Source organism: Chiloscyllium punctatum, unplaced genomic scaffold (genome assembly GCF_047496795.1).
Source record: "Chiloscyllium punctatum isolate Juve2018m unplaced genomic scaffold, sChiPun1.3 scaffold_57, whole genome shotgun sequence".
Lineage (NCBI taxonomy): Eukaryota > Metazoa > Chordata > Chondrichthyes > Orectolobiformes > Hemiscylliidae > Chiloscyllium > Chiloscyllium punctatum.
Window position 1 is genome coordinate 2,451,502 of NW_027309792.1, and position 139,611 is coordinate 2,591,112.

Sequence of the window (139,611 nt, forward strand, 5' to 3'; positions counted from 1 at the left end):
ACAGAGGCGCTGAAACAGAGGGCGAGAAACATAGGGGCTGAACAGAGGGCGAGAAACAGAGGGGTCTGAAACAGAGGGCGAGAAACAAAGGGGCTGAAACAGAGGGGCTGAAACAGAGGGGCTGAAACAGAGGGCGAGAAACAGAGGGGCAGAAACAGAGGGCGAGAAACAGAGGGGCTGAAACAGAGGGGCAGAAACAGAGGGCGAGAAACAGAGGCGCTGAAACAGAGGGCGAGAAACATAGGGGCTGAACAGAGGGCGAGAAACAGAGGGGTCTGAAACAGAGGGCGAGAAACAGAGGGGCTGAAACAGAGGGGCTGAAACAGAGGGGCTGAAACAGAGGGCGAGAATCAGAGGGGCTGAAACAGAGGGGCTGAAACAGAGGGGCTGAAACAGAGGGCGAGAAACAGAGGGCGAGAAACAGAGGGGCTGAAACAGAGGGCGAGAAACAGAGGGGCTGAAACAGAGGAGCTGAAACAGAGAGGCTGAAACAGAGGGGCTGAAACAGATGGCGAGAAACAGAGGGGCTGAATCAGAGGGGCTGAATCAGAGGGGCTGAAAGAGAGGGGCTGAAACAGGGCGAGAAACAAAGGGGCTGAAACAGCGGGCGAGAAACAGAGGGCGCGAAACAGAGGGGCTGAAACAGAGGGGCTGAAACAGACGGGCTGAATCAGAGAGCCTGAAAAAGAGGTCGAGAAACAGAGGGTCTGAAACAGAGGGCGAAAAACAGAGGGGCTGAAACAGAGGGCGAGAAACAGAGGGTGAGAAATTGAGGGCGAGAAACAGAGGGGCTGAAACAGAGGGGCTGAAACAGAGGGGCTAAATCAGAGGGGCTGAAACAGAGGGGCTGAATCAGAGGGGCTGAAACAGAGGGCGAGAAACAGAGGGGCTGAAACAGAGGGCGAGAAACAGAGGCGCTGAAATATAGGGGCTGAAACAGAGGGGCTGAAACAGAGGGCGAAAAACAGAAGGGCTGAAACAGAGGGCGAGAAACAGAGGGTGAGAAATTGAGGGCGAGAAACAGAGGGGCTGAAACAGAGGGGCTGAAACAGAGGGGCTAAATCAGAGGGGCTGAAACAGAGGGCCTGAATCAGAGGGGCTGAAACAGAGGGCGAGAAACAGAGGGGCTGAAACAGAGGGCGAGAAACAGAGGCGCTGAAATATAGGGGCTGAAACAGAGGGGCTGAAACAGAGGGCGAGAAACAGAGGGGCTGAAACAGAGGGCGAGAAACAGAGGGGATGAAACAGAGGGCGAGAAACAGAGGGGCTGAAACAGAGGGCGAGAAACAGGGGGGCTGAAACAGAGGGGCTGAAACAGAGGGGCTGAAACAGAGGGGCTGAAGCAGAGGGCGAGAAACAGAGGGGCTGAAACAGAGGGCGAGAAACAGAGGCGCTGAAACAGAGGGCGAGAAACAGAGGGCGAGAAACAGAGGGACTGAAACAGAGGGGCTGAAACAGAGGGTCTGAAACAGAGGGCGAGAAACAGAGGAGCTGAAACAGAGGGCGAGAAACAGAGGGACTGAAACAGAGGGGCTGAATCAGAGGGGCTGAAACAGAGGGCGAGAATCAGAAGGGCTGAAACAGAGGGCGAGAAACAGAGGGGCTGAAACAGAGGCGCTGAAACAGAGGGCGAGAAACAGAGGGGCTGAAACAGAGGGCGAGAAACAGAGGGGCTGAAACAGAGGGGCTGAAACAGAGGGCGAGAAACAGAGGGCGAGAAACAGAGGGGCTGAATCAGAGGGCGAGAAACAGAGGCGCTGAAACAGAGGAGCTGAAACAGAGAGGCTGAAACAGAGGGGCTGAAACAGATGGCGAGAAACAGAGGGGCTGAATCAGAGGGGCTGAATCAGAGGGGCTGAAACAGAGGGGCTGAAACAGAGGGCGAGAAACAAAGGGGCTGAAACAGCGAGCGAGAAACAGAGGGGCTGAAACAGAGGGGCTGAAACAGACGGGCTGAAACAGAGAGCCTGAAACAGAGGTCGAGAAACAGAGGGGCTGAAACAGAGGGCGAGAAACAGAGGGTGAGAAATAGAGGGCAAGAAACAGAGGGGCTGAAACAGAGGGGCTGAAACACAGGGGCAGAAACAGAGGGGCTGAATCAGAGGGGCTGAAACAGAGGGGCTGAATCAGAGGGGCTGAAACAGAGGGCGAGAAACAGAGGGGCTGAAACAGAGTGCGAGAAACAGAGGGGCTGAAACAGGGGACGAGAAACAGAGGGGCTGAAATATAGGGGCTGAAACAGAGTGGCTGAAACAGAGGGCGAGAAACAGAGGGGATGAAACAGAGGGCGAGAAACAGAGGGGCTGAAACAGAGGGCGAGAAACAGAGCGGCTGAAACAGAGGGGCTGAAACAGAGGGGCTGAAACAGAGGGGCATGAAGCAGAGGGCGAGAAACAGAGGGGCTGAAACAGAGGGCGAGAAACAGAGGGACTGAAACAGAGGGCGAGAAACAGAGGGCGAGAAACAGAGGGACTGAAACAGAGGGGCTGAAACAGAGGGGCTGAAACAAAGGGCGAGAAACAGAGGGGCTGAAACAGAGTGCGAGAAACAGAGGGCGAGAAACAGAGGCGCTGAAACAGAGGGGCTGAAACAGAGGGCGAGAAACAGAACGGCTGAAACAGAGGGCGAGAAACAGAGGGGCTGAAACAGAGGGGCTGAAACAGAGGGGTTGAAACAGAGGTGCTGAAACAGAGGGCGAGAAACAGAGGGGCTGAAACAGAGGGGCTGAAACAGAGGGGCTGAAACAGAGGGGCTGAAACAGAGGGCGAGAAACAGAGGGGCTGAAACTGAGGGGCTGAAACAGAGGGGCTGAATCAGAGGGGCTGATTCAGAGGGGCTGAAACACAGGGGCTGAATCAGCGGGGCTGAAACAGAGGGCGAGAAATAGAGGGGCTGAAACAGAGGGCGAGAAACAGAGGGGCAGAAACAGAGGGCGAGAAACAGAGGGGCTGAAACAGAGGGGCAGAAACAGAGGGCGAGAAACAGAGGCGCTGAAACAGAGGGCGAGAAACATAGGGGCTGAACAGAGGGCGAGAAACAGAGGGGTCTGAAACAGAGGGCGAGAAACAAAGGGGCTGAAACAGAGGGGCTGAAACAGAGGGGCTGAAACAGAGGGCGAGAAACAGAGGGGCAGAAACAGAGGGCGAGAAACAGAGGGGCTGAAACAGAGGGGCAGAAACAGAGGGCGAGAAACAGAGGCGCTGAAACAGAGGGCGAGAAACATAGGGGCTGAACAGAGGGCGAGAAACAGAGGGGTCTGAAACAGAGGGCGAGAAACAGAGGGGCTGAAACAGAGGGGCTGAAACAGAGGGGCTGAAACAGAGGGGCTGAAACAGAGGGCGAGAAACAGAGGGGCTGAAACAGAGGGGCTGAAACAGAGGGGCTGAAACAGAGGGCGAGAAACAGAGGGCGAGAAACAGAGGGGCTGAAACAGAGGGCGAGAAACAGAGGGGCTGAAACAGAGGAGCTGAAACAGAGAGGCTGAAACAGAGGGGCTGAAACAGATGGCGAGAAACAGAGGGGCTGAATCAGAGGGGCTGAATCAGAGGGGCTGAAAGAGAGGGGCTGAAACAGGGCGAGAAACAAAGGGGCTGAAACAGCGGGCGAGAAACAGAGGGCGCGAAACAGAGGGGCTGAAACAGAGGGGCTGAAACAGACGGGCTGAATCAGAGAGCCTGAAAAAGAGGTCGAGAAACAGAGGGTCTGAAACAGAGGGCGAAAAACAGAGGGGCTGAAACAGAGGGCGAGAAACAGAGGGTGAGAAATTGAGGGCGAGAAACAGAGGGCTGAAACAGAGGGGCTGAAACAGAGGGGCTAAATCAGAGGGGCTGAAACAGAGGGGCTGAATCAGAGGGGCTGAAACAGAGGGCGAGAAACAGAGGGGCTGAAACAGAGGGCGAGAAACAGAGGGGCTGAAACAGAGGACGAGAAACAGAGGCGCTGAAATATAGTGGCTGAAACAGAGGGGCTGAAACAGAGGGCGAGAAACAGAGGGGCTGAAACAGAGGGCGAGAAACAGAGGGGATGAAACAGAGGGCGAGAAACAGAGGGGCTGAAACAGAGGGCGAGAAACTGGGGGGCTGAAACAGAGGGGCTGAAACAGAGGGGTTGAAACAGAGGGGCTGAAGCAGAGGGCGAGAAACAGAGGGGCTGAAACAGAGGGCGAGAAACAGAGGCGCTGAAACAGAGGGGCTGAAACAGAGGGGCTGAAACAGAGGGGCTGAAACAGAGGGGCTGAAACAGAGGGCGAGAAACAGAGGGGCTGAAACAGAGGGGCTGAAACAGAGGGGCTGAAACAGAGGGCGAGAAACAGAGGGCGAGAAACAGAGGGGCTGAAACAGAGGGCGAGAAACAGAGGGGCTGAAACAGAGGAGCTGAAACAGAGAGGCTGAAACAGAGGGGCTGAAACAGATGGCGAGAAACAGAGGGGCTGAATCAGAGGGGCTGAATCAGAGGGGCTGAAAGAGAGGGGCTGAAACAGGGCGAGAAACAAAGGGGCTGAAACAGCGGGCGAGAAACAGAGGGCGCGAAACAGAGGGGCTGAAACAGAGGGGCTGAAACAGACGGGCTGAATCAGAGAGCCTGAAAAAGAGGTCGAGAAACAGAGGGTCTGAAACAGAGGGCGAAAAACAGAGGGGCTGAAACAGAGGGCGAGAAACAGAGGGTGAGAAATTGAGGGCGAGAAACAGAGGGCTGAAACAGAGGGGCTGAAACAGAGGGGCTAAATCAGAGGGGCTGAAACAGAGGGGCTGAATCAGAGGGGCTGAAACAGAGGGCGAGAAACAGAGGGGCTGAAACAGAGGGCGAGAAACAGAGGGGCTGAAACAGAGGACGAGAAACAGAGGCGCTGAAATATAGTGGCTGAAACAGAGGGGCTGAAACAGAGGGCGAGAAACAGAGGGGCTGAAACAGAGGGCGAGAAACAGAGGGGATGAAACAGAGGGCGAGAAACAGAGGGGCTGAAACAGAGGGCGAGAAACTGGGGGGCTGAAACAGAGGGGCTGAAACAGAGGGGTTGAAACAGAGGGGCTGAAACAGAGGGCGAGAAACAGAGGGACTGAAACAGAGGGGCTGAAACAGAGGGTCTGAAACAGAGGGCGAGAAACAGAGGGGCTGAAACAGAGGGCGAGAAACAGAGGGACTGAAACAGAGGGGCTGAATCAGAGGGGCTGAAACAGAGGGCGAGAATCAGAAGGGCTGAAACAGAGGGCGAGAAACAGAGGGGCTGAAACAGAGGGGCTGCAACAGAGGGCAAGAAACAGAGGGGCTGAAACAGAGGGCGAGAAACAGAGGGGATGAAACAGAGGACGAGAAACAGAGGCGCTGAAATATAGGGGCTGAAACAGAGGGGCTGAAACAGAGGGCGAGAAACAGAGGGGCTGAAACAGAGGGCGAGAAACAGAGGGGATGAAACAGAGGGCGAGAAACAGAGGGGCTGAAACAGAGGGCGAGAAACAGGGGGGCTGAAACAGAGGGGCTGAAACAGAGGGGCTGAAACAGAGGGGCTGAAGCAGAGGGCGAGAAACAGAGGGGCTGAAACAGAGGGCGAGAAACAGAGGCGCTGAATAAGAGGGCGAGAAACAGAGGGCGAGAAACAGAGGGACTGAAACAGAGGGGCTGAAACAGAGGGTCTGAAACAGAGGGCGAGAAACAGAGGGGCTGAAACAGAGGGCGAGAAACAGAGGGACTGAAACAGAGGGGCTGAATCAGAGGGGCTGAAACAGAGGGCGAGAATCAGAAGGGCTGAAACAGAGGGCGAGAAACAGAGGGGCTGAAACAGAGGGGCTGAAACAGAGGGGCTGAATCAGTGGGGCTGATTCAGAGGGGCTGAAACAGAGGGGCTGAATCAGCGGGGCTGAAACAGAGGGCGAGAAACAGAGGGGCTGAAACAGAGGGCGAGAAACAGAGGGGCAGAAACAGAGGGCGAGAAACAGAGGGGCAGAAACAGAGGTGCTGAAACAGAGGGGCTGAAACAGAGGGGCTGAAACAGAGGGCGAGAAACATAGGGGCTGAACAGAGGGCGAGAAACAGAGGGGTCTGAAACAGAGGGCGAGAAACAAAGGGGCTGAAACAGAGGGGCTGAAACAGAGGGGCTGAAACAGAGGGCGAGAAACAGAGGGGCAGAAACAGAGGGCGAGAAACAGAGGGGCTGAAACAGAGGGGCAGAAACAGAGGGCGAGAAACAGAGGCGCTGAAACAGAGGGCGAGAAACATAGGGGCTGAACAGAGGGCGAGAAACAGAGGGGTCTGAAACAGAGGGCGAGAAACAGAGGGGCTGAAACAGAGGGGCTGAAACAGAGGGTCTGAAACAGAGGGGCTGAAACAGAGGGCGAGAAACAGAGGGGCTGAAACAGAGGGGCTGAAACAGAGGGGCTGAAACAGAGGGCGAGAAACAGAGGGCGAGAAACAGAGGGGCTGAAACAGAGGGCGAGAAACAGAGGGGCTGAAACAGAGGAGCTGAAACAGAGAGGCTGAAACAGAGGGGCTGAAACAGATGGCGAGAAACAGAGGGGCTGAATCAGAGGGGCTGAATCAGAGGGGCTGAAAGAGAGGGGCTGAAACAGGGCGAGAAACAAAGGGGCTGAAACAGCGGGCGAGAAACAGAGGGCGCGAAACAGAGGGGCTGAAACAGAGGGGCTGAAACAGACGGGCTGAATCAGAGAGCCTGAAAAAGAGGTCGAGAAACAGAGGGTCTGAAACAGAGGGCGAAAAACAGAGGGGCTGAAACAGAGGGCGAGAAACAGAGGGTGAGAAATTGAGGGCGAGAAACAGAGGGCTGAAACAGAGGGGCTGAAACAGAGGGGCTAAATCAGAGGGGCTGAAACAGAGGGGCTGAATCAGAGGGGCTGAAACAGAGGGCGAGAAACAGAGGGGCTGAAACAGAGGGCGAGAAACAGAGGGGCTGAAACAGAGGACGAGAAACAGAGGCGCTGAAATATAGTGGCTGAAACAGAGGGGCTGAAACAGAGGGCGAGAAACAGAGGGGCTGAAACAGAGGGCGAGAAACAGAGGGGATGAAACAGAGGGCGAGAAACAGAGGGGCTGAAACAGAGGGCGAGAAACTGGGGGGCTGAAACAGAGGGGCTGAAACAGAGGGGTTGAAACAGAGGGGCTGAAGCAGAGGGCGAGAAACAGAGGGGCTGAAACAGAGGGCGAGAAACAGAGGCGCTGAAACAGAGGGCGAGAAACAGAGGGCGAGAAACAGAGGGACTGAAACAGAGGGGCTGAAACAGAGGGTCTGAAACAGAGGGCGAGAAACAGAGGGGCTGAAACAGAGGGCGAGAAACAGAGGGACTGAAACAGAGGGGCTGAATCAGAGGGGCTGAAACAGAGGGCGAGAATCAGAAGGGCTGAAACAGAGGGCGAGAAACAGAGGGGCTGAAACAGAGGGGCTGCAACAGAGGGCAAGAAACAGAGGGGCTGAAACAGAGGGCGAGAAACAGAGGGGATGAAACAGAGGACGAGAAACAGAGGCGCTGAAATATAGGGGCTGAAACAGAGGGGCTGAAACAGAGGGCGAGAAACAGAGGGGCTGAAACAGAGGGCGAGAAACAGAGGGGATGAAACAGAGGGCGAGAAACAGAGGGGCTGAAACAGAGGGCGAGAAACAGGGGGGCTGAAACAGAGGGGCTGAAACAGAGGGGCTGAAACAGAGGGGCTGAAGCAGAGGGCGAGAAACAGAGGGGCTGAAACAGAGGGCGAGAAACAGAGGCGCTGAATAAGAGGGCGAGAAACAGAGGGCGAGAAACAGAGGGACTGAAACAGAGGGGCTGAAACAGAGGGTCTGAAACAGAGGGCGAGAAACAGAGGGGCTGAAACAGAGGGCGAGAAACAGAGGGACTGAAACAGAGGGGCTGAATCAGAGGGGCTGAAACAGAGGGCGAGAATCAGAAGGGCTGAAACAGAGGGCGAGAAACAGAGGGGCTGAAACAGAGGGGCTGAATCAGTGGGGCTGATTCAGAGGGGCTGAAACAGAGGGGCTGAATCAGCGGGGCTGAAACAGAGGGCGAGAAACAGAGGGGCTGAAACAGAGGGCGAGAAACAGAGGGGCAGAAACAGAGGGCGAGAAACAGAGGGGCAGAAAAAGAGGTGCTGAAACAGAGGGGCTGAAACAGAGGGGCTGAAACAGAGGGCGAGAAACAGAGGGGCTGAAACAGAGGGGCTGAAACAGAGGGGCTGAAACAGAGGGCGAGAAACAGAGGGGCTGAAACAGAGGGCGAGAAACAGAGGGGCTGAAACAGAGGGGCTGAAACAGAGGGCGAGAAACAGAGGGCGAGAAACAGAGGGGCTGAATCAGAGGGCGAGAAACAGAGGCGCTGAAACAGAGGAGCTGAAACAGAGAGGCTGAAACAGAGGGGCTGAAACAGATGGCGAGAAACAGAGGGGCTGAATCAGAGGGGCTGAATCAGAGGGGCTGAAACAGAGGGGCTGAAACAGAGGGCGAGAAACAAAGGGGATGAAACAGCGAGCGAGAAACAGAGGGGCTGAAACAGAGGGGCTGAAACAGACGGGCTGAAACAGAGAGCCTGAAACAGAGGTCGAGAAACAGAGGGGCTGAAACAGAGGGCGAGAAACAGAGGGTGAGAAATAGAGGGCAAGAAACAGAGGGGCTGAAACAGAGGGGCTGAAACACAGGGGCAGAAACAGAGGGGCTGAATCAGAGGGGCTGAAACAGAGGGGCTGAATCAGAGGGTCTGAAACAGAGGGCGAGAAACAGAGGGGCTGAAACAGAGGGCGAGAAACAGAGGGGCTGAAACAGGGGACGAGAAACAGAGGGGCTGAAATATAGGGGCTGAAACAGAGTGGCTGAAACAGAGGGCGAGAAACAGAGGGGATGAAACAGAGGGCGAGAAACAGAGGGGCTGAAACAGAGGGCGAGAAACAGAGCGGCTGAAACAGAGGGGCTGAAACAGAGGGGCTGAAACAGAGGGGCATGAAGCAGAGGGCGAGAAACAGAGGGGCTGTAACAGAGGGCGAGAAACAGAGGGACTGAAACAGAGGGCGAGAAACAGAGGGCGAGAAACAGAGGGACTGAAACAGAGGGGCTGAAACAGAGGGGCTGAAACAAAGGGCGAGAAACAGAGGGGCTGAAATAGAGGGCGAGAAACAGAGCGACTGAAACAGAGGGGTGAAACAGAGGGGCTGAAACAGAGGGCGAGAAACAGAGGGGCTGAAACAGAGGGCGAGAATCAGAGGGGCTGAAACAGAGGGGCGGGAGACAGAGGGGCTGAATCAGAGGGGCTGAATCAGAGGGGCTGAATCGGGGGTTGAAACAGAGGGTGAGAAAACGAGGGGCTGAAACAGAGGGGCTGAAACAGAGGGGCTGAAAAAGAGGGCGAGAAACAGAGGGGCTGAATCAGAGGGGCTGAATCAGAGGGGCTGAAACAGAGGGGCTGAATCAGAGGGGCTTAAACAGAGGACGAGAAACCCAGGCGCTGAAACAGAGGGCGAGAATCAGAGGGGCTGAAACAGAGGGCGAGAAACAGAGGGGCTGAAACAGAGGGGCTGAAACAGAGGGGCTGAAACAGAGGGGCTGAATCAGAGGGGCTGATTCAGAGGGGCTGAAACAGAGGGGCTGAATCAGCGGGGCTGAAACAGAGGGCGAGAATCAGATTGGCTGAAACAGAGGGCGAGAAACAGAGGGGCAGAAACAGAGGGCGAGAAACAGAGGGGCTGAAACAGAGGGGCTGAAACAGAGGGCGAGGAACAGAGGGGATGAAACAGAGGGCGAGAAACAGATGGGCTGAAACAGAGTGGGAGAAACAGAGGGGCTGAAACAGAGGGCGAGAAACAGAGGGGCTGAAACAGAGGGGCTGAAACAGAGGGGCTGAAACAGAGGGCGAGAAACAGAGGGGCTGAAACAGAGGGCGAGAAACAGAGGGGCTGAAACAGAGGGCGAGAAACAGAGGGGCTGAAACAGAGGAGCTGAAACAGAGGGGCTGAAACAGAGGGGCTGAAAGAGAGGGCTAGAAACAGAGGCGCTGAAACAGACGGGCTGACAAGAGGGGCTGAATCAGAGGTGCTGAATCAGAGGGGCTGAAACAGAGGGGCTGAAACAGAGGGGCTGAAACAGAGGGCGAGAAACAGAGGGGCTGAACCAGAGGGGCTGAATCAGAGGGGCTGAATCAGAGGGGCTGAAACAGAGGGGCTGAATCAGAGGGGCTGAAACAGAGGGCGAGAATCAGAGGGGCTGAAACAGAGGGCGAGAATCAGATGGGCTGAAACAGAGGGCGAGAAACAGAGGGGCTGAAACAGAGGGGCTGAAACAGAGGGGCTGAATCAGAGGGGCTGATTCAGAGGGGCTGAAACAGAGGGGCTGAATAAGCGGGGCTGAAACAGAGGGCGAGAAACAGAGCGGCTGAAACAGAGGGCGAGAAACAGAGGGGCAGAAACAGAGGGCGAGAAACAGGGGGGTTGAAACAGAGGGGCTGAAACAGAGGGCGAAAAACAGAGGGGCTGAAGCAGAGGGCGAGAAACAGAGGGGCTGAAACAGAGGGGCTGAAACAGAGGGGCTGAAACAGAGGGGCTGAAACAGAGGGTGAGAAACAGAGGGGCTGAAACAGAGGGGCTGAAACAGAGGGGCTGAAACAGAGGGCGAGAAACAGAGGGGCTGAAACAGAGGGCGAGAAACAGAGGGGCTGAAACAGAGGGGCTGAAACAGAGGGGCTGAAACAGAGGGCGAGAAACAGACGGGCTGAAACAGAGGGCAAGAAACAGAGGGGCTGAAACAGAGGGCGAGAAACAGAGGGGCTGAAACAGAGTGGCTGAAACAGAGGGGCTGAAACAGAGTGCGAGAAACAGAGGGGCTGAATCAGAGGGGCTGAATCAGAGGGGCTGAAACAGAGGGGCTGAAACAGAGGGCGAGAAACAAAGGGGCTGAAACAGCGGGCGAGAAACAGAGGGCAAGAAACAGAGGGGCTGAAAAAGAGAGCCTGAAACAGAGGGTGAGAAACAGAGGGGCTGAAACAGAGGGCGAAAAACAGAGGGGTTGAAACAGAGGACGAGTAACAGAGGGTGAGAAACAGAGGGGCTGAAACAGAGGGGCTGAAACAGACGGGCTGAAACAGAGGGCGAAAAACAGAGGGGCTGAATCAGAGGGGCTGAAACAGAGGGGCTGAAACAGAGGGCGACAAACAGAGGGGCTGAAACAAAGGGCGAGAAACAGAGGGGCTGAATCAGAGGGGCTGAAACAGAGGGCGAGAAACAGTGGGCGAGAAACAGAGTGGCTTAAACAGAGGGCGAGAAACAGAGGGGCTGAATCAGAGGGGCTGAATCAGAGGGGCTGAAACAGAGGGTGAGAAACAGAGGGGCTGAAACAGAGGGTCTGAAACAGAGGGGCTGAAACAGAGGGCGAGAAACAGAGGGGCTGAATCAGAGGGGCTGAATCAGAGGGGCTGAATCAGAGGGGCTGAAACAGAGGGGCTGAATCAGATAGGCTAAAACAGATGGCGAGAAACAGAGGGGCTGAAACAGAGGGCGAGAAACAGAGGGGCTGAAACAGAGGGGCTGAATCAGAGGGGCTGAATCAGAGGGGCTGAAACAGAGGGGCTGAATCAGATAGGCTAAAACAGATGGCGAGAAACAGAGGGGCTGAAACAGAGGGCGAGAATCAGAGGGGCTGATTCAGAGGGGCTGAAACAGAGGGTTTGAATCTGAGGGGCTGAAACAGAGGGCGAGAAACAGAGGGGCTGAAACAGAGGGGCTGAAACAGAGGGCGAGAAACATAGGGGATGAAACAGAGGGCGAGAAACAGAGGGGCTGAAACAGAGGGCGAGAAACAGTGGGGCTGAAACAGCCGGCGAGAAACAGAGGGGCTGAAACAGAGGGGCTGAAACAGAGTGGCTGAAACAGAGGGGCTGAATCAGAGGGGCTGAAACAGAGGCTGAGAAACAGAAGGCCTGAAACAGAGGGCGAGAAACAGAGGGGCTGAAACAGAGGGCGAGAAACAGAGGGGCTGAAACAGAGGGGCTGAAACAGGGGGGTTAAACAGAGTGGCTGAAACAGAGGGGCTGAAACAGAGGGGCTGGAACAGAGGGGGAGAAACATAGGGGCTGAAACAGAGGGGCTGAATCAGAGGGGCTGAAACAGAGGGCGAGAAACAGAGGGGCTGAAACAGTGGGCGAGAAACAGAGGGGCTGAAACAGAGGGGCTGAAACAGAGGGGCTGAAACAGTGGGGCTGAAACAGAGGGCGAGAATCAGAGGGGCTGAAACAGAGGGCGAGAAACAGAGGGGCTGAAATAGAGGGGCGGGAAACAGAGGGGCTGAATCAGAGGGGCTGAATCAGAGGGGCTGAATCGGAGGGGCTGAAACAGAGGGTGAGAAACAGAGGGGCTGAAACTGAGGGGCTGAAACAGAGGGGCTGAATCAGAGGGGGTGATTCAGAGGGGCTGAAACAGAGGGGCTGAATCATAGGGCGAGAAACAGAGGGGCTGAAACAGACGGCGAAAAACAGAGGGGCAGAAACAGATCGCGAGAAACAGAGGGGCTGAAACAGAGGGCGAGAATCAGAGGGGCTGAAACAGAGGGCGAGAAACAGAGGGGCTGAAACAGAGGGGCTGAAACAGACGGGCTGAAACAGAGACCCTGAAACAGAGGGCAAGAAACAGAGGGGCTGAAACAGAGGGCGAGAAACAGAGGGTGAGAAATAGAGGGCGAGAAACAGAGGGGCTGAAACAGAGGGGCTGAAACAGAGGGGCTGAGCAGAGGGGCTGAATCAGAGGGGCTGAAACAGAGGGGCTGAATCAGAGCGGCTGAAACAGAGGGCGAGAAACAGAGGGGCTGAAACAGAGGGCGAGAAACAGAGTGGCTGAAACAGAGGGGCTGAAACAGAGGGGCTGAAACAGAGGGCGAGAAACAGAGGGGCTGAAACAGAGGGCGAGAAACAGAGGGGCTGAATCAGAGGAAATGAAACAGAGGGTGAGAAACAGAGGGGCTGAAACAGAGTGCGAGAAACAGAGTGGCTGAAACAGACGGGCTGAAACAGAGGGGCTGAAACAGAGAACGAGAAACAGAGGGGCTGAAACAGAGGGCGAGAAACAGAGGGGCTGAAACAGAGGGGCTGAAACAGAGGGGCTGAAACAGAGTGGCTGAAACAGAGGGGCTGAAACAGAGGGGCTGGAACAGAGGGGGAGAAACATAGGAGCTGAAACAGAGGGGCTGAATCAGAGGGGCTGAAACAGAGGGCGAGAAACAGAGGGACAGAAACAGAGGGCGAGAAACAGAGGCGCTGAAACAGAGGGGCAGAAACAGAGGGGCTGAAACAGAGGGCGAGAAACAGAGGGGCTGAATCAGAGGGGCTGAATCAGAGGGGCTGAATCAGAGGGGCTGAAACAGAGGGGCTGAATCAGAGGGGCTGAAACAGAGGGCGAGAATCAGAAGGGCTGAAACAGAGGGCGAGAATCAGATGGGCTGAAGCAGAGGGCGAGAAACAGAGGGGCTGGATCAGAGGGGCTGAAACAGAGGGGCTGAATCAGAGGGGCTGATTCAGAGGGGCTGAAACAGAGGGGCTGAATCAGCTGGGCTGAAACAGAGGGCGAGAAACAGAGGGGCTGAAACAGAGGGCGAGAAACAGAGGGGCAGAAATAGAGGGCGAGAAACAGAGGGGCTGAAACAGAGGGCGAGAAACAGAGGGGCTGAAACAGAGGGGCTGAAACAGAGGGCGAGAAACAGAGGGGCTGAAACAGAGGGCGAGAAACAGAGGGGCTGAAACAGAGGGCGAGAAACAGTAGGGGCTGAAACAGCCGGCGAGAAACAGAGGGGCTGAAACAGAGGGGCTGAAACAGAGTCTGAGAAACAGAAGGCCTGAAACAGAGGGCGAGAAACAGAGGGGCTGAAACAGAGGGCGAGAAACAGAGGGGCTGAAACAGAGGGGCTGAAACAGAGGGGCTGAAACAGAGGGGCTGAAACAGAGGAGCTGAAACAGAGTTGCTGGAACAGAGGGGGAGAAACATAGGGGCTGAAACAGAGGGGCTGAATCAGAGGGGCTGAAACAGAGGGAGAGAAACAGAGGGGCTGAAACAGTGGGCGAGAAACAGAGGGGCTGAAACAGAGGGGCTGAAACAGAGGGGCTGAAACAGTGGGGCTGAAACAGAGGGCGAGAATCAGAGGGGCTGAAACAGAGGGCGAGAAACAGAGTGGCTGAAACAGAGGGGCGGGAAACAGAGGGGCTGAATCAGAGGGGCTGAATCAGAGGGGCTGAATCAGAGGGGCTGAAACAGAGGGTGAGAAACAGAGGGGCTGAAACTGAGGGGCTGAAACAGAGGGCGAGAATCAGAGGGGCTGAAACAGAGAGCGAGAATCAGATGGGCTGAAACAGAGGGCGAGAAACACAGGGGCTGAAACAGAGGGACTGAAACAGAGGGGCTGAATCAGAGGGGGTGATTCAGAGGGGCTGAAACAGAGGGGCTGAATCAGCGGGGCTGAAACAGAGGGCGAGAAACAGAGGGTCTGAAACAGAGGGCGAGAAACAGAGGGGCAGAAACAGAGGGGCTGAAACAGACGGGCTGAAACAGAGACCCTGAAACAGAGGGCAAGAAACAGAGGGGCTGAAACAGAGGGCGAAAAACAGAGGGGCTGAAACAGAGGGCGAGAAACAGAGGGTGAGAAATAGAGGGCGAGAAACAGAGTGGCTGAAACAGACGGGCTGAAACAGAGGGGCTGAAACAGAGGGCGAGAAACAGAGGGGCTGAAACAGAGGGCGAGAAACAGAGGGACAGAAACAGAGGGCGAGAAACAGAGGCGCTGAAACAGAGGGGCAGAAACAGAGGGGCTGAAACAGAGGGCGAGAAACAGAGGGGCTGAATCAGAGGGGCTGAATCAGAGGGGCTGAATCAGAGGGGCTGAAACAGAGGGGCTGAATCAGAGGGGCTGAAACAGAGGGCGAGAATCAGAAGGGCTGAAACAGAGGGCGAGAATCAGATGGGCTGAAGCAGAGGGCGAGAAACAGAGGGGCTGGATCAGAGGGGCTGAAACAGAGGGGCTGAATCAGAGGGGCTGATTCAGAGGGGCTGAAACAGAGGGGCTGAATCAGCGGGGCTGAAACAGAGGGCGAGAAACAGCGGGGCTGAAACAGAGGGCGAGAAACAGAGGGGCAGAAATAGAGGGCGAGAAACAGAGGGGCTGAAACAGAGGGCGAGAAACAGAGGGGCTGAAACAGAGGGCGAGAAACAGAGGGGCTGAAACAGAGGGCGAGAAACAGAGGGGCTGAAACAGAGGGCGAGAAATAGTGGGGCTGAAACAGCCGGCGAGAAACAGAGGGGCTGAAACAGAGGGGCTGAAACAGAGTCTGAGAAACAGAAGGCCTGAAACAGAGGGCGAGAAACAGAGGGGCTGAAACAGAGGGCGAGAAACAGAGGGGCTGAAACAGAGGGGCTGAAACAGAGGGGCTGAAACAGAGGGGCTGAAACAGAGTTGCTGGAACAGAGGGGGAGAAACATAGGGGCTGAAACAGAGGGGCTGAATCAGAGGGGCTGAAACGGAGGGAGAGAAACAGAGGGGCTGAAACAGTGGGCGAGAAACAGAGGCGCTGAAACAGAGGGGCTGAAACAGCGGGGCTGAAACAGTGGGGCTGAAACAGAGGGCGAGAATCAGAGGGGCTGAAACAGAGGGCGAGAAACAGAGTGGCTGAAACAGAGGGGCGGGAAACAGAGGGGCTGAATCAGAGGGGCTGAATCAGAGGGGCTGAATCAGAGGGGCTGAAACAGAGGGTGAGAAACAGAGGGGCTGAAACTGAGGGGCTGAAACAGAGGGCGAGAATCAGAGGGGCTGAAACAGAGAGCGAGAATCAGATGGGCTGAAACAGAGGGCGAGAAACACAGGGGCTGAAACAGAGGGGCTGAAACAGAGGGGCTGAATCAGAGGGGGTGATTCAGAGGGGCTGAAACAGAGGGGCTGAATCAGCGGGGCTGAAACAGAGGGCGAGAAACAGAGGGTCTGAAACAGAGGGCGAGAAACAGAGGGGCAGAAACAGAGGGGCTGAAACAGACGGGCTGAAACAGAGACCCTGAAACAGAGGGCAAGAAACAGAGGGGCTGAAACAGAGGGCGAAAAACAGAGGGGCTGAAACAGAGGGCGAGAAACAGAGGGTGAGAAATAGAGGGCGAGAAACAGAGTGGCTGAAACAGACGGGCTGAAACAGAGGGGCTGAAACAGAGGGCGAGAAACACAGGGGCTGAAACAGAGGGCGAGAATCAGAGGGGCTGAAACAGAGGGCGAGAAACAGAGGGGCTGAAACAGAGGGGCTGAAACAGTCGGGCTGAAACAGAGACCCTGAAACAGAGGGCAAGAAACAGAGGGGCTGAAACAGAGGGCGAAAAACAGAGGGGCTGAAACAGAGGGCGAGAAACAGAGGGTGAGAAATAGAGGGCGAGAAACAGAGGGGCTGAAACAGACGGGCTGAAACAGAGGGGCTGAAACAGAGGGTGAGAAACAGAGGGGCAGAAACAGAGGGCGAGAAACAGAGGGGCTGAAACAGAGGGCGAGAATCAGAGGGGCTGAAACAGAGGGCGAGAAACAGAGGGGCTGAAACAGAGGGGCTGAAACAGACGGGCTGAAACAGAGACCCTGAAACAGAGGGCAAGAAACAGAGGGGCTGAAACAGAGGGCGAAAAACAGAGGGGCTGAAACAGAGGGCGAGAAACAGAGGGTGAGAAATAGAGGGCGAGAAACAGAGTGGCTGAAACAGACGGGCTGAAACAGATCGGCTGAAACAGAGGGCGAGAAACAGAGGGGCTGAAACAGAGGGGCTGAAACAGAGGGGCTGAAACAGTGTGGCTGAAACAGAGGGGCTGAAACAGAGGGGCTGGAACAGAGGGGGAGAAACATAGGAGCTGAAACAGAGGGGCTGAATCAGAGGGGCTGAAACAGAGGGCGAGAAACAGAGGGATAGAAACAGAGGGCGAGAAACAGAGGCGCTGAAACAGAGGGGCAGAAACAGAGGGGCTGAAACAGAGGGCGAGAAACAGAGGGGCTGAATCAGAGGGGCTGAATCAGAGGGGCTGAATCAGAGGGGCTGAAACAGAGGGGCTGAATCAGAGGGGCTGAAACAGAGGGCGAGAATCAGAAGGGCTGAAACAGAGGGCGAGAATCAGATGGGCTGAAACAGAGGGCGAGAAACAGAGGGGCTGAAACAGAGGGGCTGAAACAGAGGGGCTGAATCAGAGGGGCTGATTCAGAGGGGCTGAAACAGAGGGGCTGAATCAGCGGGGCTGAAACAGAGGGCGAGAAACAGAGGGGCTGAAACAGAGGGCGAGAAACAGAGGGGCAGAAACAGAGGGTGAGAAACAGAGGGGCTGAAACAGAGGGCGAGAAACATAGGGGCTGAACAGAGGGCGAGAAACAGAGGGGTCTGAAACAGAGGACGAGAAACAGAGTGGCTGAAACAGAGGGGCTGAAACAGAGGGGCTGAAACAGAGGGGCTGAAACAGAGGGCGAGAAACAGAGGGGCTGAAACATAGGGGCTGAAACAGAGGGGCTGAAACAGAGGGCGAGAAACAGAGGGGCTGAAACAGAGGGCGAGAAACAGAGGGGCTGAAACAGAGGGGCTGAAACAGAGGGGCTGAAACAGAGGGCGAGAAACAGAGGGGCTGAATCAGAGGGCGAGAAACAGAGGCGCTGAAACAGAGGAGCTGAAACAGAGAGGCTGAAACAGAGGGGCTGAAACAGATGGCGAGAAACAGAGGGGCTGAATCAGAGGGGCTGAATCAGAGGGGCTGAAACAGAGGGGCTGAAACAGAGGGCGAGAAACAAAGGGGCTGAAACAGCGAGCGAGAAACAGAGGGCGCGAAACAGAGGGGCTGAAACAGAGGGGCTGAAACAGAGGGGCTGAAACAGAGAGCCTGAAACAGAGGTCGAGAAACAGAGGGGCTGAAACAGAGGGCGAAAAACAGAGGGGCTGAAACAGAGGGCGAGAAACAGAGGGTGAGAAATAGAGGGCAAGAAACAGAGGGGCTGAAACAGAGGGGCTGAATCAGAGGGGCTGAAACAGAGGGGCTGAATCAGAGGGGCTGAAACAGAGTGTGAGAAACAGAGGGGCTGAAACAGAGGGCGAGAAACAGACGGGCTGAAACAGAGGACGAGAAACAGAGGGGCTGAAATATAGGGGCTGAAACAGAGGGGCTGAAACAGAGGGCGAGAAACAGAGGGGATGAAACAGAGGGCGAGAAACAGAGGGGCTGAAACAGAGGGCGAGAAACAGAGGGGCTGAAACAGAGGGGCTGAAACAGAGGGGCTGAAACAGAGGGGTATGAAGCAGAGGGCGAGAAACAGAGGGGCTGAAACAGAGGGCGAGAAACAGAGGGGCTGAAACAGAGGGCGAGAAACAGAGGGCGAGAAATAGAGGTACTGAAACAGAGGGGCTGAAACAGAGGGCGAGAAACACAGGAGCTGAAACAGAGGGCGAGAAACAGAGGGACTGAAACAGAGGGGCTGAAACAGAGGGGCTGAAACAGAAGGCGAGAAACAGAGGGTCTGAAACAGAGGGCGAGAAACAGAGGGGCTGAAACAGAGGGGCTGAAACAGAGGGGCTGAAAAAGAGGTCGAGAAACAGAGGGGCTGAATCAGAGGGGCTGAATCAGAGGGGCTGAAACAGAGGGGCTGAATCAGAGGGGCTTAAACAGAGGACGAGAAACCCAGGCGCTGAAACAGAGGGCGAGAATCAGAGGGGCTGAAACAGAGGGCGAGAAACAGAGCGGCTGAAACAGAGGGGCTGAAACAGAGGGGCTGAATCAGAGGGGATGATTCAGAGGGGCTGAAACAGAGGGGCTGAATCAGAGGGCGAGAAACAGCGGGGCTGAAACAGAGGGCGAGAAACAGAGGGGCAGAAACAGAGGGCGAGAAACAGAGGGGGTGAAACAGAGGGGCTGAAACAGAGGGCGAGGAACAGAGGGGCTGAAACAGAGGGGGAGAAACAGATGGGCTGAAACTGAGGGGGAGAAACAGAGGGGCTGAAACAGAGGGCGAGAAACAGAGGGGCTGAAACAGTGGGGCTGAAACAGAGGGGCTGAAACAGAGGGGCTGAAACAGAGGGCGAGAAACAGAGGGGCTGAAACAGAGGGCGAGAAACAGAGGGGCTGAAACAGAGGGCGAGAAACAGAGGGGCTGAAACAGAGGAGCTGAAACAGAGGGGCTGAAACAGAGGGGCTGAAAGAGAGGGCGAGAAACAGAGGCGCTGAAACAGAGGGGCTGAATCAGAGGGGCTGAATCAGAGGTGCTGAATCAGAGGGGCTGAAACAGAGGGTGAGAAATGGAGGGGCTGAAACAGAGGGGCTGAAACAGAGGGGCTGAAACAGAGGGCGAGAAACAGAGGGGCTGAATCAGAGGGGCTGAATCAGAGGGGCTGAATCAGAGGGGCTGAAACAGAGGGGCTGAATCAGAGGGGCTGAAACAGAAGGCGAGAATCAGAGGGGCTGAAACAGAGGGCGAGAATCAGATGGGCTGAAACAGAGGGCGAGAAACAGAGGGGCTGAAACAGAGGGGCTGAAACAGAGGGGCTGAATCAGAGGGGCTGATTCAGAGGGGCTGAAACAGAGGGGCTGAATCAGCGGGGCTGAAATAGAGGGCGAGAAACAGAGGGGCTGAAACAGAGGGCGAGAAACAGAGGGGCAGAGACAGAGGGCGAGAAACAGAGGGGCTGAAACAGAGGGCGAGAAACAGAGGGGCTGAATCAGAGGGGCTGAATCAGAGGGGCTGAAACAGAGGGGCTGAATCAGAGGGGCTGAAACAGAGGGCGAGAATCAGATGGGCTGAAACAGAGGGCGAGAAACAGAGGGGCTGGATCAGAGGGGCTGAAACAGAGGGGCTGAATCAGAGGGGCTGATTCAGAGGGGCTGAAACAGAGGGCGAGAATCAGATGGGCTGAAACAGAGGGCGAGAAACAGAGGGGCTAAATCAGAGGGGCTGAATCAGAGGGGCTGAATCAGCGGGGCTGAAACAGAGGGCGAGAAACAGAGGGGCTGAAACAGAGGGCGAGAAACAGAGGGGCAGAAACAGAGGGCGAGAAACACAGGGGCTGAAACAGAGGGCGAGAAACAGAGGGGCTGAAAGAGAGGGGCTGAAACAGAGGGCGAGAAACAGAGGGGCTGAAACAGAGGGCGAGAAACAGAGGGGCTGAAACAGAGGGCGAGAAACAGTGGGGCTGAAACAGCCGGCGAGAAACAGAGGGGCTGAAACTGAGGGGCTGAAACAGAGTGGCTGAAACAGAGGGGCTGAATCAGAGGGGCTGAAACAGAGGGGCTGAATCAGAGGGGCTGAAACAGAGGCTGACAAACAGAAGGCCTGAAACAGAGGGCGAGAAACAGAGGGGCTGAAACAGAGGGCGAGAAACAGAGGGGCTGAAACAGAGGGGCTGAAACAGAGGGGCTGAAACAGAGGGGCTGAAACAGAGGGGCTGGAACAGAGGGGGAGAAACATAGGGGCTGAAACAGAGGGGCTGAATCAGAGGGGCTGAAACAGAGGGCGAGAAACAGAGGGGCTGAAACAGTGGGCGAGAAACAGAGGCGCTGAAACAGAGGGGCTGAAACAGAGGAGCTGAAACAGTGGGGCTGAAACAGAGGGCGAGAATCAGAGGGGCTGAAACAGAGGGCGAGAAACAGAGTGGCTGAAACAGAGGGGCGGGAAACAGAGGGGCTGGATCAGAGGGGCTGAATCAGAGGGGCTGAAACAGAGGGTGAGAAACAGAGGGGCTGAAACTGAGGGGCTGAAACAGAGGGCGAGAATCAGAGGCGCTGAAACAGAGAGCGAGAATCAGATGGGCTGAAACAGAGGGCGAGAAACACAGGGGCTGAAACAGAGGGGCTGAAACAGAGGGGCTGAATCAGAGGGGGTGATTCAGAGGGGCTGAAACAGAGGGGCTGAATCAGCGGGGCTGAAACAGAGGGCGAGAAACAGAGGGGCTGAAACAGAGGGCGAGAAACGAGGGGCAGAAACAGACCGCGAGAAACAGAGGGGCTGAAACAGAGGGCGAGAATCAGAGGGGCTGAAACAGAGGGGGAGAAACAGAGGGGCTGAAACAGAGGGGCTGAAACAGACGGGCTGAAACAGAGACCCTGAAACAGAGGGCAAGAAACAGAGGGCAAGAAACAGAGGGGCTGAAACAGAGGGCGAAAAACAGAGGGGCTGAAACAGAGGGCGAGAAACAGAGGGTGAGAAATAGAGGGCGAGAAACAGAGTGGCTGAAACAGATGGGCTGAAACAGAGGGGCTGAAACAGAGGGCGAGAAACAGAGGGGCAGAAAAAGAGGGCGACAAACAGAGGGGCTGAAACAGAGGGCGAGAAACAGAGGGGCTGAAACAGAGGGCGAGAAACAGAGGGGCTGAAACAGAGGGGCTGAAACAGACGGGCTGAAACAGAGACCCTGAAACAGAGGGCAAGAAACAGAGGGGCTGAAACAGAGGGCGAAAAACAGAGGGGCTGAAACAGAGGGCGAGAAACAGAGGGTGAGAAATAGAGGGCGAGAAACAGAGTGGCTGAAACAGACGGGCTGAAACAGAGGGGCTGAAACAGAGGGCGAGAAACAGAGGGGCTGAAACAGAGGGGCTGAAACAGAGGGCGAGAAACAGAGGGGCTGAAACAGAGGGGCTGAAACAGAGGGGCTGGAACAGAGGGGGAGAAACATAGGAGCTGAAACAGAGGGGCTGAATCAGAGGGGCTGAAACAGAGGGCGAGAAACAGAGGGACAGAAACAGAGGGCGAGAAACAGAGGCGCTGAAACAGAGGGGCAGAAACAGAGGGGCTGAAACAGAGGGCGAGAAACAGAGGGGCTGAATCAGAGGGGCTGAATCAGAGGGGCTGAATCAGAGGGGCTGAAACAGAGGGGCTGAATCAGAGGGGCTGAAACAGAGGGCGAGAATCAGAAGGGCTGAAACAGAGGGCGAGAATCAGATGGGCTGAAACAGAGGGCGAGAAACAGAGGGGCTGAAACAGAGGGGCTGAAACAGAGGGGCTGAATCAGAGGGGCTGATTCAGAGGGGCTGAAACAGAGGGGCTGAATCAGCGGGGCTGAAACAGAGGGCGAGAAACAGAGGGGCTGAAACAGAGGGCGAGAAACAGAGGGGCAGAAACAGAGGGTGAGAAACAGAGGGGCTGAAACAGAGGGCGAGAAACATAGGGGCTGAACAGAGGGCGAGAAACAGAGGGGTCTGAAACAGAGGGCGAGAAACAGAGGGGCTGAAACAGAGGGGCTGAAACAGAGGGGCTGAAACAGAGGGGCTGAAACAGAGGGCGAGAAACAGAGGGGCTGAAACAGAGGGGCTGAAACAGAGGGGCTGAAGCAGAGGGCGAGAAACAGAGGAGCTGAAACAGAGGGCGAGAAACAGAGGGGCCGAAACAGAGGGGCTGAAAAGAGGGGCTGAAACAGAGGGCGAGAAACAGAGGGGCTGAATCAGAGGGCGAGAAACAGAGGCGCTGAAACAGAGGAGCTGAAACAGAGAGGCTGAAACAGAGGGGCTGAAACAGATGGCGAGAAACAGAGGGGCTGAATCAGAGGGGCTGAATCAGAGGGGCTGAAACAGAGGGGCTGAAACAGAGGGCGAGAAACAAAGGGGCTGAAACAGAGGGGCTGAATCAGAGGGGCTGAAACAGAGGGCGAGAAACAGAGGGGCTGAAACAGAGGGTGAGAAACAGACGGGCTGAGACAGAGGACGAGAAACAGAGGGGCTGAAATATAGGGGCTGAAACAGAGGGGCTGAAACAGAGGGCGAGAAACAGAGGGGATGAAACAGAGGGCGAGAAACAGAGGGGCTGAAACAGAGGGCGAGAAACAGAGGGGCTGAAACAGAGGGGCTGAAACAGAAGGGCTGAAACAGAGTGGCATGAGGCAGAGGGCGAGAAACAGAGGGGCTGAAACAGAGGGCGAGAAACAGAGGGGCTGAAACAGAGGGCGAGAAACAGAGGGCGAGAAATAGAGGTACTGAAACAGAGGGGCTGAAACAGAGGGGCTGAAACAGAGGGCGAGAAACACAGGAGCTGAAACAGAGGGCGAGAAACAGAGGGACTGAAACAGAGGGGCTGAAACAGAGGGGCTGAAACAGAAGGCGAGAAACAGAGGGGCTGAAACAGAGGGCGAGAAACAGAGGGGCTGAAACAGAGGGGCGGGAGACGGAGGGGCTGAATCAGAGGGGCTGAATCAGGGGGCTGAAACAGAGGGTGAGAAACAGAGGGGCTGAAACAGAGGGGCTGAAACAGAGGGGCTGAAAAAGAGGTCGAGAAACAGAGGGGCTGAATCAGAGGGGATGAATCAGAGGGGCTGAAACAGAGGGGCTGAATCAGAGGGGCTTAAACAGAGGACGAGAAACCCAGGCGCTGAAACAGAGGGCGAGAATCAGAGGGGCTGAAACAGAGGGCGAGAAACAGAGGGGCTGAAACAGAGGGGCTGAAACAGAGGGGCTGAAACAGAGGGGCTGAATCAGAGGGGATGATTCAGAGGGGCTGAAACAGAGGGGCTGAATCAGCGGGGCTGAATCAGAGGGCGAGAAACAGCGGCGCTGAAACAGAGGGCGAGAAACAGAGGGGCAGAAACAGAGGGCGAGAAACAGAGGGGCTGAAACAGAGGGGCTGAAACAGTGGGCGAGGAACAGAGGGGCTGAAACAGAGGGGGAGAAACAGAGGGGCTGAAACAGAGGGGCTGAAACAGAGGGGCTGAAAAAGAGGTCGAGAAACAGAGGGGCTGAATCAGAGGGGATGTATCAGAGGGGCTGAAACAGAGGGGCTGAATCAGAGGGGCTTAAACAGAGGACGAGAAACCCAGGCGCTGAAACAGAGGGCGAGAATCAGAGGGGCTGAAACAGAGGGCGAGAAACAGAGGGGCTGAAACAGAGGGGCTGAAACAGAGGGGCTGAAACAGAGGGGCTGAATCAGAGGGGATGATTCAGAGGGGCTGAAACAGAGGGGCTGAATCAGCGGGGCTGAATCAGAGGGCGAGAAACAGCGGCGCTGAAACAGAGGGCGAGAAACAGAGGGACTGAAACAGAGGGCGAGAAACAGAGGGGCTGAAACAGAGGGCAAGAAACAGAGGGGCTGAAACAGAGGGCGAGAAACAGAGGGGCTGAAACAGAGGGCAAGAAACAGAGGGGCTGAAACAGAGGGGCTGAAACAGTGGGCGAGGAACAGAGGGGCTGAAACAGAGGGGGAGAAAGAGATGGGCTGAAACAGAGGGGGAGAAACAGAGGGGCTGAAACAGAGGGCGAGAAACAGAGGGGCTGAAACAGTGGGGATGAAACAGAGGGGCTGTAACAGAGGGGCTGAAACAGAGGGCGAGAAACAGAGGGGCTGAAACAGAGGGCGAGAAACAGAGGGGCTGAAACAGAGGAGCTGAAACAGAGGGGCTGCAACAGAGGGGCTGAAAGAGAGGGCGAGAAACAGAGGCGCTGAAACAGAGGGGCTGAATCAGAGGGGCTGAATCAGAGGTGCTGAATCAGAGGGGCTGAAACAGAGGGTGAGAAACGGAGGGGCTGAAACAGAGGGGCTGAAACAGAGGGGCTGAAACAGAGGGCGAGAAACAGAGGGGCTGAATCAGAGGGGCTGAATCAGAGGGGCTGAATCAGAGGGGCTGAAACAGAGGGGCGGAATCAGAGGGGCTGAAACAGAGGGCGAGAATCAGAGGGGCTGAAACAGAGGGCGAGAATCAGATGGGCTGAAACAGAGGGCGAGAAACAGAGGGGCTGAAACAGAGGGGCTGAAACAGAGGGGCTGAATCAGAGGGGCTTAAACAGAGGACGAGAAACCCAGGCGCTGAAACAGAGGGCGAGAATCAGAGGGGCTGAAACAGAGGGCGAGAAACAGAGGGGCTGAAACAGAGGGGCTGAAACAGAGGGGCTGAAACAGAGGGGCTGAATCAGAGGGGATGATTCAGAGGGGCTGAAACAGAGGGGCTGAATCAGCGGGGCTGAATCAGAGGGCGAGAAACAGCGGCGCTGAAACAGAGGGCGAGAAACAGAGGGGCAGAAACAGAGGGCGAGAAACAGAGGGGCTGAAACAGAGGGGCTGAAACAGTGGGCGAGGAACAGAGGGGCTGAAACAGAGGGGGAGAAACAGAGGGGCTGAAACAGAGGGGCTGAAACAGAGGGGCTGAAAAAGAGGTCGAGAAACAGAGGGGCTGAATCAGAGGGGATGTATCAGAGGGGCTGAAACAGAGGGGCTGAATCAGAGGGGCTTAAACAGAGGACGAGAAACCCAGGCGCTGAAACAGAGGGCGAGAATCAGAGGGGCTGAAACAGAGGGCGAGAAACAGAGGGGCTGAAACAGAGGGGCTGAAACAGAGGGGCTGAAACAGAGGGGCTGAATCAGAGGGGATGATTCAGAGGGGCTGAAACAGAGGGGCTGAATCAGCGGGGCTGAATCAGAGGGCGAGAAACAGCGGCGCTGAAACAGAGGGCGAGAAACAGAGGGGCAGAAACAGAGGGCGAGAAACAGAGGGGCTGAAACAGAGGGGCTGAAACAGTGGGCGAGGAACAGAGGGGCTGAAACAGAGGGGGAGAAAGAGATGGGCTGAAACAGAGGGGGAGAAACAGAGGGGCTGAAACAGAGGGCGAGAAACAGAGGGGCTGAAACAGTGGGGATGAAACAGAGGGGCTGTAACAGAGGGGCTGAAACAGAGGGCGAGAAACAGAGGGGCTGAAACAGAGGGCGAGAAACAGAGGGGCTGAAACAGAGGAGCTGAAACAGAGGGGCTGCAACAGAGGGGCTGAAAGAGAGGGCGAGAAACAGAGGCGCTGAAACAGAGGGGCTGAATCAGAGGGGCTGAATCAGAGGTGCTGAATCAGAGGGGCTGAAACAGAGGGTGAGAAACGGAGGGGCTGAAACAGAGGGGCTGAAACAGAGGGGCTGAAACAGAGGGCGAGAAACAGAGGGGCTGAATCAGAGGGGCTGAATCAGTGGGGCTGAATCAGAGGGGCTGAAACAGAGGGGCGGAATCAGAGGGGCTGAAACAGAGGGCGAGAATCAGAGGGGCTGAAACAGAGGGCGAGAATCAGATGGGCTGAAACAGAGGGCGAGAAACAGAGGGGCTGAAACAGAGGGGCTGAAACAGAGGGGCTGAATCAGAGGGGCTAATTCAGAGGGGCTGAAACAGAGGGGCTGAATCAGCGGGGCTGAAACAGAGGGCGAGAAACAGAGGGGCTGAAACAGAGGGCGAGAAACAGAGGGGCAGAAACAGAGGGCGAGAAACAGGGGGGCTGAAACAGAGGGGCTGAAACAGAGGGCGAGAAACAGAGGGGCTGAAACAGAGGGCGAGAAACATAGGGGCTGAACAGAGGGCGAGAAACAGAGGGGCTGAAACAGAGGGCGAGAAACAGAGGGCGAGAAACATAGGGGCTGAACAGAGGGGGAGAAACAGAGGGGCTGAAACAGAGGGGCTGAAACAGAGGGGCTGAAACAGAGGGCGAGAAACAGAGGGGCTGAAACAGAGGGCGAGAAACAGAGGGGCTGAAACAGAGGGGCTGAAACAGAGGGGCTGAAACAGAGGGCGAGAAACAGAGGGGCTGAAACAGAGGGCAAGAAACAGAGGGGCTGAAACAGAGGGCGAGAAACAGAGGGGCCGAAACAGAGTGGCTGAAACAGAGGGGCTGAAACAGAGTGCGAGAAACAGAGGGGCTGAATCAGACGGGCTGAATCAGAGGGGCTGAAACAGAGGGGCTGAAACGGAGGGCGAGAAACCAAGGGTCTGAAACAGCGGGCGAGAAACAGAGGGCAAGAAAGAGATGGGCTGAAAAAGAGAGCCTGAAACAGAGGGTGAGAAACAGAGGGGCTGAAACAGAGGGCGAAAAACAGAGGGGCTGAAACAGAGGGCGAGTAACAGAGGGTGAGAAACAGAGGGGCTGAAACAGAGGGGCTGAAACAGAGGGCGAGAAACAGAGGGGCTGAAACAGAGGGCGAGAAACAGAGGGGCTGAATCAGAGGGGCTGAAACAGAGGGCGAGAAACAGAGGGGCTGAATCAGAGGGGCTGAAACAGAGGGGCTGAAACAGAGGGCGAGAAACAGTGTGGCTTAAACAGTGGGCGGGAAACAGAGGGGCTGAATCAGAGGGGCTGAATCAGAGGGGCTGAAACAGAGGGTGAGAAACAGAGGGGCTGAAACAGAGGGGCTGAAACAGAGGGGCTGAACCAGAGGGCGAGAAACAGAGGGGCTGAATCAGAGGGGCTGAATCAGAGGGGCTGAATCAGAGGGGCTGAAACAGAGGGGCTGATTCAGATAGGCTAAAACAGAGGGCGAGAAACAGAGGGGCTGAAACAGAGGGCGAGTAACAGAGGGGCTGAAACAGAGGGGCTGAAACAGAGGGGCTGAATCAGAGGGGCTGATTCAGAGGGGCTGAAACAGAGGGGCTGAATCTGCGGGGCTGAAACAGAGGGCGAGAAACAGCGGGGCTGAAACAGAGGGCGAGAAACAGAGGGGCAGAAACAGAGGGCGAGAAACAGAGGGGCTGAAACCGAGGGGCTGAAACAGAGGGCGAGAAACAGAGAGGCTGAAACAGAGGGCGAGAAACAGAGGGGCTGAAACAGAGGGGCTGAATCAGAGGGGCTGAAACAGAGGGCGAGAAACAGAGGGGCTGAAACAGTGGGCGAGAAACAGAGGCGCTGAAACAGAGGGGCTGAAACAGAGGGGCTGAAACAGTAGGGCTGAAACAGAGGGCGAGAATCACAGGGGCTGAAACAGAGGGCGAGAAACAAAGGGGCTGAAACAGAGGGGCGGGAAACAGAGGGGCTGAATCAGAGGGGCTGAATCAGAGGGGCTGAAACAGAGGGTGACAAACAGAGGGGCTGAAACTGAGGGGCTGAAACAGAGGGGCTGAAACAGAGGGCGAGAAACAGAGGGGCTGAAACAGAGGGGCTGAAGCAGAGGGCAAGAAACAGAGGGGCTGAAACAGAGGGCGAGAAACAGAGGGGCTGAAACAGAGGGGCGGGAAACAGAGGGGCTGAATCAGAGGGGCTGAATCAGAGGGGCTGAATCAGAGGGGCTGAAACAGAGGGTGAGAAACAGAGGGGCTGAAACTGAGGGGCTGAAACAGAGGGGCTGAAACAGTGGGCGAGAAACAGAGGGGCTGAAACAGAGGGGCTGAAGCAGAGGGCGAGAAACAGAGGGGCTGAAACAGCGGGCGAAAAACAGAGGGGCTGAAACAGAGGGCGAGAAACAGAGGGCGAGAAACAGAGGGACTGAAACAGAGGGGCTGAAACAGAGGGGCTGAAACAGAGGGCGAGAAACAGAGGGGCTGAAACAGTGGGCGAGAAACAGAGGGACTGAAACAGAGGGGCTTAAACAGAGGGGCTGAAACAGAGGGCGAGAAACAGAGGGGCTGAAACAGAGGGCGAGAAACAGAGGGGCTGAAACAGAGGGGCGGGAAACAGAGAGGCTGAATCAGAGTGGCTTAATCAGAGGGGCTGAATCAGGGGGCTGAAACAGACTGTGAGAAAAAGAGGGGCTGAAACAGAGGGGCTGAAACAGAGGGGCTGAAACAGAGAGCGAGAAGCAGAGGGGTGAATCAGAGGGGCTGAAACAGAGGGGCTGAAACAGAGGGGCTGAATCAGAGGGGCTGAAACAGAGGGCGAGAAACACAGGGGCTGAAACAGAGGGCGAGAATCAGATGGGCTGAAACAGAGGGCGAGAAACAGAGGGGCTGAAACAGAGGGGCTGAAACAGAGGGGCTGAAACAGAGGGGCTGAATCAGAGGGGCTGATTCAGAGGGGCTGAAACAGAGGGGCTGAATCAGCGAGGCTGAAACAGAGGGCGAGAAACAGCGGGGCTGAAACAGAGGGCGAGAAACAGAGGGGCAGAATCAGAGGGCGAGAAACAGAGGGGCTGAAACAGAGGGGCTGAAACAGGGGGCGAGAAACAGAGGGGCTGAAACAGAGGGCGAGAAACAGAGGGGCTGAAACAGAGGGGGAGAAACAGAGGGGCTGAAACAGAGGGCGAGAAATAGAGGGGCTGAAACAGAGGGGCTGAAACACAGGGGCTGAAACACAGGGGCTGAAACAGAGGGCGATAAACAGAGGGCGAGAAACAGAGGGGCTGAAACAGAGGGGCTGAAACAGAGGGCGAGAAACAGAGGGGCTGAAACAGAGGAGCTGAAACAGAGGGGCTGAAACAGAGGGGCTGAAAGAGAGGGCGAGAAACAGAGGGGCTGAATCAGAGGGGCTGAATCAGAGGCGCTGAAACAGAGGGGCTGAATCAGAGGGGCTGAATCAGAGGTGCTGAATCAGAGGGGCTGAAACAGAGGGTGACAAACAGAGGGGCTGAAACAGAGGGGCTGAAACAGAGGGGCTGAAACAGAGGGCGAGAAACAGAGGGGCTGAAGCAGAGGGGCTGAATCAGAGGGGCTGAATCAGAGGGGCTGAAACAGAGGGGCTGAATCAGAGGGGCTGAAACAGAGGGCGAGAATCAGAGGGGCTGAAACAGAGGGCGAGAATCAGATGGGCTGAAACAGAGGGCGAGAAACAGAGGGGCTGAATCAGAGGAGCTGAAACAGAGGGGCTGAAACAGAGGGCGAGAAACAGAGGGGCTGAAACAGAGGGCGAGAAACAGAGGGGCTGAATCAGAGGGGCTGAAACAGAGGGGCTGAATCAGAGGGGCTAATTCAGAGGGGCTGAAACAGAGGGGCTGAATCAGCGGGGCTGAAACAGAGGGCGAGAAACAGAGGGGCTGAAACAGAGGGCGAGAAACAGAGGGGCAGAAACAGAGGGCGAGAAACAGGGGGGCTGAAACAGAGGGACTGAAGCAGAGGGCGAGAAACAGAGGGGCTGAAACAGAGGGCGAGAAACATAGGGGCTGAAGAGAGGGCGAGAAACAGAGGGGCTGAAACAGAGGGCGAGAAACAGAGGGCGAGAAACATAGGGGCTGAACAGAGGGGGAGAAACAGAGGGGCTGAAACAGAGGGGCTGAAACAGAGGGGCTGAAACAGAGGGCGAGAAACAGAGGGGCTGAAACAGAGGGCGAGAAACAGAGGGGCTGAAACAGAGGGGCTGAAACAGAGGGGCTGAAACAGAGGGCGAGAAACAGAGGGGCTGAAACAGAGGGCAAGAAACAGAGGGGCTGAAACAGAGGGCGAGAAACAGAGGGGCTGAAACAGAGTGGCTGAAACAGAGGGGCTGAAACAGAGTGCGAGAAACAGAGGGGCTGAATCAGAGGGGCTGAATCAGAGGGGCTGAAACAGAGCGGCTGAAACAGAGGGCGAGAAACAAAGGGGCTGAAACAGCGGGCGAGAAACAGAGGGCAAGAAAGAGATGGGCTGAAAAAGAGAGCCTGAAACAGAGGGTGAGAAACAGAGGGGCTGAAACAGAGGGCGAAAAACAGAGGGGCTGAAACAGAGGGCGAGTAACAGAGGGTGAGAAACAGAGGGGCTGAAACAGAGGGGCTGAAACAGACGGGCTGAAACAGAGGGCGAGAAACAGAGGGGCTGAATCAGAGGGGCTGAAACAGAGGGGCTGAAACAGAGGGCGAGAAACAGAGGGGCTGAATCAGAGGGGCTGAAACAGAGGGCGAGAAACAGAGGGCGAGAAACAGTGTGGCTTAAACAGTGGGCGGGAAACAGAGGGGCTGAATCAGAGGGGCTGAATCAGAGGGGCTGAAACAGAGGGTGAGAAACAGAGGGGCTGAAACAGAGGGGCTGAAACAGAGGGGCTGAAACAGAGGGCGAGAAACAGAGGGGCTGAATCAGAGGGGCTGAATCAGAGGGGCTGAATCAGAGGGGCTGAAACAGAGGGGCTGATTCAGATAGGCTAAAACAGAGGGCGAGAAACAGAGGGGCTGAAACAGAGGGCGAGTAACAGAGGGGCTGAAACAGAGGGGCTGAAACAGAGGGGCTGAATCAGAGGGGCTGATTCAGAGGGGCTGAAACAGAGGGGCTGAATCTGCGGGGCTGAAACAGAGGGCGAGAAACAGCGGGGCTGAAACAGAGGGCGAGAAACAGAGGGGCAGAAACAGAGGGCGAGAAACAGAGGGGCTGAAACCGAGGGGCTGAAACAGAGGGCGAGAAACAGAGGGGCTGAGACAGAGGGCGAGAAACAGAGGGGCTGAAACAGAGGGGCTGAATCAGAGGGGCTGAAACAGAGGCTGAGAAACAGAAGGCCTGAAACAGAGGGCGAGAAACAGAGGGGATGAAACAGAGGGCGAGAAACAGAGGGGCTGAAACAGAGGGGCTGAAACAGAGGGGCTGAAACAGAGTGGCTGAAACAGAGGGGCAGAAACAGAGGGGCTGGAACAGAGGGGGAGAAACATAGGGGCTGAAACAGAGGGGCTGAATCAGAGGGGCTGAAACAGAGGGCGAGAAACAGAGGGGCTGAAACAGTGGGCGAGAAACAGAGGCGCTGAAACAGAGGGGCTGAAACAGAGGGGCTGAAACAGTGGGGCTGAAACAGAGGGCGAGAATCACAGGGGCTGAAACAGAGTGCGAGAAACAAAGGGGCTGAAACAGAGGGGCGGGAAACAGAGGGGCTGAATCAGAGGGGCTGAATCAGAGGGGCTGAAACAGAGGGTGAGAAACAGAGGGGCTGAAACTGAGGGGCTGAAACAGAGGGGCTGAAACAGAGGGCGAGAAACAGAGGGGCTGAAACAGAGGGTCTGAAGCAGAGGGCAAGAAACAGAGGGGCTGAAACAGAGGGCGAGAAACAGAGGGGCTGAAACAGAGGGGCGGGAAACAGAGGGGCTGAATCAGAGGGGCTGAATCAGAGGGGCTGAATCAGAGGGGCTGAAACAGAGGGTGAGAAACAGAGGGGCTGAAACTGAGGGGCTGAAACAGAGGGGCTGAAACAGAGGGCGAGAAACAGAGGGGCTGAAACAGAGGGGCTGAAGCAGAGGGCGAGAAACAGAGGGGCTGAAACAGCGGGCGAAAAACAGAGGGGCTGAAACAGAGGGCGAGAAACAGTGGGCGAGAAACAGAGGGACTGAAACAGAGGGGCTGAAACAGAGGGGCTGAAACAGAGGGCGAGAAACAGAGGGGCTGAAACAGTGGGCGAGAAACAGAGGGGCTGAAACAGAGGGGCGGGAAACAGAGAGGCTGAATCAGAGTGGCTTAATCAGAGGGGCTGAATCAGGGGGCTGAAACAGACTGTGAGAAAAAGAGGGGCTGAAACAGAGGGGCTGAAACAGAGGGGCTGAAACAGAGGGCGAGAAGCAGAAGGGCTGAATCAGAGGGGCTGAAACAGAGGGGCTGAAACAGAGGGGCTGAATCAGAGGGGCTGAAACAGAGGGCGAGAAACACAGGGGCTGAAACAGAGGGCGAGAATCAGATGGGCTGAAACAGAGGGCGAGAAACAGAGGGGCTGAAACAGAGGGGCTAAAACAGAGGGGCTGAAACAGAGGGGCTGAATCAGAGGGGCTGATTCAGAGGGGCTGAAACAGAGGGGCTGAATCAGCGAGGCTGAAACAGAGGGCGAGAAACAGCGGGGCTGAAACAGAGGGCGAGAAACAGAGGGGCAGAATCAGAGGGCGAGAAACAGAGGGGCTGAAACAGAGGGGCTGAAACAGGGGGCGAGAAACAGAGGGGCTGAAACAGAGGGCGAGAAACAGAGGGGCTGAAACAGAGGGGGAGAAACAGAGGGGCTGAAACAGAGGGCGAGAAATAGAGGGGCTGAAACAGAGGGGCTGAAACACAGGGGCTGAAACACAGGGGCTGAAACAGAGGGCGATAAACAGAGGGCGAGAAACAGAGGGGCTGAAACAGAGGGGCTGAAACAGAGGGCGAGAAACAGAGGGGCTGAAACAGAGGAGCTGAAACAGAGGGGCTGAAACAGAGGGGCTGAAAGAGAGGGCGAGAAACAGAGGGGCTGAATCAGAGGGGCTGAATCAGAGGCGCTGAAACAGAGGGGCTGAATCAGAGGGGCTGAATCAGAGGTGCTGAATCAGAGGGGCTGAAACAGAGGGTGAGAAACAGAGGGGCTGAAACAGAGGGGCTGAAACAGAGGGGCTGAAACAGAGGGCGAGAAACAGAGGGGCTGAAGCAGAGGGGCTGAATCAGAGGGGCTGAATCAGAGGGGCTGAAACAGAGGGGCTGAATCAGAGGGGCTGAAACAGAGGGCGAGAATCAGAGGGGCTGAAACAGAGGGCGAGAATCAGATGGGCTGAAACAGAGGGCGAGAAACAGAGGGGCTGAATCAGAGGGGCTGAAACAGAGGGGCTGAAACAGAGGGCGAGAAACAGAGGGGCTGAAACAGAGGGCGAGAAACAGAGTGGCTGAATCAGAGGGGCTGAAACAGAGGGCGAGAAACAGAGGGCGAGAAACAGTGTGGCTTAAACAGTTGGCGGGAAACAGAGGGGCTGAATCAGAGGGGCTGAATCAGAGGGGCTGAAACAGAGGGTGAGAAACAGAGGGGCTGAAACAGAGGGGCTGAAACAGAGGGGCTGAAACAGAGGGCGAGAAACAGAGGGGCTGAATCAGAGGGGCTGAATCAGAGGGGCTGAATCAGAGGGGCTGAAACAGAGGGGCTGAATCAGATAGGCTAAAACAGAGGGCGAGAAACAGAGGGGCTGAAACAGAGGGCGAGAAACAGAGGGGCTGAAACAGAGGGGCTGAAACAGAGGGGCTGAAACAGAGGGGCTGAATCAGCGAGGCTAAAACAGAGGGCGAGAAACACAGGGGCTGAAACAGAGGGCGAGAATCAGATGGGCTGAAACAGAGGGCGAGAAACAGAGGGGCTGAAACAGAGGGGCTGAAACAGAGGGGCTGAAACAGAGGGGCTGAATCAGAGGGGCTGATTCAGAGGGGCTGAAACAGAGGGGCTGAATCAGCGAGGCTGAAACAGAGGGCGAGAAACAGCGGGGCTGAAACAGAGGGCGAGAAACAGAGGGGCAGAATCAGAGGGCGAGAAACAGAGGGGCTGAAACAGAGGGGCTGAAACAGGGGGCGAGAAACAGAGGGGCTGAAACAGAGGGCGAGAAACAGAGGGGCTGAAACAGAGGGGGAGAAACAGAGGGGCTGAAACAGAGGGCGAGAAATAGAGGGGCTGAAACAGAGGGGCTGAAACACAGGGGCTGAAACACAGGGGCTGAAACAGAGGGCGATAAACAGAGGGCGAGAAACAGAGGGGCTGAAACAGAGGGGCTGAAACAGAGGGCGAGAAACAGAGGGGCTGAAACAGAGGAGCTGAAACAGAGGGGCTGAAACAGAGGGGCTGAAAGAGAGGGCGAGAAACAGAGGGGCTGAATCAGAGGGGCTGAATCAGAGGCGCTGAAACAGAGGGGCTGAATCAGAGGGGCTGAATCAGAGGTGCTGAATCAGAGGGGCTGAAACAGAGGGTGACAAACAGAGGGGCTGAAACAGAGGGGCTGAAACAGAGGGGCTGAAACAGAGGGCGAGAAACAGAGGGGCTGAAGCAGAGGGGCTGAATCAGAGGGGCTGAATCAGAGGGGCTGAAACAGAGGGGCTGAATCAGAGGGGCTGAAACAGAGGGCGAGAATCAGAGGGGCTGAAACAGAGGGCGAGAATCAGATGGGCTGAAACAGAGGGCGAGAAACAGAGGGGCTGAATCAGAGGAGCTGAAACAGAGGGGCTGAAACAGAGGGCGAGAAACAGAGGGGCTGAAACAGAGGGCGAGAAACAGAGGGGCTGAATCAGAGGGGCTGAAACAGAGGGGCTGAATCAGAGGGGCTAATTCAGAGGGGCTGAAACAGAGGGGCTGAATCAGCGGGGCTGAAACAGAGGGCGAGAAACAGAGGGGCTGAAACAGAGGACGAGAAACAGAGGGGCAGAAACAGAGGGCGAGAAACAGGGGGGCTGAAACAGAGGGGCTGAAGCAGAGGGCGAGAAACAGAGGGGCTGAAACAGAGGGCGAGAAACATAGGGGCTGAAGAGAGGGCGAGAAACAGAGGGGCTGAAACAGAGGGCGAGAAACAGAGGGCGAGAAACATAGGGGCTGAACAGAGGGGGAGAAACAGAGGGGCTGAAACAGAGGGGCTGAAACAGAGGGGCTGAAACAGAGGGCGAGAAACAGAGGGGCTGAAACAGAGGGCGAGAAACAGAGGGGCTGAAACAGAGGGGCTGAAACAGAGGGGCTGAAACAGAGGGCGAGAAACAGAGGGGCTGAAACAGAGGGCAAGAAACAGAGGGGCTGAAACAGAGGGCGAGAAACAGAGGGGCTGAAACAGAGTGGCTGAATCAGAGGGGCTGAAACAGAGCGGCTGAAACAGAGGGCGAGAAACAAAGGGGCTGAAACAGCGGGCGAGAAACAGAGGGCAAGAAAGAGATGGGCTGAAAAAGAGAGCCTGAAACAGAGGGTGAGAAACAGAGGGGCTGAAACAGAGGGCGAAAAACAGAGGGGCTGAAACAGAGGGCGAGTAACAGAGGGTGAGAAACAGAGGGGCTGAAACAGAGGGGCTGAAACAGACGGGCTGAAACAGAGGGCGAGAAACAGAGGGGCTGAATCAGAGGGGCTGAAACAGAGGGGCTGAAACAGAGGGCGAGAAACAGAGGGGCTGAATCAGAGGGGCTGAAACAGAGGGCGAGAAACAGAGGGCGAGAAACAGTGTGGCTTAAACAGTGGGCGGGAAACAGAGGGGCTGAATCAGAGGGGCTGAATCAGAGGGGCTGAAACAGAGGGTGAGAAACAGAGGGGCTGAAACAGAGGGGCTGAAACAGAGGGGCTGAAACAGAGGGCGAGAAACAGAGGGGCTGAATCAGAGGGGCTGAATCAGAGGGGCTGAATCAGAGGGGCTGAAACAGAGGGGCTGATTCAGATAGGCTAAAACAGAGGGCGAGAAACAGAGGGGCTGAAACAGAGGGCGAGTAACAGAGGGGCTGAAACAGAGGGGCTGAAACAGAGGGGCTGAATCAGAGGGGCTGATTCAGAGGGGCTGAAACAGAGGGGCTGAATCTGCGGGGCTGAAACAGAGGGCGAGAAACAGCGGGGCTGAAACAGAGGGCGAGAAACAGAGGGGCAGAAACAGAGGGCGAGAAACAGAGGGGCTGAAACCGAGGGGCTGAAACAGAGGGCGAGAAACAGAGGGGCTGAGACAGAGGGCGAGAAACAGAGGGGCTGAAACAGAGGGGCTGAATCAGAGGGGCTGAAACAGAGGCTGAGAAACAGAAGGCCTGAAACAGAGGGCGAGAAACAGAGGGGATGAAACAGAGGGCGAGAAACAGAGGGGCTGAAACAGAGGGGCTGAAACAGAGGGGCTGAAACAGAGGGCGAGAAACAGAGGGGCTGAAGCAGAGGGGCTGAATCAGAGGGGCTGAATCAGAGGGGCTGAAACAGAGGGGCTGAATCAGAGGGGCTGAAACAGAGGGCGAGAATCAGAGGGGCTGAAACAGAGGGCGAGAATCAGATGGGCTGAAACAGAGGGCGAGAAACAGAGGGGCTGAATCAGAGGGGCTGAAACAGAGGGGCTGAAACAGAGGGCGAGAAACAGAGGGGCTGAAACAGAGGGCGAGAAACAGAGTGGCTGAATCAGAGGGGCTGAAACAGAGGGCGAGAAACAGAGGGCGAGAAACAGTGTGGCTTAAACAGTTGGCGGGAAACAGAGGGGCTGAATCAGAGGGGCTGAATCAGAGGGGCTGAAACAGAGGGTGAGAAACAGAGGGGCTGAAACAGAGGGGCTGAAACAGAGGGGCTGAAACAGAGGGCGAGAAACAGAGGGGCTGAATCAGAGGGGCTGAATCAGAGGGGCTGAATCAGAGGGGCTGAAACAGAGGGGCTGAATCAGATAGGCTAAAACAGAGGGCGAGAAACAGAGGGGCTGAAACAGAGGGCGAGAAACAGAGGGGCTGAAACAGAGGGGCTGAAACAGAGGGGCTGAAACAGAGGGGCTGAATCAGCGAGGCTAAAACAGAGGGCGAGAAACACAGGGGCTGAAACAGAGGGCGAGAATCAGATGGGCTGAAACAGAGGGCGAGAAACAGAGGGGCTGAAACAGAGGGGCTGAAACAGAGGGGCTGAAACAGAGGGGCTGAATCAGAGGGGCTGATTCAGAGGGGCTGAAACAGAGGGGCTGAATCAGCGAGGCTGAAACAGAGGGCGAGAAACAGCGGGGCTGAAACAGAGGGCGAGAAACAGAGGGGCAGAATCAGAGGGCGAGAAACAGAGGGGCTGAAACAGAGGGGCTGAAACAGGGGGCGAGAAACAGAGGGGCTGAAACAGAGGGCGAGAAACAGAGGGGCTGAAACAGAGGGGGAGAAACAGAGGGGCTGAAACAGAGGGCGAGAAATAGAGGGGCTGAAACAGAGGGGCTGAAACACAGGGGCTGAAACACAGGGGCTGAAACAGAGGGCGATAAACAGAGGGCGAGAAACAGAGGGGCTGAAACAGAGGGGCTGAAACAGAGGGCGAGAAACAGAGGGGCTGAAACAGAGGAGCTGAAACAGAGGGGCTGAAACAGAGGGGCTGAAAGAGAGGGCGAGAAACAGAGGGGCTGAATCAGAGGGGCTGAATCAGAGGCGCTGAAACAGAGGGGCTGAATCAGAGGGGCTGAATCAGAGGTGCTGAATCAGAGGGGCTGAAACAGAGGGTGACAAACAGAGGGGCTGAAACAGAGGGGCTGAAACAGAGGGGCTGAAACAGAGGGCGAGAAACAGAGGGGCTGAAGCAGAGGGGCTGAATCAGAGGGGCTGAATCAGAGGGGCTGAAACAGAGGGGCTGAATCAGAGGGGCTGAAACAGAGGGCGAGAATCAGAGGGGCTGAAACAGAGGGCGAGAATCAGATGGGCTGAAACAGAGGGCGAGAAACAGAGGGGCTGAATCAGAGGAGCTGAAACAGAGGGGCTGAAACAGAGGGCGAGAAACAGAGGGGCTGAAACAGAGGGCGAGAAACAGAGGGGCTGAATCAGAGGGGCTGAAACAGAGGGGCTGAATCAGAGGGGCTAATTCAGAGGGGCTGAAACAGAGGGGCTGAATCAGCGGGGCTGAAACAGAGGGCGAGAAACAGAGGGGCTGAAACAGAGGACGAGAAACAGAGGGGCAGAAACAGAGGGCGAGAAACAGGGGGGCTGAAACAGAGGGGCTGAAGCAGAGGGCGAGAAACAGAGGGGCTGAAACAGAGGGCGAGAAACATAGGGGCTGAAGAGAGGGCGAGAAACAGAGGGGCTGAAACAGAGGGCGAGAAACAGAGGGCGAGAAACATAGGGGCTGAACAGAGGGGGAGAAACAGAGGGGCTGAAACAGAGGGGCTGAAACAGAGGGGCTGAAACAGAGGGCGAGAAACAGAGGGGCTGAAACAGAGGGCGAGAAACAGAGGGGCTGAAACAGAGGGGCTGAAACAGAGGGGCTGAAACAGAGGGCGAGAAACAGAGGGGCTGAAACAGAGGGCAAGAAACAGAGGGGCTGAAACAGAGGGCGAGAAACAGAGGGGCTGAAACAGAGTGGCTGAATCAGAGGGGCTGAAACAGAGCGGCTGAAACAGAGGGCGAGAAACAAAGGGGCTGAAACAGCGGGCGAGAAACAGAGGGCAAGAAAGAGATGGGCTGAAAAAGAGAGCCTGAAACAGAGGGTGAGAAACAGAGGGGCTGAAACAGAGGGCGAAAAACAGAGGGGCTGAAACAGAGGGCGAGTAACAGAGGGTGAGAAACAGAGGGGCTGAAACAGAGGGGCTGAAACAGACGGGCTGAAACAGAGGGCGAGAAACAGAGGGGCTGAATCAGAGGGGCTGAAACAGAGGGGCTGAAACAGAGGGCGAGAAACAGAGGGGCTGAATCAGAGGGGCTGAAACAGAGGGCGAGAAACAGAGGGCGAGAAACAGTGTGGCTTAAACAGTGGGCGGGAAACAGAGGGGCTGAATCAGAGGGGCTGAATCAGAGGGGCTGAAACAGAGGGTGAGAAACAGAGGGGCTGAAACAGAGGGGCTGAAACAGAGGGGCTGAAACAGAGGGCGAGAAACAGAGGGGCTGAATCAGAGGGGCTGAATCAGAGGGGCTGAATCAGAGGGGCTGAAACAGAGGGGCTGATTCAGATAGGCTAAAACAGAGGGCGAGAAACAGAGGGGCTGAAACAGAGGGCGAGTAACAGAGGGGCTGAAACAGAGGGGCTGAAACAGAGGGGCTGAATCAGAGGGGCTGATTCAGAGGGGCTGAAACAGAGGGGCTGAATCTGCGGGGCTGAAACAGAGGGCGAGAAACAGCGGGGCTGAAACAGAGGGCGAGAAACAGAGGGGCAGAAACAGAGGGCGAGAAACAGAGGGGCTGAAACCGAGGGGCTGAAACAGAGGGCGAGAAACAGAGGGGCTGAGACAGAGGGCGAGAAACAGAGGGGCTGAAACAGAGGGGCTGAATCAGAGGGGCTGAAACAGAGGCTGAGAAACAGAAGGCCTGAAACAGAGGGCGAGAAACAGAGGGGATGAAACAGAGGGCGAGAAACAGAGGGGCTGAAACAGAGGGGCTGAAACAGAGGGGCTGAAACAGAGTGGCTGAAACAGAGGGGCAGAAACAGAGGGGCTGGAACAGAGGGGGAGAAACATAGGGGCTGAAACAGAGGGGCTGAATCAGAGGGGCTGAAACAGAGGGCGAGAAACAGAGGGGCTGAAACAGTGGGCGAGAAACAGAGGCGCTGAAACAGAGGGGCTGAAACAGAGGGGCTGAAACAGTGGGGCTGAAACAGAGGGCGAGAATCACAGGGGCTGAAACAGAGGGCGAGAAACAAAGGGGCTGAAACAGAGGGGCGGGAAACAGAGGGGCTGAATCAGAGGGGCTGAATCAGAGGGGCTGAAACAGAGGGTGAGAAACAGTGGGGCTGAAACTGAGGGGCTGAAACAGAGGGGCTGAAACAGAGGGCGAGAAACAGAGGGGCTGAAACAGAGGGGCTGAAGCAGAGGGCAAGAAACAGAGGGGCTGAAACAGAGGGCGAGAAACAGAGGGGCTGAAACAGAGGGGCGGGAAACAGAGGGGCTGAATCAGAGGGGCTGAATCAGAGGGGCTGAATCAGAGGGGCTGAAACAGAGGGTGAGAAACAGAGGGGCTGAAACTGAGGGGCTGAAACAGAGGGGCTGAAACAGAGGGCGAGAAACAGATGGGCTGAAACAGAGGGGCTGAAGCAGAGGGCGAGAAACAGAGGGGCTGAAACAGCGGGCGAAAAACAGAGGGGCTGAAACAGAGGGCGAGAAACAGTGGGCGAGAAACAGAGGGACTGAAACAGAGGGGCTGAAACAGAGGGGCTGAAACAGAGGGCGAGAAACAGAGGGGCTGAAACAGTGGGCGAGAAACAGAGGGGCTGAAACAGAGGGGCGGGAAACAGAGAGGCTGAATCAGAGTGGCTTAATCAGAGGGGCTGAATCAGGGGGCTGAAACAGACTGTGAGAAAAAGAGGGGCTGAAACAGAGGGGCTGAAACAGAGGGGCTGAAACAGAGGGCGAGAAGCAGAAGGGCTGAATCAGAGGGGCTGAAACAGAGGGGCTGAAACAGAGGGGCTGAATCAGAGGGGCTGAAACAGAGGGCGAGAAACACAGGGGCTGAAACAGAGGGCGAGAATCAGATGGGCTGAAACAGAGGGCGAGAAACAGAGGGGCTGAAACAGAGGGGCTGAAACAGAGGGGCTGAAACAGAGGGGCTGAATCAGAGGGGCTGATTCAGAGGGGCTGAAACAGAGGGGCTGAATCAGCGAGGCTGAAACAGAGGGCGAGAAACAGCGGGGCTGAAACAGAGGGCGAGAAACAGAGGGGCAGAATCAGAGGGCGAGAAACAGAGGGGCTGAAACAGAGGGCGAGAAACAGAGGGGCTGAAACAGAGGGCGAGAAACAGAGGGGCTGAAACAGAGGGCGAGAAACAGAGGGCGAGAAACATAGGGGCTGAACAGAGGGGGAGAAACAGAGGGGCTGAAACAGAGGGGCTGAAACAGAGGGGCTGAAACAGAGGGCGAGAAACAGAGGGGCTGAAACAGAGGGCGAGAAACAGAGGGGCTGAAACAGAGGGGCTGAAACAGAGGGGCTGAAACAGAGGGCGAGAAACAGAGGGGCTGAAACAGAGGGCAAGAAACAGAGGGGCTGAAACAGAGGGCGAGAAACAGAGGGGCTGAAACAGAGTGGCTGAAACAGAGGGGCTGAAACAGAGTGCGAGAAACAGAGGGGCTGAATCAGAGGGGCTGAATCAGAGGGGCTGAAACAGAGCGGCTGAAACAGAGGGCGAGAAACAAAGGGGCTGAAACAGCGGGCGAGAAACAGAGGGCAAGAAAGAGATGGGCTGAAAAAGAGAGCCTGAAACAGAGGGTGAGAAACAGAGGGGCTGAAACAGAGGGCGAAAAACAGAGGGGCTGAAACAGAGGGCGAGTAACAGAGGGTGAGAAACAGAGGGGCTGAAACAGAGGGGCTGAAACAGACGGGCTGAAACAGAGGGCGAGAAACAGAGGGGCTGAATCAGAGGGGCTGAAACAGAGGGGCTGAAACAGAGGGCGAGAAACAGAGGGGCTGAATCAGAGGGGCTGAAACAGAGGGCGAGAAACAGAGGGCGAGAAACAGTGTGGCTTAAACAGTGGGCGGGAAACAGAGGGGCTGAATCAGAGGGGCTGAATCAGAGGGGCTGAAACAGAGGGTGAGAAACAGAGGGGCTGAAACAGAGGGGCTGAAACAGAGGGGCTGAAACAGAGGGCGAGAAACAGAGGGGCTGAATCAGAGGGGCTGAATCAGAGGGGCTGAATCAGAGGGGCTGAAACAGAGGGGCTGATTCAGATAGGCTAAAACAGAGGGCGAGAAACAGAGGGGCTGAAACAGAGGGCGAGTAACAGAGGGGCTGAAACAGAGGGGCTGAAACAGAGGGGCTGAATCAGAGGGGCTGATTCAGAGGGGCTGAAACAGAGGGGCTGAATCTGCGGGGCTGAAACAGAGGGCGAGAAACAGCGGGGCTGAAACAGAGGGCGAGAAACAGAGGGGCAGAAACAGAGGGCGAGAAACAGAGGGGCTGAAACCGAGGGGCTGAAACAGAGGGCGAGAAACAGAGGGGCTGAGACAGAGGGCGAGAAACAGAGGGGCTGAAACAGAGGGGCTGAATCAGAGGGGCTGAAACAGAGGCTGAGAAACAGAAGGCCTGAAACAGAGGGCGAGAAACAGAGGGGATGAAACAGAGGGCGAGAAACAGAGGGGCTGAAACAGAGGGGCTGAAACAGAGGGGCTGAAACAGAGTGGCTGAAACAGAGGGGCAGAAACAGAGGGGCTGGAACAGAGGGGGAGAAACATAGGGGCTGAAACAGAGGGGCTGAATCAGAGGGGCTGAAACAGAGGGCGAGAAACAGAGGGGCTGAAACAGTGGGCGAGAAACAGAGGCGCTGAAACAGAGGGGCTGAAACAGAGGGGCTGAAACAGTGGGGCTGAAACAGAGGGCGAGAATCACAGGGGCTGAAACAGAGGGCGAGAAACAAAGGGGCTGAAACAGAGGGGCGGGAAACAGAGGGGCTGAATCAGAGGGGCTGAATCAGAGGGGCTGAAACAGAGGGTGAGAAACAGAGGGGCTGAAACTGAGGGGCTGAAACAGAGGGGCTGAAACAGAGGGCGAGAAACAGAGGGGCTGAAACAGAGGGGCTGAAGCAGAGGGCAAGAAACAGAGGGGCTGAAACAGAGGGCGAGAAACAGAGGGGCTGAAACAGAGGGGCGGGAAACAGAGGGGCTGAATCAGAGGGGCTGAATCAGAGGGGCTGAATCAGAGGGGCTGAAACAGAGGGTGAGAAACAGAGGGGCTGAAACTGAGGGGCTGAAACAGAGGGGCTGAAACAGAGGGCGAGAAACAGATGGGCTGAAACAGAGGGGCTGAAGCAGAGGGCGAGAAACAGAGGGGCTGAAACAGCGGGCGAAAAACAGAGGGGCTGAAACAGAGGGCGAGAAACAGTGGGCGAGAAACAGAGGGACTGAAACAGAGGGGCTGAAACAGAGGGGCTGAAACAGAGGGCGAGAAACAGAGGGGCTGAAACAGTGGGCGAGAAACAGAGGGGCTGAAACAGAGGGGCGGGAAACAGAGAGGCTGAATCAGAGTGGCTTAATCAGAGGGGCTGAATCAGGGGGCTGAAACAGACTGTGAGAAAAAGAGGGGCTGAAACAGAGGGGCTGAAACAGAGGGGCTGAAACAGAGGGCGAGAAGCAGAAGGGCTGAATCAGAGGGGCTGAAACAGAGGGGCTGAAACAGAGGGGCTGAATCAGAGGGGCTGAAACAGAGGGCGAGAAACACAGGGGCTGAAACAGAGGGCGAGAATCAGATGGGCTGAAACAGAGGGCGAGAAACAGAGGGGCTGAAACAGAGGGGCTGAAACAGAGGGGCTGAAACAGAGGGGCTGAATCAGAGGGGCTGATTCAGAGGGGCTGAAACAGAGGGGCTGAATCAGCGAGGCTGAAACAGAGGGCGAGAAACAGCGGGGCTGAAACAGAGGGCGAGAAACAGAGGGGCAGAATCAGAGGGCGAGAAACAGAGGGGCTGAAACAGAGGGCGAGAAACAGAGGGGCTGAAACAGAGGGCGAGAAACAGAGGGGCTGAAACAGAGGGGGAGAAACAGAGGGGCTGAAACAGAGGGCGAGAAATAGAGGGGCTGAAACAGAGGGGCTGAAACACAGGGGCTGAAACACAGGGGCTGAAACAGAGGGCGATAAACAGAGGGCGAGAAACAGAGGGGCTGAAACAGAGGGGCTGAAACAGAGGGCGAGAAACAGAGGGGCTGAAACAGAGGAGCTGAAACAGAGGGGCTGAAACAGAGGGGCTGAAAGAGAGGGCGAGAAACAGAGGGGCTGAATCAGAGGGGCTGAATCAGAGGCGCTGAAACAGAGGGGCTGAATCAGAGGGGCTGAATCAGAGGTGCTGAATCAGAGGGGCTGAAACAGAGGGTGAGAAACAGAGGGGCTGAAACAGAGGGGCTGAAACAGAGGGGCTGAAACAGAGGGCGAGAAACAGAGGGGCTGAAGCAGAGGGGCTGAATCAGAGGGGCTGAATCAGAGGGGCTGAAACAGAGGGGCTGAATCAGAGGGGCTGAAACAGAGTGCGAGAATCAGAGGGGCTGAAACAGAGGGCGAGAATCAGATGGGCTGAAACAGAGGGCGAGAAACAGAGGGGCTGAATCAGAGGGGCTGAAAAAGTGGGGCTGAAACAGAGGGCGAGAAACAGAGGGGCTGAAACAGAGGGCGAGAAACAGAGTGGCTGAATCAGAGGGGCTGAAACAGAGGGCGAGAAACAGAGGGCGAGAAACAGTGTGGCTTAAACAGTGGGCGGGAAACAGAGGGGCTGAATCAGAGGGGCTGAATCAGAGGGGCTGAAACAGAGGGTGAGAAACAGAGGGGCTGAAACAGAGGGGCTGAAACAGAGGGGCTGAAACAGAGGGCGAGAAACAGAGGGGCTGAATCAGAGGGGCTGAATCAGAGGGGCTGAATCAGAGGGGCTGAAACAGAGGGGCTGAATCAGATAGGCTAAAACAGAGGGCGAGAAACAGAGGGGCTGAAACAGAGGGCGAGAAACAGAGGGGCTGAAACAGAGGGGCTGAAACAGAGGGGCTGAATCAGAGGGGCTGATTCAGAGGGGATGAAACAGAGGGGCTGAATCTGCGGGGCTGAAACAGAGGGCGAGAAACAGCGGGGCTGAAACAGAGGGCGAGAAACAGAGGGGCAGAAACAGAGGGCGAGAAACAGAGGGGCTGAAACAGAGGGGCTGAAACAGAGGGCGAGAAACAGAGGGGCTGAAACAGAGGGCGAGAAACAGAGGGGCTGAAACTGATGGCGAGAAACAGTGGGGCTGAAACAGCCGGCGAGAAACAGAGGGGCTGAAACAGAGGGGCTGAAACAGAGTGGCTGAAACAGAGGGGCTGAATCAGAGGGGCTGAATCAGAGGGGCTGAATCAGAGGGGCTGAAACAGAGGCTGAGAAACAGAAGGCCTGAAACAGAGGGCGAGAAACAGAGGGGCTGAAACAGAGGGCGAGAAACAGAGGGGCTGAAACAGAGGGGCTGAAACAGAGGGGCTGAAACAGAGTGGCTGAAACAGAGGGTCAGAAACAGAGGGGCTGGAACAGAGGGGGAGAAACATAGGGGCTGAAACAGAGGGGCTGAATCAGAGGGGCTGAAACAGAGGGCGAGAAACAGAGGGGCTGAAACAGTGGGCGAGAAACAGAGGCGCTGAAACAGAGGGGCTGAAACAGAGGGGCTGAAACAGTGGGGCTGAAACAGAGGGCGAGAATCACAGGGGCTGAAACAGAGGGCGAGAAACAGAGGGGCTGAAACAGAGGGGCGGGAAACAGAGGGGCTGAATCAGAGGGGCTGAATCAGAGGGGCTGAAACAGAGGGTGAGAAACAGAGGGGCTGAAACTGAGGGGCTGAAACAGAGGGGCTGAAACAGAGGGCGAGAAACAGAGGGGCTGAAACAGAGGGGCTGAAGCAGAGGGCGAGAAACAGAGGGGCTGAAACAGAGGGCGAGAAACAGAGGGGCTGAAACAGAGGGGCGGGAAACAGAGGGGCTGAATCAGAGGGGCTGAATCAGAGGGGCTGAAACAGAGGGTGAGAAACAGAGGGGCTGAAACTGAGGGGCTGAAACAGAGGGGCTGAAACAGAGGGCGAGAAACAGAGGGGCTGAAACAGAGGGGCTGAAGCAGAGGGCGAGAAACAGAGGGGCTGAAACAGCGGGCGAAAAACAGAGGGGCTGAAACAGAGGGCGAGAAACAGAGGGCGAGAAACAGAGGGACTGAAACAGAGGGGCTGAAACAGAGGGGCTGAAACAGAGGGCGAGAAACAGAGGGGCTGAAACAGAGGGCGAGAAACAGAGGGGCTGAAACAGAGGGCGAGAAACAGAGGGGCTGAAACTGATGGCGAGAAACAGTGGGGCTGAAACAGCCGGCGAGAAACAGAGGGGCTGAAACAGAGGGGCTGAAACAGAGTGGCTGAAACAGAGGGGCTGAATCAGAGGGGCTGAATCAGAGGGGCTGAATCAGAGGGGCTGAAACAGAGGCTGAGAAACAGAAGGCCTGAAACAGAGGGCGAGAAACAGAGGGGCTGAAACAGAGGGCGAGAAACAGAGGGGCTGAAACAGAGGGGCTGAAACAGAGGGGCTGAAACAGAGTGGCTGAAACAGAGGGTCAGAAACAGAGGGGCTGGAACAGAGGGGGAGAAACATAGGGGCTGAAACAGAGGGGCTGAATCAGAGGGGCTGAAACAGAGGGCGAGAAACAGAGGGGCTGAAACAGTGGGCGAGAAACAGAGGCGCTGAAACAGAGGGGCTGAAACAGAGGGGCTGAAACAGTGGGGCTGAAACAGAGGGCGAGAATCACAGGGGCTGAAACAGAGGGCGAGAAACAGAGGGGCTGAAACAGAGGGGCGGGAAACAGAGGGGCTGAATCAGAGGGGCTGAATCAGAGGGGCTGAAACAGAGGGTGAGAAACAGAGGGGCTGAAACTGAGGGGCTGAAACAGAGGGGCTGAAACAGAGGGCGAGAAACAGAGGGGCTGAAACAGAGGGGCTGAAGCAGAGGGCGAGAAACAGAGGGGCTGAAACAGAGGGCGAGAAACAGAGGGGCTGAAACAGAGGGGCGGGAAACAGAGGGGCTGAATCAGAGGGGCTGAATCAGAGGGGCTGAAACAGAGGGTGAGAAACAGAGGGGCTGAAACTGAGGGGCTGAAACAGAGGGGCTGAAACAGAGGGCGAGAAACAGAGGGGCTGAAACAGAGGGGCTGAAGCAGAGGGCGAGAAACAGAGGGGCTGAAACAGCGGGCGAAAAACAGAGGGGCTGAAACAGAGGGCGAGAAACAGAGGGCGAGAAACAGAGGGACTGAAACAGAGGGGCTGAAACAGAGGGGCTGAAACAGAGGGCGAGAAACAGAGGGGCTGAAACAGTGGGCGAGAAACAGAGGGACTGAAACAGAGGGGCTTAAACAGAGGGGCTGAAACAGAGGGCGAGAAACAGAGGGGCTGAAACAGAGGGCGAGAAACAGAGGGGCTGAAACAGAGGGGCGGGAAACAGAGAGGCTGAATCAGAGGGGCTTAATCAGAGGGGCTGAATCAGAGGGGCTGAAACAGAGGGGCTGAAACAGAGGGGCTGAATCAGAGGGGCTGAAACAGAGGGCGAGAAACACAGGGGCTGAAACAGAGGGCGAGAATCAGATGGGCTGAAACAGAGGGCGAGAAACAGAGGGGCTGAAACAGAGGGGCTGAAACAGAGGGGCTGAAACAGAGGGGCTGAATCAGAGGGGCTGATTCAGAGGGGCTGAAACAGAGGGGCTGAGTCAGCGAGGCTGAAACAGAGGGCGAGAAACAGCGGGGCTGAAACAGAGGGCGAGAAACAGAGGGGCAGAATCAGAGGGCGAGAAACAGAGGGGCTGAAACAGAGGGGCTGAAACAGGGGGCGAGAAACAGAGGGGCTGAAACAGAGGGCGAGAAACAGAGGGGCTGAAACAGAGGGGGAGAAACAGAGGGGCTGAAACAGAGGGCGAGAAATCGAGGGGCTGAAACAGAGGGGCTGAAACAGAGGGGCTGAAACACAGGGGCTGAAACAGAGGGCGATAAACAGAGGGCGAGAAACATAGGGGCTGAAACAGAGGGGCTGAAACAGAGGGCGAGAAACAGAGGGGCTGAAACAGAGGAGCTGAAACAGAGGGGCTGAAACAGAGGGGCTGAAAGAGAGGGCGAGAAACAGAGGGGCTGAATCAGAGGGGCTGAATCAGAGGCGCTGAAACAGAGGGGCTGAATCAGAGGGGCTGAATCAGAGGTGCTGAATCAGAGGGGCTGAAACAGAGGGTGAGAAACAGAGGGGCTGAAACAGGGGGGCTGAAACAGAGGGGCTGAAACAGAGGGCGAGAAACAGAGGGGCTGAAGCAGAGGGGCTGAATCAGAGGGGCTGAATCAGAGGGGCTGAAACAGAGGGGCTGAATCAGAGGGGCTGAAACAGAGGGCGAGAATCAGAGGGGCTGAAACAGAGGGCGAGAATCAGATGGGCTGAAACAGAGGGCGAGAAACAGAGGGGCTGAATCAGAGGGGCTGAAACAGAGGGGCTGAAACAGAGGGCGAGAAACAGAGGGGCTGAATCAGAGGGGCTGAAACAGAGGGCGAGAAACAGAGGGCGAGAAACAGTGTGGCTTAAACAGTGGGCGGGAAACAGAGGGGCTGAATCAGAGGGGCTGAATCAGAGGGGCTGAAACAGAGGGTGAGAAACAGAGGGGCTGAAACAGAGGGGCTGAAACAGAGGGGCTGAAACAGAGGGGCTGAATCAGCGGGCCTGAAACAGAGGGCGAGAAACAGAGGGGCTGAAACAGAGGGCGAGAAACAGAGGGGCAGAAACAGAGGGCGAGAAACAGAGGGATGAAACAGAGGGGCTGAAACAGAGGGCGAGAAACAGAGGGGCTGAAACAGAGGGCGAGAAACATAGGGGCTGAACAGAGGGCGAGAAACAGAGGGGCTGAAACAGAGGGCGAGAAACAGAGGGGCTGAAACAGAGGGGCTGAAACAGAGGGGCTGAAACAGAGGGTGAGAATCAGAGGGGCTGAAACAGAGGGGCTGAAACAGCGGGCGAGAAACAGAGGGGCTGAAACAGAGGGGCTGAAACAGAAGGGCTGAAACAGAGGGCGAGAAACTGAGGGGCTGAATCTGAGGGGCTGAATCAGAGGGGCTGAAACAGAGGAGCTGAAAGAGAGTGGCTGAAACAGAGGGGCTGAAACAGAGTGCGAGAAACAGAGGGGCTGAATCTGAGGGGCTGAATCAGAGGGGCTGAAACAGAGGGGCTGAAACAGAGGGCGAGAAACAAAGGGGCTGAAACAGCGGGCGAGAAACAGAGGGCAAGAAACAGAGGGGCTGAAACAGAGAGCCTGAAACAGAGGGTGAGAAACAGAGGGGCTGAAACAGAGGGCGAAAAACAGAGGAGCTGAAACAGAGGGCGAGTAACAGAGGGTGAGAAACAGAGGGGCTGAAACAGAGGGGCTGAAACAGACGGGCTGAAACAGAGGGGCTGGAACAGAGGGCGAGAAACAGAGGGGCTGAAACAGAGGGTGAGAAACTGCGGGGCTGAAACTGAGGGCGAGAAACAGAGAGGCTGAATCAGAGGGGCTGAAACCGAGGGGCTGAAACAGAGGGCGAGAAACAGAGGGGCTGAAACAGAGGGCGAGAAACAGAGGGGCTGAAACAGGGGCGAGAAACAGAGGGGCTGAATCAGAGGGGCTGAAACAGAGGGAGAGAAACAGAGAGCGAGAAACAGAGTGGCTGAAACAGAGGGCGAGAAACAGAGGGGCTGAAACAGAGGGGCTGAAACAGAGGGCGAGAAACAGAGGGGCTGAATCAGAGGGGCTGAATCAGAGGGGCTGTTACAGAGGGGCTGAATCAGATAGGCTAAAACAGAGGGCGAGAAACAGAGGGGCTGAAACAGAGGGCGAGAATCAGAGGGGCTGAAACAGAGGGCGAGAAACAGAGGGGCTGAAACAGAGGGGCTGAAACAGAGGGGTTGAATCAGAGGGGCTGATTCAGAGGGGCTGAAACAGAGGGGCTGAATCAGCGGGGCTGAAACAGAGGGCGAGAAACAGCGAGGCTGAAACAGAGGGCGAGAAACAGAGGGGCAGAAACAGAGGGGCTGAAACAGAGGGGCTGAAACAGAGGGCGAGAAACAGAGGGACTGAAACAGAGGGCGAGAAACAGAGGGGCTGAAACAGAGGGCGAGAAACAGTGGGGCTGAAACAGCCGGCGAGAAACAGAGGGGCTGAAAAAGATGGGCTGAAACAGAGTGGCTGAAACAGAGGGGCTGAATCAGAGGGGCTGAAACAGAGGGGCTGAATCAGAGGGGCTGAAACAGAGGCCGAGAAACAGAGGGCCTGAAACAGAGGGCGAGAAACAGAGGGGCTGAACCAGAGGGCGAGAATCAGAGGGGCTGAAACAGAGGGGCTAAAACAGAGGGGCTGAAACAGAGGGCGAGAAACAGAGGGGCTGAAACAGAGGGCGAGAAACAGAGGTGCTGAATCAGAGGGGCTGAAACAGAGGGTGAGAAACAGAGGGGCTGAAACAGAGGGCGAGAAACAGAGGGGCTGAAACAGACGGGCTGAAACAGAGGGGCTGAAACAGAGGGCGAGAAACAGAGGGGCTGAAACAGAGGGCGAGAAACAGAGGGGCTGAAACAGAGTGGCTGAAACAGAGTGGCTGAAACAGAGGGGCTGAAACAGAGTGGCTGAAACAGAGGGGCTGAAACAGAGGGTCTGGAACAGAGGGGGCGAAACAGATGGGCTGAAACAGAGGGGCTGAATCAGAGGGGCTGAAACAGAGGGCGAGAAACAGAGGAGCTGAAACAGAGGACGAGAAACAGAGGCGCTGAAACAGAGGGGCTGTAACAGAGTGGCGGGAAACAGAGGGGCTGAATCAGAGGGGCAGAATCAGAGGGGCTGAATCAGAGGGGCTGAAACAGAGGGTGAGAAACAGAGGGGCTGAAACAGAGGGGCTGAAACAGAGGGCGAGAAACAGAGGGGCTGAATCAGAGGGGCTGAATCAGAGGGGCTGAATCAGAGGGGCTGAAACAGAGGGGCTGAATCAGAGGGGCTGAAACAAAGGGCGAGAAACAGAGGGGCTGAAACAGAGGGCGAGAATCAGAGGGGATGAAACAGAGGGCGAGAAACAGAGGGGCTGAAACAGAGAGCCTGATACAGAGGGCAAGAAACAGAGGGGCTGAAACAGAGGGCGAAAAACAGAGGGGCTGAAACAGAGGGCGAGAAACAGAGGGTGAGAAATAGAGCGCGAGAAACAGAGGGGCTGAAACAGAGGGGCTGTAATAGAGGGGCTGAAACAGAGGGGCTGATTCAGAGCGGCTGAAACAGAGGGGCTGAATCAGAGGGGCTGAAACAGAGGGCGAGAAACAGAGGGCCTGAAACAGAGGGCGAGAAACAGAGGGGCTGAAACAGAGGGGCTGAAACAGAGGGCGAGAAACAGAGGGGCTGAAACAGAGGGCGAGAAACAGAGGGGCTGAATCAGAGGGGCTGAAACAGAGGGTGAGAAACAGAGGGGCTGAAACAGAGGGCGAGAAACAGAGTGGCTGAAACAGAGGGGCTGAAACAGAGGGGCTGAAACAGTGGGCGAGAAACAGAGGGGCTGAAACAGAGGGCGAGAAACAGAGGGGCTGAAACCGAGGGGCTGAAACAGAGGGGCTGGAACAGAGGGGGAGAAACATAGGGGCTGAAACAGAGGGGCTGAATCAGAGGGGCTGAAACAGAGGGCGAGAAACAGAGGTTCTAAAACAGAGGGCGAGAAACAGAGGCGCTGAAACAGAGGGGCTGAAACAGAGGGGCTGAAACAGTGGGGCTGAAACAGAGGGCGAGAAACAGGGGGGTTGAAACAGAGGGCGAGAAACAGAGGGGCTGAAACAGAGGGGCGGGAAACAGAGGGGCTAAATCAGAGGGGCTGAATCAGATGGGCTGAATCAGAGGGGCTGAATCAGAGGGTGAGAAACAGAGGGGCTGAAACAGAGGGGCTGAAACAGAGGGGCTGAAACAGAGGGCGAGAAACAGAGGGGCTGAGCAGAGGGGCTGAATCAGAGGGGCTGAATCAGAGGGGCTGAAACAGAGGGCCTGAATCAGAGGGGCTGAAACAGAGGGCAAGAAACAGAGGGGCTGAAACAGAGGGCGAGAATCAGAGGGGCTGAAACAGAGGGCGAGAAACAGAGGGGCTGAAACAGAGGGGCTGAAACAGAGGGGCTGAATCAGAGGGGCTGATTCAGAGGGGCTGAAACAGAGGGGCTGAATCAGCGGGGCTGAAACAGAGGGCGAGAAACAGCGGGGCTGAAACAGAGGGCGAGAAACAGAGGGGCAGAAACTGAGTGCGAGAAACAGAGGGGCTGAAACAGAGGGGCTGCAACAGAGGGAGAGAATCAGAGGGGCTGAAACAGAGGGCGAGAAACAGAGGGGCTGAAACAGAGGGGCTGAAAACAGAGGGGCTGAAACAGAGGGCAAGAAACAGAGGGGCTGAATCAGAGGGGCTGAATCAGAGGGGCTGAAACAGAGGGGCTGAATCAGAGGGGCTGAAACAGAGGGCGAGAAACAGAGGGGCTGAAACAGAGGGCGAGAATCAGAGGGGCTGAAACAGAGGGCGAGAAACAGAGGGGCTGAAACAGAGGGGCTGAAACAGAGGGGCTGAATCAGAGGGGCTGATTCAGAGGGGCTGAAACAGAGGGGCTGAATCAGCGGGGCTGAAACAGAGGGCGAGAAACAGCGGGGCTGAAACAGAGGGCGAGAAACAGAGGGGCAGAAACAGAGGGCGAGAAACAGAGGGGCTGAAACAGAGGGGCTGAAACAGAGGGCGAGAAACAGAGGGGCTGAATCAGAGGGGCTGAAACAGAGGGCGAGAAACAGAGGGGCTGAAACAGAGGGCGAGAAACAGAGGGGCTGAAACAGAGGGCGAGAAACAGAGGGGCTGAATCAGAGGGGCTGAAACAGAGGGGCTGAATCAGAGGGCGAGAAACAGAGGGGCTGAAACAGAGGGCGAGAAACAGAGGGGCTGAAACAGAGGGCGAGAAACAGAGGGGCTGAATCAGAGGGGCTGAAACAGAGGGTGAGAAACAGAGGGGCTGAAACAGACGGCGAGAAACAGAGTGGCTGAAACAGACGGGCTGAAACAGAGGGGCTGAAACAGAGGGCGAGAAACAGAGGGGCTGAAACAGAGGGCGAGAAACAGAGGGGCTGAAACAGAGGGGCTGAAAGAGAGGGGCTGGAACAGAGGGGGAGAAACAGAGGGACTGAAACAGAGGGGCTGAATCAGAGGGGCTGAAACAGAGGGCGAGAAACAGAGGGGCTGAAACAGAGGGCGAGAAACAGAGGCGCTGAAACAGAGGGGCTGAAACAGAGGGGATGAAACAGCGGGTCTGAAACAGAGGGCGAGAAACAGAGGGGCAGAAACTGAGTGCGAGAAACAGAGGGGCTGAAACAGAGGGGCTGCAACAGAGGGAGAGAATCAGAGGGGCTGAAACAGAGGGCGAGAAACAGAGGGGCTGAAACAGAGGGGCTGAAAACAGAGGGGCTGAAACAGAGGGCAAGAAACAGAGGGGCTGAATCAGAGGGGCTGAATCAGAGGGGCTGGAACAGAGGGGCTGAATCAGAGGGGCTGAAACAGAGGGCGAGAAACAGAGGGGCTGAAACAGAGGGCGAGAATCAGAGGGGCTGAAACAGAGGGCGAGAAACAGAGGGGCTGAAACAGAGGGGCTGAAACAGAGGGGCTGAATCAGAGGGGCTGATTCAGAGGGGCTGAAACAGAGGGGCTGAATCAGCGGGGCTGAAACAGAGGGCGAGAAACAGCGGGGCTGAAACAGAGGGCGAGAAACAGAGGGGCAGAAACAGAGGGCGAGAAACAGAGGGGCTGAAACAGAGGGGCTGAAACAGAGGGCGAGAAACAGAGGGGCTGAATCAGAGGGGCTGAAACAGAGGGCGAGAAACAGAGGGGCTGAAACAGAGGGCGAGAAACAGAGGGGCTGAAACAGAGGGCGAGAAACAGAGGGGCTGAATCAGAGGGGCTGAAACAGAGGGGCTGAATCAGAGGGCGAGAAACAGAGGGGCTGAAACAGAGGGCGAGAAACAGAGGGGCTGAAACAGAGGGCGAGAAACAGAGGGGCTGAATCAGAGGGGCTGAAACAGAGGGTGAGAAACAGAGGGGCTGAAACAGACGGCGAGAAACAGAGTGGCTGAAACAGACGGGCTGAAACAGAGGGGCTGAAACAGAGGGCGAGAAACAGAGGGGCTGAAACAGAGGGCGAGAAACAGAGGGGCTGAAACAGAGGGGCTGAAAGAGAGGGGCTGGAACAGAGGGGGAGAAACAGAGGGACTGAAACAGAGGGGCTGAATCAGAGGGGCTGAAACAGAGGGCGAGAAACAGAGGGGCTGAAACAGAGGGCGAGAAACAGAGGCGCTGAAACAGAGGGGCTGAAACAGAGGGGATGAAACAGCGGGTCTGAAACAGAGGGCGAGAAACAGAGGGGCTGAAACAGAGGGGCGGGAAACAGAGGGGCTGAATCAGAGGGGCTGAATCAGAGGGGCTGAATCAGAGGGGCTGAAACAGAGGGTGAGAAACAGAGGGGCTGAAACAGAGGGGCTGAAACAGAGGGCGAGAAACAGAGGGGTTGAATCAGAGGGGCTGAATCAGAGGGGCTGAATCAGTGCGGCTGAAACAGAGGGGCTGAATCAGAGGGGCTGAAACAGAGGGCGAGAAACAGAGGAGCTGAAACAGAGGGCGAGAATCAGAGGGGCTGAAACAGAGGGCGAGAAACAGAGGGGCTGAAACAGAGGGGCTGAAACAGAGGGGCTGAAACAGAGGGGCTGAATCAGAGGGGCTGATTCAGAGGGGCTGAAACAGAGGGGCTGAATCAGCGGGGCTGAAACAGAGGGCGAGAAACAGCGGGGCTGAAACAGAGGGCGAGAAACAGAGGGGCAGAAACAGAGGGGCTGAAACAGAGGGCGAGAAACAGAGGGGCTGAAACAGAGGGCGAGAAACAGAGGGGCTGAAACAGAGGGGCTGAAACAGTGGGGCTGAAACAGAGGGCGAGAAACAGAGGGGCTGAATCAGAGGGCGAAAAACAGAGGGCCTTAACAGAGGGCGAGAAACAGAGGGGCTGAAACAGAGGGGCTGAATCAGAGGCGCTGAAACAGAGGGCGAGAAACAGAGGGGCTGAAACAGAGGGGCTGAAACAGAGGGGCTGAATCAGAGGGGCTGAAACAGAGGGGCTGAATCCGAGGGGCTGAAACAGAGGGCGAGAAACAGAGGGCCTGAAACAGAGGGCGAGAAACAGAGGGGCTGAAACAGAGGGCGAGAAACAGAGGGGCTGAAACAGAGGGGCTGAAACAGAGGGGCTGAAACAGAGGGCGAGAAACTGAGGGGCTGAAACAGAGGGCGAGAAACAGAGGGGCTGAATCAGAGGGGCTGAAACAGAGGGCGAGAAACAGAGGGGCTGAAACAGAGGGGCTGAAAAAGAGGGGCTGAAACAGAGTGGCTGAAACAGAAGTGCTGAAACAGAGGGGCTGGAAGAGAGGCGGAGAAACAGAGGGGCTTAAACAGAGGGGCTGAATGAGAGGCGGTGAAACAGAGGTGCTGAAACAGTGGGGCTGAAGCAGAGGGCGAGAAACAGAGGGGCTGAAACAGAGTGCGAGAATCAGAGGGGTTGAAACAGAGGGGCGGGAAACAGAGGGGCTGAATCAGAGGGGCTGAATCAGAGGGGCTGAATCAGAGGGGCTGAAACAGAGGGTGAGAAACAGAGGGGCTGAAACAGAGGGGCTGAAACAGAGGGCGAGAAACAGAGGGGCTGAATCAGAGGGGCTGAATCAGAGGGGCTGAATCAGAGGGGCTGAAACAGAGGGGCTGAATCAGAGGGGCTGGAACAGAGGGCGAGAAACAGAGGGGCTGAAACAGAGGGTGAGAATCAGAGGGGCTGAAACAGAGGGCGAGAAACAGAGGGGCTGAAACAGAGGGGCTGAAACAGACGGGCTGAAACAGAGAGCCTGAAACAGAGGGCAAGAAACAGAGGGGCTGAAATAGAGGGCCAAAAACAGATGGGCTGAAACAGAGGGCGAGAAACAGAGGGTGAGAAATAGAGGGCGAGAAACAGAGGGGCTGAAACAGAGGGGCTGAAACAGAGGGGCTGAAACAGAGTGGCTGAATCAGAGGGGCTGAAACAGAGGGGCTGAATCAGAGGGGCTGAAACAGAGGGCGAGAAACAGAGGGCCTGAAACAGAGGGCGAGAAACAGAGGGGCTGAAACAGAGGGCAAGAAACAGAGGGGCTGAAACAGAGGGGCTGAAACAGAGGGGCTGAAACAGAGGGCGAGAAACAGAGGGGCTGAAACAGAGGGCGAGAAACAGAGGGGCTGAATCACAGGGACTGAAACAGAGGGTGTGAAACAGAGGGGCTGAAACAGAGGGCGAGAAACAGAGTGGCTGAAACAGACGGGCTGAAACAGAGGGGCTGAAACAGAGGGCGAGAAACAGAGGGGCTGAAACAGAGGGCGAGAAACAGAGGGGCTGAAAAAGAGGGGCTGAAACAGAGGGGCTGAAAAAGAGTGGCTGAAACAGAGGGGCTGAAACAGAGGGGCTGGAACAGAGGGGGAGAAACATAGGGGCTGAAACAGAGGGCCAGAAACAGAGGGGCAGAAACAGAGGGCGAGAAACAGAGGGGCTGAAACAGAGGGCGAGAAACAGCGTCGCTGAAACAGAAGGGCTGAAACAGAGGGGCTGAAACAGTGGGGCTGAAACAGAGGGCGAGAAACAGAGGGGCTGAAACAGAGGGCGAGAAACAGAGGGGCTGAAACAGAGGGGCGGGAAACAGAGGGGCTGAATCAGAGGGGCTGAATCAGAGGGGCTGAAACAGAGGTTGAGAAACAGAGGGGCTGAAACAGAGGGGCTGAAACAGAAGGCGAGAAACAGAGGGGCTGAAACAGAGGGCGAGAAACAGAGGGGCTGAAACAGAGGGGCTGAAAGAGAGGGGCTGAAACAGAGGTCAAGAAACAGAGGGGCTGAAACAGAGGGCGAGAAACAGAGGGGCTGAAACAGAGGGCGAGAAACAGAGGGGCTGAATCAGAGGGGCTGAAACATAGGGTGAGAAACAGAGGGGCTGAAACAGAGGGCGAGAAACAGAGTGGCTGAAACAGAGAGGGCTGAAACAGAGGGGCTGAAACAGAGTGGCTGAAACAGAGGGGCTGAAGCAGAGGGGCTGGAACAGAGGGGGAGAAACAGGGGAGCTGAAACAGAGGAGCTGAATCAGAGGGGCTGAAACAGAGGGCGAGAAACAGAGGGGCTGAAACAGAGGGCGAAACAGAGGCGCTGAAACAGAGGGGCTGAAACAGAGGGGCTGAAACAGAGGGGCTGAAACAGAGGGCGAGAAACAGAGGGACTGAAACAGAGGGCGAGAAACAGAGGGGCTGAAACAGAGGGGCGGGAAACAGAGCGGCTGAATCAGAGGGGCTGAATCAGAGGGGCTGAAACAGAGGATGAGAAACAGAGGGGCTGAATCAGAGGGGCTGAATCAGAGGTGCTGAATCAGAGGGGCTGAAACAGAGGGGCTGAATCAGAGGGGCTGAAACAGAGGGCGAGAAACAGAGGGGCTGAAACAGAGGGCGAGAATCAGAGGGGCTGAAACAGAGGGCGAGAAACAGAGGGGCTGAAACAGAGGGCGAGAAACAGAGGGGCTGAAACAGAGGGGCTGAAACAGAGGGGCTTAAACAGAGGGGCTGAAACAGAGGGGCTGAAACAGATGGGCTGGAACAGAGGGGGAGAAACAGAGGAGCTGAAACAGAGGGGCTGAATCAGAGGGGCTGAAACAGAGGGCGAGAGACAGAGGGGCAGAAACAGAGGGCGAGAAACAGAGGGGCTGAAACAGAGGGGCGGGAAACAGAGGGGCTGAATCAGAGGGGCTGAATCAGAGGGGCTGAATCAGAGGGGCTGAAACAGAGGGTGAGAAACAGAGGGGCTGAGACAGAGGGGCTGAGACAGAGGGGCTGAATCAGAGGGGCTGAATCAGAGGGGCTGAAACAGAGGGCGAGAAACAGAGTGGCTGAAACAGACGGGCTGAAACAGAGGGGCTGAAACAGAGGGCGAGAAACAGAGGGGCTGAAACAGAGGGCGAGAAACAGAGGGGCTGAAACTGAGGGGCTGAAACAGAGGGGCTGAAACAGAGTGGCTGAAACAGAGGGGCTGAAACAGAGGGGCTGAATCAGAGGGGCTGAAACAAAGGGCGAGAAACAGAGGGATGAAACAGAGGGCGAGAATCAGAGGGGCTGAAACAGAGGGCGAGAAACAGACGGGCTGAAACAGAGAGCCTGATACAGAGGGCAAGAAACAGAGGTCAAGAAACAGAGGGCGAAAAACAGAGGGGCTGAAACAGAGGGCGAGAAACAGAGGGTGAGAAATAGAGCGCGAGAAACAGAGGGGCTGAAACAGAGGGGCTGTAATAGAGGGGCTGAAACAGAGGGGCTGAATCAGAGCGGCTGAAACAGAGGGGCTGAATCAGAGGGGCTGAAACAGAGGGCGAGAAACAGAGGGCCTGAAACAGAGGGCGAGAAACAGAGGGGCTGAAACAGAGGGGCTGAAACAGAGGGCGAGAAACAGAGGGGCTGAAACAGAGGGCGAGAAACAGAGTGGCTGAAACAGAGGGGCTGAAACAGAGGGGCTGAAACAGTGGGCGAGAAACAGAGGGGCTGAAACAGAGGGCGAGAAACAGAGGGGCTGAAACCGAGGGGCTGAAACAGGGGGGCTGAAACAGAGTGGCTGAAACAGAGTGGCTGAAACAGAGGGGCTGGAACAGAGGGGGAGAAACATAGGGGCTGAAACAGAGGGGCTGAATCAGAGGGGCTGAAACAGAGGGCGAGAAACAGAGGTTCTAAAACAGAGGGCGAGAAACAGAGGCGCTGAAACAGAGGGGCTGAAACAGAGGGGCTGAAACAGTGGGGCTGAAACAGAGAGCGAGAAACAGAGGGGCTGAAACAGAGGGGCGGGAAACAGAGGGGCTGATTTAAAGGGGCTGAATCAGAGGGGCTGAAACAGAGGTTGAGAAACAGAGGGGCTGAAACAGAGGGGCTGAAACAGAAGGCGAGAAACAGAGGGGCTGAAACAGAGGGCGAGAAACAGAGGGGCTGAAACAGAGGTTGAGAAACAGAGGGGCTGAAGCAGAGGGGCTGGAACAGAGGGGTAGAAACAGGGGAGCTGAAACAGAGGGGCTGAATCAGAGGGGCTGAAACAGAGGGCGAGAAACAGAGGGGCTGAAACAGAGGGCGAAACAGAGGCGCTGAAACAGAGGGGCTGAAACAGAGGGGCTGAAACAGAGGGGCTGAAACAGAGGGCGAGAAACAGAGGGACTGAAACAGAGGGCGAGAAACAGAGGGGCTGAAACAGAGGGGCGGGAAACAGAGGGGCTGAATCAGAGGGGCTGAATCAGAGGGGCTGAAACAGAGGATGAGAAACAGAGGGGCTGAATCAGAGGGGCTGAATCAGAGGTGCTGAATCAGAGGGGCTGAAACAGAGGGGCTGAATCAGAGGGGCTGAAACAGAGGGCGAGAAACAGAGGGGCTGAAACAGAGGGCGAGAATCAGAGGGGCTGAAACAGAGGGCGAGAAACAGAGGGGCTGAAACCGAGGGCGAGAAACAGAGGGGCTGAAACAGAGGGGCTGAAACAGAGGGGCTTAAACAGAGGGGCTGAAACAGAGGGGCTGAAACAGATGGGCTGGAACAGAGGGGGAGAAACAGAGGAGCTGAAACAGAGGGGCTGAATCAGAGGGGCTGAAACAGAGGGCGAGAGACAGAGGGGCAGAAACAGAGGGCGAGAAACAGAGGGGCTGAAACAGAGGGGCGGGAAACAGAGGGGCTGAATCAGAGGGGCTGAATCAGAGGGGCTGAATCAGAGGGGCTGAAACAGAGGGTGAGAAACAGAGGGGCTGAGACAGAGGGGCTGAGACAGAGGGGCTGAAACAGAGGGGCTGAATCAGAGGGGCTGAAACAGAGGGCGAGAAACAGAGTGGCTGAAACAGACGGGCTGAAACAGAGGGGCTGAAACAGAGGGCGAGAAACAGAGGGGCTGAAACAGAGGGCGAGAAACAGAGGGGCTGAAACTGAGGGGCTGAAACAGAGGGGCTGAAACAGAGGGGCTGAAACAGAGTGGCTGAAACAGAGGGGCTGAAACAGAGGGGCTGAATCAGAGGGGCTGAAACAAAGGGCGAGAAACAGAGGGGCTGAAACAGAGGGCGAGAATCAGAGGGGCTGAAACAGAGGGCGAGAAACAGAGGGGCTGAAACAGAGAGCCTGATACAGAGGGCAAGAAACAGAGGGGCTGAAACAGAGGGCGAAAAACAGAGGGGCTGAAACAGAGGGCGAGAAACAGAGGGTGAGAAATAGAGCGCGAGAAACAGAGGGGCTGAAACAGAGGGGCTGTAATAGAGGGGCTGAAACAGAGGGGCTGAATCAGAGCGGCTGAAACAGAGGGGCTGAATCAGAGGGGCTGAAACAGAGGGCGAGAAACAGAGGGCCTGAAACAGAGGGCGAGAAACAGAGGGGCTGAAACAGAGGGGCTGAAACAGAGGGCGAGAAACAGAGGGGCTGAAACAGAGTGCGAGAAACAGAGGGGCTGAATCAGAGGGGCTGAAACAGAGGGTGAGAAACAGAGGGGCTGAAACAGAGGGCGAGAAACAGAGTGGCTGAAACAGAGGGGCTGAAACAGAGGGGCTGAAACAGTGGGCGAGAAACAGAGGGGCTGAAACAGAGGGCGAGAAACAGAGGGGCTGAAACCGAGGGGCTGAAACAGGGGGGCTGAAACAGAGTGGCTGAAACAGAGTGGCTGAAACAGAGGGGCTGGAACAGAGGGGGAGAAACATAGGGGCTGAAACAGAGGGGCTGAATCAGAGGGGCTGAAACAGAGGGCGAGAAACAGAGGTTCTAAAACAGAGGGCGAGAAACAGAGGCGCTGAAACAGAGGGGCTGAAACAGAGGGGCTGAAACAGTGGGGCTGAAACAGAGGGCGAGAAACAGGGGGGTTGAAACAGAGGGCGAGAAACAGAGGGGCTGAAACAGAGGGGCGGGAAACAGAGGGGCTAAATCAGAGGGGCTGAATCAGATGGGCTGAATCAGAGGGGCTGAATCAGAGGGTGAGAAACAGAGGGGCTGAAACAGAGGGGCTGAAACAGAGGAGCTGAAACAGAGGGCGAGAAACAGAGGGGCTGAGCAGAGGGGCTGAATCAGAGGGGCTGAATCAGAGGGGCTGAAACAGAGGGGCTGAATCAGAGGGGCTGAAACAGAGGGCAAGAAACAGAGGGGCTGAAACAGAGGGCGAGAATCAGAGGGGCTGAAACAGAGGGCGAGAAACAGAGGGGCTGATACAGAGGGGCTGCAACAGAGGGCGAGAAACAGAGGGGCTGAAACTGAGGGGCTGAAACAGAGGGGCTGAAACAGAGTGGCTGAAACAGAGGGGCTGAATCAGAGGGGCTGAAACAGAGGGGCTGATTCAGAGGGGCTGAAACAGAGGGGCTGAATCAGCGGGGCTGAAACAGAGGGCGAGAAACAGCGGGGCTGAAACAGAGGGCGAGAAACAGAGGGGCAGAAACTGAGTGCGAGAAACAGAGGGGCTGAAACAGAGGGGCTGCAACAGAGGGCGAGAAACAGAGGGGCTGAAACTGAGGGGCTGAAACAGAGGGGCTGAAACAGAGTGGCTGAAACAGAGGGGCTGAAACAGAGGGGCTGAATCAGAGGGGCTGAAACAAAGGGCGAGAAACAGAGGGGCTGAAACAGAGGGCGAGAATCAGAGGGGCTGAAACAGAGGGCGAGAAACAGAGGGGCTGAAACAGAGAGCCTGATACAGAGGGCAAGAAACAGAGGTCAAGAAACAGAGGGCGAAAAACAGAGGGGCTGAAACAGAGGGCGAGAAACAGAGGGTGAGAAATAGAGCGCGAGAAACAGAGGGGCTGAAACAGAGGGGCTGTAATAGAGGGGCTGAAACAGAGGGGCTGAATCAGAGCGGCTGAAACAGAGGGGCTGAATCAGAGGGGCTGAAACAGAGGGCGAGAAACAGAGGGCCTGAAACAGAGGGCGAGAAACAGAGGGGCTGAAACAGAGGGGCTGAAACAGAGGGCGAGCAACAGAGGGGCTGAAACAGAGGGCGAGAAACAGAGTGGCTGAAACAGAGGGGCTGAAACAGAGGGGCTGAAACAGTGGGCGAGAAACAGAGGGGCTGAAACAGAGGGCGAGAAACAGAGGGGCTGAAACCGAGGGGCTGAAACAGGGGGGCTGAAACAGAGTGGCTGAAACAGAGTGGCTGAAACAGAGGGGCTGGAACAGAGGGGGAGAAACATAGGGGCTGAAACAGAGGGGCTGAATCAGAGGGGCTGAAACAGAGGGCGAGAAACAGAGGTTCTAAAACAGAGGGCGAGAATCAGAGGCGCTGAAACAGAGGGGCTGAAACAGAGGGGCTGAAACAGTGGGGCTGAAACAGAGGGCGAGAAACAGAGGGGCTGAAACAGAGGGGCGGGAAACAGAGGGGCTGAATCAGAGGGGCTGAATCAGAGGGGCTGAAACAGAGGTTGAGAAACAGAGGGGCTGAAACAGAGGGGCTGAAACAGAAGGCGAGAAACAGAGGGGATGAAACAGAGGGCGAGAAACAGAGGGGCTGAAACAGAGGGGCTGAAAGAGAGGGGCTGAAACAGAGGTCAAGAAACAGAGGGGCTGAAACAGAGGGCGAGAAACAGAGGGGCTGAAACAGAGGGGCTGAAACATAGGGTGAGAAACAGAGGGGCTGAAACAGAGGGCGAGAAACAGAGTGGCTGAAACAGAGAGGGCTGAAACAGAGGGGCTGAAACAGAGTGGCTGAAACAGAGGGGCTGAAGCAGAGGGGCTGGAACAGAGGGGGAGAAACAGGGGAGCTGAAACAGAGGGGCTGAATCAGAGGGGCTGAAACAGAGGGCGAGAAATAGAGGGGCTGAAACAGAGGGCGAAACAGAGGCGCTGAAACAGAGGGGCTGAAACAGAGGGGCTGAAACAGAGGGGCTGAAACAGAGGGCGAGAAACAGAGGGACTGAAACAGAGGGCGAGAAACAGAGGGGCTGAAACAGAGGGGCGGGAAACAGAGGGGCTGAATCAGAGGGGCTGAATCAGAGGGGCTGAAACAGAGGATGAGAAACAGAGGGGCTGAATCAGAGGGGCTGAATCAGAGGTGCTGAATCAGAGGGGCTGAAACAGAGGGGCTGAATCAGAGGGGCTGAAACAGAGGGCGAGAAACAGAGGGGCTGAAACAGAGGGCGAGAATCAGAGGGGCTGAAACAGAGGGCGAGAAACAGAGGGGCTGAAACAGAGGGCGAGAAACAGAGAGGGCTGAAACAGAGGGGCTGAAACAGAGAGGCTGAAACAGAGGGGCTGAAGCAGAGGGGCTGGAACAGAGGGGGAGAAACAGGGGAGCTGAAACAGAGGGGCTGAATCAGAGGGGCTGAAACAGAGGGCGAGAAATAGAGGGGCTGAAACAGAGGGCGAAACAGAGGCGCTGAAACAGAGGGGCTGAAACAGAGGGGCTGAAACAGAGGGGCTGAAACAGAGGGCGAGAAACAGAGGGACTGAAACAGAGGGCGAGAAACAGAGGGGCTGAAACAGAGGGGCGGGAAACAGAGGGGCTGAATCAGAGGGGCAGAATCAGAGGGGCTGAAACAGAGGATGAGAAACAGAGGGGCTGAATCAGAGGGGCTGAATCAGAGGTGCTGAATCAGAGGGGCTGAAACAGAGGGGCTGAATCAGAGGGGCTGAAACAGAGGGCGAGAAACAGAGGGGCTGAAACAGAGGGCGAGAATCAGAGGGGCTGAAACAGAGGGCGAGAAACAGAGGGGCTGAAACCGAGGGCGAGAAACAGAGGGGCTGAAACAGAGGGGCTGAAACAGAGGGGCTTAAACAGAGGGGCTGAAACAGAGGGGCTGAAACAGATGGGCTGGAACAGAGGGGGAGAAACAGAGGAGCTGAAACAGAGGGGCTGAATCAGAGGGGCTGAAACAGAGGGCGAGAGACAGAGGGGCAGAAACAGAGGGCGAGAAACAGAGGGGCTGAAACAGAGGGGCCGGAAACAGAGGGGCTGAATCAGAGGGGCTGAATCAGAGGGGCTGAATCAGAGGGGCTGAAACAGAGGGTGAGAAACAGAGGGGCTGAGACAGAGGGGCTGAGACAGAGGGGCTGAAACAGAGGGGCTGAATCAGAGGGGCTGAAACAGAGGGCGAGAAACAGAGTGGCTGAAACAGACGGGCTGAAACAGAGGGGCTGAAACAGAGGGCGAGAAACAGAGGGGCTGAAACAGAGGGCGAGAAACAGAGGGGCTGAAACAGAGGGCGAGAAACAGAGGGGCTGAAACAGAGAGCCTGATACAGAGGGCAAGAAACAGAGGTCAAGAAACAGAGGGCGAAAAACAGAGGGGCTGAAACAGAGGGCGAGAAACAGAGGGTGAGAAATAGAGCGCGAGAAACAGAGGGGCTGAAACAGAGGGGCTGTAATAGAGGGGCTGAAACAGAGGGGCTGAATCAGAGCGGCTGAAACAGAGGGGCTGAATCAGAGGGGCTGAAACAGAGGGCGAGAAACAGAGGGCCTGAAACAGAGGGCGAGAAACAGAGGGGCTGAAACAGAGGGGCTGAAACAGAGGGCGAGCAACAGAGGGGCTGAAACAGAGGGCGAGAAACAGAGTGGCTGAAACAGAGGGGCTGAAACAGAGGGGCTGAAACAGTGGGCGAGAAACAGAGGGGCTGAAACAGAGGGCGAGAAACAGAGGGGCTGAAACCGAGGGGCTGAAACAGGGGGGCTGAAACAGAGTGGCTGAAACAGAGTGGCTGAAACAGAGGGGCTGGAACAGAGGGGGAGAAACATAGGGGCTGAAACAGAGGGGCTGAATCAGAGGGGCTGAAACAGAGGGCGAGAAACAGAGGTTCTAAAACAGAGGGCGAGAATCAGAGGCGCTGAAACAGAGGGGCTGAAACAGAGGGGCTGAAACAGTGGGGCTGAAACAGAGGGCGAGAAACAGAGGGGCTGAAACAGAGGGGCGGGAAACAGAGGGGCTGAATCAGAGGGGCTGAATCAGAGGGGCTGAAACAGAGGTTGAGAAACAGAGGGGCTGAAACAGAGGGGCTGAAACAGAAGGCGAGAAACAGAGGGGATGAAACAGAGGGCGAGAAACAGAGGGGCTGAAACAGAGGGGCTGAAAGAGAGGGGCTGAAACAGAGGTCAAGAAACAGAGGGGCTGAAACAGAGGGCGAGAAACAGAGGGGCTGAAACAGAGGGGCTGAAACATAGGGTGAGAAACAGAGGGGCTGAAACAGAGGGCGAGAAACAGAGTGGCTGAAACAGAGAGGGCTGAAACAGAGGGGCTGAAACAGAGTGGCTGAAACAGAGGGGCTGAAGCAGAGGGGCTGGAACAGAGGGGGAGAAACAGGGGAGCTGAAACAGAGGGGCTGAATCAGAGGGGCTGAAACAGAGGGCGAGAAATAGAGGGGCTGAAACAGAGGGCGAAACAGAGGCGCTGAAACAGAGGGGCTGAAACAGAGGGGCTGAAACAGAGGGGCTGAAACAGAGGGCGAGAAACAGAGGGACTGAAACAGAGGGCGAGAAACAGAGGGGCTGAAACAGAGGGGCGGGAAACAGAGGGGCTGAATCAGAGGGGCTGAATCAGAGGGGCTGAAACAGAGGATGAGAAACAGAGGGGCTGAATCAGAGGGGCTGAATCAGAGGTGCTGAATCAGAGGGGCTGAAACAGAGGGGCTGAATCAGAGGGGCTGAAACAGAGGGCGAGAAACAGAGGGGCTGAAACAGAGGGCGAGAATCAGAGGGGCTGAAACAGAGGGCGAGAAACAGAGGGGCTGAAACAGAGGGCGAGAAACAGAGAGGGCTGAAACAGAGGGGCTGAAACAGAGAGGCTGAAACAGAGGGGCTGAAGCAGAGGGGCTGGAACAGAGGGGGAGAAACAGGGGAGCTGAAACAGAGGGGCTGAATCAGAGGGGCTGAAACAGAGGGCGAGAAATAGAGGGGCTGAAACAGAGGGCGAAACAGAGGCGCTGAAACAGAGGGGCTGAAACAGAGGGGCTGAAACAGAGGGGCTGAAACAGAGGGCGAGAAACAGAGGGACTGAAACAGAGGGCGAGAAACAGAGGGGCTGAAACAGAGGGGCGGGAAACAGAGGGGCTGAATCAGAGGGGCTGAATCAGAGGGGCTGAAACAGAGGATGAGAAACAGAGGGGCTGAATCAGAGGGGCTGAATCAGAGGTGCTGAATCAGAGGGGCTGAAACAGAGGGGCTGAATCAGAGGGGCTGAAACAGAGGGCGAGAAACAGAGGGGCTGAAACAGAGGGCGAGAATCAGAGGGGCTGAAACAGAGGGCGAGAAACAGAGGGGCTGAAACAGAGGGCGAGAAACAGAGGGGCTGAAACAGAGGGGCTGAAACAGAGGGGCTTAAACAGAGGGGCTGAAACAGAGGGGCTGAAACAGATGGGCTGGAACAGAGGGGGAGAAACAGAGGAGCTGAAACAGAGGGGCTGAATCAGAGGGGCTGAAACAGAGGGCGAGAGACAGAGGGGCAGAAACAGAGGGCGAGAAACAGAGGGGCTGAAACAGAGGGGCGGGAAACAGAGGGGCTGAATCAGAGGGGCTGAATCAGAGGGGCTGAATCAGAGGGGCTGAAACAGAGGGTGAGAAACAGAGGGGCTGAGACAGAGGGGCTGAGACAGAGGGGCTGAAACAGAGGGGCTGAATCAGAGGGGCTGAAACAGAGGGCGAGAAACAGAGTGGCTGAAACAGAGGGGCTGATACAGAGGGGCTGAAACAGAGGGCGAGAAACAGAGGGGCTGAAACAGAGGGCGAGAAACAGAGGGGCTGAAACTGAGGGGCTGAAACAGAGGGGCTGAAACAGAGTGGCTGAAACAGAGCGGCTGAAACAGAGGGGCTGAATCAGAGGGGCTGAAACAAAGGGCGAGAAACAGAGGGGCTGAAACAGAGGGCGAGAATCAGAGGGGCTGAAACAGAGGGCGAGAAACAGAGGGGCTGAAACAGAGGGGCTGAAAGAGAGGGTCTGAAACAGAGGTCAAGAAACAGAGGGGCTGAAACAGAGGGCGAGAAACAGAGGGGCTGAAACAGAGGGCGAGAAACAGAGGGGCTGAATCAGAGGGGCTGAAACATAGGGTGAGAAACAGAGGGGCTGAAACAGAGGGCGAGAAACAGAGTGGCTGAAACAGAGAGGGCTGAAACAGAGGGGCTGAAACAGAGTGGCTGAAACAGAGGGGCTGAAGCAGAGGGGCTGGAACAGAGGGGTAGAAACAGGGGAGCTGAAACAGAGGGGCTGAATCAGAGGGGCTGAAACAGAGGGCGAGAAACAGAGGGGCTGAAACAGAGGGCGAAACAGAGGCGCTGAAACAGAGGGGCTGAAACAGAGGGGCTGAAACAGAGGGGCTGAAACAGAGGGCGAGAAACAGAGCGACTGAAACAGAGGGCGAGAAACAGAGGGGCTGAATCAGAGGGGCTGAATCAGAGGGGCTGAAACAGAGGATGAGAAACAGAGGGGCTGAATCAGAGGGGCTGAATCAGAGGTGCTGAATCAGAGGGGCTGAAACAGAGGGGCTGAATCAGAGGGGCTGAAACAGAGGGCGAGAAACAGAGGGGCTGAAACAGAGGGCGAGAATCAGAGGGGCTGAAACAGAGGGCGAGAAACAGAGGGGCTGAAACAGAGGGCGAGAAACAGAGGGGCTGAAACAGAGGGGCTGAAACAGAGGGGCTTAAACAGAGGGGCTGAAACAGAGGGGCTGAAACAGATGGGCTGGAACAGAGGGGGAGAAACAGAGGAGCTGAAACAGAGGGGCTGAATCAGAGGGGCTGAAACAGAGGGCGAGAGACAGAGGGGCAGAAACAGAGGGCGAGAAACAGAGGGGCTGAAACAGAGGGGCGGGAAACAGAGGGGCTGAATCAGAGGGGCTGAATCAGAGGGGCTGAATCAGAGGGGCTGAAACAGAGGGTGAGAAACAGAGGGGCTGAGACAGAGGGGCTGAGACAGAGGGGCTGAAACAGAGGGGCTGAATCAGAGGGGCTGAAACAGAGGGCGAGAAACAGAGTGGCTGAAACAGACGGGCTGAAACAGAGGGGCTGAAACAGAGGGCGAGAAACAGAGGGGCTGAAACAGAGGGCGAGAAACAGAGGGGCTGAAACTGAGGGGCTGAAACAGAGGGGCTGAAACAGAGGGGCTGAAACAGAGTGGCTGAAACAGAGGGGCTGAAACAGAGGGGCTGAATCAGAGGGGCTGAAACAAAGGGCGAGAAACAGAGGGGCTGAAACAGAGGGCGAGAATCAGAGGGGCTGAAACAGAGGGCGAGAAACAGAGGGGCTGAAACAGAGAGCCTGATACAGAGGGCAAGAAACAGAGGGGCTGAAACAGAGGGCGAAAAACAGAGGGGCTGAAACAGAGGGCGAGAAACAGAGGGTGAGAAATAGAGCGCGAGAAACAGAGGGGCTGAAACAGAGGGGCTGTAATAGAGGGGCTGAAACAGAGGGGCTGAATCAGAGCGGCGGAAACAGAGGGGCTGAATCAGAGGGGCTGAAACAGAGGGCGAGAAACAGAGGGCCTGAAACAGAGGGCGAGAAACAGAGGGGCTGAAACAGAGGGGCTGAAACAGAGGGCGAGAAACAGAGGGGCTGAAACAGAGTGCGAGAAACAGAGGGGCTGAATCAGAGGGGCTGAAACAGAGGGTGAGAAACAGAGGGGCTGAAACAGAGGGCGAGAAACAGAGTGGCTGAAACAGAGGGGCTGAAACAGAGGGGCTGAAACAGTGGGCGAGAAACAGAGGGGCTGAAACAGAGGGCGAGAAACAGAGGGGCTGAAACCGAGGGGCTGAAACAGGGGGGCTGAAACAGAGTGGCTGAAACAGAGTGGCTGAAACAGAGGGGCTGGAACAGAGGGGGAGAAACATAGGGGCTGAAACAGAGGGGCTGAATCAGAGGGGCTGAAACAGAGGGCGAGAAACAGAGGTTCTAAAACAGAGGGCGAGAAACAGAGGCGCTGAAACAGAGGGGCTGAAACAGAGGGGCTGAAACAGTGGGGCTGAAACAGAGGGCGAGAAACAGGGGGGTTGAAACAGAGGGCGAGAAACAGAGGGGCTGAAACAGAGGGGCGGGAAACAGAGGGGCTAAATCAGAGGGGCTGAATCAGATGGGCTGAATCAGAGGGGCTGAATCAGAGGGTGAGAAACAGAGGGGCTGAAACAGAGGGGCTGAAACAGAGGAGCTGAAACAGAGGGCGAGAAACAGAGGGGCTGAGCAGAGGGGCTGAATCAGAGGGGCTGAATCAGAGGGGCTGAAACAGAGGGGCTGAATCAGAGGGGCTGAAACAGAGGGCAAGAAACAGAGGGGCTGAAACAGAGGGCGAGAATCAGAGGGGCTGAAACAGAGGGCGAGAAACAGAGGGGCTGAAACAGAGGGGCTGAAACAGAGGGGCTGAATCAGAGGGGCTGATTCAGAGGGGCTGAAACAGAGGGGCTGAATCAGCGGGGCTGAAACAGAGGGCGAGAAACAGCGGGGCTGAAACAGAGGGCGAGAAACAGAGGGGCAGAAACTGAGTGCGAGAAACAGAGGGGCTGAAACAGAGGGGCTGCAACAGAGGGAGAGAATCAGAGGGGCTGAAACAGAGGGCGAGAAACAGAGGGGCTGAAACAGAGGGGCTGAAACAGAGGGGCTGAAACAGAGGGCAAGAAACAGAGGGGCTGAATCAGAGGGGCTGAATCAGAGGGGCTGAAACAGAGGGGCTGAATCAGAGGGGCTGAAACAGAGGGCGAGAAACAGAGGGGCTGAAACAGAGGGCGAGAATCAGAGGGGCTGAAACAGAGGGCGAGAAACAGAGGGGCTGAAACAGAGGGGCTGAAACAGAGGGGCTGAATCAGAGGGGCTGATTCAGAGGGGCTGAAACAGAGGGGCTGAATCAGCGGGGCTGAAACAGAGGGCGAGAAACAGCGGGGCTGAAACAGAGGGCGAGAAACAGAGGGGCAGAAACAGAGGGCGAGAAACAGAGGGGCTGAAACAGAGGGGCTGAAACAGAGGGCGTGAAACAGAGGGGCTGAATCAGAGGGGCTGAAACAGAGGGCGAGAAACAGAGGGGCTGAAACAGAGGGCGAGAAACAGAGGGGCTGAAACAGAGGGCGAGAAACAGAGGGGCTGAATCAGAGGGGCTGAAACAGAGGGGCTGAATCAGAGGGCGAGAAACAGAGGGGCTGAAACAGAGGGCGAGAAACAGAGGGGCTGAAACAGAGGGCGAGAAACAGAGGTGCTGAATCAGAGGGGCTGAAACAGAGGGTGAGAAACAGAGGGGCTGAAACAGACGGCGAGAAACAGAGTGGCTGAAACAGACGGGCTGAAACAGAGGGGCTGAAACAGAGGGCGAGAAACAGAGGGGCTGAAACAGAGGGCGAGAAACAGAAGGGCTGAAACAGAGGGGCTGAAAGAGAGGGGCTGGAACAGAGGGGGAGAAACAGAGGGATTGAAACAGAGGGGCTGAATCAGAGGGGCTGAAACAGAGGGCGAGAAACAGCGGGGCTGAAACAGAGGGCGAGAAACAGAGGCGCTGAAACAGAGGGGCTGAAACAGAGGGGATGAAACAGCGGGTCTGAAACAGAGGGCGAGAAACAGAGGGGCTGAAACAGAGGGGCGGGAAACAGAGGGGCTGAATCAGAGGGGCTGAATCAGAGGGGCTGAATCAGAGGGGCTGAAACAGAGGGTGAGAAACAGAGGGGCTGAAACAGAGGGGCTGAAACAGAGGGCGAGAAACAGAGGGGTTGAATCAGAGGGGCTGAATCAGAGGGGCTGAATCAGTGCGGCTGAAACAGAGGGGCTGAATCAGAGGGGCTGAAACAGAGGGCGAGAAACAGAGGAGCTGAAACAGAGGGCGAGAATCAGAGGGGCTGAAACAGAGGGCGAGAAACAGAGGGGCTGAAACAGAGGGGCTGAAACAGAGGGGCTGAAACAGAGGGGCTGAATCAGAGGGGCTGATTCAGAGGGGCTGAAACAGAGGGGCTGAATCAGCGGGGCTGAAACAGAGGGCGAGAAACAGCGGGGCTGAAGCAGAGGGCGAGAAACAGAGGGGCAGAAACAGAGGGGCTGAAACAGAGGGCGAGAAACAGAGGGGCTGAAACAGAGGGCGAGAAACAGAGGGGCTGAAACAGAGGGGCTGAAACAGTGGGGCTGAAACAGAGGGCGAGAAACAGAGGGGCTGAATCAGAGGGGCTGAATCAGAGGGGCTGAAACAGAGAGCCTGAAACAGAGGGCGAGAAACAGAGGGGCAGAAACAGAGGGCGAAAAACAGAGGGCCTGAACAGAGGGCGAGAAACAGAGGGGCTGAAACAGAGGGGCTGAAACAGAGGGGCTGAATCAGAGGGGCTGAAACAGAGGGGCTGAATCAGAGGCGCTGAAACAGAGGTCGAGAAACAGAGGGGCTGAAACAGAGGGGCTGAAACAGAGGGGCTGAATCAGAGGGGCTGAAACAGAGGGGCTGAATCCGAGGGGCTGAAACAGAGGGCGAGAAACAGAGGGCCTGAAACAGAGGGCGAGAAACAGAGGGGCTGAAACAGAGGGCGAGAAACAGAGGGGCTGAAACAGAGGGGCTGAAACAGAGGGGCTGAAACAGAGGGCGAGAAACTGAGGGGCTGAAACAGAGGGCGAGAAACAGAGGGGCTGAATCAGAGGGGCTGAAACAGAGGGCGAGAAACAGAGGGGCTGAAACAGAGGGGCTGAAAAAGAGGGGCTGGAAGAGAGGCGGAGAAACAGAGGGGCTTAAACAGAGGGGCTGAATGAGAGGCGGTGAAACAGAGGTGCTGAAACAGTGGGGCTGAAGCAGAGGGCGAGAAACAGAGGGGCTGAAACAGAGTGCGAGAATCAGAGGGGTTGAAACAGAGGGGCGGGAAACAGAGGGGCTGAATCAGAGGGGCTGAATCAGAGGGGCTGAATCAGAGGGGCTGAAACAGAGGGTGAGAAACAGAGGGGCTGAAACAGAGGGGCTGAAACAGAGGGCGAGAAACAGAGGGGCTGAATCAGAGGGGCTGAATCAGAGGGGCTGAATCAGAGGGGCTGAAACAGAGGGGCTGAATCAGAGGGGCTGGAACAGAGGGCGAGAAACAGAGGGGCTGAAACAGAGGGTGAGAATCACAGGGGCTGAAACAGAGGGCGAGAAACAGAGGGGCTGAAACAGAGGGGCTGAAACAGACGGGCTGAAACAGAGTGCCTGAAACAGAGGGCAAGAAACAGAGGGGCTGAAATAGAGGGCCAAAAACAGATGGGCTGAAACAGAGGGCGAGAAACAGAGGGTGAGAAATAGAGTGCGAGAAACAGAGGGGCTGAAACAGAGGGGCTGAAACAGTGGGGCTGAAACAGAGTGGCTGAATCAGAGGGGCTGAAACAGAGGGGCTGAATCAGAGGGGCTGAAACAGCGGGCGAGAAACAGAGGGCCTGAAACAGAGGGCGAGAAACAGAGGGGCTGAAACAGTGGGCAAGAAACAGAGGGGCTGAAACAGAGGGGCTGAAACAGAGGGGCTGAAACAGAGGGCGAGAAACAGAGGGGCTGAAACAGAGGGCGAGAAACAGAGGGGCTGAATCACAGGGACTGAAACAGAGGGTGTGAAACAGAGGGGCTGAAACAGAGGGCGAGAAACAGAGTGGCTGAAACAGACGGGCTGAAACAGAGGGGCTGAAACAGAGGGCGAGAAACAGAGGGGCTGAAACAGAGGGCGAGAAACAGAGGAGCTGAAAAAGAGGGGCTGAAACAGAGGGGCTGAAAAACAGTGGCTGAAACAGAGGGGCTGAAACAGAGGGGCTGGAACAGAGGGGGAGAAACATAGGGGCTGAAACAGAGGGCCAGAAACAGAGGGGCAGAAACAGAGGGCGAGAAACAGAGGGGCTGAAACACAGGGCGAGAAACAGCGTCGCTGAAACAGAAGGGCTGAAACAGAGGGGCTGAAACAGTGGGGCTGAAACAGAGGGCGAGAAACAGAGGGGCTGAAACAGAGGGCGAGAAACAGAGGGGCTGAAACAGAGGGGCGGGAAACAGAGGGGCTGAATCAGAGGGGCTGAATCAGAGGGGCTGAAACAGAGGTTGAGAAACAGAGGGGCTGAAACAGAGGGGCTGAAACAGAAGGCGAGAAACAGAGGGGCTGAAACAGAGGACGAGAAACAGAGGGGCTGAAACAGAGGGGCTGAAAGAGAGGGGCTGAAACAGAGGTCAAGAAACAGAGGGGCTGAAACAGAGGGCGAGAAACAGAGGGGCTGAAACAGAGGGCGAGAAACAGAGGGGCTGAATCAGAGCGGCTGAAACATAGGGTGAGAAACAGAGGGGCTGAAACAGAGGGCGAGAAACAGAGTGGCTGAAACAGAGAGGGCTGAAACAGAGGGGCTGAAACAGAGTGGCTGAAACAGAGGGGCTGAAGCAGAGGGGCTGGAACAGAGGGGGAGAAACAGGGGAGCTGAAACAGAGGGGCTGAATCAGAGGGGCTGAAACAGAGGGCGAGAAACAGAGGGGCTGAAACAGAGGGCGAAACAGAGGCGCTGAAACAGAGGGGCTGAAACAGAGGGGCTGAAACAGAGGGGCTGAAACAGAGGGCGAGAAACAGAGGGTCTGAAACAGAGGGCGAGAAACAGAGGGGCTGAAACAGAGGGGCGGGAAACAGAGGGGCTGAATCAGAGGGGCTGAATCAGAGGGGCTGAATCAGAGGGGCTGAAACAGAGGGGCTGAATCAGAGGGGCTGAAACAGAGGGCGAGAAACAGAGGGGCTGAAACAGAGGGCGAGAATCAGAGGGGCTGAAACAGAGGGCGAGAAACAGAGGGGCTGAAACAGAGGGCGAGAAACAGAGGGGCTGAAACAGAGGGGCTGAAACAGAGGGGCTTAAACAGAGGGGCTGAAACAGAGGGGCTGAAACATATGGGCTGGAACAGAGGGGGAGAAACAGAGGAGCTGAAACAGAGGGGCTGAATCAGAGGGGCTGAAACAGAGGGCGAGAGACAGAGGGGCAGAAACAGAGGGCGAGAAACAGAGGGGCTGAAACAGAGGGGCGGGAAACAGAGGGGCTGAATCAGAGGGGCTGAATCAGAGGGGCTGAATCAGAGGGGCTGAAACAGAGGGTGAGAAACAGAGGGGCTGAGACAGAGGGGCTGAGACAGAGGGGCTGAAACAGAGGGGCTGAATCAGAGGGGCTGAAACAGAGGGCGAGAAACAGAGTGGCTGAAACAGACGGGCTGAAACAGAGGGGCTGAAACAGAGGGCGAGAAACAGAGGGGCTGAAACAGAGGGCGAGAAACAGAGGGGCTGAAACTGAGGGGCTGAAACAGAGGGGCTGAAACAGAGTGGCTGAAACAGAGGGGCTGAAACAGAGGGGCTGGAACAGAGGGGGAGAAACAGAGGAGCTGAAACAGAGGGGCTGAATCAGAGGGCGAAACAGAGCCGCTGAAACAGAGGGGCTGAAACAGAGGGGCTGAATCAGAGGGGCTGAATCAGAGGGGCTGAATCAGAGGGGCTGAAACAGAGGGTGAGAAACAGAGGGCCTGAAACAGAGGGGCTGAAACAGAGGGGCTGAAACAGTGGTCGAGAAACAGAGGGGCTGTATCAGAGGGGCTGAATCAGAGGTGCTGAATCAGAGGGGGTAAAACAGAGGGGCAGAATCAGAGGGGCTGAAACAGAGGGCGAGAAACAGAGGGGCTGAAACAGAGGGGCTGAAACAGAGGGGCTGAAACAGAGTGGCTGAAACAGAGGGGCTGAAACAGAGAGGCTGGAACAGAGGGGGAGAAACAGAGGAGCTGATACACAGGGGCTGAATCAGATGGGCTGAAACAGAGGGCGAGAAACAGAGGGGCTGAAACAGAGGGCGAAACAGAGCCGCTGAAACATAGGGGCTGAAACAGAGGCGCTGAATCAGAGGGGCTGAATCAGAGGGGCTGAAACAGAGGGTGAGAAACAGAGGTGCTGAAACAGAGGGGCTGAAACAGAGGGGCTGAAACAGTGGTCGAGAAACAGAGGGGCTGTATCAGAGGGGCTGAATCAGAGGTGCTGAATCAGAGGGGGTAAAACAGAGGGGCAGAATCAGAGGGGCTGAAACAGAGGGCGAGAAACAGAGGGGCTGAAACAGAGGGCGATAATCAGAGGGGCTGAAACAGAGTGCGAGAAACAGAGGGGCTGAAACAGAGGGGCTGAAACAGAGGGGCTGAATCAGAAGGGCTGATTCAGAGGGGCTGAAACAGAGGGTCTGAATCAGCGAGGCTGAAACAGAGGGGCTGAATCAGAGGGGGTAAAACAGAGGGGCAGAATCAGAGGGGCTGAAACAGTGGGCGAGAAACAGAGGGGCTGAAACAGAGAGGGCTGAAACAGAGGGGCTGAAACAGAGGGGCTGAATCAGAGGGGCTGAAACAGAGGGCGAGAAACAGAGTGGCTGAAACAGACGGGCTGAAACAGAGGGGCTGAAACAGAGGGCGAGAATCAGAAGGGCTGAAACAGAGGGCGAGAAACAGAGGGGCTGAAACAGAGAGGGCTAAAACAGAGGGGCTGAAACAGAGTGGCTGAAACAGAGGGGCTGAAGCAGAGGGGCTGGAACAGAGGGGGAGAAACAGAGGAGCTGAAACAGAGGGGCTGAATCAGAGGGGCTGAAACAGAGGGGCTGAAACAGAGGGCGAGAAACAGAGGGGCTGAAACAGAGAGGGCTGAAACAGAGGGGCTGAAACAGAGTGGCTGAAACAGAGGGGCTGAAGCAGAGGGGCTGGAACAGAGGGGGAGAAACAGAGGAGCTGAAACAGAGGGGCTGAATCAGAGGGGCTGAAACAGAGGACGAGAAACAGAGGGGCTGAAACAGAGGGCGAAACAGAGGCGCTGAAACAGAGGGGCTGAAACAGAGGGGCTGAAACAGAGGGGCTGAAACAGAGGGCGAGAAACAGAGGGACTGAAACAGAGGGCGAGAAACAGAGGGGCTGAAACAGAGGGTCGGGAAACAGAGGGGCGGAATCAGAGGGGCTGAATCAGAGGGGCTGAATCAGAGGTGCTGAAACAGAGGGTGAGAAACAGAGGGGCTGAGACAGAGGGGCTGAAACAGAGGGGCTGAATCAGAGGGGCTGAAACAGAGGGCGAGAAACAGAGTGGCTGAAACAGACGGGCTGAAACAGAGGGGCTGAAACAGAGGGCGAGAAACAGAGGGGCTGAAACAGAGGGCGAGAAACAGAGGGGCTGAAACTGAGGGGCTGAAACAGAGGGGCTGAAACAGAGTGGCTGAAACAGAGGGGCTGAAACAGAGGGGCTGGAACAGAGGGGGAGAAACAGAGGAGCTGAAACAGAGGGGCTGAATCAGAGGGGCTGAAACAGAGGGCGAGAAACAGAGGGGCTGAAACAGAGGGCGAAACAGAGGCGCTGAAACAGAGGGGCTGAAACAGAGGGGCTGAATCAGAGGGGCTGAATCAGAGGGGCTGAATCAGAGGGGCTGAAACAGAGGGTGAGAAACAGAGGGGCTGAAACAGAGGGGCTGAAACAGAGGGGCTGAAACAGTGGTCGAGAAACAGAGGGGCTGTATCAGAGGGGCTGAATCAGAGGTGCTGAATCAGAGGGGGTAAAACAGAGGGGCAGAATCAGAGGGGCTGAAACAGAGGGCGAGAAACAGAGGGGCTGAAACAGAGGGGCTAAAACAGAGGGGCTGAAACAGAGTGGCTGAAACAGAGGGGCTGAAACAGAGGGGCTGGAACAGAGGGGGAGAAACAGAGGAGCTGATACACAGGGGCTGAATCAGAGGGGCTGAAACAGAGGGCGAGAAACAGAGGGGCTGAAACAGAGGGCGAAACAGAGCCGCTGAAACAGAGGGGCTGAAACAGAGGGGCTGAATCAGATGGGCTGAATCAGAGGGGCTGAAACAGAGGGTGAGAAACAGAGGGGCTGAAACAGAGGGGCTGAAACAGAGGGGCTGGAACAGTGGTCGAGAAACAGAGGGGCTGTATCAGAGGGGCTGAATCAGAGGTGCTGAATCAGAGGGGGTAAAACAGAGGGGCAGAATCAGAGGGGCTGAAACAGAGGGCGAGAAACAGAGGGGCTGAAACAGAGGGCGATAATCAGAGGGGCTGAAACAGAGTGCGAGAAACAGAGGGGTTGAAACAGAGGGGCTGAAACAGAGGGGCTGAATCAGAGGGGCTGATTCAGAGGGGCTGAAACAGAGGGTCTGAATCAGAGGGGCTGAAACAGAGGGGCTGAATCAGAGGGGGTAAAACAGAGGGGCAGAATCAGAGAGGCTGAATCAGAGGGGCTGAATCAGAGTGGCTGAAACAGAGGGTGAGAAACAGAGGGGCTGAAACAGAGGGTCGGGAAACAGAGGGGCTGAAACAGAGGGTGAGAAACAGAGGGGCTGAAACAGAGGGGCTGAAACAGAGGGGCTGAAACAGAGGGTCGGGAAACAGAGGGGCTGAAACAGAGGGTGAGAAACAGAGGGGCTGAAACAGAGGGTCGGGAAACAGAGGGGCTGAAACAGAGGGTGAGAAACAGAGGGGCTGAATCAGAGGGGCTGAAACAGAGGGGCTGAATCAGAGGGGCAAAAACAGAGGGCGAGAAACAGAGGGGCTGAAACAGAGGGGCTGAAACAGAGGGGCTGAATCAGAGGGGCTTATTCAGAGGGGCTGAAACAGTGGGGCTGAATCAGCGGGGCTGAAACAGAGGGCGAGAAACAGGGTGGCTGAAACAGAAGGGCTGAAACAGAGGGGCTGAATCAGAGGGGCTTATTCAGAGGGGCTGAAACAGAGGGGCTGAATCAGAGGGGCAAAAACAGAGGGCGAGAAACAGAGGGGCTGAAACAGAGGGGCTGAAACAGAGGGGCTGAATCAGAGGGGCTTATTCAGAGGGGCTGAAACAGAGGGGCTGAAACAGAGGGGCTGAAACAGTGGGCGAGAAACAGAGGGGCTGAAACAGAGGGCGCGAAACAGAGGGGCTGAAACAGAGGGGCGGGAAACAGAGGGGCTGAATCAGAGGGGCTGAATCAGAGGGGCTGAATCAGAGGGGCTGAAACAGAGGGTGAGAAACAGAGGGGCTGAAACAGAGGGGCTGAAACAGAGAGGCTGAAACAGAGGGCGAGAAACAGAGGAGCTGAATCAGAGGGGCTGAATCAGAGGGGCTGAATCAGAGGGGCTGAAACAGAGGGGCTGAATCAGAGGGGCTAAAACAGAGGGCGAGAAACAGAGGGGCTGAAACAGAGGGCGAGAATCAGAGGGGCTGAAACAGAGGGCGAGAAACAGAGGGGCTGAAACAGAGGGGCTGAAACAGAGGGGCTGAATCAGAGGGGCTGATTCAGAGGGGCTGAAACAGAGGGGCTGAATCAGCGAGGCTGAAACAGAGGGCGAGAAACAGCGGGGCCGAAACAGCGGGCGAGAAACAGAGCGGCAGAAACAGAGGGCGAGAAACAAAGGGGCTGAAACAAAGGGGCTGAAACAGAGGGCGAGAAACAGAGGGGCTGAAACAGAGGGCGAGAAACAGAGGAGCTGAAACAGAGGGGCTGAAACAGAGGGGCTGAAACAGAGGGCGAGAAACAGAGGGGCTGAATCCGAGGGGCTGAATCAGAGGGGCTGAAACAGTGGGGCTGAAACAGAGGGCGAGAAACAGAGGGGCTGAAACAGAGGGCGAGAAACAGAGGGGCTGAAACAGAGGGGCTGAAACAGAGGGCGAGAAACAGAGGGGCTGAATCAGAGCGGCTGAATCAGAGGGGCTGAAACAGTGGGGCTGAAACAGAGGGCGAGAAACAAAGGGGCTGAAACAGCGGGCGAGAAACAGAGGGCGAGAAACAGAGGGGCTGAAACAGAGGGGCTGAAACAGAGGTGCTGAAACAGAGGGACAGAATCAGAAGGGCTGAAACAGAGGGCGAGATACAGAGGGTCTGAAACAGAGGGCGAGAAACAGAGGGGCTGAAACAGAGGGGCTGAAACAGAGGGGCTGAAACAGAGGGCGAGAAACAGAGGGGCTGAAACAGAGGGCGAGAAACAGAGTGGCTGAATCAGAGGGGCTGAAACAGAGGGTGAGAAACAGAGGGGCTGAAACAGAGGGCGAGAAACAGAGTGGCTGAAACAGACGGGCTGAAACAGAGGGGCTGAAACAGAGGGCGAGAAACAGAGGGACTGAAACAGAGGGCGAGAAACAGAGGGGCTGAAACAGAGGGGCTGAAACAGAGTGACTGAAACAGAGGGGCTGAAACAGAGGGGCTGGAAAAGAGGCGGAGAAACAGAGGGGCTGAAACAGAGGGGCTGAATCAGAGGGGCTGAAACAGAGGGCGAGAAACAGAGGGGCTGAAACAGAGGGCGAGAAACAGTTTGGCTGAAACAGAGTGGCTGAAACAGAGGGGCTGAAACAGTGGGGCTGAAACAGATGTCGAGAAACTGAGGGGCTGAAACAGACGGCGAGAAACAGAGGTGCTGAAACAGAGGGGCGGGATACAGAGGGGCTGAAACAGAGGGCGAGAATCAGAGGGGCTGAAACAGAGGGGCTGAAACAGAGGGGCTTAAACAGAGTGGCTGAAACAGAGGGGCTGAAACAGATGGGCTGGAACAGAGGGGGAGAAACAGAGGAGCTGAAACAGAGGGCCTGAATCAGAGGGGCTGAAACAGAGGGCGAGAGACAGAGGGGCAGAAACAGAGGGCGAAACAGAGGCGCTGAAACAGAGGGGCTGAAACAGAGGGGCTTAAACAGAGGGGCTGAAACAGAGGGCGAGAAACAGAGGGGCTGAAACAGAGGGCGAGAAACAGAGGGGCTGAAACAGAGGGGCGGGAAACAGAGAGGCGGAATCAGAGGGGCTGAATCAGAGGGGCTGAAACAGAGGGTGAGAAACAGAGGGGCTGAGACAGAGGGGCTGAAACAGAGGGGCTGAATCAGAGGGGCTGAAACAGAGGGCGAGAAACAGAGTGGCTGAAACAGACGGGCTGAAACAGAGGGGCTGAAACAGAGGGCGAGAAACAGAGGGGCTGAAACAGAGGGCGAGAAACAGAGGGGCTGAAACTGAGGGGCTGAAACAGAGGGGCTGAAACAGAGTGGCTGAAACAGAGGGGCTGAAACAGAGGGGCTGGAACAGAGGGGGAGAAACAGAGGAGCTGAAACAGAGGGGCTGAATCAGAGGGGCTGAAACAGAGGGCGAGAAACAGAGGGGCTGAAACAGAGGGCGAGAGACAGAGGGGCAGAAACAGAGGTCGAAACAGAGGCGCTGAAACAGAGGGGCTGAAACAGAGGGGCTTAAACAGAGGGGCTGAAACAGAGGGCGAGAAACAGAGGGGCTGAAACAGAGGGCGAGAAACAGAGGGGCTGAAACAGAGGGGCGGGAAACAGAGAGGCGGAATCAGAGGGGCTGAATCAGAGGGGCTGAAACAGAGGGTGAGAAACAGAGGGGCTGAGACAGAGGGGCTGAAACAGAGGGGCTGAATCAGAGGGGCTGAAACAGAGGGCGAGAAACAGAGTGGCTGAAACAGACGGGCTGAAACAGAGGGGCTGAAACAGAGGGCGAGAAACAGAGGGGCTGAAACAGAGGGCGAGAAACAGAGGGGCTGAAACTGAGGGGCTGAAACAGAGGGGCTGAAACAGAGTGGCTGAAACAGAGGGGCTGAAACAGAGGGGCTGGAACAGAGGGGGAGAAACAGAGGAGCTGAAACAGAGGGGCTGAATCAGAGGGGCTGAAACAGAGGGCGAGAAACAGAGGGGCTGAAACAGAGGGCGAAACAGAGCCGCTGAAACAGAGGGGCTGAAACAGAGGGGCTGAATCAGAGGGGCTGAATCAGAGGGGCTGAAACAGAGGGTGAGAAACAGAGGGGCTGAAACAGAGGGGCTGAAACAGAGGGGCTGAAACAGTGGTCGAGAAACAGAGGGGCTGTATCAGAGGGGCTGAATCAGAGGTGCTGAATCAGAGGGGGTAAAACAGAGGGGCAGAATCAGAGGGGCTGAAACAGAGGGCGAGAAACAGAGGGGCTGAAACAGAGGGGCTGAAACAGAGGGGCTGAAACAGAGTGGCTGAAACAGAGGGGCTGAAACAGAGGGGCTGGAACAGAGGGGGAGAAACAGAGGAGCTGATACACAGGGGCTGAATCAGAGGGGCTGAAACAGAGGGCGAGAAACAGAGGGGCTGAAACAGAGGGCGAAACAGAGCCGCTGAAACAGAGGGGCTGAAACAGAGGGGCTGAATCAGAGGGGCTGAATCAGAGGGGCTGAAACAGAGGGTGAGAAACAGAGGGGCTGAAACAGAGGGGCTGAAACAGAGTGGCTGGAACAGTGGTCGAGAAACAGAGGGGCTGTATCAGAGGGGCTGAATCAGAGGTGCTGAATCAGAGGGGGTAAAACAGAGGGGCAGAATCAGAGGGGCTGAAACAGAGGGCGAGAAACAGAGGGGCTGAAACAGAGGGCGATAATCAGAGGGGCTGAAACAGAGTGCGAGAAACAGAGGGGCTGAAACAGAGGGGCTGAAACAGAGGGGCTGAATCAGAGGGGCTGATTCAGAGGGGCTGAAACAGAGGGTCTAAATCAGAGGGGCTGAAACAGAGGGGCTGAATCAGAGGGGGTAAAACAGAGGGGCAGAATCAGAGAGGCTGAATCAGAGGGGCTGAATCAGAGTGGCTGAAACAGAGGGTGAGAAACAGAGGGGCTGAAACAGAGGGTCGGGAAACAGAGGGGCTGAAACAGAGGGTGAGAAACAGAGGGGCTGAAACAGAGGGGCTGAAACAGAGGGGCTGAAACAGAGGGTCGGGAAACAGAGGGGCTGAAACAGAGGGTGAGAAACAGAGGGGCTGAAACAGAGGGTCGGGAAACAGAGGGGCTGAAACAGAGGGTGAGAAACAGAGGGGCTGAATCAGAGGGGCTGAAACAGAGGGGCTGAATCAGAGGGGCAAAAACAGAGGGCGAGAAACAGAGGGGCTGAAACAGAGGGGCTGAAACAGAGGGGCTGAATCAGAGGGGCTTATTCAGAGGGGCTGAAACAGTGGGGCTGAATCAGCGGGGCTGAAACAGAGGGCGAGAAACAGGGTGGCTGAAACAGAGGGACTGAAACAGAGGGGCTGAATCAGAGGGGCTTATTCAGAGGGGCTGAAACAGAGGGGCTGAATCAGAGGGGCAAAAACAGAGGGCGAGAAACAGAGGGGCTGAAACAGAGGGGCTGAAACAGAGGGGCTGAATCAGAGGGGCTTATTCAGAGGGGCTGAAACAGTGGGGCTGAATCAGCGGGGCTGAAACAGAGGGCGAGAAACAGAGTGGCTGAAACAGAGGGACTGAAACAGAGGGGCTGAATCAGAGGGGCTGAAACAGAGGGCGAGAAACAGAGGGGCTGAAACAGAGGGGCTGAAACAGTGGGCGAGAAACAGAGGGGCTGAAACAGAGGGTCGGGAAACAGAGGGGCTGAAACAGAGGGTGAGAAACAGAGGGGCTGAATCAGAGGGGCTGAAACAGAGGGGCTGAATCAGAGGGGCAAAAACAGAGGGCGAGAAACAGAGGGGCTGAAACAGAGGGGCTGAAACAGAGGGGCTGAATCAGAGGGGCTTATTCAGAGGGGCTGAAACAGTGGGGCTGAATCAGCGGGGCTGAAACAGAGGGCGAGAAACAGAATGGCTGAAACAGAGGGGCTGAAACAGAGGGGCTGAATCAGAGGGGCTTATTCAGAGGGGCTGAAACAGAGGGGCTGAATCAGAGGGGCAAAAACAGAGGGCGAGAAACAGAGGGGCTGAAACAGAGGGGCTGAAACAGAGGGGCTGAATCAGAGGGGCTTATTCAGAGGGGCTGAAACAGAGGGGCTGAAACAGAGGGGCTGAAACAGTGGGCGAGAAACAGAGGGGCTGAAACAGAGGGCGCGAAACAGAGGGGCTGAAACAGAGGGGCGGGAAACAGAGGGGCTGAATCAGAGGGGCTGAATCAGAGGGGCTGAATCAGAGGGGCTGAAACAGAGGGTGAGAAACAGAGGGGCTGAAACAGAGGGGCTGAAACAGAGAGGCTGAAACAGAGGGCGAGAAACAGAGGGGCTGAAACAGAGGGGCTGAATCAGAGGGGCTGATTCAGAGGGGCTGAAACAGAGGGGCTGAATCAGCGAGGCTGAAACAGAGGGTGAGAAACAGCGGGGCCGAAACAGCGGGCGAGAAACAGAGCGGCAGAAACAGAGGGCGAGAAACAAAGGGGCTGAAACAAAGGGGCTGAAACAGAGGGCGAGAAACAGAGGGGCTGAAACAGAGGGCGAGAAACAGAGGAGCTGAAACAGAGGGGCTGAAACAGAGGGGCTGAAACAGAGGGCGAGAAACAGAGGGGCTGAATCCGAGGGGCTGAATCAGAGGGGCTGAAACAGTGGGGCTGAAACAGAGGGCGAGAAACAGAGGGGCTGAAACAGAGGGCGAGAAACAGAGGGGCTGAAACAGAGGGGCTGAAACAGAGGGCGAGAAACAGAGGGGCTGAATCAGAGCGGCTGAATCAGAGGGGCTGAAACAGTGGGGCTGAAACAGAGGGCGAGAAACAAAGGGGCTGAAACAGCGGGCGAGAAACAGAGGGCGAGAAACAGAGGGGCTGAAACAGAGGGGCTGAAACAGAGGTGCTGAAACAGAGGGACAGAATCAGAAGGGCTGAAACAGAGGGCGAGATACAGAGGGTCTGAAACAGAGGGCGAGAAACAGAGGGGCTGAAACAGAGGGGCTGAAACAGAGGGGCTGAAACAGAGGGCGAGAAACAGAGGGGCTGAAACAGAGGGCGAGAAACAGAGTGGCTGAATCAGAGGGGCTGAAACAGAGGGTGAGAAACAGAGGGGCTGAAACAGAGGGCGAGAAACAGAGTGGCTGAAACAGACGGGCTGAAACAGAGGGGCTGAAACAGAGGGCGAGAAACAGAGGGACTGAAACAGAGGGCGAGAAACAGAGGGGCTGAAACAGAGGGGCTGAAACAGAGTGACTGAAACAGAGGGGCTGAAACAGAGGGGCTGGAAAAGAGGCGGAGAAACAGAGGGGCTGAAACAGAGGGGCTGAATCAGAGGGGCTGAAACAGAGGGCGAGAAACAGAGGGGCTGAAACAGAGGGCGAGAAACAGAGGGGCTGAAACAGAGTGGCTGAAACAGAGGGGCTGAAACAGTTGGGCTGAAACAGATGTCGAGAAACTGAGGGGCTGAAACAGACGGCGAGAAACAGAGGTGCTGAAACAGAGGGGCGGGAAACAGAGGGGCTGAAACAGAGGGCGAGAATCAGAGGGGCTGAAACAGAGGGCGAGAAACAGAGGGGCTGAAACAGAGGGGCTGAAACAGAGGGGCTTAAACAGAGTGGCTGAAACAGAGGGGCTGAAACAGATGGGCTGGAACAGAGGGGGAGAAACAGAGGAGCTGAAACAGAGGGGCTGAATCAGAGGGGCTGAAACAGAGGTCGAGAGACAGAGGGGCAGAAACAGAGGGCGAATCAGAGGCGCTGAAACAGAGGGGCTGAAACAGAGGGGCTTAAACAGAGGGGCTGAAACAGAGGGCGAGAAACAGAGGGGCTGAAACAGAGGGCGAGAAACAGAGGGGCTGAAACAGAGGGGCGGGAAACAGAGGGGCGGAATCAGAGGGGCTGAATCAGAGGGACTGAATCAGAGGGGCTGAAACAGAGGGTGAGAAACAGAGGGGCTGAAACAGAGGGGCTGAAACAGAGGGGCTGAAACAGAGTGGCTGAAACAGAGGGGCTGAAACAGAGGGGCTGGAACAGAGGGGGAGAAACAGAGGAGCTGATACACAGGGGCTGAATCAGAGGGGCTGAAACAGAGGGCGAGAAACAGAGGGGCTGAAACAGAGGGCGAAACAGAGCCGCTGAAACAGAGGGGCTGAAACAGAGGGGCTGAATCAGAGGGGCTGAATCAGAGGGGCTGAAACAGAGGGTGAGAAACAGAGGGGCTGAAACAGAGGGGCTGAAACAGAGGGGCTGGAACAGTGGTCGAGAAACAGAGGGGCTGAATCAAAGGTGCTGAATCTGAGGGGGTAAAACAGAGGGGCAGAATCAGAGGGGCTGAAACAGAGGGCGAGAAACAGAGGGGCTGAAACAGAGGGCGATAATCAGAGGGGCTGAAACAGAGTGCGAGAAACAGAGGGGCTGAAACAGAGGGGCTGAAACAGAGGGGCTGAATCAGAGGGGCTGATTCAGAGGGGCTGAAACAGAGGGTCTAAATCAGAGGGGCTGAAACAGGGGGGCTGAATCAGAGGGGGTAAAACAGAGGGGCAGAATCAGAGAGGCTGAATCAGAGGGGCTGAATCAGAGTGGCTGAAACAGAGGGTGAGAAACAGAGGGGCTGAAACAGAGGGTCGGGAAACAGAGGGGCTGAAACAGAGGGTGAGAAACAGAGGGGCTGAAACAGAGGGGCTGAAACAGAGGGGCTGAAACAGAGGGTCGGGAAACAGAGGGGCTGAAACAGAGGGTGAGAAACAGAGGGGCTGAAACAGAGGGTCGGGAAACAGAGGGGCTGAAACAGAGGGTGAGAAACAGAGGGGCTGAATCAGAGGGGCTGAAACAGAGGGGCTGAATCAGAGCGGCAAAAACAGAGGGCGAGAAACAGAGGGGCTGAAACAGAGGGGCTGAAACAGAGGGGCTGAATCAGAGGGGCTTATTCAGAGGGGCTGAAACAGTGGGGCTGAATCAGCGGGGCTGAAACAGAGGGCGAGAAACAGGGTGGCTGAAACAGAGGGACTGAAACAGAGGGGCTGAATCAGAGGGGCTTATTCAGAGGGGCTGAAACAGAGGGGCTGAATCAGAGGGGCAAAAACAGAGGGCGAGAAACAGAGGGGCTGAAACAGAGGGGCTGAAACAGAGGGGCTGAATCAGAGGGGCTTATTCAGAGGGGCTGAAACAGAGGGGCTGAAACAGAGGGGCTGAAACAGTGGGCGAGAAACAGAGGGGCTGAAACAGAGGGCGAGAAACAGAGGGGCTGAAACAGAGGGGCGGGAAACAGAGGGGCTGAATCAGAGGGGCTGAATCAGAGGGGCTGAATCAGAGGGGCTGAAACAGAGGGTGAGAAACAGAGGGGCTGAAACAGAGGGGCTGAAACAGAGAGGCTGAAACAGAGGGCGAGAAACAGAGGAGCTGAATCAGAGGGGCTGAATCAGAGGGGCTGAATCAGAGGGGCTGAAACAGAGGGGTTGAATCAGAGGGGCTAAAACAGAGGGCGAGAAACAGAGGGGCTGAAACAGAGGGCGAGAATCAGAGGGGCTGAAACAGAGGGCGAGAAACAGAGGGGCTGAAACAGAGGGGCTGAAACAGAGGGGCTGAATCAGAGGGGCTGATTCAGAGGGGCTGAAACAGAGGGGCTGAATCAGCGAGGCTGAAACAGAGGGCGAGAAACAGCGGGGCCGAAACAGCGGGCGAGAAACAGAGCGGCAGAAACAGAGGGCGAGAAACAAAGGGGCTGAAACAAAGGGGCTGAAACAGAGGGCGAGAAACACAGGGGCTGAAACAGAGGGCGAGAAACAGAGGAGCTGAAACAGAGGGGCTGAAACAGAGGGGCTGAAACAGAGGGCGAGAAACAGAGGGGCTGAATCCGAGGGGCTGAATCAGAGGGGCTGAAACAGTGGGGCTGAAACAGAGGGCGAGAAACAGAGGGGCTGAAACAGAGGGCGAGAAACAGAGGGGCTGAAACAGAGTGGCTGAAACAGAGGGTGACAAACAGAGGGGCTGAATCAGAGCGGCTGAATCAGAGGGGCTGAAACAGTGGGGCTGAAACAGAGGGCGAGAAACAAAGGGGCTGAAACAGCGGGCGAGAAACAGAGGGCGAGAAACAGAGGGGCTGAAACAGAGGGGCTGAAACAGAGGTGCTGAAACAGAGGGGCTGGAAAAGAGGCGGAGAAACAGAGGGGCTGAAACAGAGGGGCTGAATCAGAGGGGCTGAAACAGAGGGCGTGAAACAGAGGGGCTGAAACAGAGGGCGAGAAACAGAGGGGCTGAAACAGAGTGGCTGAAACAGAGGGGCTGAAACAGTGGGGCTGAAACAGATGTCGAGAAACTGAGGGTCTGAAACAGACGGCGAGAAACAGAGGTGCTGAAACAGAGGGGCGGGAAACTGAGGGGCTGAATCAGAGGGGCTGAATCAGAGGGGCTGAATCAGAGGGGCTGAAACAGAGGGTGAGAAACAGAGGGGCTGAAACAGAGGGGCTGAAACAGAGGGGCTGAAACAGAGGGCGAGAAACAGAGGGGCTGAATCAGAGGGGCTGAATCAGAGGGGCTGAATCAGAGGGGCTGAAACAGAGGGGCTGAATCAGAGGGGCTGAAACAGAGGGCGAGAAACAGAGGGGCTGAAACAGAGGGCGAGAATCAGAGGGGCTGAAACAGAGGGCGAGAAACAGAGGGGCTGAAACAGAGGGGCTGAAGCAGACGGGCTGAAAAAGAGAGCCTGAATCAGAGGGCAAGAAACAGAGGGGCTGAAACAGAGGGCGAAAAACAGAGGGGCTGAAACAGAGGGCGAGAAACAGAGGGTGAGAAATAGAGGGCGAGAAACAGAGGGGCTGAAACAGAGGGGCTGAATCAGAGGGGCTGAAACTGAGGGGCTGAATCAGAGGGGCTGAAACAGAGGGGCTGAAACAGAGGGCGAGAAACAGAGGGGCTGAATCAGAGGGCGAGAAACAGAGGGGCTGAAACAGAGGGGCTGAAACAGAGGGCGAGAAACAGAGGGGCTGAATCAGAGCGGCTGAATCAGAGGGGCTGAAACAGTGGGGCTGAAACAGAGGGCGAGAAACAAAGGGGCTGAAACAGCGGGCGAGAAACAGAGGGCGAGAAACAGAGGGGCTGATACAGAGGGGCTGAAACAGAGGTGCTGAAACAGAGGGGCAGAATCAGAGGGGCAAAAGCAGAGGGCGAGAAACAGAGGGGCTGAAACAGAGGGGCTGAAACAGAGGGGCTGAATCAGAGGGGCTTATTCAGAGGGGCTGAAACAGAGGGGCTGAAACAGAGGGGCTGAAACAGTGGGCGAGAAACAGAGGGGCTGAAACAGAGGGCGAGAAACAGAGGGGCTGAAACAGAGGGGCGGGAAACAGAGGGGCTGAATCAGAGGGGCTGAATCAGAGGGGCTGAATCAGAGGGGCTGAAACAGAGGGTGAGAAACAGAGGGGCTGAAACAGACGGGCTGAAACAGAGAGGCTGAAACAGAGGGCAAGAACCAGAGGGTGAGAAATAGAGGGCGAGAAACAGAGGGGCTGAAACAGAGGGGCTGAATCAGAGGGGCTGAAACTGAGGGGCTGAATCAGAGGGGCTGAAACTGAGGGGCTGAAACAGAGGGCGAGAAACAGAGGGGCTGAATCAGAGCGGCTGAATCAGAGGGGCTGAAACAGTGGGGCTGAAACAGAGGGCGAGAAACAAAGGGGCTGAAACAGAGGGCGAAAAACAGAGGGGCTGAAACAGAGGGCGAGAAACAGAGGGTGAGAAATAGAGGGCGAGAAACAGAGGGGCTGAAACAGAGGGGCTGAATCAGAGGGGCTGAAACTGAGGGGCTGAATCAGAGGGGCTGAAACTGAGGGGCTGAAACAGAGGGGCTGAAACAGAGGGCGAGAAACAGAGGGGCTGAATCAGAGCGGCTGAATCAGAGGGGCTGAAACAGTGGGGCTGAAACAGAGGGCGAGAAACAAAGGGGCTGAAACAGCGGGCGAGAAACAGAGGGCGAGAAACAGAGGGGCTGAAACAGAGGGGCTGAAACAGAGGTGCTGAAACAGAGGGGCAGAATCAGAAGGGCTGAAACAGAGGGCGAGAAACAGAGGGGCTGAAACAGAGGGCGAGAAACAGAGGGGCTGAAACAGAGGGGCTGAAACAGAGGGGCTGAAACAGAGGGCGAGAAACAGAGGGGCTGAAACAGAGGGCGAGAAACAGAGTGGCTGAATCAGAGGGGCTGAAACAGATGGTGAGAAACAGAGGGGCTGAAACAGAGGGCGAGAAACAGAGTGGCTGAAACAGACGGGCTGAAACAGAGGGGCTGAAACAGAGGGCGAGAAACAGAGGGACTGAAACAGAGGGCGAGAAACAGAGGGGCTGAAACAGAGGGGCTGAAACAGAGTGACTGAAACAGAGGGGCTGAAACAGAGGGGCTGAATCAGAGTGGCTGAAACAGAGGGCGAGAAACAGAGGGGCTGAAACAGAGGGCGAGAAACAGAGGGGCTGAAACAGAGTGGCTGAAACAGAGGGGCTGAAACAGTGGGGCTGAAACAGATGTCGAGAAACTGAGGGGCTGAAACAGAGGGCGAGAAACAGAGGTGCTGAAACAGAGGGGCGGGAAACAGAGGGGCTGAAACAGAGGGGCGGGAAACAGAGGGGCTGAATTAGAGGGGCTGAATCAGAGGGGCTGAATCAGAGGGGCTGAAACAGAGGGTGAGAAACAGAGGGGCTGAAACAGAGGGGCTGAAATAGAGGGGCTGAAACAGAGGGCGAGAAACAGAGGGGCTGAATCAGAGGGGCTGAATCAGAGGGGCTGAATCAGAGGGGCTGAAACAGAGAGGCTGAATCAGAGGGGCTGAAACAGAGGGCGAGAAACAGAGGGGCTGAAACAGAGGGCGAGAATCAGAGGGGCTGAAACAGAGGGCGAGAAACAGAGGGGCTGAAACAGAGGGGCTGAAACAGAGGGGCTGAATCAGAGGGGCTGATTCAGAGGGGCTGAAACAGAGGGGCTGAATCAGCGAGGCTGAAACAGAGGGCGAGAAACAGCGGGGCTGAAACAGCGTCGAGAAACAGAGCGGCAGAAACAGAGGGCGAGAAACAAAGGGGCTGAAACAAAGGGGCTGAAACAGAGGGCGAGAAACAGAGGGGCTGAAACAGAGGGCGAGAAACAGAGGAGCTGAAACAGAGGGGCTGAAACAGAGGGGCTGAAACAGAGGGCGAGAAACAGAGGGGCTGAATCCGAGGGGCTGAATCAGAGGGGCTGAAACAGTGGGGCTGAAACAGAGGGCGAGAAACAGAGGGGCTGAAACAGAGGGCGAGAAACAGAGGGGCTGAAACAGAGGGGCTGAAACAGAGGGCGAGAAACAGAGGGGCTGAATCAGAGCGGCTGAATCAGAGGGGCTGAAACAGTGGGGCTGAAACAGAGGGCGAGAAACAAAGGGGCTGAAACAGCGGGCGAGAAACAGAGGGCGAGAAACAGAGGGGCTGAAACAGAGGGGCTGAAACAGAGGTGCTGAAACAAAGGGACAGAATCAGAAGGGCTGAAACAGAGGGCGAGAAACAGAGGGTCTGAAACAGAGGGCGAGAAACAGAGGGGCTGAAACAGAGGGGCTGAAACAGAGGGGCTGAAACAGAGGGCGAGAAACAGAGGGGCTGAAACAGAGGGCGAGAAGCAGAGTGGCTGAATCAGAGGGGCTGAAACAGAGGGTGAGAAACAGAGGGGCTGAAACAGAGGGCGAGAAACAGAGTGGCTGAAACAGACGGGCTGAAACAGAGGGGCTGAAACAGAGGGCGAGAAACAGAGGGACTGAAACAGAGGGCGAGAAACAGAGGGGCTGAAACAGAGGGGCTGAAACAGAGTGACTGAAACAGAGGGGCTGAAACAGAGGGGCTGAATCAGAGTGGCTGAAACAGAGGGCGAGAAACAGAGGGGCTGAAACAGAGGGCGAGAAACAGAGGGGCTGAAACAGAGTGGCTGAAACAGATGTCGAGAAACTGAGGGGCTGAAACAGAGGGCGAGAAACAGAGGTGCTGAAACAGAGGGGCGGGAAACAGAGGGGCTGAAACAGAGGGGCGGGAAACAGAGGGGCTGAATTAGAGGGGCTGAATCAGAGGGGCTGAATCAGAGGGGCTGAAACAGAGGGTGAGAAACAGAGCGGCTGAAACAGAGGGGCTGAAATAGAGGGGCTGAAACAGAGGGCGAGAAACAGAGGGGCTGAATCAGAGGGGCTGAATCAGAGGGGCTGAATCAGAGGGGCTGAAACAGAGGGGCTGAATCAGAGGGGCTGAAACAGAGGGCGAGAAACAGAGGGGCTGAAACAGAGGGCGAGAATCAGAGGGGCTGAAACAGAGGGCGAGAAACAGAGGGGCTGAAACAGAGGGGCTGAAACAGAGGGGCTGAATCAGAGGGGCTGATTCAGAGGGGCTGAAACAGAGGGGCTGAATCAGCAAGGCTGAAACAGAGGGCGAGAAACAGCGGGGCCGAAACAGCGGGCGAGAAACAGAGCGGCAGAAACAGAGGGCGAGAAACAAAGGGGCTGAAACAAAGGGGCTGAAACAGAGGGCGAGAAACAGAGGGGCTGAAACAGAGGGCGAGAAACAGAGGAGCTGAAACAGAGGGGCTGAAACAGAGGGGCTGAAACAGAGGGCGAGAAACAGAGGGGCTGAATCCGAGGGGCTGAATCAGAGGGGCTGAAACAGTGGGGCTGAAACAGAGGGCGAGAAACAGAGGGGCTGAAACAGAGGGCGAGAAACAGAGGGGCTGAAACAGAGGGCGAGAAACAGAGGGGCTGAATCAGAGCGGCTGAATCAGAGGGGCTGAAACAGTGGGGCTGAAACAGAGGGCGAGAAACAAAGGGGCTGAAGCAGCGGGCGAGAAACAGAGGGCGAGAAACAGAGGGGCTGAAACAGAGGTGCTGAAACAGAGGGACAGAATCAGAAGGGCTGAAACAGAGGGCGAGAAACAGAGGGTCTGAAACAGAGGGCGAGAAACAGAGGGGCTGAAACAGAGGGGCTGAAACAGAGGGCGAGAAACAGAGGGGCTGAAACAGAGGGCGAGAAACAGAGGGGCTGAAACAGAGGGCGAGAAACAGAGTGGCTGAAACAGACGGGCTGAAACAGAGGGGCTGAAACAGAGGGCGAGAAACAGAGGGACTGAAACAGAGGGCGAGAAACAGAGGGGCTGAAACAGAGGGGCTGAAACAGAGTGACTGAAACAGAGGGGCTGAAACAGAGGGGCTGGAAAAGAGGCGGAGAAACAGAGGGGCTGAAACAGAGGGGCTGAATCAGACGGGCTGAAACAGAGGGCGAGAAACAGAGGGGCTGAAACAGAGGGCGAGAAACAGAGGGGCTGAAACAGAGTGGCTGAAACAGAGGGGCTGAAACAGTGGGGCTGAAACAGATGTCGAGAAACTGAGGGGCTGAAACAGACGGCGAGAAACAGAGGTGCTGAAACAGAGGGGCGGGAAACAGAGGGGCTGAATCAGAGGGGCTGAATCAGATGGGCTGAAACAGAGGGTGAGAAACAGAGGGGCTGAAACAGAGGGGCTGAAACAGAGGGGCTGAAACAGAGGGCGAGAAACAGAGGGGCTGAATCAGAGGGGCTGAATCAGATGGGCTGAATCAGAGGGGCTGAAACAGAGGGGCTGAATCAGAGGGGCTGAAACAGAGGGCGAGAAACAGAGGGGCTGAAACAGAGGGCGAGAATCAGAGGGGCTGAAACAGAGGGCGAGAAACAGAGGGGCTGAAACAGAGGGGCTGAAGCAGACGGGCTGAAAAAGAGAGCCTGAATCAGAGGGCAAGAAACAGAGGGGATGAAACAGAGGGCGAAAAACAGAGGAGCTGAAACAGAGGGCGAGAAACAGAGGGTGAGAAATAGAGGGCGAGAAACAGAGGGGCTGAAACAGAGGGGCTGAATCAGAGGGGCTGAAACTGAGGGGCTGAATCAGAGGGGCTGAAACAGAGGGGCTGAAACAGAGGGCGAGAAACAGAGGGGCTGAATCAGAGGGCGAGAAACAGAGGGGCTGAAACAGAGGGGCTGAAACAGAGGGCGAGAAACAGAGGGGCTGAATCAGAGCGGCTGAATCAGAGGGGCTGAAACAGAGGGGCTGAAACAGAGGGGCTGAAAAAGAGAGCCTGAATCAGAGGGCAAGAAACAGAGGGGATGAAACAGAGGGCGAAAAACAGAGGGGCTGAAACAGAGGGCGAGAAACAGAGGGTGAGAAATAGAGGGCGAGAAACAGAGGGGCTGAAACAGAGGGGCTGAATCAGAGGGGCTGAAACTGAGGGGCTGAATCAGAGGGGCTGAAACAGAGGGGCTGAAACAGAGGGCGAGAAACAGAGGGGCTGAATCAGAGGGCGAGAAACAGAGGGGCTGAAACAGAGGGGCTGAAACAGAGGGCGAGAAACAGAGGGGCTGAATCAGAGCGGCTGAATCAGAGGGGCTGAAACAGTGGGGCTGAAACAGAGGGCGAGAAACAAAGGGGCTGAAACAGCGGGCGAGAAACAGAGGGCGAGAAACAGAGGGGCTGAAACAGAGGGGCTGAAACAGAGGTGCTGAAACAGAGGGGCAGAATCAGAAGGGCTGAAACAGAGGGCGAGAAACAGAGGGGCTGAAACAGAGTGCGAGAAACAGAGGGGCTGAAACAGAGGGGCTGAAACAGAGGGGATGAAACAGAGGGCGAGAAACAGAGGGGCTGAAACAGAGGGCGAGAAACAGAGTGGCTCAATCAGAGGGGCTGAAACAGATGGTGAGAAACAGAGGGGCTGAAACAGAGGGCGAGAAACAGAGTGGCTGAAACAGACGGGCTGAAACAGAGGGGCTGAAACAGAGGGCGAGAAACAGAGGGACTGAAACAGAGGGCGAGAAACAGAGGGGCTGAAACAGAGGGGCTGAAACAGAGTGACTGAAACAGAGGGGCTGAAACAGAGGGGCTGAATTAGAGTGGCTGAAACAGAGGGCGAGAAACAGAGGGGCTGAAACAGAGGGCGAGAAACAGAGGGGCTGAAACAGAGTGGCTGAAACAGAGGGGCTGAAACAGTGGGGCTGAAACAGATGTCGAGAAACTGAGGGGCTGAAACAGAGGGCGAGAAACAGAGGTGCTGAAACAGAGGGGCGGGAAACAGAGGGGCTGAAACAGAGGGGCGGGAAACAGAGGGGCTGAATTAGAGGGGCTGAATCAGAGGGGCTGAATCAGAGGGGCTGAAACAGAGGGTGAGAAACAGAGGGGCTGAAACAGAGGGGCTGAAATAGAGGGGCTGAAACAGAGGGCGAGAAACAGAGGGGCTGAATCAGAGGGGCTGAATCAGAGGGGCTGAATCAGAGGGGCTGAAACAGAGGGGCTGAATCAGAGGGGCTGAAACAGAGGGCGAGAAACAGAGGGGCTGAAACAGAGGGCGAGAATCAGAGGGGCTGAAACAGAGGGTGAGAAACAGAGGGGCTGAAACAGAGGGGCTGAAGCAGACGGGCTGAAAAAGAGAGCCTGAATCAGAGGGCAAGAAACAGAGGGGCTGAAACAGAGGGCGAAAAACAGAGGGGCTGAAACAGAGGGCGAGAAACAGAGGGTGAGAAATAGAGGGCGAGAAACAGAGGGGCTGAAACAGAGGGGCTGAATCAGAGGCGCTGAAACTGAGGGGCTGAATCAGAGGGGCTGAAACAGAGGGGCTGAATCAGAGGGGCTGAAACAGAGGGCGAGAAACAGAGGGCCTGAAACAGTGGGCGAGAAACAGTGGGGCTGAAACAGAGGGCGAGAAACAGAGGTGCTGAAACAGAGGGGCTGAAACAGAGGGGCTGAAACAGAGGGCGAGAAACAGAGCGGCTGAAACAGAGGGCGAGAAACAGATGGACTGAATCAGAGGGGCTGAAACAGAGTGGCTTAAACAGAGGGGCTGAAACAGAGGGGCTGGAACAGAGGGGGAGAAACATAGGGGCTGAAACAGAGGGGCCGAATCAGAGGGGCTGAAACAGAGGCCGGGAAACAGAGGGGCTGAAACAGAGGGCGAGAAACAGAGGCGCTGAAACAGAGGGGCTGAAACCTAGGGGCTGAAACAGAGGGCGAGAAACAGAGGGGCTGAATCAGAGGGGCTGAATCAGAGGGGCTGAATCAGAGGGGCTGAAACAGAGGGGCTGAATCAGAGGGGCTGAAACAGAGGGCGAGAATCAGAAGGGCTGAAACAGAGGGCGAGAATCAGATGGGCTGAAACAGAGGGCGAGAAACAGAGGGGCTGAAACAGAGATGCTGAAACAGAGGGGCTGAATCAGAGGGGCTGATTCAGAGGGGCTGAAACAGAGGGGCTGAATCAGAGGGGCTGATTCAGAGGGGCTGAAACAGAGGGGCTGAATCAGCGGGGCTGAATCAGAGGGCGAGAAACAGAGGGGCTGAAACAGAGAGCGAGAAACAGAGGCGCTGAAACAGAGGGGCTGAAACCGAGGGGCTGAAACAGGGGGCGAGAAACAGAGGGGCTGAATCAGAGGGGCTGAATCAGAGGGGCTGAATCAGAGGGGCTGAAGCAGAGGGGCTGAATCAGAGGTGCTGAAACAGAGGGCGAGAAACAGAAGGGCTGAAACAGAGGGCGAGAATCAGATGGGCTGAAACAGAGGGCGAGAAACAGAGGGGCTGAAACAGAGGGGCTGAAACAGTATGGCTGAATCAGAGGGGCTGATTCAGAGGGGCTGAAACAGAGGTGCTAAATCAGCGGGGCTGTAACAGAGGGCGAGAAACATAGGGGCTGAAACAGAGGGCGAGAAGCAGAGGGGCAGAAACAGAGGGCGAGAAACAGAGGGGCTGAAACAGAGGGGCTGAAACAGTGGGGCTGAAACAGAGGGCGAGAAACAAAGGGGCTGAAGCAGCGGGCGAGAAACAGAGGGCGAGAAACAGAGGGGCTGAAACAGAGGTGCTGAAACAGAGGGACAGAATCAGAAGGGCTGAAACAGAGGGCGAGAAACAGAGGGTCTGAAACAGAGGGCGAGAAACAGAGGGGCTGAAACAGAGGGGCTGAAACAGAGGGCGAGAAACAGAGGGGCTGAAACAGAGGGCGAGAAACAGAGGGGCTGAAACAGAGGGCGAGAAACAGAGTGGCTGAAACAGACGGGCTGAAACAGAGGGGCTGAAACAGAGGGCGAGAAACAGAGGGACTGAAACAGAGGGCGAGAAACAGAGGGGCTGAAACAGAGGGGCTGAAACAGAGTGACTGAAACAGAGGGTCTGAAACAGAGGGGCTGGAAAAGAGGCGGAGAAACAGAGGGGCTGAAACAGAGGGGCTGAATCAGACGGGCTGAAACAGAGGGCGAGAAACAGAGGGGCTGAAACAGAGGGCGAGAAACAGAGGGGCTGAAACAGAGTGGCTGAAACAGAGGGGCTGAAACAGTGGGGCTGAAACAGATGTCGAGAAACTGAGGGGCTGAAACAGACGGCGAGAAACAGAGGTGCTGAAACAGAGGGGCGGGAAACAGAGGGGCTGAATCAGAGGGGCTGAATCAGATGGGCTGAAACAGAGGGTGAGAAACAGAGGGGCTGAAACAGAGGGGCTGAAACAGAGGGGCTGAAACAGAGGGCGAGAAACAGAGGGGCTGAATCAGAGGGGCTGAATCAGATGGGCTGAATCAGAGGGGCTGAAACAGAGGGGCTGAATCAGAGGGGCTGAAACAGAGGGCGAGAAACAGAGGGGCTGAAACAGAGGGCGAGAATCAGAGGGGCTGAAACAGAGGGCGAGAAACAGAGGGGCTGAAACAGAGGGGCTGAAGCAGACGGGCTGAAAAAGAGAGCCTGAATCAGAGGGCAAGAAACAGAGGGGATGAAACAGAGGGCGAAAAACAGAGGAGCTGAAACAGAGGGCGAGAAACAGAGGGTGAGAAATAGAGGGCGAGAAACAGAGGGGCTGAAACAGAGGGGCTGAATCAGAGGGGCTGAAACTGAGGGGCTGAATCAGAGGGGCTGAAACAGAGGGGCTGAAACAGAGGGCGAGAAACAGAGGGGCTGAATCAGAGGGCGAGAAACAGAGGGGCTGAAACAGAGGGGCTGAAACAGAGGGCGAGAAACAGAGGGGCTGAATCAGAGCGGCTGAATCAGAGGGGCTGAAACAGAGGGGCTGAAACAGAGGGGCTGAAAAAGAGAGCCTGAATCAGAGGGCAAGAAACAGAGGGGATGAAACAGAGGGCGAAAAACAGAGGGGCTGAAACAGAGGGCGAGAAACAGAGGGTGAGAAATAGAGGGCGAGAAACAGAGGGGCTGAAACAGAGGGGCTGAATCAGAGGGGCTGAAACTGAGGGGCTGAATCAGAGGGGCTGAAACAGAGGGGCTGAAACAGAGGGCGAGAAACAGAGGGGCTGAATCAGAGGGCGAGAAACAGAGGGGCTGAAACAGAGGGGCTGAAACAGAGGGCGAGAAACAGAGGGGCTGAATCAGAGCGGCTGAATCAGAGGGGCTGAAACAGTGGGGCTGAAACAGAGGGCGAGAAACAAAGGGGCTGAAACAGCGGGCGAGAAACAGAGGGCGAGAAACAGAGGGGCTGAAACAGAGGGGCTGAAACAGAGGTGCTGAAACAGAGGGGCAGAATCAGAAGGGCTGAAACAGAGGGCGAGAAACAGAGGGGCTGAAACAGAGTGCGAGAAACAGAGGGGCTGAAACAGAGGGGCTGAAACAGAGGGGATGAAACAGAGGGCGAGAAACAGAGGGGCTGAAACAGAGGGCGAGAAACAGAGTGGCTCAATCAGAGGGGCTGAAACAGATGGTGAGAAACAGAGGGGCTGAAACAGAGGGCGAGAAACAGAGTGGCTGAAACAGACGGGCTGAAACAGAGGGGCTGAAACAGAGGGCGAGAAACAGAGGGACTGAAACAGAGGGCGAGAAACAGAGGGGCTGAAACAGAGGGGCTGAAACAGAGTGACTGAAACAGAGGGGCTGAAACAGAGGGGCTGAATTAGAGTGGCTGAAACAGAGGGCGAGAAACAGAGGGGCTGAAACAGAGGGCGAGAAACAGAGGGGCTGAAACAGAGTGGCTGAAACAGAGGGGCTGAAACAGTGGGGCTGAAACAGATGTCGAGAAACTGAGGGGCTGAAACAGAGGGCGAGAAACAGAGGTGCTGAAACAGAGGGGCGGGAAACAGAGGGGCTGAAACAGAGGGGCGGGAAACAGAGGGGCTGAATTAGAGGGGCTGAATCAGAGGGGCTGAATCAGAGGGGCTGAAACAGAGGGTGAGAAACAGAGGGGCTGAAACAGAGGGGCTGAAATAGAGGGGCTGAAACAGAGGGCGAGAAACAGAGGGGCTGAATCAGAGGGGCTGAATCAGAGGGGCTGAATCAGAGGGGCTGAAACAGAGGGGCTGAATCAGAGGGGCTGAAACAGAGGGCGAGAAACAGAGGGGCTGAAACAGAGGGCGAGAATCAGAGGGGCTGAAACAGAGGGTGAGAAACAGAGGGGCTGAAACAGAGGGGCTGAAGCAGACGGGCTGAAAAAGAGAGCCTGAATCAGAGGGCAAGAAACAGAGGGGCTGAAACAGAGGGCGAAAAACAGAGGGGCTGAAACAGAGTGGCTGAAACAGAGGGGCTGAAACAGTGGGGCTGAAACAGATGTCGAGAAACTGAGGGGCTGAAACAGACGGCGAGAAACAGAGGTGCTGAAACAGAGGGGCGGGAAACAGAGGGGCTGAATCAGAGGGGCTGAATCAGATGGGCTGAAACAGAGGGTGAGAAACAGAGGGGCTGAAACAGAGGGGCTGAAACAGAGGGGCTGAAACAGAGGGCGAGAAACAGAGGGGCTGAATCAGAGGGGCTGAATCAGATGGGCTGAATCAGAGGGGCTGAAACAGAGGGGCTGAATCAGAGGGGCTGAAACAGAGGGCGAGAAACAGAGGGGCTGAAACAGAGGGCGAGAATCAGAGGGGCTGAAACAGAGGGCGAGAAACAGAGGGGCTGAAACAGAGGGGCTGAAGCAGACGGGCTGAAAAAGAGAGCCTGAATCAGAGGGCAAGAAACAGAGGGGATGAAACAGAGGGCGAAAAACAGAGGAGCTGAAACAGAGGGCGAGAAACAGAGGGTGAGAAATAGAGGGCGAGAAACAGAGGGGCTGAAACAGAGGGGCTGAATCAGAGGGGCTGAAACTGAGGGGCTGAATCAGAGGGGCTGAAACAGAGGGGCTGAAACAGAGGGCGAGAAACAGAGGGGCTGAATCAGAGGGCGAGAAACAGAGGGGCTGAAACAGAGGGGCTGAAACAGAGGGCGAGAAACAGAGGGGCTGAATCAGAGCGGCTGAATCAGAGGGGCTGAAACAGAGGGGCTGAAACAGAGGGGCTGAAAAAGAGAGCCTGAATCAGAGGGCAAGAAACAGAGGGGATGAAACAGAGGGCGAAAAACAGAGGGGCTGAAACAGAGGGCGAGAAACAGAGGGTGAGAAATAGAGGGCGAGAAACAGAGGGGCTGAAACAGAGGGGCTGAATCAGAGGGGCTGAAACTGAGGGGCTGAATCAGAGGGGCTGAAACAGAGGGGCTGAAACAGAGGGCGAGAAACAGAGGGGCTGAATCAGAGGGCGAGAAACAGAGGGGCTGAAACAGAGGGGCTGAAACAGAGGGCGAGAAACAGAGGGGCTGAATCAGAGCGGCTGAATCAGAGGGGCTGAAACAGTGGGGCTGAAACAGAGGGCGAGAAACAAAGGGGCTGAAACAGCGGGCGAGAAACAGAGGGCGAGAAACAGAGGGGCTGAAACAGAGGGGCTGAAACAGAGGTGCTGAAACAGAGGGGCAGAATCAGAAGGGCTGAAACAGAGGGCGAGAAACAGAGGGGCTGAAACAGAGTGCGAGAAACAGAGGGGCTGAAACAGAGGGGCTGAAACAGAGGGGATGAAACAGAGGGCGAGAAACAGAGGGGCTGAAACAGAGGGCGAGAAACAGAGTGGCTCAATCAGAGGGGCTGAAACAGATGGTGAGAAACAGAGGGGCTGAAACAGAGGGCGAGAAACAGAGTGGCTGAAACAGACGGGCTGAAACAGAGGGGCTGAAACAGAGGGCGAGAAACAGAGGGACTGAAACAGAGGGCGAGAAACAGAGGGGCTGAAACAGAGGGGCTGAAACAGAGTGACTGAAACAGAGGGGCTGAAACAGAGGGGCTGAATTAGAGTGGCTGAAACAGAGGGCGAGAAACAGAGGGGCTGAAACAGAGGGCGAGAAACAGAGGGGCTGAAACAGAGTGGCTGAAACAGAGGGGCTGAAACAGTGGGGCTGAAACAGATGTCGAGAAACTGAGGGGCTGAAACAGAGGGCGAGAAACAGAGGTGCTGAAACAGAGGGGCGGGAAACAGAGGGGCTGAAACAGAGGGGCGGGAAACAGAGGGGCTGAATTAGAGGGGCTGAATCAGAGGGGCTGAATCAGAGGGGCTGAAACAGAGGGTGAGAAACAGAGGGGCTGAAACAGAGGGGCTGAAATAGAGGGGCTGAAACAGAGGGCGAGAAACAGAGGGGCTGAATCAGAGGGGCTGAATCAGAGGGGCTGAATCAGAGGGGCTGAAACAGAGGGGCTGAATCAGAGGGGCTGAAACAGAGGGCGAGAAACAGAGGGGCTGAAACAGAGGGCGAGAATCAGAGGGGCTGAAACAGAGGGTGAGAAACAGAGGGGCTGAAACAGAGGGGCTGAAGCAGACGGGCTGAAAAAGAGAGCCTGAATCAGAGGGCAAGAAACAGAGGGGCTGAAACAGAGGGCGAAAAACAGAGGGGCTGAAACAGAGGGCGAGAAACAGAGGGTGAGAAATAGAGGGCGAGAAACAGAGGGGCTGAAACAGAGGGGCTGAATCAGAGGCGCTGAAACTGAGGGGCTGAATCAGAGGGGCTGAAACAGAGGGGCTGAATCAGAGGGGCTGAAACAGAGGGCGAGAAACAGAGGGCCTGAAACAGTGGGCGAGAAACAGTGGGGCTGAAACAGAGGGCGAGAAACAGAGGTGCTGAAACAGAGGGGCTGAAACAGAGGGGCTGAAACAGAGGGCGAGAAACAGAGCGGCTGAAACAGAGGGCGAGAAACAGATGGACTGAATCAGAGGGGCTGAAACAGAGTGGCTTAAACAGAGGGGCTGAAACAGAGGGGCTGGAACAGAGGGGGAGAAACATAGGGGCTGAAACAGAGGGGCCGAATCAGAGGGGCTGAAACAGAGGCCGGGAAACAGAGGGGCTGAAACAGAGGGCGAGAAACAGAGGCGCTGAAACAGAGGGGCTGAAACCTAGGGGCTGAAACAGAGGGCGAGAAACAGAGGGGCTGAATCAGAGGGGCTGAATCAGAGGGGCTGAATCAGAGGGGCTGAAACAGAGGGGCTGAATCAGAGGGGCTGAAACAGAGGGCGAGAATCAGAAGGGCTGAAACAGAGGGCGAGAATCAGATGGGCTGAAACAGAGGGCGAGAAACAGAGGGGCTGAAACAGAGATGCTGAAACAGAGGGGCTGAATCAGAGGGGCTGATTCAGAGGGGCTGAAACAGAGGGGCTGAATCAGAGGGGCTGATTCAGAGGGGCTGAAACAGAGGGGCTGAATCAGCGGGGCTGAATCAGAGGGCGAGAAACAGAGGGGCTGAAACAGAGAGCGAGAAACAGAGGCGCTGAAACAGAGGGGCTGAAACCGAGGGGCTGAAACAGGGGGCGAGAAACAGAGGGGCTGAATCAGAGGGGCTGAATCAGAGGGGCTGAATCAGAGGGGCTGAAGCAGAGGGGCTGAATCAGAGGTGCTGAAACAGAGGGCGAGAAACAGAAGGGCTGAAACAGAGGGCGAGAATCAGATGGGCTGAAACAGAGGGCGAGAAACAGAGGGGCTGAAACAGAGGGGCTGAAACAGTATGGCTGAATCAGAGGGGCTGATTCAGAGGGGCTGAAACAGAGGTGCTAAATCAGCGGGGCTGTAACAGAGGGCGAGAAACATAGGGGCTGAAACAGAGGGCGAGAAGCAGAGGGGCAGAAACAGAGGGCGAGAAACAGAGGGGCTGAAACAGAGGGGCTGAAACAGTGGGGCTGAAACAGAGGGCGAGAAACAAAGGGGCTGAAGCAGCGGGCGAGAAACAGAGGGCGAGAAACAGAGGGGCTGAAACAGAGGTGCTGAAACAGAGGGACAGAATCAGAAGGGCTGAAACAGAGGGCGAGAAACAGAGGGTCTGAAACAGAGGGCGAGAAACAGAGGGGCTGAAACAGAGGGGCTGAAACAGAGGGCGAGAAACAGAGGGGCTGAAACAGAGGGCGAGAAACAGAGGGGCTGAAACAGAGGGCGAGAAACAGAGTGGCTGAAACAGACGGGCTGAAACAGAGGGGCTGAAACAGAGGGCGAGAAACAGAGGGACTGAAACAGAGGGCGAGAAACAGAGGGGCTGAAACAGAGGGGCTGAAACAGAGTGACTGAAACAGAGGGTCTGAAACAGAGGGGCTGGAAAAGAGGCGGAGAAACAGAGGGGCTGAAACAGAGGGGCTGAATCAGACGGGCTGAAACAGAGGGCGAGAAACAGAGGGGCTGAAACAGAGGGCGAGAAACAGAGGGGCTGAAACAGAGTGGCTGAAACAGAGGGGCTGAAACAGTGGGGCTGAAACAGATGTCGAGAAACTGAGGGGCTGAAACAGACGGCGAGAAACAGAGGTGCTGAAACAGAGGGGCGGGAAACAGAGGGGCTGAATCAGAGGGGCTGAATCAGATGGGCTGAAACAGAGGGTGAGAAACAGAGGGGCTGAAACAGAGGGGCTGAAACAGAGGGGCTGAAACAGAGGGCGAGAAACAGAGGGGCTGAATCAGAGGGGCTGAATCAGATGGGCTGAATCAGAGGGGCTGAAACAGAGGGGCTGAATCAGAGGGGCTGAAACAGAGGGCGAGAAACAGAGGGGCTGAAACAGAGGGCGAGAATCAGAGGGGCTGAAACAGAGGGCGAGAAACAGAGGGGCTGAAACAGAGGGGCTGAAGCAGACGGGCTGAAAAAGAGAGCCTGAATCAGAGGGCAAGAAACAGAGGGGATGAAACAGAGGGCGAAAAACAGAGGAGCTGAAACAGAGGGCGAGAAACAGAGGGTGAGAAATAGAGGGCGAGAAACAGAGGGGCTGAAACAGAGGGGCTGAATCAGAGGGGCTGAAACTGAGGGGCTGAATCAGAGGGGCTGAAACAGAGGGGCTGAAACAGAGGGCGAGAAACAGAGGGGCTGAATCAGAGGGCGAGAAACAGAGGGGCTGAAACAGAGGGGCTGAAACAGAGGGCGAGAAACAGAGGGGCTGAATCAGAGCGGCTGAATCAGAGGGGCTGAAACAGAGGGGCTGAAACAGAGGGGCTGAAAAAGAGAGCCTGAATCAGAGGGCAAGAAACAGAGGGGATGAAACAGAGGGCGAAAAACAGAGGGGCTGAAACAGAGGGCGAGAAACAGAGGGTGAGAAATAGAGGGCGAGAAACAGAGGGGCTGAAACAGAGGGGCTGAATCAGAGGGGCTGAAACTGAGGGGCTGAATCAGAGGGGCTGAAACAGAGGGGCTGAAACAGAGGGCGAGAAACAGAGGGGCTGAATCAGAGGGCGAGAAACAGAGGGGCTGAAACAGAGGGGCTGAAACAGAGGGCGAGAAACAGAGGGGCTGAATCAGAGCGGCTGAATCAGAGGGGCTGAAACAGTGGGGCTGAAACAGAGGGCGAGAAACAAAGGGGCTGAAACAGCGGGCGAGAAACAGAGGGCGAGAAACAGAGGGGCTGAAACAGAGGGGCTGAAACAGAGGTGCTGAAACAGAGGGGCAGAATCAGAAGGGCTGAAACAGAGGGCGAGAAACAGAGGGGCTGAAACAGAGTGCGAGAAACAGAGGGGCTGAAACAGAGGGGCTGAAACAGAGGGGATGAAACAGAGGGCGAGAAACAGAGGGGCTGAAACAGAGGGCGAGAAACAGAGTGGCTCAATCAGAGGGGCTGAAACAGATGGTGAGAAACAGAGGGGCTGAAACAGAGGGCGAGAAACAGAGTGGCTGAAACAGACGGGCTGAAACAGAGGGGCTGAAACAGAGGGCGAGAAACAGAGGGACTGAAACAGAGGGCGAGAAACAGAGGGGCTGAAACAGAGGGGCTGAAACAGAGTGACTGAAACAGAGGGGCTGAAACAGAGGGGCTGAATTAGAGTGGCTGAAACAGAGGGCGAGAAACAGAGGGGCTGAAACAGAGGGCGAGAAACAGAGGGGCTGAAACAGAGTGGCTGAAACAGAGGGGCTGAAACAGTGGGGCTGAAACAGATGTCGAGAAACTGAGGGGCTGAAACAGAGGGCGAGAAACAGAGGTGCTGAAACAGAGGGGCGGGAAACAGAGGGGCTGAAACAGAGGGGCGGGAAACAGAGGGGCTGAATTAGAGGGGCTGAATCAGAGGGGCTGAATCAGAGGGGCTGAAACAGAGGGTGAGAAACAGAGGGGCTGAAACAGAGGGGCTGAAATAGAGGGGCTGAAACAGAGGGCGAGAAACAGAGGGGCTGAATCAGAGGGGCTGAATCAGAGGGGCTGAATCAGAGGGGCTGAAACAGAGGGGCTGAATCAGAGGGGCTGAAACAGAGGGCGAGAAACAGAGGGGCTGAAACAGAGGGCGAGAATCAGAGGGGCTGAAACAGAGGGTGAGAAACAGAGGGGCTGAAACAGAGGGGCTGAAGCAGACGGGCTGAAAAAGAGAGCCTGAATCAGAGGGCAAGAAACAGAGGGGCTGAAACAGAGGGCGAAAAACAGAGGGGCTGAAACAGAGGGCGAGAAACAGAGGGTGAGAAATAGAGGGCGAGAAACAGAGGGGCTGAAACAGAGGGGCTGAATCAGAGGCGCTGAAACTGAGGGGCTGAATCAGAGGGGCTGAAACAGAGGGGCTGAATCAGAGGGGCTGAAACAGAGGGCGAGAAACAGAGGGCCTGAAACAGTGGGCGAGAAACAGTGGGGCTGAAACAGAGGGCGAGAAACAGAGGTGCTGAAACAGAGGGGCTGAAACAGAGGGGCTGAAACAGAGGGCGAGAAACAGAGCGGCTGAAACAGAGGGCGAGAAACAGATGGACTGAATCAGAGGGGCTGAAACAGAGTGGCTTAAACAGAGGGGCTGAAACAGAGGGGCTGGAACAGAGGGGGAGAAACATAGGGGCTGAAACAGAGGGGCCGAATCAGAGGGGCTGAAACAGAGGCCGGGAAACAGAGGGGCTGAAACAGAGGGCGAGAAACAGAGGCGCTGAAACAGAGGGGCTGAAACCTAGGGGCTGAAACAGAGGGCGAGAAACAGAGGGGCTGAATCAGAGGGGCTGAATCAGAGGGGCTGAATCAGAGGGGCTGAAACAGAGGGGCTGAATCAGAGGGGCTGAAACAGAGGGCGAGAATCAGAAGGGCTGAAACAGAGGGCGAGAATCAGATGGGCTGAAACAGAGGGCGAGAAACAGAGGGGCTGAAACAGAGATGCTGAAACAGAGGGGCTGAATCAGAGGGGCTGATTCAGAGGGGCTGAAACAGAGGGGCTGAATCAGAGGGGCTGATTCAGAGGGGCTGAAACAGAGGGGCTGAATCAGCGGGGCTGAATCAGAGGGCGAGAAACAGAGGGGCTGAAACAGAGAGCGAGAAACAGAGGCGCTGAAACAGAGGGGCTGAAACCGAGGGGCTGAAACAGGGGGCGAGAAACAGAGGGGCTGAATCAGAGGGGCTGAATCAGAGGGGCTGAATCAGAGGGGCTGAAGCAGAGGGGCTGAATCAGAGGTGCTGAAACAGAGGGCGAGAAACAGAAGGGCTGAAACAGAGGGCGAGAATCAGATGGGCTGAAACAGAGGGCGAGAAACAGAGGGGCTGAAACAGAGGGGCTGAAACAGTATGGCTGAATCAGAGGGGCTGATTCAGAGGGGCTGAAACAGAGGTGCTAAATCAGCGGGGCTGTAACAGAGGGCGAGAAACATAGGGGCTGAAACAGAGGGCGAGAAGCAGAGGGGCAGAAACAGAGGGCGAGAAACAGAGGGGCTGAAACAGAGGGGCTGAAACAGAGGGCTAGAAACAGAGCGGCTGAAACAGAGGGCGAAAAACATAGGGGCTGAACAGAGGGCGAGAAACAGAGGGGTCTGAAACAGAGGGCGAGAAACAGAGGGGCTGAAACAGTGGGGCTGAAACAGAGGGGCTGAAACAGAGGGGCTGAAACAGAGGGCGAGAAACAGAGGGGCTGAAACAGAGGGGCTTAAACAGAGGGGCTGAAACAGAGGCCGAGAAACAGAGGGGCTGAAACAGAGGGCGAGAAACAGAGGGGCTGAAACAGAGGGGCTGAAACAGAGGGGCTGAAACAGAGGGCGAGAAACAGAGGGGCTGAAACAGAGGGCGAGAAACAGAGGGGCTGAAACAGAGGAGCTGAAACAGAGGGCGAAAAACAGAGGGGCTGAATCAGAGGGGCTGAATCAGAGGGGCTGAATCAGAGGGGCTGAAACAGAGGGGCTGAATCAGAGGGGCTAAAGCAGAGGGCGAGAAACAGAGGGGCTGAAATAGAGGGCGAGAATCAGAGGGGCTGAAACAGAGGGCGAGAAACAGAGGGGCTGAAACAGAGGGGCTGAAACAGATGGGCTGAATCAGAGGGGCTGATTCAGAGGGGCTGAAAAAGAGGGACTGAATCAGCGGGGCTGAAACAGAGGGCGAGAAACAGCGTGGCTTAAACAGAGGGCGAGAAATAGAGTGGCAGACACAGAGGGCGAGAAACAGAGGGGCTGAAACAGAGGGGCTGAAACAGAGGGCGAGAAACAGAGGGGCTGAAACAGAGGGCGAGAAACAGAGGGACTGAAACAGAGGGCGAGAAACAGAGGGGCTGAATCAGAGGGGCTGAATCAGAGGGGCTGAAACAGTGGGGCTGAAACAGAGGGGGAGAAACAAAGGGGCTGAAACAGCGGGCGAGAAACAGAGGGCGAGAAACAGAGGGGCTGAAACAGAGGGGCTGAAACAGAGGGGCTGAAACAGAGGGGCTGAATCAGAGGGGCTGAAACAGAGGGGCTGAATCAGAGGGGCTGAAACTGAGGGCGAGAAATAGAGGGCCTGAAACAGAGGGCGAGAAACAGAGGGGCTGGAACAGAGGGCGAGAAACAGAGGGGCTGAAACAGAGGGGCAGAAACAGAGGGGCTGAAACAGAGGGCGAGAAACAGAGGGGCTGAATCAGAGGGGCTGAAACAGAGGGCGAGAAACAGAGGGGCTGAAACAGAGGGGCTGAATCAGAGGGGCTGAAACAGAGGGCGAGAAACAGAGGGGCTGAAACAGAGGGCGAGAAACAGAGGGGCTGAAACAGAGTTGCTGAAACAGAGGGGCTGAAACAGAGGGGCTGAAACAGAGGGCGAGAAACAGAGGGGCTGAATCAGAGGGGCTGAATCAGAGGGGCTGAATCAGAGGGGCTGAAACAGCGGGGCTGAATCAGAGGGGCTGAAACAGAGGGCGAGAAACAGAGGGGCTGAAACAGAGGGCGAGAATCAGAGGGGCTGAAACAGAGGGCGAGAAACAGAGGGGCTGAAACAGAGGGGCTGAAACAGACGGGCTGAAAAAGAGAGCCTGAATCAGAGGGCAAGAAACAGAGGGGCTGAAACAGAGGGCGAAAAATAGAGGGGCTGAAACAGAGGGCGAGAAACAGAGGGTGAGAAATAGTGGGCGAGAAACAGAGGGGCTGAAACAGAGGGGCTGAATCAGAGGGGCTGAAACAGAGGGGCTGAAACAGAGGGGCTGAAACAGAGGGCGAGAAACAGAGGGGCTGAAACAGAGGGGCTTAAACAGAGGGGCTGAAACAGAGGCCGAGAAACAGAGGGGCTGAAACAGAGGGCGAGAAACAGAGGGGCTGAAACAGAGGGGCTGAAACAGAGGGGCTGAAACAGACGGCGAGAAACAGAGGGGCTGAAACAGAGGGCGAGAAACAGAGGGGCTGAAACAGAGGAGCTGAAACAGAGGGCGAAAAACAGAGGGGCTGAATCAGAGGGGCTGAATCAGAGGGGCTGAATCAGAGGGGCTGAAACAGAGGGGCTGAATCAGAGGGGCTAAAGCAGAGGGCGAGAAACAGAGGGGCTGAAACAGAGGGCGACAATCAGAGGGGCTGAAACAGAGGGCGAGTAACAGAGGGGCTGAAACAGAGGGGCTGAAACAGAGGGGCTGAATCAGAGGGGCTGATTCAGAGGGGCTGAAACAGAGGGACTGAATCAGCCGGGCTGAAACAGAGGGCGAGAAACAGCGTGGCTTAAACAGAGGGCGAGAAATAGAGTGGCAGACACAGAGGGCGAGAAACAGAGGGGCTGAAACAGAGGGGCTGAAACAGAGGGCGAGAAACAGAGGGGCTGAAACAGAGGGCGAGTAACAGAGGGGCTGAAACAGAGGGTCGGGAAACAGAGGGGCTGAAACAGAGGGTGAGAAACAGAGGGGCTGAATCAGAGGGGCTGAAACAGAGGGGCTGAATCAGAGGGGCAAAAACAGAGGGCGAGAAACAGAGGGGCTGAAACAGAGGGGCTGAATCAGAGGGGCTGAAACAGAGGGCGAGAAACAGAGGGGCTGAAACAGAGGGGCTGAATCAGAGGGGCTGAAACAGAGGGCGAGAAACAGAGGGGCTGAAACAGAGGGCGAGAAACAGAGGGGCTGAAACAGAGTTGCTGAAACAGAGGGGCTGAAACAGAGGGGCTGAAACAGAGGGCGAGAAACAGAGGGGCTGAATCAGAGGGGCTGAATCAGAGGGGCTGAATCAGAGGGGCTGAAACAGCGGGGCTGAATCAGAGGGGCTGAAACAGAGGGCGAGAAACAGAGGGGCTGAAACAGAGGGCGAGAATCAGAGGGGCTGAAACAGAGGGCGAGAAACAGAGGGGCTGAAACAGAGGGGCTGAAACAGACGGGCTGAAAAAGAGAGCCTGAATCAGAGGGCAAGAAACAGAGGGGCTGAAACAGAGGGCGAAAAATAGAGGGGCTGAAACAGAGGGCGAGAAACAGAGGGTGAGAAATAGTGGGCGAGAAACAGAGGGGCTGAAACAGAGGGGCTGAATCAGAGGGGCTGAAACAGAGGGGCTGAAACAGAGGGGCTGAAACAGAGGGCGAGAAACAGAGGGGCTGAAACAGAGGGGCTTAAACAGAGGGGCTGAAACAGAGGCCGAGAAACAGAGGGGCTGAAACAGAGGGCGAGAAACAGAGGGGCTGAAACAGAGGGGCTGAAACAGAGGGGCTGAAACAGACGGCGAGAAACAGAGGGGCTGAAACAGAGGGCGAGAAACAGAGGGGCTGAAACAGAGGAGCTGAAACAGAGGGCGAAAAACAGAGGGGCTGAATCAGAGGGGCTGAATCAGAGGGGCTGAATCAGAGGGGCTGAAACAGAGGGGCTGAATCAGAGGGGCTAAAGCAGAGGGCGAGAAACAGAGGGGCTGAAACAGAGGGCGACAATCAGAGGGGCTGAAACAGAGGGCGAGTAACAGAGGGGCTGAAACAGAGGGGCTGAAACAGAGGGGCTGAATCAGAGGGGCTGATTCAGAGGGGCTGAAACAGAGGGACTGAATCAGCCGGGCTGAAACAGAGGGCGAGAAACAGCGTGGCTTAAACAGAGGGCGAGAAATAGAGTGGCAGACACAGAGGGCGAGAAACAGAGGGGCTGAAACAGAGGGGCTGAAACAGAGGGCGAGAAACAGAGGGGCTGAAACAGAGGGCGAGTAACAGAGGGGCTGAAACAGAGGGTCGGGAAACAGAGGGGCTGAAACAGAGGGTGAGAAACAGAGGGGCTGAATCAGAGGGGCTGAAACAGAGGGGCTGAATCAGAGGGGCAAAAACAGAGGGCGAGAAACAGAGGGGCTGAAACAGAGGGGCTGAATCAGAGGGGCTTATTCAGAGGGGCTGAAACAGTGGGGCTGAATCAGCGGGGCTGAAACAGAGGGCGAGAAACAGGTTGGCTGAAACAGAGGGGCTGAAACAGAGGGGCTGAATCAGAGGGGCTTATTCAGAGGGGCTGAAACAGAGGGGCTGAATCAGAGGGGCAAAAACAGAGGGCGAGAAACAGAGGGGCTGAAACAGAGGGGCTGAAACAGAGGGGCTGAATCAGAGGGGCTTATTCAGAGGGGCTGAAACAGAGGGGCTGAAACAGAGGGGCTGGAACAGTGGGCGAGAAACAGAGGGGCTGAAACAGAGGGCGAGAAACAGAGGGGCTGAAACAGAGGGGCGGGAAACCGAGGGGCTGAATCAGAGGGGCTGAATCAGAGCGGCTGAATCAGAGGGGCTGAAACAGAGGGTGAGAAACAGAGGGGCTGAAACAGAGGGGCTGAAACAGAGAGGCTGAAACAGAGGGCGAGAAACAGAGGAGCTGAATCAGAGGGGCTGAATCAGAGGGGCTGAATCAGAGGGGCTGAAACAGAGGGGCTGAATCAGAGGGGCTAAAACAGAGGGCGAGAAACAGAGGGGCTGAAACAGAGGGGCTGAAACAGAGGGGCTGAAACAGAGGGGCTGATTCAGAGGGGCTGAAACAGAGGGGCTGAATCAGCGAGGCTGAAACAGAGGGCGAGAAACAGCGGGGCCGAAACAGCGGGCGAGAAACAGAGCGGCACAAACAGAGGGCGAGAAACAAAGGGGCTGAAACAGAGGGCGAGAAACAGAGGGGCTGAAACAGAGGGCGAGAAACAGAGGAGCTGAAACAGAGGGCGAGAAACAGAGGGGCTGAAACAGTGGGGCTGAAACAGAGGGTGAGAAACAGAGGGGCTGAAACAGAGGGCGAGAAACAGAGGGGCTGAAACAGAGGGGCTGAAACAGAGGGCGAGAAACAGAGGGGCTGAATCAGAGCGGCTGAATCAGAGAGGCTGAAACAGTGGGGCTGAAACAAAGGGTGAGAAACAAAGGGGCTGAAACAGCGGGCGAGAAACAGAGGGCGAGAAACAGAGGGGCTGAAACAGAGGGGCTGAAACAGAGGTGCTGAAACAGAGGGGCAGAATCAGAAGGGCTGAAACAGAGGGCGAGAAACAGAGGGTCTGAAACAGAGGGCGAGAAACAGAGGGGCTGAAACAGAGGGGCTGAAACAGAGGGGCTGAAACAGAGGGCGAGAAACAGAGGGGCTGAAACAGAGGGCGAGAAACAGAGGGGCTGAATCAGAGCGGCTGAATCAGAGGGGCTGAATCAGAGGGGCTGAAACAGAGGGTGAGAAACAGAGGGGCTGAAACAGAGGGCGAGAAACAGAGTGGCTGAAACAGACGGGCTGAAACAGAGGGGCTGAAACAGAGGGCGAGAAACAGAGGGACTGAAACAGAGGGCGAGAAACAGAGGGGCTGAAACAGAGGGGCTGAAACAGAGTGACTGAAACAGAGTGGCTGAAACAGAGGGGCTGGAAAAGAGGCGGAGAAACAGAGGGGCTGAAACAGAGGGGCGGGAAACAGAGGGGCTGAATCAGAGTGGCTGAATCAGAGGGGCTGAATCAGAGGGGCTGAAACAGAGGGTGAGAAACAGAGGGGCTGAAACAGAGGGGCTGAAACAGAGGGGCTGAAACAGAGGGCGAGAAACAGAGGGGCTGAATCAGAGGGGCTGAATCAGAGGGGCTGAATCAGAGGGGCTGAAACAGAGGGGCTGAATCAGAGGGGCTGAAACAGAGGGCGAGAAACAGAGGGGCTGAAACAGAGGGCGAGAATCAGAGGGGCTGAAACAGAGGGCGAGAAACAGAGGGGCTGAAACAGAGGGGCTGAAGCAGACGGGCTGAAAAAGAGAGCCTGAATCAGAGGGCAAGAAACAGAGGGGCTGAAACAGAGGGCGAAAAACAGAGGGGCTGAAACAGAGGGCGAGAAACAGAGGGGCTGAAACAGAGGGGCTGAAACAGAGGGCGAGAAACAGAGGGGCTGAATCAGAGCGGCTGAATCAGAGGGGCTGAATCAGAGGGGCTGAAACAGAGGGGCTGAAACAGAGGGCGAGAAACAGAGGGGCTGAATCAGAGGGGCTGAATCAGAGGGGCTGAAACAGTGGGGCTGAAACAGAGGGCGAGAAACAGAGGGGCTGAAACAGAGGGCGAGAAACAGAGGGGCTGAAACAGAGGCGCTGAAACAGAGGGCGAGAAACAGAGGGGCTGGATCAGAGCGGCTGAATCAGAGGGGCTGAAACAGTGGGGCTGAAACAGAGGGCGAGAAACAAAGGGGCTGAAACAGCGGGCGAGAAACAGAGGGCGAGAAACAGAGTGGCTGAAACAGAGGGGCTGAAACAGAGGTGCTGAAACAGAGGGGCAGAATCAGAAGGGCTGAAATAGAGGGCGAGAAACAGAGGGGCTGAAACAGAGGGCGAGAAACAGAGGGGCTGAAACAGAGGGGCTGAAACAGAGGGGCTGAAACAGAGGGCGAGAAACAGAGGGGCTGAAACAGAGGGCGAGAAACAGAGTGGCTGAATCAGAGGGGCTGAAACAGATGGTGAGAAACAGAGGGGCTGAAACAGAGGGCGAGAAACAGAGTGGCTGAAACAGACGGGCTGAAACAGAGGGGCTGAAACAGAGGGCGAGAAACAGAGGGCGAGAAACAGAGGGGCTGAATCAGAGGGGCTGAATCAGAGGGGCTGAAACAGAGGGGCTGAATCAGAGGGGCTAAAACAGAGGGCGAGAAACAGAGGGGCTGAAACAGAGGGCGAGAATCAGAGGGGCTGAAACAGAGGGCGAGAAACAGAGGGGCTGAAACAGAGGGGCTGAAACAGAGGGGCTGAATCAGAGGGGCTGATTCAGAGGGGCTGAAACAGAGGGGCTGAATCAGCGAGGCTGAAACAGAGGGCGAGAAACAGCGGGGCCGAAACAGCGGGCGAGAAACAGAGCGGCAGAAACAGAGGGCGAGAAACAAAGGGGCTGAAACAAAGGGGCTGAAACAGAGGGCGAGAAACAGAGGGGCTGAAACAGAGGGCGAGAAACAGAGGAGCTGAAACAGAGGGGCTGAAACAGAGGGGCTGAAACAGAGGGCGAGAAACAGAGGGGCTGAATCAGAGGGGCTGAATCAGAGGGGCTGAAACAGTGGGGCTGAAACAGAGGGCGAGAAACAGAGGGGCTGAATCAGAGGGCGAGAAACAGAGGGGCTGAAACAGAGGGGCTGAAACAGAGGGCGAGAAACAGAGGGGCTGAATCAGAGCGGCTGAATCAGAGGGGCTGAAACAGTGGGGCTGAAACAGAGGGCGAGAAACAGAGGGCGAGAAACAGAGGGGCTGAATCAGAGGGGCTGAAACAGAGGTGCTGAAACAGAGGGGCAGAATCAGAAGGGCTGAAACAGAGGGCGAGAAACAGAGGGTCTGAAACAGAGGGCGAGAAACAGAGGGGCTGAAACAGTGGGGCTGAAACAGAGGGCGAGAAACAGAGGGGCTGAAACAGAGGGCGAGAAACAGAGTGGCTGAATCAGAGGGGCTGAAACAGAGGGTGAGAAACAGAGGGGCTGAAACAGAGGGCGAGAAACAGAGTGGCTGAAACAGACGGGCTGAAACAGAGGGGCTGAAACAGAGGGCGAGAAACAGAGGGACTGAAACAGAGGGCGAGAAACAGAGGGGCTGAAACAGAGGGGCTGAAACAGAGTGACTGAAACAGAGGGGCTGAAACAGAGGGGCTGGAAAAGAGGCGGAGAAACAGAGGGGCTGAAACAGAGGGGCTGAAACAGTGGGCGAGAAACAGAGGGGCTGAAACAGAGGGCGAGAAACAGAGGGGCTGAAACAGAGGGGCGGGAAACAGAGGGGCTGAATCAGAGGGGCTGAATCAGAGCGGCTGAATCAGAGGGGCTGAAACAGAGGGTGAGAAACAGAGGGGCTGAAACAGAGGGGCTGAAACAGAGAGGCTGAAACAGAGGGCGAGAAACAGAGGAGCTGAATCAGAGGGGCTGAATCAGAGGGGCTGAATCAGAGGGGCTGAAACAGAGGGGCTGAATCAGAGGGGCTAAAACAGAGGGCGAGAAACAGAGGGGCTGAAACAGAGGGCGAGAATCAGAGGGGCTGAAACAGAGGGCGAGAAACAGAGGGGCTGAAACAGAGGGCGAGAAACAAAGGGGCTGAAACAAAGGGGCTGAAACAGAGGGCGAGAAACAGAGGGGCTGAAACAGAGGGCGAGAAACAGAGGAGCTGAAACAGAGGGGCTGAAACAGAGGGGCTGAAACAGAGGGCGAGAAACAGAGGGGCTGAATCAGAGGGGCTGAATCAGAGGGGCTGAAACAGTGGGGCTGAAACAGAGGGCGAGAAACAGAGGGGCTGAAACAGAGGGCGAGAAACAGAGGGGCTGAAACAGAGGGGCTGAAACAGAGGGCGAGAAACAGAGGGGCTGAATCAGAGCGGCTGAATCAGAGGGGCTGAAACAGTGGGGCTGAAACAGAGGGCGAGAAACAGAGGGACTGAAACAGAGGGGCTGAAACAGAGTGACTGAAACAGAGTGGCTGAAACAGAGGGGCTGGAAAAGAGGCGGAGAAACAGAGGGGCTGAAACAGAGGGGCGGGAAACAGAGGGGCTGAATCAGAGTGGCTGAATCAGAGGGGCTGAATCAGAGGGGCTGAAACAGAGGGTGAGAAACAGAGGGGCTGAAACAGAGGGGCTGAAACAGAGGGGCTGAAACAGAGGGCGAGAAACAGAGGGGCTGAATCAGAGGGGCTGAATCAGAGGGGCTGAATCAGAGGGGCTGAAACAGAGGGGCTGAATCAGAGGGGCTGAAACAGAGGGCGAGAAACAGAGGGGCTGAAACAGAGGGCGAGAATCAGAGGGGCTGAAACAGAGGGCGAGAAACAGAGGGGCTGAAACAGAGGGGCTGAAGCAGACCGGCTGAAAAAGAGAGCCTGAATCAGAGGGCAAGAAACAGAGGGGCTGAAACAGAGGGCGAAAAACAGAGGGGCTGAAACAGAGGGCGAGAAACAGAGGGGCTGAAACAGAGGGGCTGAAACAGAGCGCGAGAAACAGAGGGGCTGAATCAGAGCGGCTGAATCAGAGGGGCTGAATCAGAGGGGCTGAAACAGAGGGGCTGAAACAGAGGGCGAGAAACAGAGGGGCTGAATCAGAGGGGCTGAAACAGTGGGGCTGAAACAGAGGGCGAGAAACAGAGGGGCTGAAACAGAGGGCGAGAAACAGAGGGGCTGAAACAGAGGGGCTGAAACAGAGGGCGAGAAACAGAGGGGCTGAATCAGAGCGGCTGAATCAGAGGGGCTGAAACAGTGGGGCTGAAACAGAGGGCGAGAAACAAAGGGGCTGAAACAGCGGGCGAGAAACAGAGGGCGAGAAACAGAGGGGCTGAAACAGAGAGGCTGAAACAGAGGTGCTGAAACAGAGGGGCAGAATCAGAAGGGCTGAAACAGAGGGCGAGAAACAGAGGGGCTGAAACAGAGGGCGAGAAACAGAGGGGCTGAAACAGAGGGGCTGAAACAGAGGGGCTGAAACAGAGGGCGAGAAACAGAGGGGCTGAAACAGAGGGCGAGAAACAGAGTGGCTGAATCAGAGGGGCTGAAACAGATGGTGAGAAACAGAGGGGCTGAAACAGAGGGCGAGAAACAGAGTGGCTGAAACAGACGGGCTGAAACAGAGGGGCTGAAACAGAGGGCGAGAAACAGAGGGCGAGAAACAGAGGGGCTGAATCAGAGGGGCTGAATCAGAGGGGCTGAAACAGAGGGGCTGAATCAGAGGGGCTAAAACAGAGGGGCTGAATCAGCGAGGCTGAAACAGAGGGGCTGAATCAGAGGGGCTGAAACAGAGGGCGAGAAACAGAGGGGCTGAAACAGAGGGGCTGAAACAGAGGGGCTGAATCAGAGGGGCTGATTCAGAGGGGCTGAAACAGAGGGGCTGAATCAGCGAGGCTGAAACAGAGGGCGAGAAACAGCGGGGCCGAAACAGCGGGCGAGAAACAGAGCGGCAGAAACAGAGGGCGAGAAACAAAGGGGCTGAAACAAAGGGGCTGAAACAGAGGGCGAGAAACAGAGGGGCTGAAACAGAGGGCGAGAAACAGAGGAGCTGAAACAGAGGGGCTGAAACAGAGGGGCTGAAACAGAGGGCGAGAAACAGAGGGGCTGAATCAGAGGGGCTGAATCAGAGGGGCTGAAACAGTGGGGCTGAAACAGAGGGCGAGAAACAATGGGGCTGAATCAGAGGGCGAGAAACAGAGGGGCTGAAACAGAGGGGCTGAAACAGAGGGCGAGAAACAGAGGGGCTGAATCAGAGCGGCTGAATCAGAGGGGCTGAAACAGTGGGGCTGAAACAGAGGGCGAGAAACAAAGGGGCTGAAACAGAGGGCGAGAAACAGAGTGGCTGAAACAGACGGGCTGAAACAGAGGGGCTGAAACAGAGGGCGAGAAACAGAGGGACTGAAACAGAGGGCGAGAAACAGAGGGGCTGAAACAGAGGGGCTGAAACAGAGTGACTGAAACAGAGGGGCTGAAACAGAGGGGCTGGAAAAGAGGCGGAGAAACAGAGGGGCTGAAACAGAGGGGCTGAAACAGTGGGCGAGAAACAGAGGGGCTGAAACAGAGGGCGAGAAACAGAGGGGCTGAAACAGAGGGGCGGGAAACAGAGGGGCTGAATCAGAGGGGCTGAATCAGAGCGGCTGAATCAGAGGGGCTGAAACAGAGGGTGAGAAACAGAGGGGCTGAAACAGAGGGGCTGAAACAGAGAGGCTGAAACAGAGGGCGAGAAACAGAGGAGCTGAATCAGAGGGGCTGAATCAGAGGGGCTGAATCAGAGGGGCTGAAACAGAGGGGCTGAATCAGAGGGGCTAAAACAGAGGGCGAGAAACAGAGGGGCTGAAACAGAGGGCGAGAATCAGAGGGGCTGAAACAGAGGGCGAGAAACAGAGGGGCTGAAACAGAGGGGCTGAAACAGAGGGGCTGAATCAGAGGGGCTGATTCAGAGGGGCTGAAACAGAGGGGCTGAATCAGCGAGGCTGAAACAGAGGGCGAGAAACAGCGGGGCCGAAACAGCGGGCGAGAAACAGAGCGGCAGAAACAGAGGGCGAGAAACAAAGGGGCTGAAACAAAGGGGCTGAAACAGAGGGCGAGAAACAGAGGGGCTGAAACAGAGGGCGAGAAACAGAGGAGCTGAAACAGAGGGGCTGAAACAGAGGGGCTGAAACAGAGGGCGAGAAACAGAGGGGCTGAATCAGAGGGGCTGAATCAGAGGGGCTGAAACAGTGGGGCTGAAACAGAGGGCGAGAAACAGAGGGGCTGAAACAGAGGGCGAGAAACAGAGGGGCTGAAACAGAGGGGCTGAAACAGAGGGCGAGAAACAGAGGGGCTGAATCAGAGCGGCTGAATCAGAGGGGCTGAAACAGTGGGGCTGAAACAGAGGGCGAGAAACAGAGGGACTGAAACAGAGGGCGAGAAACAGAGGGGCTGAAACAGACGGGCTGAAACAGAGGGGCTGAAACAGAGGGCGAGAAACAGAGGGACTGAAACAGAGGGCGAGAAACAGAGGGGCTGAAACAGAGGGGCTGAAACAGAGTGACTGAAACAGAGTGGCTGAAACAGAGGGGCTGGAAAAGAGGCGGAGAAACAGAGGGGCTGAAACAGAGGGGCGGGAAACAGAGGGGCTGAATCAGAGTGGCTGAATCAGAGGGGCTGAATCAGAGGGGCTGAAACAGAGGGTGAGAAACAGAGGGGCTGAAACAGAGGGGCTGAAACAGAGGGGCTGAAACAGAGGGCGAGAAACAGAGGGGCTGAATCAGAGGGGCTGAATCAGAGGGGCTGAATCAGAGGGGCTGAAACAGAGGGGCTGAATCAGAGGGGCTGAAACAGAGGGCGAGAAACAGAGGGGCTGAAACAGAGGGCGAGAATCAGAGGGGCTGAAACAGAGGGCGAGAAACAGAGGGGCTGAAACAGAGGGGCTGAAGCAGACCGGCTGAAAAAGAGAGCCTGAATCAGAGGGCAAGAAACAGAGGGGCTGAAACAGAGGGCGAAAAACAGAGGGGCTGAAACAGAGGGCGAGAAACAGAGGGGCTGAAACAGAGGGGCTGAAACAGAGCGCGAGAAACAGAGGGGCTGAATCAGAGCGGCTGAATCAGAGGGGCTGAATCAGAGGGGCTGAAACAGAGGGGCTGAAACAGAGGGCGAGAAACAGAGGGGCTGAATCAGAGGGGCTGAAACAGTGGGGCTGAAACAGAGGGCGAGAAACAGAGGGGCTGAAACAGAGGGCGAGAAACAGAGGGGCTGAAACAGAGGGGCTGAAACAGAGGGCGAGAAACAGAGGGGCTGAATCAGAGCGGCTGAATCAGAGGGGCTGAAACAGTGGGGCTGAAACAGAGGGCGAGAAACAAAGGGGCTGAAACAGCGGGCGAGAAACAGAGGGCGAGAAACAGAGGGGCTGAAACAGAGGGGCTGAAACAGAGGTGCTGAAACAGAGGGGCAGAATCAGAAGGGCTGAAACAGAGGGCGAGAAACAGAGGGGCTGAAACAGAGGGCGAGAAACAGAGGGGCTGAAACAGAGGGGCTGAAACAGAGGGGCTGAAACAGAGGGCGAGAAACAGAGGGGCTGAAACAGAGGGCGAGAAACAGAGTGGCTGAATCAGAGGGGCTGAAACAGATGGTGAGAAACAGAGGGGCTGAAACAGAGGGCGAGAAACAGAGTGGCTGAAACAGACGGGCTGAAACAGAGGGGCTGAAACAGAGGGCGAGAAACAGAGGGCGAGAAACAGAGGGGCTGAATCAGAGGGGCTGAATCAGAGGGGCTGAAACAGAGGGGCTGAATCAGAGGGGCTAAAACAGAGGGGCTGAATCAGCGAGGCTGAAACAGAGGGGCTGAATCAGAGGGGCTGAAACAGAGGGCGAGAAACAGAGGGGCTGAAACAGAGGGGCTGAAACAGAGGGGCTGAATCAGAGGGGCTGATTCAGAGGGACTGAAACAGAGGGGCTGAATCAGCGAGGCTGAAACAGAGGGCGAGAAACAGCGGGGCCGAAACAGCGGGCGAGAAACAGAGCGGCAGAAACAGAGGGCGAGAAACAAAGGGGCTGAAACAAAGGGGCTGAAACAGAGGGCGAGAAACAGAGGGGCTGAAACAGAGGGCGAGAAACAGAGGAGCTGAAACAGAGGGGCTGAAACAGAGGGGCTGAAACAGAGGGCGAGAAACAGAGGGGCTGAATCAGAGGGGCTGAATCAGAGGGGCTGAAACAGTGGGGCTGAAACAGAGGGCGAGAAACAGAGGGGCTGAATCAGAGGGCGAGAAACAGAGGGGCTGAAACAGAGGGGCTGAAACAGAGGGCGAGAAACAGAGGGGCTGAATCAGAGCGGCTGAATCAGAGGGGCTGAAACAGTGGGGCTGAAACAGAGGGCGAGAAACAAAGGGGCTGAAACAGCGGGCGAGAAACAGAGGGCGAGAAACAGAGGGGCTGAAACAGAGGTGCTGAAACAGAGGGACAGAATCAGAAGGGCTGAAACAGAGGGCGAGAAACAGAGGGTCTGAAACAGAGGGCGAGAAACAGAGGGGCTGAAACAGAGGGGCTGAAACAGAGGGGCTGAAACAGAGGGCGAGAAACAGAGGGGCTGAAACAGAGGGCGAGAAACAGAGTGGCTGAATCAGAGGGGCTGAAACAGAGGGTGAGAAACAGAGGGGCTGAAACAGAGGGCGAGAAACAGAGTGGCTGAAACAGACGGGCTGAAACAGAGGGGCTGAAACAGAGGGCGAGAAACAGAGGGACTGAAACAGAGGGCGAGAAACAGAGGGGCTGAAACAGAGGGGCTGAAACAGAGTGACTGAAACAGAGGGGCTGAAACAGAGGGGCTGGAAAAGAGGCGGAGAAACAGAGGGGCTGAAACAGATGGGCTGAATCAGAGGGGCTGAAACAGAGGGCGAGAAACAGAGGGGCTGAAACAGAGGGCGAGAAACAGAGGGGCTGAAACAGAGTGGCTGAAACAGAGGGGCTGAAACAGTGGGTCTGAAACAGATGTCGAGAAACTGAGGGGCTGAAAGAGACGGCGAGAAACAGAGGTGCTGAAACAGAGGGGCGGGAAACAGAGGGGCTGAATCAGAGGGGCTGAATCAGAGGGGCTGAATCAGAGGGGCTGAAACAGAGGGTGAGAAACAGAGGGGCTGAAACAGAGGGGCTGAAACAGAGGGGCTGAAACAGAGGGCGAGAAACAGAGGGGCTGAATCAGAGGGGCTGAATCAGAGGGGCTGAATCAGAGGGGCTGATTCAGAGGGGCTGAAACAGAGGGGCTGAATCAGCGAGGCTGAAACAGAGGGCGAGAAACAGAGGGGCTGAAACAGAGGGCGAGAATCAGAGGGGCTGAAACAGAGGGCGAGAAACAGAGGGGCTGAAACAGAGGGGCTGAAGAAGACGGGCTGAAAAAGAGAGCCTGAATCAGAGGGCAAGAAACAGAGGGGCTGAAACAGAGGGCGAAAAACAGAGGGGCTGAAACAGAGGGGCTGAAACAGAGGGGCTGAATCAGAGGGGCTGATTCAGAGGGGCTGAAACAGAGGGGCTGAATCAGCGAGGCTGAAACAGAGGGCGAGAAACAGCGGGGCCGAAACAGCGGGCGAGAAACAGAGCGGCAGAAACAGAGGGCGAGAAACAAAGGGTCTGAAACAAAGGGGCTGAAACAGAGGGCGAGAAACAGAGGGGCTGAAACAGAGGGCGAGAAACAGAGGAGCTGAAACAGAGGGGCTGAAACAGAGGGGCTGAAACAGAGGGCGAGAAACAGAGGGGCTGAATCAGAGGGGCTGAATCAGAGGGGCTGAAACAGTGGGGCTGAAACAGAGGGCGAGAAACAGAGGGGCTGAATCAGAGCGGCTGAATCAGAGGGGCTGAAACAGTGGGGCTGAAACAGAGGGCGAGAAACAAAGGGGCTGAAACAGCGGGCGAGAAACAGAGGGCGAGAAACAGAGGGGCTGAAACAGAGGGGCTGAAACAGAGGTGCTGAAACAGAGGGGCAGAATCAGAAGGGCTGAAACAGAGGGCGAGAAACAGAGGGTCTGAAACAGAGGGCGAGAAACAGAGGGGCTGAAACAGAGGGGCTGAAACAGAGGGGCTGAAACAGAGGGCGTGAAACAGAGGGGCTGAAACAGAGGGCGAGAAACAGAGTGGCTGAATCAGAGGGGCTGAAACAGAGGGTGAGAAACAGAGGGGCTGAAACAGAGGGCGAGAAACAGAGTGGCTGAAACAGACGGGCTGAAACAGAGGGGTTGAAACAGAGGGCGAGAAACAGAGGGGCTGAAACAGAGGGGCTGAAACAGAGTGACTGAAACAGAGTGGCTGAAACAGAGGGGCTGGAAAAGAGGCGGAGAAACAGAGGGGCTGAAACAGAGGGGCGGGAAACAGAGGGGCTGAATCAGAGGGCGAGAAACAGAGGGGCTGAAACAGAGGGCGAGAAACAGAGGGGCTGAAACAGAGGGGCTGAAACAGAGGGGCTGAAACAGAGGGGCTGAAACAGAGGGCGAGAAACAGAGGGGCTGAATCAGAGGGGCTGAATCAGAGGGGCTGAATCAGAGGGGCTGAAACAGAGGGGCTGAATCAGAGGGGCTGAAACAGAGGGCGAGAAACAGAGGGGCTGAAACAGAGGGCGAGAATCAGAGGGGCTGAAACAGAGGGCGAGAAACAGAGGGGCTGAAACAGAGGGGCTGAAGCAAACGGGCTGAAAAAGAGAGCCTGAATCAGAGGGCAAGAAACAGAGGGGCTGAAACAGAGGGCGAAAAACAGAGGGGCTGAAACAGAGGGCGAGAAACAGAGGGTGAGAAATAGAGGGCGAGAAACAGAGGGGCTGAAACAGAGGGGCTGAAACAGAGGGGCTGAAACTGAGGGGCTGAATCAGAGGGGCTGAAACAGAGGGGCTGAAACAGAGGGCGAGAAACAGAGGGACTGAAACAGAGGGCGAGAAACAGAGGGGCTGAAACAGACGGGCTGAAACAGAGGGGCTGAAACAGAGGGCGAGAAACAGAGGGACTGAAACAGAGGGCGAGAAACAGAGGGGCTGAAACAGAGGGGCTGAAACAGAGTGACTGAAACAGAGTGGCTGAAACAGAGGGGCTGGAAAAGAGGCGGAGAAACAGAGGGGCTGAAACAGAGGGGCGGGAAACAGAGGGGCTGAATCAGAGTGGCTGAATCAGAGGGGCTGAATCAGAGGGGCTGAAACAGAGGGTGAGAAACAGAGGGGCTGAAACAGAGGGGCTGAAACAGAGGGGCTGAAACAGAGGGCGAGAAACAGAGGGGCTGAATCAGAGGGGCTGAATCAGAGGGGCTGAATCAGAGGGGCTGAAACAGAGGGGCTGAATCAGAGGGGCTGAAACAGAGGGCGAGAAACAGAGGGGCTGAAACAGAGGGCGAGAATCAGAGGGGCTGAAACAGAGGGCGAGAAACAGAGGGGCTGAAACAGAGGGGCTGAAGCAGACCGGCTGAAAAAGAGAGCCTGAATCAGAGGGCAAGAAACAGAGGGGCTGAAACAGAGGGCGAAAAACAGAGGGGCTGAAACAGAGGGCGAGAAACAGAGGGGCTGAAACAGAGGGGCTGAAACAGAGCGCGAGAAACAGAGGGGCTGAATCAGAGCGGCTGAATCAGAGGGGCTGAATCAGAGGGGCTGAAACAGAGGGGCTGAAACAGAGGGCGAGAAATAGAGGGGCTGAATCAGAGGGGCTGAAACAGTGGGGCTGAAACAGAGGGCGAGAAACAGAGGGGCTGAAACAGAGGGCGAGAAACAGAGGGGCTGAAACAGAGGGGCTGAAACAGAGGGCGAGAAACAGAGGGGCTGAATCAGAGCGGCTGAATCAGAGGGGCTGAAACAGTGGGGCTGAAACAGAGGGCGAGAAACAAAGGGGCTGAAACAGCGGGCGAGAAACAGAGGGCGAGAAACAGAGGGGCTGAAACAGAGGGGCTGAAACAGAGGTGCTGAAACAGAGGGGCAGAATCAGAAGGGCTGAAACAGAGGGCGAGAAACAGAGGGGCTGAAACAGAGGGCGAGAAACAGAGGGGCTGAAACAGAGGGGCTGAAACAGAGGGGCTGAAACAGAGGGCGAGAAACAGAGGGGCTGAAACAGAGGGCGAGAAACAGAGTGGCTGAATCAGAGGGGCTGAAACAGATGGTGAGAAACAGAGGGGCTGAAACAGAGGGCGAGAAACAGAGTGGCTGAAACAGACGGGCTGAAACAGAGGGGCTGAAACAGAGGGCGAGAAACAGAGGGCGAGAAACAGAGGGGCTGAATCAGAGGGGCTGAATCAGAGGGGCTGAAACAGAGGGGCTGAATCAGAGGGGCTAAAACAGAGGGGCTGAATCAGCGAGGCTGAAACAGAGGGGCTGAATCAGAGGGGCTGAAACAGAGGGCGAGAAACAGAGGGGCTGAAACAGAGGGGCTGAAACAGAGGGGCTGAATCAGAGGGGCTGATTCAGAGGGGCTGAAACAGAGGGGCTGAATCAGCGAGGCTGAAACAGAGGGCGAGAAACAGCGGGGCCGAAACAGCGGGCGAGAAACAGAGCGGCAGAAACAGAGGGCGAGAAACAAAGGGGCTGAAACAAAGGGGCTGAAACAGAGGGCGAGAAACAGAGGGGCTGAAACAGAGGGCGAGAAACAGAGGAGCTGAAACAGAGGGGCTGAAACAGAGGGGCTGAAACAGAGGGCGAGAAACAGAGGGGCTGAATCAGAGGGGCTGAATCAGAGGGGCTGAAACAGTGGGGCTGAAACAGAGGGCGAGAAACAGAGGGGCTGAATCAGAGGGCGAGAAACAGAGGGGCTGAAACAGAGGGGCTGAAACAGAGGGCGAGAAACAGAGGGGCTGAATCAGAGCGGCTGAATCAGAGGGGCTGAAACAGTGGGGCTGAAACAGAGGGCGAGAAACAAAGGGGCTGAAACAGCGGGCGAGAAACAGAGGGCGAGAAACAGAGGGGCTGAAACAGAGGGGCTGAAACAGAGGTGCTGAAACAGAGGGACAGAATCAGAAGGGCTGAAACAGAGGGCGAGAAACAGAGGGTCTGAAACAGAGGGCGAGAAACAGAGGGGCTGAAACAGAGGGGCTGAAACAGAGGGGCTGAAACAGAGGGCGAGAAACAGAGGGGCTGAAACAGAGGGCGAGAAACAGAGTGGCTGAATCAGAGGGGCTGAAACAGAGGGTGAGAAACAGAGGGGCTGAAACAGAGGGCGAGAAACAGAGTGGCTGAAACAGACGGGCTGAAACAGAGGGGCTGAAACAGAGGGCGAGAAACAGAGGGACTGAAACAGAGGGCGAGAAACAGAGGGGCTGAAACAGAGGGGCTGAAACAGAGTGACTGAAACAGAGGGGCTGAAACAGAGGGGCTGGAAAAGAGGCGGAGAAACAGAGGGGCTGAAACAGAGGGGCTGAATCAGAGGGGCTGAAACAGAGGGCGAGAAACAGAGGGGCTGAAACAGAGGGCGAGAAACAGAGGGGCTGAAACAGAGTGGCTGAAACAGAGGGGCTGAAACAGTGGGTCTGAAACAGATGTCGAGAAACTGAGGGGCTGAAAGAGACGGCGAGAAACAGAGGTGCTGAAACAGAGGGGCGGGAAACAGAGGGGCTGAATCAGAGGGGCTGAATCAGAGGGGCTGAATCAGAGGGGCTGAAACAGAGGGTGAGAAACAGAGGGGCTGAAACAGAGGGGCTGAAACAGAGGGGCTGAAACAGAGGGCGAGAAACAGAGGGGCTGAATCAGAGGGGCTGAATCAGAGGGGCTGAATCAGAGGGGCTGAAACAGAGGGGCTGAATCAGAGGGGCTGAAACAGAGGGCGAGAAACAGAGGGGCTGAAACAGAGGGCGAGAATCAGAGGGGCTGAAACAGAGGGCGAGAAACAGAGGGGCTGAAACAGAGGGGCTGAAGAAGACGGGCTGAAAAAGAGAGCCTGAATCAGAGGGCAAGAAACAGAGGGGCTGAAACAGAGGGCGAAAAACAGAGGGGCTGAAACAGAGGGGCTGAAACAGAGGGGCTGAATCAGAGGGGCTGATTCAGAGGGGCTGAAACAGAGGGGCTGAATCAGCGAGGCTGAAACAGAGGGCGAGAAACAGCGGGGCCGAAACAGCGGGCGAGAAACAGAGCGGCAGAAACAGAGGGCGAGAAACAAAGGGTCTGAAACAAAGGGGCTGAAACAGAGGGCGAGAAACAGAGGGGCTGAAACAGAGGGCGAGAAACAGAGGAGCTGAAACAGAGGGGCTGAAACAGAGGGGCTGAAACAGAGGGCGAGAAACAGAGGGGCTGAATCAGAGGGGCTGAATCAGAGGGGCTGAAACAGTGGGGCTGAAACAGAGGGCGAGAAACAGAGGGGCTGAATCAGAGCGGCTGAATCAGAGGGGCTGAAACAGTGGGGCTGAAACAGAGGGCGAGAAACAAAGGGGCTGAAACAGCGGGCGAGAAACAGAGGGCGAGAAACAGAGGGGCTGAAACAGAGGGGCTGAAACAGAGGTGCTGAAACAGAGGGGCAGAATCAGAAGGGCTGAAACAGAGGGCGAGAAACAGAGGGTCTGAAACAGAGGGCGAGAAACAGAGGGGCTGAAACAGAGGGGCTGAAACAGAGGGGCTGAAACAGAGGGCGAGAAACAGAGGGGCTGAAACAGAGGGCGAGAAACAGAGTGGCTGAATCAGAGGGGCTGAAACAGAGGGTGAGAAACAGAGGGGCTGAAACAGAGGGCGAGAAACAGAGTGGCTGAAACAGACGGGCTGAAACAGAGGGGTTGAAACAGAGGGCGAGAAACAGAGGGGCTGAAACAGAGGGGCTGAAACAGAGTGACTGAAACAGAGTGGCTGAAACAGAGGGGCTGGAAAAGAGGCGGAGAAACAGAGGGGCTGAAACAGAGGGGCGGGAAACAGAGGGGCTGAATCAGAGGGGCTGAATCAGAGGGGCTGAATCAGAGGGGCTGAAACAGAGGGTGAGAAACAGAGGGGCTGAAACAGAGGGGCTGAAACAGAGGGGCTGAAACAGAGGGCGAGAAACAGAGGGGCTGAATCAGAGGGGCTGAATCAGAGGGGCTGAATCAGAGGGGCTGAAACAGAGGGGCTGAATCAGAGGGGCTGAAACAGAGGGCGAGAAACAGAGGGGCTGAAACAGAGGGCGAGAATCAGAGGGGCTGAAACAGAGGGCGAGAAACAGAGGGGCTGAAACAGAGGGGCTGAAGCAAACGGGCTGAAAAAGAGAGCCTGAATCAGAGGGCAAGAAACAGAGGGGCTGAAACAGAGGGCGAAAAACAGAGGGGCTGAAACAGAGGGCGAGAAACAGAGGGTGAGAAATAGAGGGCGAGAAACAGAGGGGCTGAAACAGAGGGGCTGAAACAGAGGGGCTGAAACTGAGGGGCTGAATCAGAGGGGCTGAAACAGAGGGGCTGAAACAGAGGGCGAGAAACAGAGGGGCTGAATCAGAGGGGCTGAATCAGAGGGGCTGAAACAGTGGGGCTGAAACAGAGGGCGAGAAACAGAGGGGCTGAAACAGAGGGCGAGAAACAGAGGGGCTGAAACAGAGGGGCTGAAACAGAGGGCGAGAAACAGAGGGGCTGAATCAGAGCGGCTGAATCAGAGGGGCTGAAAAAGTGGGGCTGAAACAGAGGGCTAGAAACAAAGGGGCTGAAACAGCGGGCGAGAAACAGAGGGCGAGAAACAGAGGGGCTGAAACAGAGTGGCTGAAACAGAGGTGCTGAAACAGAGGGGCAGAATCAGAAGGGCTGAAACAGAGGGCGAGAAACAGAGGGGCTGAAACAGAGGGCGAGAAACAGAGGGGCTGAAACAGAGGGGCTGAAACAGAGGGGCTGAAACAGAGGGCGAGAAACAGAGGGGCTGAAACAGAGGGCGAGAAACAGAGTGGCTGAATCAGAGGGGCTGAAACAGATGGTGAGAAACAGAGGGGCTGAAACAGAGGGCGAGAAACAGAGTGGCTGAAACAGACGGGCTGAAACAGAGGGGCTGAAACAGAGGGCGAGAAACAGAGGGCGAGAAACAGAGGGGCTGAATCAGAGGGGCTGAATCAGAGGGGCTGAAACAGAGGGGCTGAATCAGAGGGGCTAAAACAGAGGGCGAGAAACAGAGGGGCTGAAACAGAGGGCGAGAATCAGAGGGGCTGAAACAGAGGGCGAGAAACAGAGGGGCTGAAACAGAGGGGCTGAAACAGAGGGGCTGAATCAGAGGGGCTGATTCAGAGGGGCTGAAACAGAGGGGCTGAATCAGCGAGGCTGAAACAGAGGGCGAGAAACAGCGGGGCCGAAACAGCGGGCGAGAAACAGAGCGGCAGAAACAGAGGGCGAGAAACAAAGGGTCTGAAACAAAGGGGCTGAAACAGAGGGCGAGAAACAGAGGGGCTGAAACAGAGGGCGAGAAACAGAGGAGCTGAAACAGAGGGGCTGAAACAGAGGGGCTGAAACAGAGGGCGAGAAACAGAGGGGCTGAATCAGAGGGGCTGAATCAGAGGGGCTGAAACAGTGGGGCTGAAACAGAGGGCGAGAAACAGAGGGGCTGAAACAGAGGGCGAGAAACAGAGGGGCTGAAACAGAGGGGCTGAAACAGAGGGCGAGAAACAGAGGGGCTGAATCAGAGCGGCTGAATCAGAGGGGCTGAAACAGTGGGGCTGAACCAGAGGGCGAGAAACAAAGGGGCTGAAACAGCGGGCGAGAAACAGAGGGCGAGAAACAGAGGGGCTGAAACAGAGGGGCTGAAACAGAGGTGCTGAAACAGAGGGGCAGAATCAGAAGGGCTGAAACAGAGGGCGAGAAACAGAGGGTCTGAAACAGAGGGCGAGAAACAGAGGGGCTGAAACAGAGGGGCTGAAACAGAGGGCGAGAAACAGAGGGGCTGAAACAGAGGGCGAGAAACAGAGTGGCTGAATCAGAGGGGCTGAAACAGAGGGTGAGAAACAGAGGGGCTGAAACAGAGGGCGAGAAACAGAGTGGCTGAAACAGACGGGCTGAAACAGAGGGGATGAAACAGAGGGCGAGAAACAGAGGGACTGAAACAGAGGGCGAGAAACAGAGGGGCTGAAACAGAGGGGCTGAAACAGAGTGACTGAAACAGAGGGGCTGAAACAGAGGGGCTGGAAAAGAGGCGGAGAAACAGAGGGGCTGAAACAGAGGGGCTGAATCAGAGGGGCTGAAACAGAGGGCGAGAAACAGAGGGGCTGAAACAGAGGGCGAGAAACAGAGGGGCTGAAACAGAGGGGCTGAATCAGAGGGGCTGAAACAGAGGGCGAGAAACAGTGGGGCTGAAACAGATGTCGAGAAACTGAGGGGCTGAAACAGACGGCGAGAAACAGAGGTGCTGAAACAGAGGGGCGGGAAACAGAGGGGCTGAATCAGAGGGGCTGAATCAGAGGGGCTGAATCAGAGGGCGAGAAACAGAGGGGCTGAAACAGAGGGGCTGAAAGAGAGGGCGATAAACAGAGGGGCTGAAACAGAGGGCGAGAAACAGAGGGGCTGAATCAGAGGGGCTGAATCAGAGGGGCTGAATCAGAGGGGCTGAAACAGAGGGGCTGAATCAGAGGGGCTGAAACAGAGGGCGAGAAACAGAGGGGCTGAAACAGAGGGCGAGAATCAGAGGGACTGAAACAGAAGGCGAGAAACAGAGGGGCTGAAACAGAGGGGCTGATGAAGACGGGCTGAAAAAGAGAGCCTGAATCAGAGGGCAAGAAACAGAGGGGCTGAAACAGAGGGCGAAAAACAGAGGGGCTGAAACAGAGGGCGAGAAACAGAGGGTGAGAAATAGAGGGCGAGAAACAGAGGGGCTGAATCAGAGGGGCTGAATCAGAGGGGCTGAAACAGAGGGGCTGAATCAGAGGGGCTGAAACTGAGGGGCTGAATCAGAGGGGCTGAAACAGAGGGCGAGAAACAGAGGGGCTGAATCAGAGGGGCTGAATCAGAGGGGCTGAAACAGTGGGGCTGAAACAGAGGGCGAGAAACAGAGGGGCTGAAACAGAGGGCGAGAAACAGAGGGGCTGAAACAGAGGGGCTGAAACAGAGGGCGAGAAACAGAGGGGCTGAATCAGAGCGGCTGAATCAGAGGGGCTGAAACAGTGGGGCTGAAACAGAGGGCGAGAAACAAAGGGGCTGAAACAGCGGGCGAGAAACAGAGGGCGAGAAACAGAGGGGCTGAAACAGAGGGGCTGAAACAGAGGTGCTGAAACAGAGGGGCAGAATCAGAAGGGCTGAAACAGAGGGCGAGAAACAGAGGGGCTGAAACAGAGGGCGAGAAACAGAGGGGCTGAAACAGAGGGGCTGAAACAGAGGGGCTGAAACAGAGGGCGAGAAACAGAGGGGCTGAAACAGAGGGCGAGAAACAGAGTGGCTGAATCAGAGGGGCTGAAACAGATGGTGAGAAACAGCGGGGCTGAAACAGAGGGCGAGAAACAGAGTGGCTGAAACAGACGGGCTGAAACAGAGGGGCTGAAACAGAGGGCGAGAAACAGAGGGACTGAAACAGAGGTCGAGAAACAGAGGGGCTGAAACAGAGGGCGAGAAACAGAGGGTCTGAAACAGAGGGCGAGAAACAGAGGGGCTGAAACAGAGGGGCTGAAACAGAGGGGCTGAAACAGAGGGCGAGAAACAGAGGGGCTGAAACAGAGGGCGAGAAACAGAGTGGCTGAATCAGAGGGGCTGAAACAGAGGGTGAGAAACAGAGGGGCTGAAACAGAGGGCGAGAAACAGAGTGGCTGAAACAGACGGGCTGAAACAGAGGGGCTGAAACAGAGGGCGAGAAACAGAGGGACTGAAACAGAGGGCGAGAAACAGAGGGGCTGAAACAGAGGGGCTGAAACAGAGTGACTGAAACAGAGGGGCTGAAACAGAGGGGCTGGAAAAGAGGCGGAGAAACAGAGGGGCTGAAACAGAGGGGCTGAAACAGTGGGCGAGAAACAGAGGGGCTGAAACAGAGGGCGAGAAACAGAGGGGCTGAAACAGAGGGGCGGGAAACAGAGGGGCTGAATCAGAGGGGCTGAATCAGAGCGGCTGAATCAGAGGGGCTGAAACAGAGGGTGAGAAACAGAGGGGCTGAAACAGAGGTGCTGAAACAGAGAGGCTGAAACAGAGGGCGAGAAACAGAGGAGCTGAATCAGAGGGGCTGAATCAGAGGGGCTGAATCAGAGGGGCTGAAACAGAGGGGCTGAATCAGAGGGGCTAAAACAGAGGGCGAGAAACAGAGGGGCTGAAACAGAGGGCGAGAATCAGAGGGGCTGAAACAGAGGGCGAGAAACAGAGGGGCTGAAACAGAGGGGCTGAAACAGAGGGGCTGAATCAGAGGGGCTGATTCAGAGGGGCTGAAACAGAGGGGCTGAATCAGCGAGGCTGAAACAGAGGGCGAGAAACAGCGGGGCCGAAACAGCGGGCGAGAAACAGAGCGGCAGAAACAGAGGGCGAGAAACAAAGGGGCTGAAACAAAGGGGCTGAAACAGAGGGCGAGAAACAGAGGGGCTGAAACAGAGGGCGAGAAACAGAGGAGCTGAAACAGAGGGGCTGAAACAGAGGGGCTGAAACAGAGGGCGAGAAACAGAGGGGCTGAATCAGAGGGGCTGAATCAGAGGGGCTGAAACAGTGGGGCTGAAACAGAGGGCGAGAAACAGAGGGGCTGAAACAGAGGGCGAGAAACAGTGGGGCTGAAACAGAGGGGCTGAAACAGAGGGCGAGAAACAGAGGGGCTGAATCAGAGCGGCTGAATCAGAGGGGCTGAAACAGTGGGGCTGAAACAGAGGGCAAGAAACAGAGGGACTGAAACAGAGGGCGAGAAACAGAGGGGCTGAAACAGACGGGCTGAAACAGAGGGGCTGAAACAGAGGGCGAGAAACAGAGGGACTGAAACAGAGGGCGAGAAACAGAGGGGCTGAAACAGAGGGGCTGAAACAGAGTGACTGAAACAGAGTGGCTGAAACAGAGGGGCTGGAAAAGAGGCGGAGAAACAGAGGGGCTGAAACAGAGGGGCGGGAAACAGAGGGGCTGAATCAGAGTGGCTGAATCAGAGGGGCTGAATCAGAGGGGCTGAAACAGAGGGTGAGAAACAGAGGGGCTGAAACAGAGGGGCTGAAACAGAGGGCGAGAAACAGAGGGGCTGAATCAGAGGGGCTGAATCAGAGGGGCTGAATCAGAGGGGCTGAAACAGAGGGGCTGAATCAGAGGGGCTGAAACAGAGGGCGAGAAACAGAGGGGCTGAAACAGAGGGCGAGAATCAGAGGGGCTGAAACAGATGGCGAGAAACAGAGGGGCTGAAACAGAGGGGCTGAAGCAGACCGGCTGAAAAAGAGAGCCTGAATCAGAGGGCAAGAAACAGAGGGGCTGAAACAGAGGGCGAAAAACAGAGGGGCTGAAACAGAGGGCGAGAATCAGAGGGGCTGAAACAGAGGGGCTGAAACAGAGCGCGAGAAACAGAGGGGCTGAATCAGAGCGGCTGAATCAGAGGGGCTGAATCAGAGGGGCTGAAACAGAGGGGCTGAAACAGAGGGCGAGAAACAGAGGGGCTGAATCAGAGGGGCTGAAACAGTGGGGCTGAAACAGAGGGCGAGAAACAGAGGGGCTGAAACAGAGGGCGAGAAACAGAGGGGCAGAAACAGAGGGGCTGAAACAGAGGGCGAGAAACAGAGGGGCTGAATCAGAGCGGCTGAATCAGAGGGGCTGAAACAGTGGGGCTGAAACAGAGGGCGAGAAACAAAGGGGCTGAAACAGCGGGCGAGAAACAGAGGGCGAGAAACAGAGGGGCTGAAACAGAGGGGCTGAAACAGAGGTGCTGAAACAGAGGGGCAGAATCAGAAGGGCTGAAACAGAGGGCGAGAAACAGAGGGGCTGAAACAGAGGGCGAGAAACAGAGGGGCTGAAACAGAGGGGCTGAAACAGAGGGGCTGAAACAGAGGGCGAGAAACAGAGGGGCTGAAACAGAGGGCGAGAAACAGAGTGGCTGAATCAGAGGGGCTGAAACAGATGGTGAGAAACAGAGGGGCTGAAACAGAGGGCGAGAAATCAGAGTGGCTGAAACAGACGGGCTGAAACAGAGGGGCTGAAACAGAGGGCGAGAAACAGAGGGCGAGAAACAGAGGGTCTGAATCAGAGGGGCTGAATCAGAGGGGCTGAAACAGAGGGGCTGAATCAGAGGGGCTAAAACAGAGGGCGAGAAACAGAGGGGCTGAAACAGAGGGCGAGAATCAGAGGGGCTGAAACAGAGGGCGAGAAACAGAGGGGCTGAAACAGAGGGGCTGAAACAGAGGGGCTGAATCAGAGGGGCTGATTCAGAGGGGCTGAAACAGAGGGGCTGAATCAGCGAGGCTGAAACAGAGGGCGAGAAACAGCGGGGCCGAAACAGCGGGCGAGAAACAGAGCGGCAGAAACAGAGGGCGAGAAACAAAGGGGCTGAATCAAAGGGGCTGAAACAGAGGGCGAGAAACAGAGGGGCTGAAACAGAGGGCGAGAAACAGAGGAGCTGAAACAGAGGGCGAGAAACAGAGGGGCTGAAACAGAGGGCGAGAAACAGAGTGGCTGAATCAGAGGGGCTGAAACAGAGGGTGAGAAACAGAGGGGCTGAAACAGAGGGCGAGAAACAGAGTGGCTGAAACAGACGGGCTGAAACAGAGGGGCTGAAACAGAGGGCGAGAAACAGAGGGACTGAAACAGAGGGCGAGAAACAGAGGGGCTGAAACAGAGGGGCTGAAACAGAGGGGCTGAATCAGAGGGGCTGAAACAGAGGGCGAGAATCAGAGGGGCTGAAACAGAGGGCGAGAAACAGAGGGGCTGAAACAGAGTGGCTGAAACAGAGGGGCTGAAACAGTGGGTCTGAAACAGATGTCGAGAAACTGAGGGGCTGAAAGAGACGGCGAGAAACAGAGGTGCTGAAACAGAGGGGCGGGAAACAGAGGGGCTGAATCAGAGGGGCTGAATCAGAGGGGCTGAATCAGAGGGGCTGAAACAGAGGGTGAGAAACAGAGGGGCTGAAACAGAGGGGCTGAAACAGAGGGCGAGAAACAGAGGGGCTGTATCAGAGGGGCTGAATCAGAGGGGCTGAATCAGAGGGGCTGAAACAGAGGGGCTGAATCAGAGGGGCTGAAACAGAGGGCGAGAAACAGAGGGGCTGAAACAGAGGGCGAGAATCAGAGGGGCTGAAACAGAGGGCGAGAAACAGAGGGGCTGAAACAGAGGGGCTGAAGAAGACGGGCTGAAAAAGAGAGCCTGAATCAGAGGGCAAGAAACAGAGGGGCTGAAACAGAGGGCGAAAAACAGAGGGGCTGAAACAGAGGGGCTGAAACAGAGGGGCTGAATCAGAGGGGCTGATTCAGAGGGGCTGAAACAGAGGGGCTGAATCAGCGAGGCTGAAACAGAGGGCGAGAAACAGCGGGGCCGAAACAGCGGGCGAGAAACAGAGCGGCAGAAACAGAGGGCGAGAAACAAAGGGGCTGAAACAAAGGGGCTGAAACAGAGGGCGAGAAACAGAGGGGCTCAAACAGAGGGCGAGAAACAGAGGAGCTGAAACAGAGGGGCTGAAACAGAGGGGCTGAAACAGTGGGGCTGAAACAGAGGGCGAGAAACAGAGGGGCTGAAGCAGAGGGCGAGAAACAGAGGGGCTGAAACAGAGGGGCTGAAACAGAGGGCGAGAAACAGAGGGGCTGAATCAGAGCGGCTGAATCAGAGGGGCTGAAACAGTGGGGCTGAAACAGAGGGCGAGAAACAAAGGGGCTGAAACAGCGGGCGAGAAACAGAGGGGCTGAAGCAGAGGGCGAGAAACAGAGGGGCTGAAACAGAGGGGCTGAAACAGAGGGCGAGAAACAGAGGGGCTGAATCAGAGCGGCTGAATCAGAGGGGCTGAAACAGTGGGGCTGAAACAGAGGGCGAGAAACAGAGGAGCTGAAACAGAGGGGCTGAATCAGAGGGGCTGAAACAGTGGGGCTGAAACAGAGGGCGAGAAACAGAGGGGCTGAAGCAGAGGGCGAGAAACAGAGGGGCTGAAACAGAGGGGCTGAAACAGAGGGCGAGAAACAGAGGGGCTGAATCAGAGCGGCTGAATCAGAGGGGCTGAAACAGTGGGGCTGAAACAGAGGGCGAGAAACAAAGGGGCTGAAACAGCGGGCGAGAAACAGAGGGCGAGAAACAGAGGGGCTGAAACAGAGGGGCTGAAACAGAGGTGCTGAAACAGAGGGGCAGAATCAGAAGGGCTGAAACAGAGGGCGAGAAACAGAGGTTCTGAAACAGAGGGCGAGAAACAGAGGGGCTGAAACAGAGGGGCTGAAACAGAGGGGCTGAAACAGAGGGCGAGAAACAGAGGGGCTGAAACAGAGGGCGAGAAACAGAGTGGCTGAATCAGAGGGGCTGAAACAGAGGGTGAGAAACAGAGGGGCTGAAACAGAGGGCGAGAAACAGAGTGGCTGAAACAGACGGGCTGAAACAGAGGGGTTGAAACAGAGGGCGAGAAACAGAAGGGCTGAAACAGAGGGGCTGAAACAGAGTGATTGAAACAGAGTGGCTGAAACAGAGGGGCTGGAAAAGAGGCGGAGAAACAGAGGGGCTGAAACAGAGGGGCGGGAAACAGAGGGGCTGAATCAGAGGGGCTGAATCAGAGGGGCTGAATCAGAGGGGCTGAAACAGAGGGTGAGAAACAGAGGGGCTGAAACAGAGGGGCTGAAACAGAGGGGCTGAAACAGAGGGCGAGAAACAGAGGGGCTGAATCAGAGGGGCTGAATCAGAGGGGCTGAATCAGAGGGGCTGAAACAGAGGGGCTGAATCAGAGGGGCTGAAACAGAGGGCGAGAAACAGAGGGGCTGAAACAGAGGGCGAGAATCAGAGGGGCTGAAACAGAGGGCGAGAAACAGAGGGGCTGAAACAGAGGGGCTGAAGCAGACGGGCTGAAAAAGAGAGCCTGAATCAGAGGGCAAGAAACAGAGGGGCTGAAACAGAGGGCGAAAAACAGAGGGGCTGAAACAGAGGGCGAGAAACAGAGGGTGAGAAATAGAGGGCGAGAAACAGAGGGGCTGAAACAGAGGGGCTGAAACAGAGGGGCTGAAACTAAGGGGCTGAATCAGAGGGGCTGAAACAGAGGGGCTGAAACAGAGGGCGAGAAACAGAGGGGCTGAATCAGAGGGGCTGAATCAGAGGGGCTGAAACAGTGGGGCTGAAATAGAGGGCGAGAAACAGAGGGGCTGAAACAGAGGGCGAGAAACAGAGGGGCTGAAACAGAGGGGCTGAAACAGAGGGCGAGAAACAGAGGGGCTGAATCAGAGCGGCTGAATCAGAGGGGCTGAAACAGTGGGGCTGAAACAGAGGGCTAGAAACAAAGGGGCTGAAACAGCGGGAGAGAAACAGAGGGCGAGAAACAGAGGGGCTGAAACAGAGGGGCTGAAACAGAGGTGCTGAAACAGAGGGGCAGAATCAGAAGGGCTGAAACAGAGGGCGAGAAACAGAGGGGCTGAAACAGAGGGCGAGAAACAGAGGGGTTGAAACAGAGGGGCTGAAACAGAGGGGCTGAAACAGAGGGCGAGAAACAGAGGGGCTGAAACAGAGGGCGAGAAACAGAGTGGCTGAATCAGAGGGGCTGAAACAGATGGTGAGAAACAGAGGGGCTGAAACAGAGGGCGAGAAACAGAGTGGCTGAAACAGACGGGCTGAAACAGAGGGGCTGAAACAGAGGGCGAGAAACAGAGGGACTGAAACAGAGGGGCTGAATCAGAGGGGCTGAATCAGAGGGGCTGAAACAGAGGGGCTGAATCAGAGGGGCTAAAACAGAGGGCGAGAAACAGAGGGGCTGAAACAGAGGGCGAGAATCAGAGGGGCTGAAACAGAGGGCGAGAAACAGAGGGGCTGAAACAGAGGGGCTGAAACAGAGGGGCTGAATCAGAGGGGCTGATTCAGAGGGGCTGAAACAGAGGGGCTGAATCAGCGAGGCTGAAACAGAGGGCGAGAAACAGCGGGGCCGAAACAGCGGGCGAGAAACAGAGTGGCAGAAACAGAGGGCGAGAAACAAAGGGGCTGAAACAAAGGGGCTGAAACAGAGGGCGAGAAACAGAGGGGCTGAAACAGAGGGCGAGAAACAGAGGAGCTGAAACAGAGGGGCTGAAACAGAGGGGCTGAAACAGAGGGCGAGAAACAGAGGGGCTGAATCAGAGGGGCTGAATCAGAGGGGCTGAAACAGTGGGGCTGAAACAGAGGGCGAGAAACAGAGGGGCTGAAACAGAGGGCGAGAAACAGAGGGGCTGAAACAGAGGGGCTGAAACAGAGTGACTGAAACAGAGGGGCTGAAACAGAGGGGCTGGAAAAGAGGCGGAGAAACAGAGGGGCTGAAACAGAGGGGCTGAATCAGTGGGGCTGAAACAGAGGGCGAGAAACAGAGGGGCTGAAACAGAGGGCGAGAAACAGAGGGGCTGAAACAGAGTGGCTGAAACAGAGGGGCTGAAACAGTGGGGCTGAAACAGATGTCGAGAAACTGAGGGGCTGAAACAGACGGCGAGAAACAGAGGTGCTGAAACAGAGGGGCGGGAAACAGAGGGGCTGAATCAGAGGGGCTGAATCAGAGGGGCTGAATCAGAGGGCGAGAAACAGAGGGGCTGAAACAGAGGGGCTGAAACAGAGGGCGATAAACAGAGGGGCTGAAACAGAGGGCGAGAAACAGAGGGGCTGAATCAGAGGGGCTGAATCAGAGGGGCTGAATCAGAGGGGCTGAAACAGAGGGGCTGAATCAGAGGGGCTGAAACAGAGGGCGAGAAACAGAGGGGCTGAAACAGAGGGCGAGAATCAGAGGGACTGAAACAGAGGGCGAGAAACAGAGGGGCTGAAACAGAGGGGCTGAAGAAGACGGGCTGAAAAAGAGAGCCTGAATCAGAGGGCAAGAAACAGAGGGGCTGAAACAGAGGGCGAAAAACAGAGGGGCTGAAACAGAGGGCGAGAAACAGAGGGTGAGAAATAGAGGGCGAGAAACAGAGGGGCTGAATCAGAGGGGCTGAATCAGAGGGGCTGAAACAGAGGGGCTGAATCAGAGGGGCTGAAACTGAGGGGCTGAATCAGAGGGGCTGAAACAGAGGGCGAGAAACAGAGGGGCTGAATCAGAGGGGCTGAATCAGAGGGGCTGAAACAGTGGGGCTGAAACAGAGGGCGAGAAACAGAGGGGCTGAAACAGAGGGCGAGAAACAGAGGGGCTGAAACAGAGGGGCTGAAACAGAGGGCGAGAAACAGAGGGGCTGAATCAGAGCGGCTGAATCAGAGGGGCTGAAACAGTGGGGCTGAAACAGAGGGCGAGAAACAAAGGGGCTGAAACAGCGGGCGAGAAACAGAGGGCGAGAAACAGAGGGGCTGAAACAGAGGGGCTGAAACAGAGGTGCTGAAACAGAGGGGCAGAATCAGAAGGGCTGAAACAGAGGGCGAGAAACAGAGGGGCTGAAACAGAGGGCGAGAAACAGAGGGGCTGAAACAGAGGGGCTGAAACAGAGGGGCTGAAACAGAGGGCGAGAAACAGAGGGGCTGAAACAGAGGGCGAGAAACAGAGTGGCTGAATCAGAGGGGCTGAAACAGATGGTGAGAAACAGAGGGGCTGAAACAGAGGGCGAGAAACAGAGTGGCTGAAACAGACGGGCTGAAACAGAGGGGCTGAAACAGAGGGCGAGAAACAGAGGGACTGAAACAGAGGGCGAGAAACAGAGGGGCTGAAACAGAGGGGCTGAAACAGAGTGACTGAAACAGAGGGGCTGAAACAGAGGGGCTGGAAAAGAGGCGGAGAAACAGAGGGGCTGAAACAGAGGGGCTGAATCAGAGGGGCTGAAACAGAGGGCGAGAAACAGAGGGGCTGAAACAGAGGGCGAGAAACAGAGGGGCTGAAACAGAGTGGCTGAAACAGAGGGGCTGAAACAGTGGGGCTGAAACAGATGTCGAGAAACTGAGGGGCTGAAACAGAGGGCGAGAAACAGAGGTGCTGAAACAGAGGGGCGGGAAACAGAGGGGCTGAAACAGAGGGGCGGGAAACAGAGGGGCTGAATCAGAGGGGCTGAATCAGAGGGGCTGAATCAGAGGGGCTGAAACAGAGGGTGAGAAACAGAGGGGCTGAAACAGAGGGGCTGAAACAGAGGGGCTGATACAGAGGGCGAGAAACAGAGGGGCTGAATCAGAGGGGCTGAATCAGAGGGGCTGAATCAGAGGGGCTGAAACAGAGGGGCTGAATCAGAGGGGCTGAAACAGAGGGCGAGAAACAGAGGGGCTGAAACAGAGGGCGAGAATCAGAGGGGCTGAAACAGAGGGCGAGAAACAGAGGGGCTGAAACAGAGGGGCTGAAGCAGACGGGCTGAAAAAGAAAGCCTGAATCAGAGGGCAAGAAACAGAGGGGCTGAAACAGAGGGCGAAAAACAGAGGGGCTGAAACAGAGGGCGAGAAACAGAGGGTGAGAAATAGAGGGCGAGAAACAGAGGGGCTGAAACAGAGGGGCTGAATCAGAGGGGCTGAAACTGAGGGGCTGAATCAGAGGGGCTGAAACATAGGGGCTGAATCAGAGGGGCTGAAACAGAGGGCGAGAAACAGAGGGCCTGAAACAGTGGGCGAGAAACAGTGGGGCTGAAACAGAGGGCGAGAAACAGAGGGGCTGAAACAGAGGGGCTGAAACAGAGGGGCTGAAACAGAGGGCGAGAAACAGAGGGGCTGAAACAGAGGGCGAGAAACAGATGGACTGAATCAGAGGGGCTGAAACAGAGGGTGAGAAACAGAGGGGCTGAAACAGAGGGCGAGAAACAGAGTGGCTGAAACAGACGGGCTGAAACAGAGGTGCTGAAACAGAGGGCGAGAAACAGAGCGGCTGAAACAGAGGGCGAGAAACAGAGGGGCTGAAACAGAGGGGCTGAAACAGAGTGGCTCAAACAGAGGGGCTGAAACAGAGGGGCTGGAACAGAGGGGGAGAAACATAGGGGCTGAAACAGAGGGCGAGAAACAGATGGACTGAATCAGAGGGGCTGAAACAGAGGGTGAGAAACAGAGGGGCTGAAACAGAGGGCGAGAAACAGAGGGGCTGAAACAGAGGGCGAGAAACAGATGGACTGAATCAGAGGGGCTGAAACAGAGGGTGAGAAACAGAGGGGCTGAAACAGAGGGCGAGAAACAGAGTGGCTGAAACAGACGGGCTGAAACAGAGGTGCTGAAACAGAGGGCGAGAAACAGAGCGGCTGAAACAGAGGGCGAGAAACAGAGGGGCTGAAACAGAGGGGCTGAAACAGAGTGGCTCAAACAGAGGGGCTGAATCAGAGGAGCTGAAACAGAGGGCGAGAATCAGAAGGGCTGAAACAGAGAGCGAGAATCAGATGGGCTGAAACTGAGGGCGAGAAACAGAGCGGCTGAAACAGAGGGCGAGAAACAGAGGGGCTGAAACAGAGGGGCTGAAACAGAGTGGCTCAAACAGAGGGGCTGAAACAGAGGGGCTGGAACAGAGGGGGAGAAACATAGGGGCTGAAACAGAGGGCGAGAAACAGATGGACTGAATCAGACGGGCTGAAACAGAGGGTGAGAAACAGAGGGGCTGAAACAGAGGGCGAGAAACAGAGGGGCTGAAACAGAGGGCGAGAAACAGATGGACTGAATCAGAGGGGCTGAAACAGAGGGTGAGAAACAGAGGGGCTGAAACAGAGGGCGAGAAACAGAGTGGCTGAAACAGACGGGCTGAAACAGAGGTGCTGAAACAGAGGGCGAGAAACAGAGCGGCTGAAACAGAGGGCGAGAAACAGAGGGGCTGAAACAGAGGGGCTGAAACAGAGTGGCTCAAACAGAGGGGCTGAATCAGAGGGGCTGAAACAGAGGGCGAGAATCAGAAGGGCTGAAACAGAGAGCGAGAATCAGATGGGCTGAAACTGAGGGCGAGAAACAGAGGGGCTGAAACAGAGATGCTGAAACAGAGGGGCTGAATCAGAGGGGCTGATTCAGAGGGGCTGAAACAGAGGGGCTGAATCAGCGGGGCTGAATCAGAGGGCGAGAAACAGAGGGGCTGAAACAGAGAGCGAGAAACAGAGGCGCTGAAACAGAGGGGCTGAAACCGAGGGGCTGAAACAGGGGGCGAGAAACAGAGGGGCTGAATCAGAGGGGCTGAATCAGAGGGGCTGAATCAGAGGGGCTGAAGCAGAGGGGCTGAATCAGAGGTGCTGAAACAGAGGGCGAGAAACAGAAGGGCTGAAACAGAGGGCGAGAATCAGATGGGCTGAAACAGAGGGCGAGAAACAGAGGGGCTGAAACAGAGGGGCTGAAACAGTATGGCTGAATCAGAGGGGCTGATTCAGAGGGGCTGAAACAGAGGTGCTAAATCAGCGGGGCTGCAACAGAGGGCGAGAAACATAGGGGCTGAAACAGAGGGCGAGAAACAGAGGGGCAGAAACAGAGGGCGAGAAAGAGAGGGGCTGAAACAGAGGGGCTGAAACAGAGGGCGAGAAACAGAGGGGCTGAAACAGAGGGCGAAAAACATAGGGGCTGAACAGAGGGCGAGAAACAGAGGGGTCTGAAACAGAGGGCGAGAAACAGAGGGGCTGAAACAGTGGGGCTGAAACAGAGGGGCTGAAACAGAGGGGCTGAAACAGAGGGCAAGAAACAGAGGGGCTGAAACAGAGGGGCTTAAACAGAGGGGCTGAAACAGAGGCCGAGATACAGAGGGGCTGAAACAGAGGGCGAGAAACAGAGGGGCTGAAACAGAGGAGCTGAAACAGAGGGCGAAAAACAGAGGGGCTGAATCAGAGGGGTTGAATCAGAGGGGCTGAATCAGAGGGGCTGAAACAGAGGGGCTGAATCAGAGGGGCTAAAGCAGAGGGCGAGAAACAGAGGGGCTGAAACAGAGGGCGACAATCAGAGGGGCTGAAACAGAGGGCGAGAAACAGAGGGGCTGAAACAGAGGGGCTGAAACAGAGGGGCTGAATCAGAGGGGCTGATTCAGAGGGGCTGAAACAGAGGGACTGAATCAGCGGGGCTGAAACAGAGGGCGAGAAACAGCGTGGCTTAAACAGAGGGAGAGAAATAGAGTGGCAGACACAGAGGGCGAGAAACAGAGGGGCTGAAAC